The following is a 125,971-nucleotide window of genomic DNA, read 5'->3' on the forward strand; positions in this document are numbered from 1 at the left end:
AGAGACCGTGAGACTCCTATCTCCAATAAACCACCAGAAAACCAGAAGTGGCGCTGTAGCTCAAGTGGTAGAATGCTCGCCTTGAGCTGAAGAGCTGAGAGACAGCACCCAGGCCCAGAGTTCAAGCCCCACGACCGACAAAAAAAAAAAAAACATATTTAGAGGGTACAGATATTCTCCCAAACTCCAATGATTACCAATGGCCAATCATGCTTATATTAGTAATCTTCCCTAGAACCCCCCCCCCAAAAAAAACAGGAACAGGGAGTTGCTAGGCAGTTTTACATGTGGGCATCTTGGAGAGATGTTTGCCAAGAGTGAGGACATGGGGTCTCCATGCTGCTTTCCACATGTATTTCTTCCATGTGGTACCTATTTGCATTCTCTGTAACAATTTTTTTTATGATAAACCAGTACATATTAGTGTTTCCCTGAGTTCAGTGAGGTGCTGGAGCAATTTTTGAATCTAAAAAGGAAGTTGAGGCAATCTGAATTTGTAGCTTGTTGGTCAATTGGCATTTGAAGTGGAGGACAATCTTGTGGGATTGAACACCCAGGCTGTAGGAGGCGGAGTAGAGACTGTCATAACTGAGTTAAATTCATGTTTCTCTCAGCTGGTTTCTAGTATAGAAGTGATTACTTGCTAGATAGAGGGAGAAAATGGTCACATAAGTGTTTTGTGTTATGAGTAAGGAGAAACTTAAGTTGTGTGTGTGTGTAGTGTGTGTGCATGTGCATGTACATGTGTGCACGCCAATATTGGGACTTGAACTAAAGGACTCTTGCTCTTGCCCAGCTTTTCTTCTCATGGGTGCTATTCTACTGCTTGAGTTTTGCCTCCAGCTAAGCATCTTGCTGGTTAATTGGAGATGGAGTCCCTCAGACTTTTCTACTTGAGCTGGCTTCAAAACCAATGTTCAAATGTCAGCCTCCTGAGTAGCTAGGATTACAGGTGTGAACCACAGATATGTCTGCTGACTTTCTGAGTTTGCTTTCCAGTATAGTCACTAGGACTTTTTCAGATGGCCTTCAAGACAGCTGAGTCAAAATGCAAATAACTTTTTTATTATCATAAATGTTTTCCACAGACATTCCTGATCTTTATGTTCTCCACCCCTTACTGTTACCAGTAGCCTGGATGTTTCATATTATATTTTATTCCTGTATTTACTTATTTGGAATGTTAAAGAATAAATGATTTTTATAATCAGAAGCAATAAAGATGTTATTACTTCTGTTAAAACTGTCTTAATTTCTAAGAGAATATCTGCTCCATCCCACAAATCCATCATCATAAATACGCTTTTCAGTACTGAAAATGTCAATATTACTAAGTAAAACAAAAGACTGTTAGGAACATAATTGAAGATTTTTCTGAACCAGTCTAGAGCTAAGAATAAGTAATTAAGTCTTATTACTTCATCCACCAATGTTAGAATAATAGCATTATCATGAGCTTTGCAGAATACAAAAGTCAGACAAGTACTATTATTATACAGACAAATACATTTATAAATATTAACACCATGTTTACAAAGTAGAAATAAAGCAAAAAAGATGTAGATCATGAATACGCACATGAATTCTCAGAGAAAAAATATAGACACTTCCTTGGGAATGATTGATAAACCTCTCAGAAGTGAACCGAGGAGTCAAAATCTGCTTTGTAGTTAACTGTGGATTATCTTTCAGATAATGTTTAATCTCACTTCTTTATGCCTAAGTTTCAACATCTCTTTTATATTTAGGGAAGAAGAACAGTGATGGAAGACACTCAGGGATGGGGTGAGGGTATCAATTTCATATACTAATTGTAACCCTACTGTATCAAAGTCATCTATCTCAAAGTATCATGTATGCAAGATGTGTAGATGAGCGATATGGTTACCAATTTTGGATGAAGTAATTTTTATTTTTCACCCTACTATCTTACTTTATGTACTTAGTCATTTATTGGCTGACAGCAGTATGTACATGTGTGTGTATTAAATATTCAGATTTCAGTACTGAGAGCTGACTAGGTGAGCTTACTTTATACAAATTCCCTATTTACGCAGCTTACTCAAAATGATACCGTTAATGATATTAGTGAGTTATTTGATCTGATTTTTTTAAACCAGGTTGTTTGAAAGGTATGTGGTTCTAATTAAATTTTTATTGATTCTTGTAGTATAACACCAGCATAAACAAGGATTAGATTTAAAAGCTCTGCAAGCTCACAAACTTAAATATAAACACATAATAAATCATCTTAAGGAACATTTTAATTTTAGCTTTCTGCATATCACTCCCCCTATAACAATTCAAAGATTGCTTTTAAAATCACTTATAGTCAGCTGCCAGTGGCTCACATTTGTCATCATAGCAATCCAAGAAGCTGAGATCTAAAGGATCATAGTTTGAAGCCAACCCAGGAAGAAAAGTCCACTATACTCCATCTCCTATTAACTAACAAAATTCTGGGGTGGAGGTGTGGCTCAGGTGGTAGACCACCAGCCATGCAACCCAACAAGAGTACAAGGCTTTGAGTTCAAGCCCTGGTACTGACAATGGCACATACAATAAAAAAATAAAGTCACCAATAAGCTCATGTTTCTCAATTATATTTTAAATCTCTCCAACTGGAACATTTATTAGATGGTAAAATTTAAAGTTCACTTAGCAGTATAATGTAGTACAAAGAATGTAAAAACTAAAGTGAATCTCCTTCAGGTCAAATGCTAGAACTATCATTTAATAGTTATTTAACTTTGGGAAATTTTCAACCCCTCCTTATCTCTACCTAAGTTTTACACCTATAAATCCTTATAAAGTATTTCTGAAAGTGAGACAATTAAGCCAAAGCAAGATACTCCAGCACCATCAAACTCCAAGGCATGAGAGTGCTTTCAGAAAAGGGTTTTGATACATAATGCATCACTTTTTCCCCCAGAAAAAGATGTGATACCTTTTTTTCTTATTGGTAGCACTGGGATTTCAACCCAGGACTTGGTACTTGCTAGGCAGATACTCTTCTGCTTGAGCCATGTCTTATTAGCTCTGATTATTTTTGAGACAGGCTCTTGATTTTTGCCTGATCTAGCCTGAACCATGATCTTTCTTTTTATGATTCCTGCTGTAGTTAGAATGCCTGATGAATGCCACTATGCTCAACTTTTGCTGTTGACTTGAAGGGTGTGTGTGTGTGTGTGTGTGTGTGTTCTTAAACATTTTGGACTGCGCTGGCTTGAAACCCTGATCCTGTGGATCTCAGGCTCTCACTTAGCTAGAATGACTGACATATTGAAGTAAGGAGGTCAGGTCTGGCCTGCTCCATATTGACCACATGGTGGATGGTGGGGTCTGGCATTTTGTCTTCATGCTGGGATAAGGAACCCCCCCCCCCATCACCTGCCTCCCAGGTAATCCATGTGCTTGGAACCCTGGAGCCAGGGGCAGACACTTGGCTGATAGATTACTGAAATTGTCAGTCCAGTGCCTGGGACTGGGAATTTCCTGAGGATCTGCCCCCTGTGTTGACCTATTTAGGCCCAGACCAGCCTAGCCACTGGACTCCATGCCACGTGTGCCTCTGTGATCGTGTCCTGTGTCCTGTCTTCTGGCTCATTTCTAGCCATCATGGGTTCCCAATTCAACTCTCCATTGGACTAAATTGGCTTGTTGGTATTGTTTTTGTTCTTTCTTGCCTCTTTAGCATGTTTCCTAGCTGTGTTATGTGTATTTGCTTGTTGCAGGCCTTTGTAAAAACTGGTGGTTTGCAGCCTGTTAACTGTATAATAAAGACTCCAATATTCTATATTTTAAAATGTGGCTTCTGAGATGATTTACCTTATAACAATATATGACATTAAGCCCGGCTACTGGTTAAGCTGCAGTCTTCCAAACTTTTTGTCTAGTCTGATCTGAAATTACAGTCATACCAACCTCACTTCCCATCACAGTTGGGAGGATAGGCATGAGGCACCAAGGCCCAGTTATAAAGCTTGTTGAACAATACCTAGAACATAGTAAGTGACAAGTAAATCATTAACCTTTTGTTTTTAGCAAATAAAAAAACCCAGCTAGTCAGCTAAAGGGCTTCTCTACAGTAGTGGTAGCATGTATTCCTGGAATACATATGCACATTAGGTATCATAGCCCTATTATGAAAGCACCTTCAGTCAGTGTCTTGGAGTTTGCAAGGCAAAATCTGGTGGGTAAATAGATATTTTTGGTTAGAATTCCAAATAAGTACTAAATATATTTACATTTTGTCAGGTAAGGCAGTCTTAGGACTTCTAGCTGTTGTTAATAACTCATATTTAAGATGAATACAATCTATGTATTTTCTAGGGCAGAAATAATGTCAGGGTAAATTCCTTTGTAAGAATGTAAATACAGTGAATATACATGAGAAAATGGAAAGCATTTGTGGACAAGTTAGATTTCCTTGAACATTCCCATCCTACTTGGTCCTTCTTCCTAGACAGAATGTCAATCATTTGGACAAATCTCTGTCAGTGTAGGACTGTGGCAGGATAAACAGGTTTACAAAATTAGAGTCTCTAAGAGACCCAATAGCAATGTCCTTCATCTATGATTATCACTGCATTCTGCAAAGAATGTAAATTTATCTGAGAAAATTAGCATGCCCATAGGCTAATACCCCTTATTTGGGTTTGAGATTCAGAAATGATAGCATTTAGGGTGTGCAAACAGTTTTGCTAAGCTTGTGATCCATGGGAAAAACCACTTTCATGTGTCATTGTGCCTTTTTTCTCTAGTACGTTTTAGCATTGACATGTCTGTTGTCTTCAACTTTCCCTGAGCTCCTACTCTGAAATTCTGCATTTCGTCTCTTTCTAGATGTCTTTACCTACAGGAAGGACTTAAGAGCTATCTCTGAGCCCAGGCCCAGCCTCTCCGGGCATGCAAAGCTGCCAGGTGAATCCGCCCCTCAGAGGCGTGTCAGAGCTATTTCCTGGAGCAATCTCTCAGGGTGGCTCCACTTTTCATTTGAGCTCAAATACTTTGCTGCCTGTTGTGCAGCTGCCAGACCTGCTTCTGCTGCTGCTCAGGTAATTCATCTTTCCCTGGCACCACAATGAGTAGAGGTGGTTGATAAATGGCTTCTACGCAAGTGTCTGCTTGTTCATACTTTTTTTTTTTAAATTGTCTTTCTCTGTTTATTCCTTAGGAAAAGCATCCGGGGAATCCCTTTCTGACCACTGAGAAGATGATGAGCTCAAGCTATTGGAATGAGACCACCAGCAGCAGCTGTGGGACTCAGCAGCCCCCAGAGGTGCTGCAGTGTCAGCCCCACCATTACCACTGTTACCATCAGACAAACCAAACCCAGCAACCTCCAGAAAAAAATGTAGTGTATGAACGAGTGAGGACCTACAGCGGGCCCATGAACAAAGTGGTGCAGGCCTTGGACCCCGTCGGCTCTAGGGAAGTGCTCTCCCCACTCAAAACTGCCTCCTCCTGTCAAAATTTGGTTTTCAGCGACCATTCCCAGGTAACAGAAAACTATTCCGGGCTAGTGGAGAAGGGAACTCTTGAACCCTATTTCTTCCCTTTTTCCTTTGTCCCAGTTCTCTCTCTGTTGGCATGCAGTTATATGTTTTCAGCACTCAGCTCCTCCCTCTGGAATGTGTATTTTTCATTCACCTGTGTTTTTTTTTTCTAATTTACCAGTTCCAATGATTTTCATAACCTAATCATAATAGTGTTTGGGAGGGCTCATTTTCTGTCGAAGTTCATTGGATCTGAGTGAAATATCCTTTTGTCTCTCCTACAAAGCAATCCTCAAGCTGAATACAGTTTTTTTTTCTTGTATCAAACAGAGTGGTACAAGGCCAATGACATACCTGGAGTGACAAGCAATTATTTGTGTTCAGCTTGTAGGATACTGCTGTAGGAAAAGTGACAGGTGCAGATGTCTGTTAGAATTGTCATATAAGTGTTTCATCTTCTGAAAATGACACATTGATTCTTGTACAGACAAGGGAGGATATGTGGAATGTTAGTAGAAGAAATGCTAGAAGGGGATATAAGACTGTGGAAGGCAAGGCCTAAGCAATTGTCACTATGAAAGGTACAAGAGAGAGAACTCTGACACATTGAGATTGAAATAAACTTGTTTCTAAGGTTTTTATCTTACACTAATAACTGTACTAATAATATTACTAATACATAAAAAGTAAAAGTGTAAGCCTATATAAAATGAACAGCTTTATGTCTATTTTGATACTTTGACTTCTTAACATTAAATTTGTATAGCTTTAAGCTTTCGAAACTTCTGTCTCAACTGAAATTATGTTTTCAAAATCTAATTTATTATATTGTGAAGATCTCAAAAGACAATCAGAGAAATGTTATCCCCTATCTTATATTATTGGTAATAGTATGGGTTGTTTTTTTTTCCACAAAAGTCACACTATAAAATATAGAGCACCATTTCTGAAATGTGTAATAAAACTATTCTAAAGAATTTTTCAAAGCTACAGATAATCCTCAAACTCTAAATGCTACAATTTTGCTTTTTTACTTAACACTTTAATTTCAGGGAAAGAAATTGAAAAAATAGGATTCACTACCAGTAATTTCTTGGTTGAGAAAAAACCCCCACCTGTTTTGAGGTCAAGAGGAAGAAAAGTATGTAGATAAAAAAAACTGTTTTGTGTAAGTGATAATACTGATGTAAATGTACATTCCAATATTCAGTACTAATATGCTAATGAACAATAAAGTGGCTGTCCTTTTTGTTCCTTAGTGTCCCCAAAACAATGAGGATTAAAAACAACAATTGCTATTATCATAGGAATGCTAGAGTCATCCTGTTTATTATAGTTATTTAAACCCATTTACTTTTCAAGTGAACTTGCCAATAAAAGAAAAGTAAATAGACACATTTACCTTTAAAATCTGAAATTTGTCGTTACAAATATTAACTAGAGAATAATTCTTAGAATCATGTATTATTGTTTGTTCCTGGGCTCTCTTTTTGTTCAAAGTTTTCGTTCTTTTTTGGGGGGGTGTTTAAGAATTTCTGCTCTTTTTATTCGTTTTCAATTGCTATTGTAAAGGTGATGCACAGAGGGGTTACAGTTACATAAGTCAGGTAAAGAGTATATTTCTTTATGAGCAGTATCTCCCCTTCCCTTGCTCTCTCCCAGTTTTTCCTTCCCATTGTCTTTCCTTTTAATAACACCAGGATGAAGCTGGGGAAGCTTTTTTTTTTTTTTTAATGAGACTTTCCTTATTTGAACAGATCCTTTGATATATGATCTTTGACAAGTAATCCTTATAACACTGTCTCTATTCTAAAACATTGTTCCTTCTAGAAAAGGGTATATTGTACCTTAGGGATAAAAACATATGACCTCAAAAAGCTAAGAGGTTGCAATAAGGCTATTGTGAAGTCTGAAATTGTTTATGACTGGGAAGAAAGAAAAGTAATGGATGAATGTGATTGAGGGAGGTGAAACTCAGGCTATGGGATAAAGGCAAAGAAATATTCAGGAAATAGAAAATTTGTGCACAAAATTTCAATGTGAGTTAGATATGAAATCTTGTATAAGGAAATATTATCAAGAAAGGTTTGGGAGAGGTGCCACGAAGATGGAATTAGGAACTTCTGCTTTTAGTTTCCCTTCACCCTATGTATTGCTGGAATGGCACTGTGGCATTATGTAAAGTAATGCCTAAACCTGATCTGAAAATACCTGCACGCTGACAAAATGATTAAGACATGAAGGCAGCCTTATTACCCACTGTGCCAGGCATAAGTAAGCAGTGCATATCACACAAAAGCTTTTTGTTATATGTGTTAATAAAGTCTGTCCTTAGTATGTCATGTTTCAGATGAGTTGTTATGTAGCAGCTGTTCTGATGCCACAGTTTGTGACTGTGACAGCTTTTTAAAAATTGAGGATTGCATCCAACTGCTGGTCATCATGAATTCACTTAAACTTCTACTTTGTTTGTAGCATTTTGGTGTTTGGATGATATTCAGAGAACTCATAGGAGTGTAAAGTAAATATTGCCAGCAGTAAAGTATGAAAATGTGAACTTGATGCCATTTTACTCAGCTTCCCAGATCTTAATGCTAGTTTGTATCGTATACATTTTACAATTAAACAAATGCTTTTTGAAACAATGTAGACTTTTCTATTTCTTCATTTTTTGGAGCATGTTTTCTCTTATCATCTTCTTGTGCACTGTGGTGGTTTTATGGATATAATGATAGTTAATATTTCTCCAGGTATATAAAGTTGCTTTGTTTCTTGTCTGTAAATTTTCTCAGTTATTGTTGTGTCTGATTGACGGGCTACATATTAGAGTATATTAAATGTAGACCTTAGCTGTGACTACGTTGTCTTGATAGTAAAAGTAAAATTACAAGGTTTATTCGTTGGAGCAAGTATAGTTAAACACAGATAAAATAAAAGTTATAGATACATTTTAGAACCCAATGTGGTCTTTTAAATAATTGAATAGTGTTCTCAAAGCTACTTAAATGAAAACAAAAACAATCTTACAATTCAACCTCTAATACTTAAATAATAACCTACTGTCATTAACTCACAGTGCAACACTGATTTTGATGAGCTGCACTGACAGAAATACTCGAGTTACATTTTGTCCTTCCATTCATTTAGATTTGTGAAGGTCAAGATAGTTTTCATAAATATAGAGGAACTGTTTTGAAAAAGACAAAAAAAGGTCAAAATAAAATATTTTTAATTCCAGTCATTCACTGAAACATGCTTAATAGCAGTCTATTTTGTAGGAAACACTATGGATTTTCTAGACAAATGTCATTTGCTTGTTAAGAGAGAGTTCAGTCTGAGGATAAACAACTTACTGGGACAGGCTTATAGATGACCCAAGCCTATGGAGATTGAATTTGAAAAGGTTATTTTGCATTGTTGCTATCAATACTTATTGAATAAATTATTTAATATTATTTATTCAATAATATCCTGATCTTTTAATATACATTCTATAAACTTTGCCATGTTTTGAATTTGAAACAAGCAACCAAATCTAACTCTCCAGAACAGCCCAGGGGAAAATGTACATTTATAAATGGCCTTTGCTCTGAATAATTGCTCGGCTAGGGTTACGTTTGTTTACATGATTATTTTCCTTTGTCTTTGGTGGTTTCAAAGAAGGTGGATTGCTCTTGCACTGTGTTATGATTTTCTGGGCTAGTGAGGGGGCCTGGAGGGTGGAGGGGTGTGTTGCTTTGATAACTTGTTGTGCTAGGGTGTGGTCACTAAAGTGAATGATTGTTCAGGGAAGTAGGTGGCTAGAAAAAAGAATGAGGTCATAGGATAAAGGGGTTGGTGTGTTCAGTTTTGGCCATCCCTTTTGTGCTTGCAATTAAATGAAGCTGTAGAAATTGTGAGTGCAACTAATTGTTGGGTGAAAATGCCCATGGAAATTGTGTCTTGTTTGCCTGGCCTGTTTTCTGTTACTACTACTCTCAAGCTTTCTTTGTGGGTGGCAGTGGGCGGGAGTATAGCCAGAGGAAGAGAACTTCTCTTTAACTCTCCTGATGGAAATTTCTTTGCTTGACCATTTATGGTGAAGCAACTAGGGGTTTTGTATTGAGAAGTTAAAACTGAGTACATTTGAGTCAACATTATTTCTTCACATCAGAGCTATCCAAATAGTGGTTCTTTTTTTTCCCTTTCGTTTTGGTGGGAGGCAGTACTAGAGTACAGGTAGACAGGTGCTCTACTATGTGAAATATATCTCCAGCCCTTTTTGCTTTATTTTTAGAATAGGATCTTCGGTTTCATTCAGCTTGCCTGGGCCACAATCCTCTTTTTACACTTCTGCCATAGATAGAATGACTAGTACACACTACGCTCAATTTTTAGTATTTGTCATGGGATATGGAGAACGCCTAGACTGGCCTCAAACTCTGCCTCTGCCTCTTGAGTAGCTGGGATCATAGGCATGAAACACTGCATGTGGCCTCTCATAGAGATTTCTTTTTTACTTGCAACACAACACATACCCTTACAGTACTGAAAGACACAAAGTATAAACTGCAAAGGGACTGTATATTTTATTTCCTGTCCAGCTATAGGTTTCCTTCCAAATGAAGAAGAGAAAGAATCGAGCAATAAGTTTCTTCTAAAAAATTTAAATTGTTTTCCTAAAGGTAATATTCCACAGGGTTACGGTTACATAATCTTTTTTAACAATGTCACCCCTTCCCTCACTCTCTCCAAGGTTTTCTTTCCCATCCCCACGCATAGCTCTCATAGTTTTCCTTCATGAAGCATTCCATTTAAAAGTAAAGTTTGAAAATTCACATTAAACAACATGAAAGATTTCCATGCACATTCCAACATACTTTCAAATATTCAAAGAACACAGTCTTATACTATGCATGTCATGTTCTCTGCTACCCAATTCTCATTCTCCTCCATCTATATTTTGCATGAAGGTCTGGACCTCTTAAGCCAGAGCTATCAACAGAAGTTAAGAGCTTATCAGTATTGTTGGGAAAGGTCCAGATTTTGTCATCTAAAGCGTAGTCACAAACCTGGTACCAGTGGCTCCTACCTGTAATCCTAGCTACTTAGGAGGCAGAAATCAAGAAGATCACAACTGGGTAAAAAGTTTACTAGACCAATAGCTGAGAGAAGTAGCACAGGTATGGCATCCCAGTTATCTGAGAGGTGGAGATTTTGTCTAGGCAAAAATATTTGTCAGACCACTATCTCAAAAAAAAAACCCACTAAAAAGCAAAGCAAAACAGTTGGGCATGGTAACATCCACCAGTCTTTTCACCTACAGTGAAATCATAAGCAGAAGGATAGGATCATGGTCCAGGCTGGTCCAGATAAAATGCAAGACTCTATGTCAAAAATAATCATGGCAGAAAGGACTAGAAGTGTGACACAACCAGCAAAATGCCTGGGTTAGCAAGTGCAAAGCCCTGTGTTCAAACCTCAGTACCAACAACAGGAACAACAACACAACCACATAGAAAATGCCCATAACAACAACAACAAAAACTATATATGGAATGTCTCAGGGAGTGCTACAGATAACAAATGTTCAGTAATATTTCAGCAGAATAATTAAACTCTTATCTTTACAAGAAGAATTAAATGAAATCTTTAGGTGTTATACATGCATTTTTTCTTCTATCTATATTTTTTGCGAAAGTTAACTTTCACAGAAAAAAGTGGATAGAAATAAGATACAAATGAGGATTACTTTTCCCTCCTTAATCTGAATATATCCTCCTTTTTTGTCTTGTTTTGAGAGAAGGTCTCTCCATGTTGCTCAGCTTGACCTCAAAATCCTTGGACTCAAGTGATCATACTACTCCAGCATCTGTAGTAGCCAGGACTATAAGCATGCACCACTGTTCTCAGACTTTCTTTCTTTTGGGAGCATGATCTGGGTTTCATATCCTTTTCTGTAAGTGCTTCATACTTCTGTACAGTACTGAATTAATTCTGAGCTTTACTACGTAGTGTTCAGTATAATTTCTAGTTTTACAGACAAGGTAGGTGAGGTACAGAGATGTACCCTTTTTCAGGCAGTGAGTATATAGTAGAACTAGGAGTCAAACCCTGCAGTCTAGCTCTACTACTGTGCTATAACACATATTTTACTCCTATTTATATCATGAAGTATTTGCCAATATGATTCATTATTATAGTTCATGATCCTTTTCTTGTATGTGCTCCCATTGTAAACACTTAAAATCCTTTGGGACTTAGTCAGTATGTAGATAAATAAGATACATGTAAACAAACATTTAAAGTATATGTTATTTCTCAGAAAGGCAGTGCTAGAATTTAAAAAAAAAATTTTGTCAGTCATTTGGCTTGAGCTCTCAGCCTAGTCGCTGTCCCTCTGCTCTTCAGCTCAAGCTAAGTGCTCTACCACTTGAGCCATAACACCACTTCCAGTTTTCTGGTGGTTTATTGGAGATAAGTGTCTCATGGTCTTTCCTGCCTGGGCTGGCTTTGAACTGCGATCCTCAGATCTCAGCCATTAGAGCTCAGGTTTAAAAAATATTTTTAAATGAATGTTACTGCTTATGTTGTCTTTTACCTTCATGTAAAATTTATTATCTCAATAATAACCTGACATTCGATTTGTAATGTGGAACCAGATCCCAAAAGTGGGTTCAAACTTCTAACACTAATAATGTTAATGGACCTCTTTAAGACCTTCCATTCCTACTTTTTGGTCTACATCTAGTTATCCATCTCTTTCTTCCTTGTGTTCCATACAGATTACTGTTGTTATGGAACAAATTTAGAACTCTGCCTCCCTCTCCAAATGTTCCTTTTGTTCATTCCATTCCAGACTCTGTATATACCCACCCCTACCTCACAGCTTTGTTGGACTCTCAGCTATCCCTCAAATATCTATCTTAAGTTTTGTCTTTACGTATTTATCAACCTTTAATCATTTCATCTTCTTCTTATCCAACTCCATCTTAGATGTGCTCTCATTTGAAAGCCAATAATTTCGCTTCATGGTCTTTAACCATAGGATGATATGGCTATCTAATATCTCTATGGGCCTTCTTCCTCACCATCCTGGACTGTACACTTCTTACAGTTTGAGACTCATTTGAAATTATGACTCAAAGACAAATCCAAATAAATATTTTTTAAGAAAGAGAATAGAAGTAGCAATTATAAGTACTTTTTTCCTCTCTTTCCCTTTCTTTTTCCATTCACCTCTAGTTTTCCCTCAGTTACATTTCTGTGATTATTTATGGTTTCCTAAACTGGCTGCCATTAGTGGCTTTGGTAAAGAGCTATGTCTTAGTTTTACACTCCCATGCACTCTCTTTGAACTGAAAATGGAAAGACATTGATTACCTCTTTCAAAAAGTGAACAACACATGGAATAAACATGAGGAAGTTATTATTGAGTCAATTAGTTTTCTATTCTAGTTCTTGGGCCTTGTTAAACATCTGGATTTGACTTGCTCATATTTGGTTTGTATTTTATTTTTCCCTACAGACAAATATTTATCATTACTTAATGTAACAATTTTTTTTAAAAGAACTAGTTCTTCTGATTGGTCATGATTTTCCCCTGGGTTCTTGTGATACTTTCTTTAATCAAATTATCTTGAAGCAATTGGTTGGTTAGCTTATAAGTATCATCCCACCATTCTCCTGTCACTGAAATTCTGCCTAAGTGAAGTTCTTTTATTCATTTAATTTCATCAGTTACTTTGTTATGGTTTGACACACCATGTACAAGCCTAGAGGTTCTCTCATAAACATTATTACTAGTATTCACTATTCATCTATATACCAAAACACATGTGGAACTTTCTAAGGAAAAAAGATTGTTTCGTTCATTTACCCACTTGACTTCTAATACAAATGTCGGTGTTGCATATATAGATTTCAGCTAAAAATTATTTTTAAAATCACCACAAACTTAATGCCACCTAAGAATATCTTCTGAAGAAGAGTTAGGTAAATTCACTACAAATGACTTCTGCCTATAAAACCTTCAGTGTCCATAAATTTCTTAGTTTGATTTTCAGCACCTCTGTGCTCTCTGTCCTATGGATCTTACTTTACTGAAACTTTCTTCTGTCCTATGGATCTTACTTTAATGAAACTTTCTTCTAAATGTCCTGTGTTTCAGTCAAAATGTAAGCTATTTTGGCTTACATATAGCCCTTAAATTTTGACAATTCTAAAGTTGCTCTTATGCCTAAAGTGCCCCATCCCCCTTCTCTCATTAATTTAGATGTGGTGGAGTTATACCATATTCTCAGTACTTGGCCCGGTGAGCAAATTTCTGATGGTCCCATGTTAAGATGGTCTCATTGTCCTCAAAACTCCTTATAGCAATTCTGTATCTGCTTGAAACTTATTTTTCATGCTTTTATTTTGCTATTAGATTCTGACTTTGAGGACAAGACAGATTATATTCTATTCATTCTTTTTATATATTTAAAGCATTATGTAGCAACTACAAAGAAAAGTATGAGTTAAGTATAATACATGAAGCCCAGGGTTTGATTCCTCAGTACCATATCAACAGAAACAGCAGGAAGTAGAGCTGTGGCTCAAGTGGTAGAGTGCTACCCTTGAACAAAAGAAGCTCAGGGGGCTGTGAAGGTGTTTCAGTGGTAGAGTGTTTGCCTCGCATGCATGAGGCCCTGGGCTTGATTCTTCACCACAACATAAGCATACAACGCCAGAAATGGCATTGTGGCTCAAGTGGTAGAGTGCTAGCTTTGAGCGGAAGAGCTGAGAGACAGTGCCCAGACCCAGAGTTGAGGCCCCATAACCGACAAAAAAAATGAAGAAGCAGCTCAGGGACACTGCCCAGGCCCAGAGTTCAAGTCCCAGGATTTGCAAAACCAATGCTCAAAATAGCTCAAACCAACATGCTAAGTTAAATGAATGTACTAAATTCAGGAGTCAGCTCCTACTAGTTCCATTAGATTGTCTCTATTAATTAACTTTAGTTCCTAAAATGTTTTTACTTTAAACAGGTTTGTATTTTAATTTCAGTGAAGTATTTGATGACTCTCCTCAGTATAGTTTTCTCATCCTGCAAAGCCTGGAAAGCGTATTAGAGACAAAAATAGTGTTCATTTTGATTTTCAAGATCATCCACTAAGTAATCTCAGAATTCAGTTAAGGTTTTCCTTGTGCCTAGAGGAGACTACTTCTCTAGAGTCTGATTTTCTTTTTTTCTCCACTGCACTGAGCCATTCCAAATCCCTCTGAAGATGGTAAGTAACTGAGAAATTTGGACCATTTGCACTTCAACTGATTTTGTTCTGAAAAACAGCTATTTAACAGTTGGAAATGATACATTTTTGTGAATAGTGAATTCCCTAGGGGAAACCAGAGTATCCTATCTCTGATTTAGCATGTGCTAAGTTATGGACAGTTATCTTGAGTGATGTCGTAAAATTATCTCAAAAAAGCAGACTGATTTTAATCTATTCTGATCTTAAAATTGGTAATGCCATAAGTATTTCATAAAAAGTAAATGGGATAGAGGAGGGAGAGTGCTGTTACAACTTTGCCAAAGTTGAAAATCTGAGGCAGCATAGGAGAAAGAGACTTGGATTTTATACCAGGCAGGAGCCCACAGAACTATAAACAAAATTCCTCAACAGAGTTCTATGTAAAACAAGTTATCCATAAGGTAATGTTTATGTAATTAGCAGTAGTGAGCCACAATAAATGGCTAAACTTTATGATATATTTTCTCAGAAAAAGTTGTGTCTTCCTGAAGGACTTAGCTGACACATGCATTAAATAAAATTTCAATGCTTTATTGAGCATAGAGGTGTGTGATTTTATAAATATAAAAGGCACTCTATAAACAAATTTTGTTGAATTTGTAGAAGCTTAAATAATTTAGTCAGGGATTTTCTCTACACAGATAATTCCCTTATTTTCAAATATCCAAAATTGCTTTTGCCAGACAAAGACAAAATGTTAGTTTCCTATTATAAAAACTCATCAAACCTAACCATATAATTAGGTTCCACAAAACTCAGAAAATATAATAATGCAAGCTATATACGTGACACAGTATTGTGATTAAGATCATGAATTCTGGAGTTGGAATTCTAGCACCTACTATTAGCTGTGTGACCTTCATTTAGTTAATTATCCTGACTTTGACATTACTCATGTGTATAATGGAGTTACAATGTTACTTTCCTCATGAAGTTGTTCTAGGTGTTCAATAAGTTAATTTATGTAACATATTTGGCATAGAAAATTTCGTGTATGTGTATGTGTCTTGAACTCAGGGCCTGGGCACTCTCCCTATGCTTTTTGTGCTTAGAGCTAGTGCTCTACCACTTGAACCACAACTATACTTCTGACTTTCTGATGGTTTATTGGGGATAAAAGGTTCATAGACTTTCCTACCTGGGCTAACTTTGAACCATGATCCTTAGAGCTCAGCCTCCTGAGAAGCTCAGATTATAGGTTTCAGCCATTAGCTTAGAAATTCTTAGTGTTAGGTTATCATTGTCATCATCAAAGGAAAAAAAGATGAAAAAGTTTAAAGAATTTCAAGCCAGGCACTGGTGGCTCCTAGCTACTCAGGAGGCTGAGATCTGAGGATCGCAGTTCAAAGCCAGCCTGGACAGGAAAATCCATGAGACTCTTATCTCCAATAAACCACTCAGAAAACGGGAATTGGTGCAGTGGCTCAAACGGTAGAGCACTAGCCTTGAGCTGAACAGCAGAGGGACAGCATTCAGGCCCAGAGTTCAAGCTCCATGACCGATAAAAAAAAATAATTTCAAATTGTCTGTCTAAATGGAAATGTAAGAAATAATTTCCTTTATTCACAGTATGTCAGAAATAGAATGACGTTAAAGATTTCCTAATTCACATATCTCTCTGTGAGGAAAACAAAGCTCATAGAGATGACATGAGACTAATATCACACATCTAAACAGAAGTATAACTAAGAATAAAGTCCAGGATTCTTGATTTCCTAGGAATCTTTTTGCTATATTTTGATAGCAAGACCACCCTAGTCATGGCTTAAATTATTTAATTACCAGCAATGTGAGGCTGAGCTACAGAGCTCAGTGAGCCAAAAAAGCCATTGTTCATTGAATTTAATGATTTCAACATCAGGAATTTATGTAACTCATATATAGATGAGAGACATTGAAAAATTTGGATTCTAACATATTTAAACACTCATACACATTCATTGATTCAGAACTACATTTTATACTTCCCATAGTAGAGCAAATGACTATTTGCAGGATGAATTTTCTTCAGTCCTCTCTAGAGCTAGATGTTACTGAAAGTACCTTCATTCATCCATCATCTTACCTAATTCTGTAGACTTCAAGGGGGCTGGAGCTTCATTTTAACAATTGTTTCGAAATTACAGTTAGATAAGTTTCACCACTTATAATCCCCATAAATTCATACTGCTGTACTTTAAACTCATGCTAGTCAATAATATGTGCCTTCATCTGTTTGGCTAATTAAGCTATTTTCTTAATGTTTTACTTTTTGAGGGTATTCTGTGTGTCTTACAATATTTCCATGAGAGTTGTTTGGAAAAACCCTTGTTTGTTTAGATGATTAATGCTAATAATGAAGGCTCAAGTACAGTTTAAAATAAGCAAGTATGCAATTAATGTACCAGATTTCCAAATATTAAAACATTAATCTATTATTTTAGTACCATCCTAGTCTTTGTTCAAGTACACTAATTTTCCCTTTAAATATGTATGAACGCAATGGCTAAATAAACTTTGCCTATAGTGGCACTAGTAAGTGTGTTCATGTGTAATCTGTGTATGAACACACTATGGAGCTTATTTGGGTTAATAGATGTAAGTTTAGAGAATTTTATAAATTTTTTAAATTCTTATCATAAAAGTTAGTGCTCTTCTTGGCTAGTAAAGTTCACCATGTTTCATTTGCAGATGCAATTAGATTTCAATTGGTTATATGGAGGAAAGAGGTATAATGTGTAGGACACTTTTAGGTGCCACCTGTGTGTACAACTGTCCTCTCTCACTGATACTAGTACCTCCCCAGACAAAAACATAAATTAATTGTAACTTTGAGCCATAATCACTTTTATGCATTGCTGATACATGGATAATTGGAATAGCCCTTTGGGAAATCAATTGGGCAGCAGCTGTTAAAATAAATAATGTGCATAATCTATGCCTCAGCAGTCCTCCTTTTTTGTGAAATTTCAGAGAATCACTTACATTGCACAAGAAAGCTCATGGAATCATAGTAGAAACTTAGAAGATATTGAAACCTTGATCAGTAAGGAAATGAATAAGCTAGCTACCAAACAACATTATGGAATACTATTAATTTTAAATAATGAACCAAGACACATATCTAGAATGTAATACAAAAGATACTGTTGGCATTGAGTTGTGGAATAATGAACAAATATTGCTCTTTATAATACATACTTACATAGAAATACAATGTAAAATACAATGTAAAGAAGGTTAATTCTGGGTTAAGAATGTATATAGATAAAGTAGCCCTTTCTTTTCTTTTTGTCTCTTTGTTGTTGTTTTTTTTCAAAAATACTGTACAAAGGGGTTACAATTACATGGGCAAGATAATGAGTACATTTCTTATCAAGCATTTGTAGCCTCCTCCTTTGTTTCCCCTTCCCATCCCTTCCCATCCTCCCCCCACCCCACCTCCTACTGAATCCTCCTCCCCCCCTCACCACAGCACGACTATATTTATTGCAGCATTATTTACCATAGCTAAGGTATGGAACCAACCCAGATGCCCCTCACTAAATGAATGGATCAATAAAATGTAGTCTATATACACAATGGAATTCTATGCCTCCATCAGAAAGACTGACATTGCCCCATTTGTTAGGAAATGGAAAGACTTGGAAAAAATTATATTAAGTGAAGTAAGCCAGGCCCAAAGAAACATAGGTCCCATGGTTTCCCTTTCTTTTCTTATAAGTACTGTGTGCTAACTGATTGCACCACTGGAGTTTCACACCTTTATTTTCTGTCTCCCTGAATCTGCTACTCTTAGATAACTGGGCCACACCCACTGGTACATGGTTTTATTGGTAATTATTTTCCTAAATAGAAGAATATGTATTGTTTGGTCTATACTCTGTAATTTTCTGTGTTTAAGTGATTATCCTTGTGTATCATTCCCAAATCTGGGAACATATTCAGAGACCCCAAACCTACATTACAGCTGTAATGTAATGTAGCCAGGGGTGGGGGAAGGGGGCAAAATATAACAAATTGAGTAGCAGCAAAAAATGAATGAAGATGACTTACATTTTGAATAAGTTCATATTAAGAACACATGGTGGCACACATCTGTAATCCAAACACACTCTGGAGGACAAGGCAGAAATGATCACAACTTCAAGCCAGCCTGGGATGCATAGTAAGATACTGTCTTAAAATAAATAAAATTGAAAAGGCAGAGCCTGATAGCTCATATTTGTAACCTTAACTAATCAGAAAGCAAAATTTGGAAGGATGATGCTTTGAGGCCAAAAAGTTAATGAGACCCCATCTCAACAAATAAGTAGTGGGCCTCACTGTAATACTAGCTATGTGGGACTCACACATAGGAAGACTGATATAAGGCTAGCCTGGAAAAAAAAGCAAGATCCTTATTTGAAAACTATCTTTGGGGCATGGCTCAAGAAGTACAGCACCTGTATAACTAGAGTGATACCTTGAACTCTAGCCCCAGAGCCACAAAAAATGGAAAATGGAAGGAAGGAAGGAAGGAAGGAAGGAAGGAAGGAAGGAAGGAAGGAAGGAAGGAAGGAAGGAAGGAAGGAGAGAAGAAAGGAAGGAAGAAAGGAAGGAAGGAGAGAAGGAAGGAAAGAAGGGAGAGAGAATCATGTTACACTTACATTGTAGTTAGGCTTGTGTGTATGAGATGATGTTTTCCTTATAAATTTGTGATTCTGATTTTTACTGTTTGTCTTGTTAGAATTTTTTCTTCCTCTGGGAAAATATCCTAAACTCATGTCAATAGGTTCTAAATTACAATAAAATATGAAAACACTGAATAATTTTATCAACCCTGCACACTAGAGCTGAAGATACCGCTTAATGTTAGAAGCCCTGGGTTTCATCCCTAGCACCACCTCAAAAAAAAGGAAAACAAAACTGTTTAAATTAATAATGTAGCATTTTGGCTATGAGGGGAAATATGAGTAATATAGCATGATTAGTAGAGAGAATATTTTAGCTGATTATTAAAATCATATTCTTTCACTTTTTTTTTTTTTTTTGCTGGACGTGGGGCCTGAACTGTGGGCCTAGGCGCTGTCCCTCAGCTCTTCAGCTCAAGGCTAGTGCTCTACCACTTGAGCCACAGTGCCACTTGCTTTTTCTGCTTATGTGGTGCTGAGGAATTGAACCCAGGGCCTCATGCATGCAAGGCAAGCACTCTGCCACTGAGCCACCTTCCCAGCCCATATTCTTTCAGGTTTTTTGTTTTGTTTTATTTATTTTTTAGCTTGAACTAAGGGCCTGGACACTGTCCCTGAGCTCTTTTGCTCAAGGTTAGCATTCTACCATTTTAAGCCACAATGCCACTTCTGGCTTTTGAGTAGTTTATTGGAGATAAGAGTCACCCAGGTACTTTTCTGCTGGGCTGGCTTTGAACTATGATCCTCAGATCTCAGCCTACTGAGGTTAGTATTACAGGCATGAGCCACTGGCACCTGGCTTATGGATCAGTTTTTAAATTCTAGAGTTTACTCCTTGAAATTAAACTAGAGTCAGATCAGACAAACCTCATGGTTGAGTCAACTTGAAGTAATTTAAGTGCAACAGTCTTAGTCAATTTTCAAAGGTGGTTTCCTGTATTAGCTTGATAATTTTTAATATTTTTGCTTGATAAAAATTGTACTAATTGGAATGTATATAGTAAAGTTGGGATGTGTATTAGCAGATTTCTCAGAGACCAGTGAAAATATTGCAACCTAACAGTACAAGGATGAAGTACTGCTGCCAAAGTGCAAAATTGCTTCAAAGCTTGCAAAATAAGCCAGCCATGAGCTTTTCAGAGAGATGGGTGTCATTACAAAATGCATTATGTTGCCAGACACTTATTGGTTTATGCTATAATCCTAGCTACTCAAGAGGCTGAAATCTGAGGATCAATGTTCAAAACCAGCCCAGGCAGACAAATCGGAGAAATTCAGCAAAAAGCTGGATTGAAGCTGTGGCTCAAAGTGGTGGAGTGCCAGCCTTGAATAAAATACCCAGGCGAGAGCACAAGGCCTTTGAGTTTAAAGCCCACTCACTACTGACACACACACACACACACACACACACACACACACACACACACACACGACTATGTAATGCTTTTATTACTTACTAATATAAAGAAAATACTTCAGGATTGTAACATGTACAAAGGATGCTGGCTGAATAACAATGTCTGAATTTTTTCTTTCTCTACAGGAACTCCATTCTCCAACTTTGAAAATATCTACTTGTGCCCCAAGCACTCTACATATAACCCAAAGTGCCGAACAGGTAAAGGAAGTTATGGATTAAATTAGATTTGTTTTCCCTTCTTTTTATGGAAATATTATTTATATGTGTAACAATCTAGGCCTTCCTAAGTCTTTAAATATTCACAAAGTATCAGAACCTCTAAACAAAAGAGCTGATTCTCACATATCAGCTCAACTCACTAGAAGAATACAAAACAGGTATATGTATCAGATTTTTCAGATTCATTGCTTTACTCAATCCAATTGTTTTTAGTTCAAGTACAGTTTAATTTTAGCCATGAACCTCCAATTAAGTATGAATACTTTAAGGATTCTTGATTTGAACACAAGTAAAGTATGTAGATCTTGGACTGTTTGAGAAACAGAGTTTTTGAGTACTTTCAAGTCTACATTCAAAGAGAACATTTTATAGGGTCAAAACTTTTCATAGGCATATGATTTAAAAGACACATGGTGTCTATCTCCCTTAGCCTTTGATGGCTGAATAATCCTACTTTTAGCTTTTTTTTTTCCTGTGTCAGTCCTAGGGCTTAAATTCAGGGTCTGGGTGCTGTTCCTGAGCTTTTTTTTGCTCAAGGTTAGCATTCCACCACTTGAGACAAAGCTCTACTTTTGGCTTTATAGTGTTTAATTGAAGATAAGAGTCTAATGGACATTGCTGCCTAGGCTGGCTTTGAACCACAATCCTAAGATTGCAACCTCCTCTTTAGCCACTTGTGCCTTGCCTTATTTTTTAACCTAGGCATGATGTCCAAATATATATACATACACACATAATATACTATTAATGTTACTAATATGTTATTAATAAATATTTGTTTAATTAGTTTCTATATTTCAAACACTAAATTCTAACAAAATAAAGCATAAAATGCATGGTTTGTAGTTATGTGAGAGGAGAGTACAGGAGTGTGGAATTTAGAGGATCAGAGGGAGGAAAGTGCTATTTTTAGAAAATAGTTGCACCCAGATGAGGTTCCAGGGTGTGAACATGGATAGGGTGGAAACACGTGGGAAAAACTGGTTTCTAGAACTTGAGCATAGTAGGGAAATATGATATTATTCAGAATGAATTAGAAGGTTATCAAAGAGAAGTTTTCCTACCATTTCACAATTTGACCTACACTACAACTAGATCAAATAAAATCGAGCATTCACTGAAGCAACTGTTTGTTGAGTGCCAAATCTGTGCCAATGTTAGACATAGAAAAATAAACTCAGTCAGTATTCTCAAAAAGCACTCAGACCAGAACAGCATTTATAACTTAGGTAACAAAACCATAGGGTGGTGAAATAAATGCTGCACTCAACTTAGAAATGGAGCCCTGCAGGGCCATCAAGGTAGAATTACCTCAGAAAAATAAGTTTATATACCTCAGGGTTCATTCTGTTCAAATCCAGCTAGACAATTGCATCAACTGCTATTTTTCCTAATGAAAGGCTTTCAATTGAGTTCACTATGAGTTTTATTTCTGGTAATAAACATATGTATTTATTGTAGAAAATTTAAAACTATAAAACAATATGTTAACCAAAATCACTCACAAATCTCTACCTTACCCAAAGCTACTACACTTAACGCTTTGTGTTTCTCTTTATTCACACACACATTTAAGATCACACCAGATTTACAGTTTTTTAAACTTTCTCTCTTAGCTTTATGTGTGATGAACTCTATTCATATAAAATTGTATTATTCAGGATTCAAGATTATTTTTACTATATGACCTTGCTATACCACTCCTGGGCATCTACCCAAAAGGATGTAAGTCTTTACAAAATAGAGATTCCTGAACAACTGTATTTATAGTAACACTATTCAAAAAAGCCAAAATATTGTATCAGCTTAAATGCTCCTTAACTGATGAATAGAAAAAGGATAGGTAGTATACATATATAATGGAATATTATTCAGTCATAAAAGAACAAAAAACAAAAGATATAAATGCATAAGGTAATCAATGATTTGAGCCTCTACTATAGTCTGTTACCCTGGGATAGTAGCAGGAGCAAAGCCTTCCCTTTGAAGGACACCAGTTGGCCAAAGGAGAAGCTGGAGATATATAAGCTCATGGTCTAGCATGGAATCCACTCCATATGGCATACTCCTTGGAGAACACCAAGTTATTGCCCATCACTGTTGCTATAGCGACAACTTGTCGCTAACCACCACCTTTGCCATGTAGAGTGGGTGTGATTGATTATGTAGTGGAGATCCATTGTTTCTAAGAAAAGCAGAGGAGGAAAGAGACTCAAGATGTAAATGATATTAGCAGTTTTGATATGGAACTTGTAAAATAAAAATATGACCTAGGCTCAATCATTTTCTGTAAGATTTAAGAGATTTCATAAAGAAATGGACTTAGGAAAATGGAAGAGAGAGGGAATTTTGCAATGCCTATCTTAAGTCAAATGTTATATAGTGATAGAGCACCTTGCTAGAATCTCAAATTCCAAAATTCTGAGTAGGAGCAGGGATGTAAATGGGATTTTTAGAGGCGAATTTAGGGACTGGACTTAAATAAGCTTCAAAATGCAAGGTGCATTAGCATAATGGTATGGTTCTAGTAAAGTGCCCTCAAACAGTGGAAATTCTGCTCACATCTTAGTAGGGTAAGAAGAGTGCAACAAATATACATTAGACATAAAAACAAAGAAAAAGGAAAAGTAAATGGTTAAAATTCAGTCCTCTGTTCTATTATCTATCTATCTATCTATCTATCTATCTATCTATCTATCTATCTATCTATCTATCTATCTATCTATCGATTTTTATGTGTCCTGATCCTGGGGCTTGAACTCAGGCTGGACATGTTCCTGAGCTTTTGAGTTCAGGCTAGTGTTTTAACAAGAGTCACAGCTCCACTTCTTGTTTCTTGTGGTTAATTGGAGATCTCAGCTCCTGGAGGAGCTAGGATTGCAGGCATGAGCCACTGGTGCCTAGTTTGTTTTATTTTAATATTGTTTTAGAATTTTTTGTCAAAAATATATTTCCAATAAATACAAAGAAGGGTGAAGTATTGGAAATCCTAATGTTTTTATGGTCTAAGGAAGACTAAAACTACCTTATTTTTCTAATGTCTTATTGAGTAACTGGGTCTTTTGTGCCAAGCAATTTCTGGATAGTTCTATCACAGAACTTACAATAAACTGTTGGTTCATGTGCATTATTTTATTTGCAAAGTACAAAGAAAAGAGAATGTATAATAAAATCATAATCAAATGTGAAAAAAGAAAGCATGGTGACAGTATACCACAAAATGACTATAACACAGGTACTTACCGCAGTGTTGACCATACAACACCTGTTCATAGTTTTTTTTTTTCAAGAAAAATGTGTTAAATTGTAAGACCATGTAACATCATGAAATGACTTTCTTTCACACTGAAAATGGCTCAGTCACTAAATAACTATAATTACAGGTATCTTTTAAATATTTTCTTCACAGGAACTCCATTCTCCAACAGTGAAAGTTACCACATACCCACAGACCACTATTAGAAGATACATAGTACAAAATCCTGAACAGGTAAGATCTCACACAAACTTTCAAACAGCATACATTTCCTTACAAATTGACAGCTCAAATTACAGGGGTGAATCAGTTATTAAATCTTCAAAATTATATTGTTGGACTTCCTTTTAGTTATAAGGTAAATTTCTAATCATTAGTAACTAATATGTCATCCGTAGTTTCAAATAACCCTTCTCTTGTACATTCTGATTCAGAGATGGAACAGTTCAAACAGCTTGGAAAATTCTAGGGTCATAAACACTTTCTATTTCTTTAACTCCACCCTTCTACAAGGATATTTATGTACTTTGAACCAAAGAGAAAAGGGACAAAGTTCTTTCAAAGAGCACTCATAAAAACTTTATCAACTGTTATATCAAGAGGTGGAGATTTTAGCCCATTTAGATTTGCCTTTGAGATATGGGCTAGAAAGAAGTAAATTAAAGGGCAAAAATTCAAAATGGTTGTCATGCTTTTATTTTCTATGGTTTTTGTGAACAGACATACTAGAAATGAATTATTTAGAGAATGACATTATTATTTTACTTCCTAAGATATATAACCCCCCATTCACAAAGTAGGATATTATTTTCGGTCTCATTTTGAGGAGAAAATTAGGAAAACATTTTTTCCCACAGTAGTAATATGTACAAGTGCACACATGTACACACACACACACACACACACACACACACAACTTTAGATGCAACAGGAATTCTATGAGGTTCTAAGGGTATCAGTTTCACAAAAAGAATGTGCTCTAGATAGGGATATGGCATTCTTGGCTTTGCTCTATATTTCTCTACTATTATATATGTCCAGGATTGGAACAGGTAGATGATTGCTTTGGACATTTGCTTGAGTTATCAATTTGTGCAAGCAATGAAATTTGATGTGCTTATAGCAAAAGCAGTTGCCTGCTTTTTCTTTAGCAGAAGCAAATACTTAAGCCACTAAGGAGGTTAAAGAATCTGTGTTTGTTTGTTTGTTTGTGTGTGTGTGTGTGTGTGTGTGTGTGCATACATGTGTGTGTCCCTTCCCTTCATATTTTTAAAAAGGGAGACTTGCTATGCTACTAAGACTTACTATGCTACTGGGCTCAAGTGAACCACCTGCCTTAGCCTCTGTAGTAGCTAGTATCATAGTCACACTTCATGTCCAACTAAAGTATAGTTTTTTTGTCGTTTGATCAAATGGACTTTACATTTCCTTCATCTTTCTTTTCTTTTGCTTTCTCTCATGCATTAATTGGGGAATATACTTATGGTAACATATGGTTCCTCTGACGTTCAAGGAATAAATTGCAGGGAACACACTTTTTTACTGTGTTAAGAATTGTTCCATTTGCCTTGTATCTACCCAAAGATTTTAAATATCATTTGGGCTCTAATCAATCAGTGCTGTAATGTGATTTTTGTGTGAATTTGTATTTATTAATTAATGAGACAATGAAAATTTAATATATATTGTATATATACTCCAAGCTTGACAGCCTATATGGTGTATTCTACTTAATCGTAAAAAAGGTGAGGCTACAGAAGCTGATAAAGTAGTTATTTATGCAGGGAGTATTTATTAACCACTTACTATTTACCAGAAATTGTCCTAAGAACTTGGAATAGAACAGTGAAGAAACCTAAGATCTCAAACTTCTTGAAACTTAAGTTCTTTTTTTTTTTTCAGTCATGTAGCTTGAACTTGGTGCTGTCCCTGAGCTATTTTGCTCAAGGCTAGCACTCTATTACTTGAGCCATATAGTGCCACTTCCAGTTTTCTGGTGGTTAATTGAAGACTCTCACAGACTTTCCTATCCAGGCCAGCTTTAAACTGTAATCCTCAGATCTCAGCCTCCGAATTAGCTAGGAATACAGGCTTGAGGCACCAGTTCCTGGTTTAAGTTTTTAACTCTTGCAAAAATATTTCCAAATGATAAAACTTTCAACTAAAATTGACAAGAGCTAGGAAACTGGGGAGCAAATTAAAAACAGTGGATCATGTAGATGAATTAGTCCCCACAGACTTACCATGTACCCTCTTCCCCACTATGTACTCATGAAGGTAGGAAAATTAGAAGTATGAATGCAGTATAGCACATAGTAGAGCTTGTCTCTGTAAATACTCCTTCTTACACAGACTGTATTAACTACAGTTTCTCAGAAGCCCAGCAAAGAATTGAAAAAAGGATTCATTTTAAAGCTTTAACTTTTTACTGAGGAATAAAATACATTTAAAGTCCAATGGTTTGTGAACAACTGATTTGCAAAGCAGCTTGAAAATTCTGTCTAGATATATTCCCCTATTTTATTTCTAAATATACTCCTTTTGTGTTTGGTATTCTAAATTCTCTCCCTGCTTAACCGCAGAGAAGTTTCTAGTTTATTTACAATATTTATAATAAGCTGAGCCTCCTAAATGGGAACTTTATCCTCTGTCACCTGGTCTAATCTTTATTTTTCTTCCCTGTAAGTAAACCTATTTCAATCATATACTTCTCTCTTTATGATTTCCTTCTATCTCTGTTCACCCTTTTCAGCCCCTTTTTTCTTGGTTCTTCCTGATCTTCATTATTCTCTATATGTCATCATTTTAGTCAAAGGAATTACGTATACTGGTTGATTACTTGATCCACAAATGAAGAAGATATTTTTGCTCTATTGATGGATAGAATCAATTGATATTTGTCAGTTTCATCCATTTTACAGTTGTGAAGCTCCTACTATGGAGAGGACATTCTACAACTTTCAGATTGAAACAAGAAAATAAGATACGTTTCCCAAATCAATAATGATTAGGGAAATGAAAAGGAGATAAGATATGTCCACAAATAGTTATATAAGTACATGGTGGGATGAATGACAGATGCCATGAAAAATATACATATAAAAGTCTTACTGGAATTCAAGTATTGAGCATAACGCATTTATTTGGGGAAAGGAGATATCAAGGAAAGATTGCCACGACATTTAAAGTAATGTTGTGTTTAACATTTTTGAGCATCCTTCCCTAATAAGGAAACTATTTAAAAAATGTGACTTTCTCAAGCCTTTTCAAATTCTTGTCTCTTTTCTGAGAGTTGTTCCAGAGATAGCTGTAACAAGATTTGTTTTTATTGGACATGGAGATTGAAAGAAAGAAAGTCAAATATGACCCTAATATTTCCCTGAGACACTGGTAGAATTGTGGCTCAATTAAAAAGATTAGGAAGAGATGGGGAGGAGAAGCTTGTTTAGGAAAAGGGAAGATGGTGAAATCTGTTTAAAATAGTGTGATATAAGATGCATAAAAAACATGATGCCAAATATATAGTTAAAATGTTTTAGAGAAATGTCTTATTTGAGACAGAGACAAGGGTGTTAGTCCCCTTAAAATTATCAGCAAAGATACAAGATTGAATGAGATCACTGTGGGATAATGGAAAGCCTTAAGACCATAATTTTGAGAAATATTTATTTTAATGGAACAGAAAGAAGGAGTTATCAGAGAAACATATGTAACAGAGTAATTGAAACAAACAGAAAGGAAATGTTAACTTGCTCGACAGACCAACAGGTTAGGGAAAATGATGTTTGAGAATAGGGTTGGCAATTAAGAAAGTGATAGTGATAATTGAAACAGAACAGTTTCAGTATGGAGGTGGCAAACTCCAGATACAAGAAGTTAATGGGTGAGTGTATTTTGAAAAGCATGTTAGTCAAAGCAAGGAGAGATATGCCAGTAGCTGAAGAGGAAAATAGAATGTTGGAGACCCTAGAAAATTAGAAATAGAAGGAAAAGACTACTAATAAAGAATAAGATGCAACAAAGAAAAGAGACACGAGAGCATAGGATTCCAGATATATATATATATATATATATATATATATAGAGAGAGAGAGAGAGAGAGAGAGAGAGAGAGAAGTAAATTTGGGACAAAAACAAGAGCATGTCATTCTTCTTAATGAGATGGTAGGTTTAAAACCTGAAGAGAAATTTGAGCTTTTTAGAACTACAGAAGTATCACATTCAGTACATTATCTTTCTACATAAGTAAAAGGACAGAGAGGAATATGAATACAGAAGGTTGGAGAAAATGAACAGATTTGTAACCACAGCTATAGAGAATTTTATTGAGAATGTGATGAATGCAAGGATGATCACAAAGGATGGAAGGTATACCTGAAATCTGATAGTTTGAACTTGAAAGAAACATAACTTTTTTCTTTTTAAAAAAATTTCTCTACAGCATAGCTGTGTGGCCTGGGAATAGAAAAGGACATCTTAGGGATTACATATTTCATTACATATGAGAAATACTGCCAGAGGTTCTAAAAGTAACAATTAAAATGATAAGGTCAGTCATTTTGAAAACACCTGTTCATTTTTAGGGTGGATTTGGCACTGAATCAAATGCACAGATTGAGCAAAAGAAGCTACCAGAAGAGTGAAACTCCCTAGCTGCTCATTTGTTGACAAATCTAAAACTTTTAATTAACATTGTTTTGCTGATCCTTTGCTATGATTTATTCATGTTAGTATTTGTTTTTACCTTTTTACAGATCTGAGTGAAATAATATTTTAAATTTGGAGGGTTTCTAAAAATGTCATTTCAAATAAAACCAAAATATATTCTAAGAAGAACTAATACTGTTAATGTTTAAACACCATCTTCTTTCGTTAAAAACAGTGTCATGCCAGGTGCCTGGAGCTTTCATATGTAATTCTAGCTACTCAGGAGGCTGAGATGTGAGAATTGTGGTTCAGTGTCATCCTGGGCAGGAAAGCCCATGAATCTCTTGTCTCCAATTAACTACAGAAAGCCAGATGGAGGGCTGTGGTTCAAATGGTAAAGCACTAGCCTTTTGCCAAAAGCTTAGGGATTGTGCCCAGGTCCTGAGTTCAATACTCAGGACCAGCATAAAACAAACAAAAACCAGTTACAGTACTGCAATATTTATAATGAACTTTATTTCATGGAGAAGACATTTTCCTTTTTGTGCTATTTGTTTTACTACAGATTAGAAGATACTCAAAGCCTTAAAGGCTCAGCTCAGTTCATTCCTTCTCACCCAATCATCGGCACATTTCCTATAGTGTATTCAAAATTGATAAAGCTCCTCCCTCAGATAAGCCTATTTTTATATATTTTAAACCTAGGTATCTTAGAAACATTAGAATAACATTCTCAAAAGTTATTTTCAATATAGCATATACTACTAGTATTACAATACTAGATTATTTTCAAAACAAAGTTATTTTCAGGTACTTGTACAAAGAGGTTGCAGTTCCACAAGTCATGTTATGACTATAGTGAACTTTGATCAATGCCACCCCTTCCATCCTTTTCCCTTATTCATCCCTCTCCCATCTCTTACCCCCAAGTTATATAGTTCAAGTTTCACAAAATATACATTAAATATAAGGACTGCATTTGCTCACCCTTTCTCTCTCCATTGGCATGTGCCTCTCCTCTCACTGTTTCAGCTTCTTGGTATTCATTTGTTAAATAGTTCATTAGTTTTTTTTCAGAGTCAATACTATATTATTAAGATGACACTTGTACATTAAATTTAAAGATTAAGAATAGTGGAAATACACTATTTTACTTGATACCCTGTACTACTATCCCTTGTATAAACCAAGTGAACATAGGAGGAGGTTAATGACTTATCTAAATAAGTCATCTATATGTGATAGATAATAGAGGAAGAATGTCTTTAGGTCATTTTTATGACTTCATAACTTTTTTCTGCTAGAAATGCTTCCATTGGTTTTAATAGTTAAATGGATTTATAGTAGTCAAAATCCAATCCACTTTGTAATTACTACTTGTTGGCCTCTGGACTAATTTTACATTTGTCTTCTTACTGCTTCCTGAAAATTTCTCCTTTTGACTTCTTTTTTTTTTAAATTCCTTATTGTTCTTTTATTATTTATTTATTTGTTGGTTGGTTTTGTCAGTCGTGGGGCCTGAACTCTGGGCCTGGGCACTGTCCCTCAGCTCTTCAGCTCAAGGGTAGCGCTCTACCACTTGAGCCACAGGGCCACTTCTGGCTTTTTCTGCTTATGTGGTGCTGAGGAATTGAACCCAGGGCCTCTTGCGTGCAAGACAAGCATTCTACCACTGAGCCACCTTCCCAGCCCCTCTCCTTTTGACTTTTACGTTACTTTTTTTTCTTTGATTTTCAGTGAATGTCATGTATGTTAAAGGGATTGCTATGCGTTATAGATAATATGAATCAGACTTAAGACTCATATCGAAGCACATAAACTCAATGCCTCAGTTTCTGATTTTGGTAGCATTATCTATCTAGCATGCCTCTCAGTTTCAAGATCTTAGAGTGATTTCTGAAATGCATTGTTCTTGACTATTAAGATCATATCGTACCTAGTCTGATCGCTCATACTTTTCCCCCCTTTAATCTTCCTGATGTATTGGGCCTTTTTTGTGCCTGTCCAAGGGCTTGAACTCAAGGTCTGGGCACTGTCTCTGAGTTTTATTGCTCAAGGCTACCACTTTGGCCACAACTCCACTTCCAGCTTTTTGGTGATTGATTAAAGATAAGAGCAGCACAAACTTCTAACCACAGTCCTCAGATGACTCTAATGAGTATCTAAGATTACAGGTGTGAGCCACTGGCACTGGTGATATGCCCTTTTTTGAAATACCTAAAAAATCTTTCTGTGTACAGAACTATTTTTTATCTGCCAGGTATGATTTCTTACACTTCCAAACTTGGTGACTTGGATTTTTTTTTGTTTGTTTTTTTGTTTTTCTGGAGGCACAAGGGCTTGGACTCAGCTTGCCAGGCAAGAACTCTACTACTTGAACAACACCTCTACCCTTTATTTAGTTATTTTTCAAATAGGGCGTTGAACTTCCATTTACGATTGCCCTTCAACCATGATCTTCCTATCTCTCCTTCCCATGTACTGGGAATGCAAGTGTGAGCCTTGAATTTCTTTGTTTCTTTTATCTGGAATATCATTTTTTCATGTCTTTATATTAAAAGAACAGATTAGTATTCTATTTTTTTTTGTGGGTCGTGGGGCTTGAGCTCGGCCTGAGCACTGTACCTGCGCTCTTCAACTCAAGGCGAGCACTCTACCACTTGAGCCACAGTGCCACTTCAGGTTTTTTTGAGTGGTTTATTGGAGATAAGAGTGTCACGGACTTTCCTGCCCAGCTGGTTTTGAACCTCGATCCTCAGATCTCAGCCCCTTGAGTAGCTAGGATTATAGGCGTGAGCCACCAGCACTCGGCCTAGCATTCTTTCAAATACCATCTGAGTCATGTATCCTATCTGAGCACTTCCTGATAGAATTAGGCTTGCCTCCTCTGAAGGCCATCTTATACGTCTTTCCTTTATCCTGTTATTAGAACTTGCCACTTTCTACCTTGTATTACAGATGTTTGTTTGCATATATTATCCACACTAGGGACTGGTGAAATTTCTGTTGTAAAGGACCACATGATAGAAAATGTTAGGCTTTACTAGCCACATAGGGCCTCCGAATCTCTTTTGTTTATATTTCAAATCTTAAAAAAATCTAAATATCATTCTTATCTTGAAAACACTACAAAAAATCTGTCTTCCATAGTTTAATGAGTACTGATCAACATTAAATGTGCCTGATAGTAAGTCTGATTTATGTTTCTATGCCTCATAGCACTTAGCAAAATACAGTATGTGTACTAAGCACTCAAACATATGTTACATGATCTTACATAAACAACAAGGAGGATTTTTTTAAAATAAAAACAAACTCAAATAAACTGTAGGGGAATTTTTCTAAATAAATCTCATTCTCAGATTCAGCTGTTCATAATCAGTCAAATGTATTCATTTTTGTTTGTTTTAACACAGTATCCAGAAACCATTCACCAAGACTTATAATGAATAAACTTGAGTTCAAGTTTGATTACCAGAAGCATATAGTTTTTCCTTCAGAATGTCTTCTCAATAACCAGCATTTTAGTTCACTTGGAGTAACGGTATTTACAATAACAGACAATAAAAAATCCTAGTATATTTTGTTGGTCAATTGTAAAAATGTTCCTAAAACATTATTTGGTAATAATCTTGGCCATTTTGGCTCCTATATAATTCTCATGTATTAAAAAATAGAAATTGAATCAGGTTTTGTTCTGTGACACATTAATAGGCAAACAACCCCAGACCTCACTACATAATAGACAAATGAAAACCAAAAGAGATGAAAATAAATTCTCATTACATTTATTTTAGTCTCTTGGTTTGATTCTCATTAGACATTCTCTGATTTCATTCAGATTTTGAATATGTCTTTAGCCTTCATTTCATTGGCTGAAATCTTCTAAGTACTTGGTGAATCCTACAGTAATTTAGTTGATTATATGGAGATACAGTGGTACTTACAGCTTCTAGTCTGTTCTCAGCATTCAAAACATATGTTGTACTGAGAGCCATATTCTTGATTATGATCATAGGTACGAATTGTATACTTCAAGGACAATAAAGTTCTAAAAAAAGTAAAACCTTTAATATACTTTAATCTACTTTATGGCTTAATAGTGCTTAGTTATATTTGTTTTGCATTTCTCTGATGATACTTTTGTATAGAAAGAAACCTGTCAGTGAACCCAATTTAAATGATGGTGACTTCATGCTTGTCAATCTTAGATGAAACTTATTAAGAACAGAACAAAAATGTTATCTTGCCTACCCCCAAAAGCCCCAATAAGAAGTAATAGGAGATTTTTATATAAAATGGACTACTTTAATTATTATTTTTTAAAACTACCAAGCTTAGTGTAGGATTATTCCACTTTCCTCCTAAAATCTGCTACTACTTCAGAGTGTATTATAGATGGGATATTAACTGGAGTTAATGCTCCTGAAAGTAAAATGTGCTCTTTACTGTCTTATAGGAACCACTGTCTCCATTTCTAAGAGGAAGCAATTTCTTCCCAGGCAACAATGTTATTTATGAGAAAACAATAAGAAAGGTGGAGAAGTTGAATATGGATCAAGTAAGTAATATCTGTTTATAAATGTGTTTCATATGTGTGAAATTTTGGATTATGAATATTTTAGTAGAATTCAAAGGTTCTTCAGTTGTCAAGTACTAGGCAAGACCCCTATGAATGATAATGACATGATTTCTTTAGCTTTTCTTGCCTTTAACACTTTCATATGTATGTTATCATATAAAATATTATAATTCCTGTTTCACTGTATGGGAAACTGAAGTTTCTATGTGAAGCCATATAGAAACTGAATGGCAGAATCTGGATTTAAAATAGATAGCTCCATGTCTTATATCTTTCCTTTGAAACTATTCCTGCAGTAGTAATAATTTGTTCAGTTTCTTTTTCAAAAATTAAGATAAATTTTAAAGGAGTGATATGCATATATATACAGATAATTATATATGTCTGTATGTACATATACAGATAAATATATATATACACATATATATATGTATACTCACAGATAAGTAAAATGTTGTACTGTGAAAGATAAAGAAAACTAAATTTTTGTTGTTTGTTTTAGCCAGTCCTGGGGCTTGAACTCAGGGCCTAGGCATTGTCCTTGAGCTTCTTTTGCTCAAGGTTAGCACTCTGCCACTTGAGCCACAGCGCCACTTCCAGCTTTTTCTGAGTATGTGATACTGAGGAATTAAACCCAGGGCTTAGTGCATGCTAAGCAAGCACTCTACTACTAAGCCATGTTCCCATCCCAAGAAGACGAAATTTTTGAATCACGTTTTAAAAATGTCATTAATCTTAATTGAGAGATGAAGCATATAGTACAAAAACTGCATCAGGACCATGGTCATTGAATGTTCTTTATGTACTTTTTACTGTACATTGCTCTTCTCCCTGGATACAAATATGTCCATCTAGCTGAAGCTTAGATTGTCTCTTGAACATTTTTTATGCCAGTCCTGGGCTTGAACTCAGGGCCTGAGTACTGTCCTTGAGCTTTTTTGTTCTCAAGGCTACTGTTCTACAACTTCCTACTTTTTGGTAGTTGATTGGAAGTAAGAGTCTTACACACTTTCCTGACCAGGCTAGCACTGAACCTAAAATCTTAATCTCCTGAGAAACTAAGATTACGAGTGTGACCCTTTGGATCCTGGCTCTTGAACATTTTTGAGCTAAAGCAATGCATCATATTTTCTCATAAACTGGATGTTGCTTTCTTTGTGTGTGTGTGTGTGTGTGTGTGTGTGTGTGTGTGTGTATGTGTGTAGTGCTGGAGATGGAACTCAGCAGGTACATCCCCAGTTCTAAAGTGGGTGGTTTAAAACAACACAAATTCATCATCTCAGTTTTGGAAGCTGGAAATCTGAAATCACAGTGTATTAGGATCACAATCCTTCTGAATCCCCCAGCGGGGAAATATATTCTATACTTGTCTCCTAGCTTCTGCTAGCCTCAGCTTCCTTGGCTAATCCCTTGTTTTCACAAAACATCCCTCATATGGGTCTTCACATTGGCATCCTTCTGTGTATATCCAACTGCCTCCCTCATTTTGATGGCCCTGGAGCTTAAACTCGGGGCCTGGGTGCTATCCTATCCCTGAGCTGCTATTTTGCTCAGGGCCAATGTTCTACCACTTGAGCCACAGCTCCATTTCTGGCCACTATGCTGCCTTCTCTTCCTCCTCCCCTTCCTCCTTCTCCTCCTCTCCCTCCTTTCTTCCTCCCCCTCCCCCTCCTTTTTGTAATTCACTGGAGATCATTGTCTGCAAACGTTCTTGTCCAGGCTGGTTCAGAACTGCAATCCTCAGATCTCAGCCTCCTGAGTTGCTAGGATTACAAGCATGAGCCACTGACATCAGTCATATAGAATTAGTGCTCATCCTAGTGACTTCATTTTTTAAATTTATTACATCTTTCCGAATTACTGGAGGTTCTAATCTCTGTTATTTTTGAGAAGATAATTTAATACATGAGTAAAATTACATAATGCCAATCAGTTTGGATAGTAAAGTCATTTTCTTATATACAAATTAAATAAACAACTGATTTAAGGTTACTTCTTGGCATAAGAACTAATTTATTTATGTATTTATTTATTCATTCATTACTTATTGTAGCAGTTCTGGGGCTTGAACTCAGGGCCTGAGCTCTATCCCTATGCATTTTTTGCTCAAGGCTAGCATGCTACCACTTGAGCCTCACCTCTGCTTCCAGCTTTCTGTAAGTTAATTGGAGATAAGAGTCTCATGTACTTTCCTGCCCTGGTTGGCCTCAAACCAACATCCTCAGAACTCAGCTTCCTGAACAGCTAAGATTTCAGGTATGAGTCACTAGCACCCAACTTGAATTTTGTTTTATTTTTATTTTATTTTATTTTTGTCAGTAATGGGGCTAGACCTCTGGGCTTGGGTACTGTCCCTCAGCTCTTCAGCTCAAGGCTAGCGCTCTACCACCTGAGCCACAGCACCACTTCCAGTTTTCTGGTGGTTTATTGGAGATAAGAGTCTTACGGACTTTCCTGCCTGGGCTGGCTTTGAACCTTGATCCTCAGATGTGAGCCTCCTGAGTAGCTAAGATTACAGGTGTGAGCCACCAGTGCCAGGCTGAATTTTATTTTTATACATACATATGGCCAATTGTTACCAGATTCTTACGAATAAACACATTATTGCTTCTTTCTGCCTAGCAGAAATAAAATTTGGTAAACTCTAAGAATCACAAACATTAAAGTGTTCAAATTTTGGGTTGTCTGGAAAATTAAATACAGTCTGAAGGGTTTGATTTGGTATGTATTAAAACATTCATGTTGCACAAGAATAGCAGCCTATTTCTGGACATTATAATACAATTCAAAAATTTTCACCAAATACAACTTATTTTCCAAAGTTCATTTCACTAAAGATACCAAATTATAACAGCTGTAATTTTTTCCAACTTGGCTGTCCTAATAGTAAGCTTTGCACATATTAAATAGATAGGATATATGATGATTCTCCCAGCTTCTTGTTTTTAACAGAATAGACAGCTGCTCTAATTGATGGGTTCTAAAATGAAACATTGATTCTCCTGTGCATTATATGATCACCTATGCAGCTGCAACAATTAGAGTTCTGCTTACTCTTAACTTCAATATTGGTTTGATTTGGTCTGCCTTTTCTTATTTCTGAATAAAAAAGACTTAGGAGGTGTAGAACTGCTTTGAAAACTCTTTCAGAGTAAAAGGAACCATGAAGATGGAACTAGCTATAAACTCTGCTCTACATAATTTCCTCAGGAATGGAAGTGTCAGAAATGGCTTGGGATGCCATGGTGTCGAATGAGAATAAGGACACCAACTTAAAGGAACTCAGCAAACCAAAGTTTACTTCTGTTGAAGGATACTCCCTCAGCCAAAAATCTGGCAAGCAAGCACACATGGCAGGCATGGGGCTCCCTTTTTATCCCTAACCCAGCAGGCTCTACCATTCTAATGGCTTTGGCTGAGCACAGGTTCATAATCTGCAGAAGGATGTGGCTTAATTAACAGGATGTAACTAAAATCCAAGGAGCATCTAACAGGATGCCTTACAGTGTACCAGGAAAAGGATGTAACTAAAGTGTAATTAACAAAGGCCAAGCTACCTGGCCAAAGCAAGAGCTTTTCAGAAAAACAATTCTCACAAGATTAACAGAAAGAAAGTCAACTACTTTGGTTGAAAAAACACTTTTCTCAAGAAATATACCCTAGAATAAGTTGGCTAAAGCTAGAGGATTTACTGTCACTTGTGACAAAAATCAGATCAGACTAGCTCTTAGGAGATAAAACCTGTCCAAGAAAAAAAGAGGCCATTGTAATGGAAGGGTGATGAGGTAGAGACAGTTGCAAAATAATTAATCCATATAATTTATACTCTAATTCTTTTTTTATTTTAGTCAGTTGTAGTCGGGTGCTGTCCTTGAGCAGTTTGTTCAAGGCTAGTGCTCTACCAATTTAAGCCACAGCGCCACTTTTGGTTTTCTGGTGGCTAATTGGAGATAAGAGTCACACAGACTTTCCTGTTCTGGCTGGTTTTGAACCACTATCATCAGACCTCAGCCTTCTGAGTAGCAAATTTTACAGGCATGAGCCATCAGCCCCTAGCTGTGGCATTCTTTTTTCTCCATCAAAGAGCAAAATTCCATGATAAGTAATCACCATTTGATATTTTTTACATTGAATACTTATTTATGATGCCTCAAATATATGATTAACTTGTGAATATTTTTCTTTACAGTAGGTACTATGGTAGTTGGGCATGAGAATTGAAAACTGGGTGTGTGGGTGTAGTTCAGTGGCAGAGCACTTGCCTACTATGTGTAAGGTCCAGGGCTCCCAAGCACACCACACACATACATATAAAAAAAATACAAGCAACGAAAAAATTGAAGATCTGCTAAGATTTCAGCTGAAAGGAGCACATGTATAACGCTGATACTTGGATATGGAAACAGGAGGTTTGAGGTTCAAGGTCAGCTTAGGCAAAGTTTAGTGAGGTCCTATCTCAAAAACATCCATGTATTTTGGCATGTGCATGCAATCCAGGTATATGAGAAATGGAAGTAAGAGGATGTCAGGAAGGGCAATATTAGCATGGTAGCCTACTTGAAAAAAAATGCAAAAAGGCTGGGGGTACAGATCATGCCCTGAAGTCAATCCCCAGAATTAAATATACAACAACCAAGCCAACTGACTTCTTAGAAAAACAGATAAAGAAGGAGTTTTGTTTTCTTAAATATTGCCTTTTGTTGATATGTCCTAAGTGTCAGAGGTACATTTTTTTTCCTTCAGGAGAGATTCTGTTTCATTAGAGTTGCCAGTAGTCACTGAGTGACAGCCTGATCTCTTAGACTGTCAATGGGATTTTATTCTAAATTATCACTTGAAAATTTTTTCTTTTTTAAAATGTTTTTATTGTAAAAATACTGTATGGAGGGGTTACTATTACATGAGTAAGGTAATAAGTACATTTCCAATCAGCATTGTTACCTTTTCCTTTGTTTTCACCTACTATCCCTTCTCTCTCCACTTCCCCAACACCTCCCCCTGCAATTTGTAAAGTTCATTTTTAACATAGTGTCTTGTACATCTCATTGTTACAATGGGTCAACCTGTATCCTTATTTAAACATTTTGTTCTTTCCCTTCCCCTCCCCAAATTAGAAAGATGTATATACATGATGCAGGGCACCAGAATCAAATACAATGGAAACATGGGTTTTACCATGGGGGAAGAACATACAAAAGAAACAAAAAAAAATCACATAGTGCATTATAAATACCTTAAAAACAATAGCAAGCAAAAAAAAAGCACTTGTGTTCCTATCTTGCGGTTCATTTCCCTTAACATATCTCATACAGTCATCTGTACATGGGAGTGTGAACTTGTTCAACCACTTTGGAAAGCAGTATAGAGGCGCCTCAAAAGACTTCACATAGAACTCCCCTATGACCCAGCAATTACACTTTTGGGCATTTATCCAAACCATCACAAACAAGGCTTTACTAAAGCTACCAGCACAACTATGTTTATCGCAGCATTATTTACCATAAGTAAGATATGGAACCAACCCAGATGTCCCTCAGTAGATGAATGGATCAAGAAAATGTGGTGTGTGTGTACACACACACACACACACACACACACACACACACACACACACACACACACTGGAATTCTATACTTAGATCAGAAAAAAATGACATTACGCCATTTGTTAGGAAATGAAGACTTGGAAAAAATTATATTAAGTAAAGTAAGCCAGGCCCAAAGAAACATAGGTCCCATGGTTTCCCTTATTTGCAATAACTAGTATATGTTTGGGACAAGCAGAAGAGGTCAAGCTATATACATATGATCAGTTTTTTTCTTTTGTTTTATGTCCAAGACTGAGACTCGACCTCAGTACCTTATGTATTCACTCATTGCCTAGCGCTCTACCAACTGAGCCATATCTCCAACCCTTAAATAAAGATTTTTTTTGAACATAAAAGGACAATGCATAGCCGGGCACCAGTGGTTCACACCTGTAATCCTAGCTACTCAGAAGGCTGAGATCTGAGGATCATAGTTCAAAACCAGCCCAGGGAGGAAAATCCATGAGACTCTTATCTCCAATTAACCACCAGAAATCAGAAGTGGTGCTGTGGCTCAAGTGGCAGAGCTCTAGCCTTAAACTGAAGATCTCAGGGACACCACTCAGGCCCAGAGTTCAAGCCCCCAACAGACCAAAACAAAAATCAAAAACAAAAACAGTGCCTTTTTTCCCAAAATTTATAAAAAATGTTGATATCATATATTTACTAACACTGGAGACATATTAGAAAGTGTGTCATATTTGAAAAAAAATCTTGAAGAAATAATTATAAGTAGTGATTACCTTACTTTTATGTGTCTACCAAGCCAACTTCTATTTGTACATTGTGGCTATTTAGATCTTTCTCTCTTTTTAAAAACATTTTGTATAAATTAAAAGTAATTTTAAAATATAGTAAAAAATTGTCAGGGTATGAAAAGAGCATAAGAAAGCAAAAAGGGGCTGGGAAGTTGGCTCAGTGGTACAGTACTTGCCTTGCATGCATGCAGCCCTGGGTTAGATTCCTCAGCACCACATAAGCAGAAAAAGCCAGAAGTGGAGCTGTGGCTCAAATGGTAGGGTACTAGCCTTGCGATGAAGAGCTGAGGGAGAGCACCCAGGCCCAGAGTTCAGGTCCCACAACCAAAAAGAAAAAAAAAAAAAGAAAGCAAAAAGAACATAAAAAAGGTATACAAGCTTCTTTATCTGAGGTTTCTTGTCTCTAGTTTCTCTTCACAAAAGTTGCCACTCTTTGAAGTTTATTAATTCATCCATATGAAAACAGTTATCCAATAATTGTAAATGAATGAATAAATTATAAATGCATGTTATTTTACAAGTTATACTAGGGAGAGTATATGGTATTCATTCTTTTGCACTTTGTTTCTGACATGGCTTAAAAATTTAAAATAGAAATATTTTACTATTTAATATAGGTCAACATTCCCTAATCAAAAAGAAATAAAGCATTGTATCTATACTTTCAAAGTTAACTTTATGTGCATGAATACAGTTTGATAACTCAAAATAGAGTATTTATTCTGTGAAAGCAGGTTTCTAGATGACTCTTATCAAAGCAGAATAATGCAACATACTATAGAAATTCAAGTGCATTTGTAGCACTGAGAATTGAAGTAACCAGGTGTGTTTCTTTAGTTTGTACTCTATGCTTGTCAGAATAAAACTATTACATATAATAAAGAAGATATCATTTAGTTCAAATGACAACAAATTCCAGACTTTTACAAGGGGAGTATGAAATCTCAAATTTCAAAAGAACTTTGAGGTAGAAATAATGAGCTCAGGTCCCAATTTCATAATTAATTGCCTCTGTCATAGGGAAATCATTTTGCTTTGCTAGACCTGAAGAGTTTTTTTTTCCTGTTTTCAAAAATTAATGAGATACATGAAGATTAAGTTGATAATGCTGATAATAGTAGTAGTAATAATAATAGAATTATTTCTCACCTATTTTATATTGTATAATTTACAGACATTTGTTCATTTATTTTTTTCTGCAACCCAAGATATCCACACAGTATCTAATTGCAAATGAGGAAACTGGCATGTGTGTGTGTGTGTGTGTGTGTGTGTGTGTGTGTGTGTATGTGTGTGCGTGTATGTATGTGTTTTCACAGGGGTGTAGTGTAAGAATAAGTGGTAGAAATAGTTAGATCCATGTTTTCAGAATCAGAAGCACCAGTCAGTCATTTTAGACTTTTTCTTAAAATCTGTGCTTAATTTTCATAAGCGTAAAATCCTCCCACTGCCATGTTAATATGCTTCCTGACATTGAAAATCACTGCAGTATATTATTTTCTCATTTTATGTCTACAGCTTCACTATTATAGTATTGTTACATGATTAGCCATTGAAGTGCCTGTTGAATCATTATAGAAACATTAATTAATGTTAATATTTGGGATACTTTTAGTGTAAGTATTAAGTATAACTGGAATAGTAATTTAATCAGAGCATTTAATTCTCTGTCCTAGCAAGATTAGTAGTGATTGGTCACAACTACCTGATAAAAAATTATCCCAATGGGATAATTAAAAAATAATGAAAATATATTGATTAAAACTTGACACTCTAAAGTATGAATTATTGTGGGAAAGAACACCTTAACATTTTGAAATGTTTTTTGTGTGTTTTTCCTTGTTTAGTAGTTTTTATTCTCAGTGGCTATTTTTGACACATGTATGTGTTTTAGGAATGCTATCCTCAAGTTCAATGCCATCATCACATTGTCCAGCAGCCTCAGATCATCCACTCTCCCCACTGTCAACAATCTCACTGTGGTCAGCAACTCCAAAGCATTACAAGAAGTGATTCAATTTCAACAGCCATTGGAAGTGAACTGTGTCATAGTGGAGCAAACCAGATCCATGAGCAGGTAAGACTGATCACATGATTCAGAACACCTTATTGAACACTTCCCACACCACCATTCAGGTATTCCACTTACATTAACTTTGCACAAAAACATTGAGAATTTGTACCAATGGTATCTGAATTTTGTTATAAAATTCAAAATTATTCCACTTTTTCAAATGACAAAACAATTCCAATTCATTAATATTATAAATCTAAGAAGTGATGACTTGATTAATGAATGCCTAATTTCTAACTGATTCTCAGTTTTAAAATAAGCCTGACAGTTGTATAATGTTAATTTCATGAAGTATTATATTGAAATGAACAATGAGTTAGAAATGATGCTGAGGTAATTTTAATGGTCATATTTCACATGGTAATAATTATTTACTATATGTCTTCTTTAAGAATAGACTAACTCAAGTCAGAATGTGTTTATATTTTATTGTACACTACAACAAAATATAAACTAAAACTTAGTTGCCAAGGAGAAATCAGATACAATCTTCAGTTACTCAGTCTTATGAAGACTTTGGAACTTTATAAACATTTGTTGTACAAGTGTTAACAGAAAAAAAGACTTTTTTGGTAAAACTAGCAATTATTTTTCTACAAGAATAATGGATAATTAGACATCATTTGTGCTTTTCATGATCTAAAATTAACCTCTTACATAAGCAACTCTAGAAGGCAAAATAAAATAATAAGAAAAAGTTAGTAAAGAGATTTGCCAATATAAGAATTTGGATTATTGTGTATTAGGTATATATGAGATTATACGGACTAAAACTTTGAAATATACATTTTGGTTATATGGGCCAAAAGGTAGTATAAATGTCTTAAAAACCCATTGTTTTTCAAACATAATTCTTCAAATTGTGCTTTGTCAATATAACAAAAAGTCTGAAGTTGATTTTCCTCTGACACTCTACAATGGAAATACTTGGCTCTGAAATAGCTCTAAAATACAGCCCAGAGGGTGTTGAATTTCTTACATAAATGGATTAGTGATGATTATGAAGAACCATTTCATTACATTAAATCATTTGAAATTGTTGTAAATGTTATGAACAATTTCATGCATCTCAATCAAATCCTTAGTTTTGCTTTGCCTTAATTTCTCCTGTACTGAAGAAAGTGTGACAACTATATAAAATAAAATAACAACACAAAATATTATCTTGTTGTCTGTCACAAAAGAGGAATGAACAACATGCATTGGAAACCAAAGAGAAACATAATTTCATCTGGGAGACAAAAGATTTGTTCGGGAGGTGGGAAATGACCTGTACTCTGAAAAATGGGCAGAGTTGCCATTCATTTCCATTTCATGAAGATAATATCCAAGGGAGAAGAAATTATATGAACAAAATAATAGATTTTGAAAAGTACACATTGAGTGGTTTGATTTGTATGGAAAGGAAGATGATAGGGAAATATTAAGATACAGTTTTAGCATGATTCATTAAGATTAGGTCATAATGCTTGAAATGTTTAAGTGATTAATTAAAATGTTTTAGGCCGTCATTAGTAGGCTACTGAGTGGGAAAATGCACATAGGTACACTTTAGAAGGTTAACTGGAACAGCTTTGTGCCAGGTAGAATAACAATGATTAATCATAAGTTACCTGCAATCATAAGTTACATGGATAGTACAGTACCTGGTAGAGCCACATTTATACATAAATTAAGAAGAATATCACAGAAGAGAGGCATTGGTGACAGAAAGATTAACTTCAGAATAAGCTCTGAGTTTCTTTTTTGCTTTATTCCTTTTAAGCTATTGATTTTAATAATACTAAGTGTGTCTGCAATGTTTTCATTTATAAAATTTGGGTAGTAATACCTACCTAACAGGGTTGTTGTAAAGACTAAAAAAATACATGGTAAGTCTTATATAAACTATAAGGACTACACCTGAAGAAGTCTAGACGAGAATATAAACTTTAGTAATAGTATGATGGACAATGATCAGAGATGTGAACAATATAACAGGATTAAGAATTTTGTCCAGCATCAACAATAATGCTATGATATCCTTTGACAAGCTCAGTACATATAGACAAAATTATTTACTTAGAAAATGGGCACCTTCTGTTTTGTTGTTCACACTAAGTTTAAAATTCCCATGTAGCTTTGATAAGCTTTAGTAAGCATTTAGGCTGGAGAATTTCTGTTTAGAAACAATTTTCTGCTTTTAGTATTTGATGAGGGTAATGTTGATGGACAAAGGACACACGGACAAAGGAGTGGAAAGGAAACGTTCTCTAACCTAGGCTTCTTGTTGATTTCAAATGTTCCCTGTTCTTGTAACAGCTGGATGGAAGAATCTCTTTAAAGGGCAGTGCAGAAAGACCTATTCTGCCTGCATGCATACATATATATGTAATGGTACTAGTACTAATTAATTGTACAAGGAGTTTTACTTTAACATGCCCATATATGCATAATGTATCTTGATCAGACTCCCTTTCTCCATCACTGTCCTTGACCCCCTCCCCCCACCCCACTTCCCAAACCAATGTCAAAAAATTTCATTGTTAAATTTTTACATATGTTTCTAAAGTATTTTGACTGTACTCATTCTCCTTTCTTGTGTAAGTTAGGCTCTTTTTAATTTTAATTTTAATTTTTTGTGAACATATTGTACAGAGGGGTTACAATTACATGGGCAAGATAATGAGTACATTTCTTATCAAGCATTGCAGCCTCCTCCTTTGTTTACCCTTCACATCCCTTCCCAGCCTCCCCCCGCCCCCCCAATCCCCCCACCACCAAAGTTGTAAAGTTCGTTTTTGACATGACAACTTGTACTTCTCATAGTTACATCGGGTCCACCTGTATCCTTAACCGACTTGTTTTTCCCCATCTCCTCCATCAAATATAGTGAAAGCAGGGGTTATACTGTGGGGGAGGGACATACAAAGCAACAAAGAATAATCTTATAAATGAGTTAGAAACAAATGCATGAAAGAAAAAAACATTTAAATACATATCTAAGGGTTCATTTTCCTAACATCACATTATCTGACCTTTCCTGCTTGACTCATACATATACTAGATATTGCAAATAAGGGAAACCATGGGACCTTTGTTTCTTTGGGCTTGTCTTACTTCACTTAATATAATTTTTTCCAAGCCTTTCCATTTTCTAACAAATGGGGAAATGTCATTCTTTCTGATGGAGGCATAGAATTCCATTGTGTATATATACCACATTTTCTTGATCCATTCATCTACTGAGGGGCATCTGGGTTGGTTCCATATCTTAGCTATGGTAAATAATGCTGCAATAAACATAGTTGTGCTGGTAGCTTTAGTGTGGTCTTGTTTGTAAACATTTGGGTAAATGCCCAAAAGTGGGATTGCTGGGTCATAGGGGAGCTCTATGTGAAGTCTTTTCAGGAACCTCCATACTGCTTTCCAAAGTGGTTGAACAAGTTTACACTCCCACCAACAATGAAGTAAGGTTCCCGTTAGGCTCTTTTAAAACTAAGGTCTGGTCCAGTTTTAAAATTTTGTGTTTAAAGTTGTAATCTAATGGTAGTAAGGTAAAGTGAAAATGATACAAGTTTTCACTTCAGTTACCTGAAGTGATAAAGCCTAATTCCAAGTCAGGCACCAGTGGCTCACATCTGTAATCATAGCTACTCAGGAGGCTAAGATTCGAGGATCACAGTTCAGCAGCTAGCCTCGGCAGGAAAGCCTGTGAGACTCTTATCTGCAACAAACTACTCAGAAAAAAGTTAGGAGTTAGGCACTGTGGCTCACGTGGTAGAGCACTAGCCTTGAATAAAAAGAAGCTCAGAGACAGTGCCCAAACCCTGAGTTCAAATTTCCAGACAAGCACGAAACAAACTACAGCAACAAAAACCCTAATTCTGTTGAACTCCATTACCTTCAATAGTTAACTATATTGAACTTCAATTTCTTCAACTATAACAAGGAAAGAATCATATGTACAGCATACCCTACAAGAAGAGTATTAAATGATGTAAAATAAAAAGAGCATCTAGCTTAGTGTCAACCACAACGTTCAAATGAATGTTTGATTCTTGACCTTTCTTCTCCAGCTTAAGGCTCTCAGATGTTTCAAAGTACTGATAAAAGAAATTAGTTATATTGTTCCACTGATTTTCATGATGCTTGAGATGGAACTCAGGGTCTTGTACATGCTAGACACTGTGTTCTGCTACTGAGCAACATCTTCTGCTATTTTTAGATGAAACTAAATCACCTTTAAAATGTTTTCTTCTGAGGAAAATATGCTGAAATACTTTTCAAAACCAGGTTTTAAAAACATGGCTTCATAAATTTTTAAAAAATAAAACTTAGGTATTTTTGTTTTCCATGCTTCTCCCTAGCAGAATCATTTTGGTTTCAATTAAAAAATATCTCCAGCCATGTATTCTTCTCCAGGGAAATTAAGAACAACATGATGTGATCATTCTTCCATTAGCAAGGAAGAGATAATTTCACAAGTGAGCGACAGGGCAAAGCTCAGCTGAACATATTTTAGATGTTGCCATCCAGTTGATGTTTATAAAAAAAGACTGAAATAATTGTCATGTATTGGGTGTAAAATTCTCTTCTATTTGCCTTGAGGCACCTAGGAAACATTTTAGGTCATAGGAAGTTGGCAAGGGAAGAGATTTGCTTATTTGGATAGTGCTATTACTAATGGAAAAACACTCCGTTTCAGATGTATGGCTTATTTATTTACGACATTTGAAAATTCAGTTTTTGTTATTAGAGAGTACAGATCTCAGTGTTAAGTGCTTTTGCTGGGGAGTCTTCAGGAAGCTAGTGCAGTGTTTATTTTACAGAAGTCATTCACTTCTGAAATTTTGTGGCTGCTTAGTTAAATAAAATCAGCACCCTTCAGTGGTTTACATTAGGCTCAGTTTTTTGCCTCTACCTATTGACTTCTTCATCATTACTATTGAAACTAGGTATCTTTTGTGCAACAGTCTCTTTTCCATTATTCTTTTTACAATTTTATTTTCTATATTTCTAGTACATATTTTTCCAATAATACCTTGTCTGTCTTTTACTAATTCCTTGCAACTTCTGCTATGGTGTCCCTTTTGAAGTTTTGATTTGTGTCAAATTCATATTTATTTGTTTTACATTAAAAAATGTTGCCTATCCTTTTTAGTGCTCATTTTTCCTAGCAAAATAATAAAGCTACCTATTATGAAAAGGTCAAATAGTACTTCATCCCAACCCTATTCAACCCCCAGAGCTTATCCCCATCTTCTAGTCCTAGTTTGTCTTGAAATATTTACCTCTCTATACTTAAATAATATGCCTGTAATCATGCTATTTCTTTTTTATTTATTTTTTATTGTGAATATACTGTACAGAGGGGTTACAATTAGATGGGCAAGATAATGAGTACATTTCTTATCAAGCATTGTAGCCTCCTTTGTTTTCATGCTATTTCTTGATTCATAATATATCTCTATTATTGGTGATAGTTCTGTTCCATGGACAATCACTTATTTATTTATATATTTTTGTCTTGGAGCTTGAATTCAGTGCATAGGCACTTTCCTTGAGCTATTTTGCTTAAGGCTAATGCTCTACCACTTTGAGCCACGACTCTACTTCTGGTTTTCTGGTGGTAATGTCTTATCTCTTGGAGGTCAGAGTCTCTTGGTCTTTCCTGCCTGGGCTGGCTTTGACTCATACTCCTCAGATCTCAGCTCCTGAGTTGCTAGTGGCCTGAGCCACCAACACCCACTTTCACTTTTTAAAAATCATTGTTTTCTTCTCTTCTACCATGCCAATAAACTTTCATATTTTTACTGCCTAAATAAATGTCCAGTGTTTGCATTATTTTTGCTATGAAATACTATTACTGAACCTATTTGTTTTTATAATTTTAAAAGGTTTCATTATTCTATTCTTATAGATACATAGAATGTACTTTACCAACATTTGCTGTTTGCTTGATAACAGCCATTCTCATTAGGGTGAGACGGAAGGTTCAATATCTTTATTTATAAAAAGAGTTCAAATAATTTTTTGGCTTTCTGGTTTCCATTGTTCACTATTTTCTCAAGAAAATTTTATATAATGTTAAATTGTCAAATGTTCTTATGTGTACTGATCAACCATCTCTCAAATATCTCTCCTTAAAACCCTGCAATGTACACACACACATACACACACATACATCATACATATCACACTTTGATTCAAATTGCTTCTGTCTACTGACCTTCTGGTCATTCTTCACATCCTTGAGCAGTTCCATCAAGGAGCTTCCAATCTTCTCTCCTCTTCCCTTTGAACCCTGCTCTGGATTCACCCATGAGAATGCCACCACCATTATCTGTAGTCTTTCTCACACTCTGTCTTCATGGTTGTCATCATGCTTACTTTCTTCATTTCTTCATCTTCAGTGAACAGAGGTTTTGGCTACTCTCCAACTTATCATTTGAAACTATTTAATGTCTCTTTATCTTATTGTTTTATCATTATTAATTCCTCTTCTACTCTCTGAATTCTACTTAGGTTTGCACTCATCATGCTACCCAGCCCTTACTTCCAAACTGTGCTGATTTCCATTGTCAGCCAATTCAACAATCCTCTTGCTAGAAACTCATGATTTTTTTGTTGATTTCTCTTATACCATCTCCACCTTGCTGATTTCATTTTTTATAGACAGACATCAACTTTCTTTTTTTTTGTATATGCTAGTCTTGGGGCTTGAACTCAAGGTGTGGGAGCTGCCTCTGAGTTTATTTTGTTTTTTGCTCTAACACTTGAGCCACAGCTCCACTTCAAGTGTTTTGGTAATTAATTGGAGATAAGAATCTCATAAACTTTCTTGTTTGGCTTGGCTTTGAGCCACTTTAGTCAGATCTCAATCTCCTGAGTAGCTTGGATTACAGATATGAGGCACTTGTGTCTGGTAACCATCTACTTTCTCTGCCCCATTACTTTGTGATGATGAAAGACCTCAACCTGGCATCAGTGGCTCATGCCTGTAATCCTAGCTACTCAGGAGGCTGAAAGCTGAAGATCTCATTTCCAAGCCAGCCCTGGTAGGAAAGTCCATAAGACACTTATTTCCAGTTAACAACCAGAAAAATTGGAAGTGGTGCTGTGGTTGAAAGTGGTAAGAGCTTTGGGCTTGAGCAAAAAAGCCCAGAGACAGCATCCAGTCTCTAAATTCAAGCCCCATGACTGACAAAAAAAAAAGGACAGAACCCAAACTAGACTCTTTTAGTCTCTATTGCTAGACAGTCCTTTTTTTAATTAATTCTAATTGACATGCTTCTGTAACACTTAATTTGTAATCCTTATCGTTCCAATCTGAAATGCCACTGCTATTATGTCCCTCTTTGAAGGTGGTCTTGCTTTCTGCTACAAATAGGCAGTAGATTTCAGACTTAAAGGTACACCAGAAGTATTTGAAAGATCTGTGTAAGTGGAGATTGCTGGGCCCAATTAATTTGCATTTCCAGATTTCCTGATTATATTAATGCTACTGGTTCAGGAACCACAATCTGAGTACACTTTATGGACTCTTTCAGGCCCATTTCCCAGAAGAATATCTGTACATTTTCAGAAACTTTCTGATTCTTTTGAGTCAGAAATTAAGACTCAAATTTTTGTCTTCACAAGCATATTCTATGAACATGAAATCATCATCTTTGTTTCCTTTACTGGAAAAATTTCCAGAGCAAAAAGACATGCTCACTGGTTCCATCTCCTCACCACTTCAATGCTTTGCCAACTATATTCACTTGTGTTCCTGAAGCTTCCTTTATTGACTTTCTAGCTGTCAAATTCAATTTCCCATACTGTGCCTCTTATTGCTCCTACACTGTTTATCCATTCTATTCTTGATCTTCCCTCATCCCACTGCAATGTACTTCTGCTTTTAAATTCTCTTTTTAGGCTTTCCTTCCATTTTTCAAGACACCATCATTGCCTCCTTTTTACCCTCTCTTTTGACAATAAAAATAAATTCTACAATCTACAATTTTATTTGCTTGTATGACATGTCTACTTAGCTGCCCTTCAAACTGACCATTCCAGCTTTATATTGTATCCTCTATGTCCAGGGCCCTCCTGATCAGACTTTAAATTTAACAACATTATTTTTTTTCTTTTCTTGGCCACTACACATCTATTAAGTTACCATAGCTTAGTGATTTTACATACAACCTCTCTCATACAATGGAAGCCAAGTTTTTTTTCTCAGAACTCTCTTAATATGTGATATGTACTTCTATTTAGATCTCTTATAAATTATCACATTCTTTAAAGTCATTTAGATTTATGTCTCAGCTCTTCTAAAAGCTTATAAAAATCATTAAGGCCTAAAGGGAGGAGAGAATTTTTTTACATTTTTTTTCCTAGTGGTGCTTGGGACCACACTTTAGGACATTGCTTTGTAACTTCTCAATAAAATGTGTGCTGTATGAATGCATGAATCAAGTCATTTTTGGGACCAGATTGTAGACCTGGATTTAAGGGAAGAAAGGTAGAACATGTAGATACAATGTGCATGCCTATAAACCCAGCACTCAGAAGGCTTAGGAAGGAAGATCAAAAGTTCACAGCCAGTCTGTGCTATCTTTGATATTCAAGGTTAGCCAGAGTTACATAGTGAGGCACTGTCTTAAGAAAAGTAAGAAAAGGACTTAAGATAAATTACAAAGTGCTAGTGCTTATGAGCAGTAAGTTTTCCCACAGGTCTTTTCAATGTAACATAAGTATTTTCTCTTTTGAATAAATGATATACTAAAGGTTGGCAGAATAGAGAAATGATAGAGAAGTGAAGAAGAGAAAAAGTTAACAAAGGTATTACCAAAAGTTATGTATTTTAAAAATGTATCAACTTTAAATTATTTTCTACACACAGTGATGTATTTATAACTCTCATTTTATTCTAGAAAATTTGAAATGACTTATGAATAAGACAACAAGGAATACCAAAAATGTGTCAATGAGAGTATAAATACAATGGAGTGATAATATCAGAAGAAGAAGTACACAGAAATGCAAGCTACAGGCTTTTGTCTTTACAGGGTTTTGAATTAAAAACTTGGCTGCTAACTCCTAGAAACCATAGGGAAACCAACAAGAAAACATGACTCAGTATAAAATTTCCACTCTTCCTGGGGGGAAAGCTTTATAAATTCTTGACATTGAATTTGCATTATACTAAAATATGTCAGAATAATTTAAGTTGCTACAGTTGTTATTTTTCATAATCCATATGGATTATGATACTCCAAAACACCTACCTGAAATTTCATTGGTTGTGAGTAAAATAATCATATTTTACAACATGCTGCCAAAATCTACACATGCATAACATACATTCCCATACCCTAAAAGGAAGTCAGGACAGCTTTGATTTGGTTTCACTACAAGGCATTTCAGTATGTTTTGTTAAAGGAACTCTTCCAGTGTTTCTCTTTCTATTCTCCTTAATACATAGTTCCCAGTTGATCCTTGATTATGACTTCCTCAGTGCTCATGTTGTAAGATGAGACTTTTAAAAGAATGTCCATAATGTATCTTTTCATTAACAAGACAAGTTGGAACAAATCAGCATTATTACTATTTAATGATGAGGAAGGTTTCCAGCAAGTGTTTATATAATACTTACTATACTGAGACATTATACTAGGTAAGATACATAACCATCTATCTGACACAATTAAGAGACTTTCCTAAAACTAAGCAATTTATTTCTATTCCTTCTATTATTATTGCAACAAGAAACTGTGTACCCTTTATTAAATAATTGTTTGAAAGATGATTTAACAATACAAAGCACTTTACCTCACAGCCTCATTTAATTTTATTTGATCCTTCCAGCATTTTATAAAATAGGCAACAGATTATCTGTATTTCACAGTTTGAGGAAACTACGGTTCACGAATGTTTAGCAATTAACCCACAACTAGGAAGCATGGCTTCAAATTCCATTTTTCTTTATTACAATATCTTGCCATCTAAGTTGATTCACATAAAATATTACATGAGGTCATTATTTGGTGTACAAATCTGTTGGAGATAACAAAATCTGCATTTTAGAATTGAGATTGCTTTACAATAAAGTCAATTCAGTGGCATTTATTGAAAATCTGGTATTTGCTGGAGAGGTAATTCCTTTTTTAAAATTTCTATTCATTTATTTTTTATTGTATAATTGATGAACAGGGAAATTACAGTTACATAAAATAATGAGTACATTTTTTCCTTTTTTATCGAGCATTTTATTTTCAAAAACAGCTTCATTTAGAACAGAGGAATTACGTTTCAGACAAAAAATTGTGTCACACAAGTCACCAGACATCTCTTGTATTTGAGTGAAAAAGTACTGCATGAATCAAAGAGTAGTCTCCCAAAATTATCCAAAAACTCAGAGTTTGTTAGAGGAGGAAAACAGGAACATGGGCTTTGGATACAATAAATGAGATGTGGTTTTTTTCTCCCTCCTGGAAGCAGAAAATAATTGAAAATGTTCATGGTCACATGGCTGAGGTTATACTTACTCTCAGTTTGTCCATCAAGCACTACTTGAAGATAGAATGTGTTTGTCCTCTCCAACAAGAGGTCAATGAGTAAAAAAAAAAAAAAAAGGAAGTAATCCATTTTTAAAAACACTGTTACCCCCTCCCTCATTTTCTCCTGCTTAACCCTCCCCACTCTTCTCCCCCTGAGTCTGTAAAGATTTCCAAAATAGTGTCTAGTGAGTATCATTGTTGCATTAGTTTATCCTTTGTACTGCTGTTTCTGATTCCCTTTTCATCCTACATATCAGATAAGCTTATATACAAGAAAAAAGGTACAGAAAATTAAACCAGAAAGAAAAAAATAGAATAACTGCATACAGGACATAATAAGAACCTCTTGTGGGGCGCCGGTGTCTCACACCTGTAATCCTAGCTACTCAGGAGGCTGAGATCTGAGGATCGAGGTTTAAAGCCAGCCCCGTCAGGAAAGTCCGTGAGACTCGTTTATCTCCAATAAACCACTAGAAAACTGGAAGCAGCACTGTGGCTCAAACGGTAGAGCGCTCGCCTTGAGCTGAAGAGCTGAGGAATAGCGTTCACTTACTTCCAATTCTTGGAGTTCATTTTGATACACTTCATTATATGTGATCCTATGCACTTAGCGATTGGGCTATTGTGATCCTCTGCTAAGAATATCATAAACATATTCTAGTAGTTAGAAATGAGGGAAACCATGCAACCTTCTTTGGTCCTGCCTTGCTTTGCTTCATACAATTTTTTTCAGGTCTTTCCATTTCTTTACAAATGGGGCAATGTCATTCTTTCTGATGAAAGCATAGCTGTGGTATATATACCACATCTTTATCCGTTGATCTAATAAGGGGTATCTGGGTTTGTTTCATGCTTTAGTAAAGTGCTTATGAAGAATACAGTGGCAGTAAGTATTTTCAGAATATAAAATTTCTATGCTTCTTCTCTTACTAGGGCCCCTGCGTTTTCTAATACAAAATAGGAAGATACCAATTACTGTTTAACCAGTTGTTCAAATGATGTGATATCTAAAATGCATTGAACTTCTCTGAGAGTAATGCCATTGGTGCATATCAAGAAAATGTGGTATATATTATTAAAGCTTTGTAAAAATTTTTTTGGCCAGTCATGAAGCTTGAACACGGGACCTGGGCACTGTCCTTGAGTTTCTTTTGCTCAAGGCTAGCACTCTACCACTTGAGCCACAGTATCACTTCTGGCTTTTTCTGTTTATGTGGTAATGAGGAATGGAACCCAGGGCTTCATGCATGCTAGGCAAACACTCTATCACTGAGCCACATTCCCAGCCCAAAGTTTTGTAAATTTTTGAAGAAATACCATATTTTGAGTACTCAAGAACCACTATTCTCCATACTCTATTTTACTTCTCTGTTCATATATGAGCAGCTAAATTTATTATCCATGATTGATATTTGAGACTGCTTTCTTTGTAAGTACATATGGGAGATGAGGAAAGCAAGAGTAAGCAAGGAGGTCAGTCTGATGAAAGTAATTTATATGCACATGTGAAATATCATGGAGAAATATTTCTTTGAACAATTAACATGCACCAAAAAATGAGAGGAATTTAAAACAAATATGAATAATAGTGGGGGAAATGTACAAGATGAAGTTAAGTGGATATGGTTTTAAAAAACTTTATATACAAGTGTGAAAATGGAAGGTTGCTTAGGTTGGTTTGGAAGGGATGTCTGGGAAAAGGAAGGAGATTGATGGAAGGGATGAATCTGATCAATAGATGTGTTTGCATACATGTGAAGATGAAGCCACCTTGTACAACTTATTGATGCTAATAAAATGTGGAGAAAAATTTAAAAAATTAGATATAAATATATACATATGTATGTACATATGTAGATTCGATGCAAATATATGCATATGTATGTATGCATATGTATATATGTAGAGAGCTCTCTATACACACACACACACACACACACACACATATGGGGGAGAAAAGAGAAAGGGAAAGACAGAGGAAGGGAGGAGAGGGAGAGAGAAGCTCTATTAATATACATTTCTTTTGGCCCAAGGTATTCACCTTTCCTTGGGACATGCCTTGTCTTGGTTTCCTCAAGGCAGGAAGAATATGACTTTAAGCCAATTGTAAAAGTTATGCTGAAACACACCCATAAACAATTTCAATAAAATCAAGAAGCTCTAAGTAGTTGTGACCTAGTAATGGAAAATACTACTAACTGGCACATCCCACTTTGTGATGAAGAAATTTTACCATATTCTTGAGTTATAATCCTGTTTCATATTTTGCAATATATGAGAGTCTTTCTTCAGTCTTGACTCCTTCAAATTTTGAACCCAACTAAGTTTGAGGTTTTAATCAATTGTTCCTACAAATTGTAGACTTCTAAAAACTCAGAAGGAATAAACTTACACAAGAGTGCTATTTTGCTTCTAGTTTTTCTGCATTTCTTTTAGCAAAAGACCTCATTCTTTTAGTTTTAATCCTCTTACTGTTTCCTAGAAAAGTACAGATTGTTGCCTGAACTTTTAGTTGCATTTGGTATAGCACCCAGGCCCTGAGTTCAAGCATAACACTTGAATCTCCTCAGTAAATATGTCCTTGGAAAGTTATCATGAAACACACATGGAGAGAGAAGGACAAGTGAGGGACTGGGAAGAAAATGAGGGAACAGAAGACACTGTGCAAAAAGAAATGCATTCATTACCTGACTCATGTAATTATAATCACTCCATACATCAATTCTATAATAACAACAAAATAAATTAATAGAACCTAAACATCAATGGAAAAACATTGGCATTGCACCTAGATTTAGGTTAGGTATCGTTTATCCCCCAATGTCCATGTTGGGAGTTTTATCCCCAGTGTACTAAGGTTTTTGAGACCTGTAAGAGGTAGGAATCGATTAGGTCATCAGGGGCATCACCCTTTTAGGAAATTAAGGTAGTTCTTGTTGGACTGTACTCTGAGTTAGTTCTCATAAGAGTTGTTATATAAAAAAGAAAAAGCCTCAGCCTTTGTCCTGTGCTACCTGCTCTTCTAATCATGTGACTGCTTTTTGATACAAACTACCAGTATTGTGATATTATTGGCCACAAAGCCTTACATTTTAATAAATTTTCCTCATAAAATACCCGACTTCAGGTATATAGTTGTATAGCAGAAAAGAGCTTGTCAAGCTAATGCACATTTAAAAATAATTTTATATTGTTTTTAATAGTAATTCAAGTTTAATAACAACATAGGTGGTCCATAAAGGGAAGGTACATTAAAGTATTTGGAGTAAAGATTGTGCAATTTGGACCTGCATTTCTTGAGAGGGGCTTGGCACTGAGGAGCAAATGTCAGCTTTCCAATCTGCAACGATTTCACTATAGTTGCTGTAATTCACCTGTTCTTCCTCTTAACTTGGAAAAAAGGTACGCTGATCAGCATGATATTTTTTAGAAAATGCTGCCTATACCAATTTTTCACTTTTTTAACCATTCTTGTGGGCTCCATTAAGAGAAAAACACTTCCAGAATCAATTGGCATTTTGGGTCATTTCTAATCAGGGTGGTGGTTTCTTGGCATTCACAAGTACTTAACTGACTAGCTAGATTGTTCAGTCAGTATTGTGCTAGTTACTTTGTGACATATAAAAAAGTCTAAGTTATTTTTATTGTTAATTGTATCTCTTTTCTGGTAGGGAGTGATGAAACAACATGATCTTTATTGGTAAGAAAGTATGACAACAACTGAAGATAATTGAACACAAAGTGTTCATTTAAATTAGCTCTGTTGCCTAGCATACTTTGTTTTTATTAAAATAGAAAGTCTTTAAATTTCAAAGGATAAGTAAAATTTATATATATATAAATATAAATAAATATATATAAATATATCTATTTTTATATATAAATATATATATATATATATATATATATATATGGAAGGAGAAACGTATTTCAAGTAGTGAAGCAAGTGAATAAAGATACAAGAGGCATGTGTGTGCCCAGAATAGTCAATTCTGTCATGGCTGGAGTAAAAAAACATTAGGAAACAAAGTGCTACTACATTTATATAAGCACTTAAAGGTTTTATACTGAATAGCTGGATGGACAGATTTGCATGAATTTTTCATAATTATCTCTGTCTAGGTATCTCTACACACCATTTCTGAATTTTTGTTGTTGGTGGTGGTGGTCATGGGGCTTGTTCCTGAGCTCTTTTGCTCAAGGCTAGTGCTCTACCACTTTGAGCCACAGCACCACTTCTGCTTTTCTGGTGGTTAATTGGAAACAAGAGTATCACAGACGTCTCTGCCTGGACTGGCTTTGAATCACTATCCTCAGATCTCAGCCTCCTGAATAGTTAGGGTTACAGATGTGAGCCACTGGTGCCCGGCTCTGTGAATTTTAATATTTGAACATACTGTGTTATGATCTTGACATTTAGCATTGCTCATCTACTTCAGGACACTGTCTAGAAGAGAATTGTTAATTCCCCAGAAAAACAACTCCAAAGAATATATGAACAAGATAATTAACATTGTGGAATATTCATCTAAGTTTTTAAGTATGTGCATGTGTATATCTTAATCAAAACATAATACTATACTTGTATCCTATATTTTCACTGAATGATTCTCATACCATAGATGTAATTATGAGAGTTCATATTTACTTTGTAATTCTTTATTTTGCCTCAGAATGCACGAATTTTTAGGGCCTGCCTTCAGAGGATAGATTTAAAAGGAAGTATCAGTGGTTAAGTATGAACTGTTATCTGCATTCTTAGAATTCATTTGTACATGCAATATCTAAGATGATGTGTAATATTACCTCAGTTATTATTGTCTGAACACTATGCCTTGAGATGGGAGGCAAAGTGACCAACATTGCTACAAACACTGCTATCAAAGGATGTGAAACCAATAACATATGTCATATTTAGGACACCATTCATAATCATTTCTGTCTAGGATTTCAAGTTACTCTTAGATCTATGAATTTTCTGCCTTTGGCCCCAAGTTCATCTTTTCCATGTCATATTCCAAAGATCTTTGGTTCAAATAATACATGGAGGATTTCCAGCAAGAAATATATAAAACACATTGTATTAAAGAGATTTACATAGTCTAACTTTAAGATACACTAATAAATCAACTTAGCTTTCACTGAGAATATAAAAATCCAATAAAGTAATTCTCCTATAGTCAGTATATTTCAAATAATATACAATTTATTTCCCACAGGAGGTAGAGAGGAAAGCCATGTGGTGATAATGGAAAATTCAGAGATTTTTACTTAATGTTTTATTGAAGCACCCGTATTCGAATATTTTATGTCAGTAAGCTTTATATTCACAACATCACTTAGAATCAAGTGAAACGAAGTAGAAAACACCAGTACAATATTGATTTTCCTTTAAATTCCTCCTATATGGAAAATGTATACTTTAGATGCAAAAATTTAATGACTTTATTCGTGTGATGGTGTGTAGGCTGCTTTATCTTTTCATTTCATATCACTATATCTGTGAACTTATAAAACAAAGCATGGCTAAATAATTGTTTGTTGTTTGCTTTAGGTGATAATTCAGGATGATGGCCCTGAAAAACTGGACCCCAAATATTTTGGAGAATTGCTTGCTGATCTAAGCCGTAAGAATACAGATCTATATCACTGCTTACTAGAGCATTTGCAGAGAATTGGAGGAAGGTACTGTAAAAATTTCTATCTTTATGCAATAGATACCCAATATTTCACTATATTCTTATACTTTTAAAAATTGACTTTTTAAAAACAGAAGTTTTATATTCACAGCAGAACTATTAGTGAGTTCTATTAGAGAATAATGGGGCAACCGTACGACGAAAACTGAACAAATATCTCATTTTAAGAGTTAATAGTACCAAAGGCCTATTACACATTCTTTTTCATTGCTATCTTTTCTATTTCTTTCTTATCTTGCACTTATAAAGTGAATCAGGAAGTTATATTAAGAACCGGAGTGTTGGAATATTTTTTTCAACATGGGTTTCTAAAATAAGGTTTACTATACTTGTAATTAAAACACTTTTTCCCCAGAAGTAACATGTCACTTCTATTCATATTTTATTTTTTAAATAAAGGCATTGTATATTACCTAATAAAAGAGTTAATAGTAATTTATATACTTTATCAAAGACCAAAATAATCCTGTAAGGATCAACAAAGCATTCTATGTGCAAAAGCAAACTTTTGGACAAATAAATAAGAAAAGAAGTGCATGCATGTCAGAAAGCTAATGAGAACTGGAGGAAAAAGAACTTTTGCACACTATGGTGATATTAGTTGGTATAGTCATTATGGGAAACAGTATGGAAGCTCTTCAGAAAATGAAGTCTAGAAATAACATGGTCCATCATTCCTACTACTTGATATATAACCAAAGCCAGCACAGAAGTCTGTATGACTTTATCTCTAATTATCAGAAAAAAAGCTGGACTGGAAGCATAATTACAAGTAGTAGAGCACCATCCATGAGGAAGTAAGCAAACTGAGAGCCCAAGGTCCTGAGTTCAAGCCCTAGTACCACCTATACACACACATGCTTCCACATTCAAACAGACATAAGAAAATCATGCGTTGTTCTGAACAACAAGGCCTCTTGAGATTTCTTATTCATGGTCAAGTTTGAGAATCACTAGGCTAAGTTAGCAAAAATACAAAACCTAGGACTAGAACCCACACTGCATTTGTTTCTGTAATTCGGCAAATCACTTTACTTTTCAATAATATATGTGTAATGTTGAGTGGATTGTTTAAAATACTAAAGGAAAACTGAAGGAATTTTCTACTATTTGAATCATTACATTTGTAATTAACATAGGATTTGTAGGGATTTTTAATTGCTTAAAATGGGCTTTTAAGCACTTACCATTTATATAAAGTGTAGGACCAGGATAGCATTCTGTTCTGCACCACTCAACATTTCAGAGCATATGAGCTTTGTAAAGTAGCTATTCTATAAAATTTAGAGAATGCCAGTTAAACATATCCAAAATTCTTAGGGGAATCATTTGTCCATTCACATGGTGAAATTATTTCCATTGTGGAATTATTTCAGATTAGTAGATAGGTGCTCGTGGCTCACATCTGTAAGCCTACTCAGGAAGCTGAGATCTGAGGATCATGGTTCCAAGCCAGCCCGGGCAGGAAAGTCCCTGTAAGACTCTTATCTCCAATTAACCACCAGAAAACTGGAAGTGGAGCTGTGGCTCAAAGTGGTAGAGCACTATCCTTGAGCCAAAGAACTCAGGGACAGCGCCCAGGCCCTGAGTTCAAGTCCCACAACCAACCAACCAACAAATAAATAAATAAATACTCCAAGAGAAATGAGGTCTCATAAAAATGTGGTAGTTAGGAGTTCCTTTGGCCAGGAGGTTAGGAGTTTCTTCTTATTCCTCATCCCTCCACTCAATGTGTCTGTCTCTTCATTTCTTTTTTACTATATTCATTCTTTTCCTGGAACTGTGATGGTCCTGTCATATCACAGTTTCTTTCTTTGCCTAAGACATCTGCTGTCATCCCCCAGTGCTAAATGGAGGAATAAACAACACTGATTGCTCCATCCTTCTATGTGCTCCTTTCCTGTCCACTTCCTCCCTGTTGCCCATCCTTTGGTTTCCATTTGTCTTCTCTTTCCAAAACACAGTTTAGCAATGAGTGAACTGCGTGGTCAGAATTAACGTTTTCTCACGGAATCATTCTGATTATGTTTTGTAATTCCAACATTTTACATTATTTATTGCTCTGTGTTTATTGGTTTCATTTACTTATATATAAAAAAGGAAGTAAGTAGGAGCATGTGAACTTAATTGCCATTGAGATTGAGAGAAGAATTAGTGTTTTTTAAAACACAAAATTATGAAAGTATAGTATCATAATTCTAGTTAACATGAATGCATGGCTACTGAAACTGTTGTGATTCATGTTTTCAACTTGCTTCAGGTTCACAAATCTGCATGCATTTACTTTAATAAAGCTCTTAAAAACAAGAAGATATTTCATTTTGTCAAAGGCCTCCTTACATTTCTATTTTGAGCTGCACAGGAAATACCACATAACATACATGCAGACAATTGCACATATATTAGTCATGCTTTGAGAAATGGCAACTTCAATTCTCTCTCTCCACACGAGCTTGTATATTTTTATAGGTAAGTGTAAAGTGGTTTTGCACAATGAGTGACCCAGTTCTCTCTGGAAGCACAGATTACTCCTAAGTAACTACTTCAAAGGTAAAGCCAGGTGCTAATGCACTGAAATTGTTTTAATTAGCATATTCTATCTTGTTGTTGGAACATGTGTAACTGGTTTTGTTTGAGAGGTATGTTCACCATATGTTTTAAGCCCAATTGTTTCACCAAGTACAGACAGCAAGTAGACAAAAAGAAAAGGCTGTCTGTTGCCCCTGACAACAACAGAAATGTATTCTTTTCCAGTTGTTACCCTCTCCAGAGGAGCAAGTACCAATCTGGTCCAACAACTCACAATTTTACAGCACTTGCTTGCCTAGCAGGGCTCCACAAAGAACCTTTCAGCATGTGTGGTTAAAAATTTTGTTGCTGGAAGATTCTATGATCCCAGTAGAATTTTGGTTCTTTGGTTTAAAGCTTTGTAAAGATTCAAATACTCTTCCTGAAGCCTTATCATTGGTAGACATAGTATAGATTAAATGAGTTGATTTCATTGTGCAATTTTTTATATTGGTAAAGAAGTTATTAAGAACCTGAAAAGATTGTAGAAATAACCTAGAATCAACATTGAAAGGGAGCAATGTGAGGAGAAAAAGAGGCAGAGTAAAACTGTTAAAGTTATTTTATTCATCCAGGTAGCAATTATCTCTAAGCGCCAAGGGCTTCTATATCTAGACTCAAACAGGACTGTCATTAATTAAAGTTGTACTAGCCAGTTGTACAAAGTTCATTGTTTTGTCATTCAGATGTGGTTCAGTTTTAGTAGATCAGCTAATTCCAGGAAAATTATTTTAGTCCAACTAACTAAAAGTACTATTTGAGAGAGTTTACAATTTTCATTTGTAATTGTGAATTGGACCAGCACTTTTATGATCTAACAAAGTAGACAAAAATAGAAAAGTAGCATTTATATAGAGGAAGTGAATACCTTTTGCTAAAATTGTCTATGTTTTGTTTTTGTTGTTCCTTCAGCAAACAGGACTTTGAGTCTACAGATAAAGTAAGTGCAAATACAGTTAAAAGTCACATATAGTGGATCACAGAGTAGACACACACTTAAATTAATAATATTCTTTTAATTTAGCCTCTTTATTAGACTGGAAGAAAAAAGGTCAGTGAAAAACAATTGTCATTTTACTTTAGATACAACCATATACAACTTTGTAATGTTTATAAAAATAATAACTACAAAATGTTTTATCAGCTGTCACTTTAGGATTAAATTGTCTTTGTTCTCAGCACAGTTAGGATTTAATTGACCACATATGCTCTGCTTTAGAAAAATGAATTATGCATAATTAACTAAATAAGTAGCAACTTGTAATAGTTTTAAGTCTGATATATGCCAATATTTAAAGTAAATTTGTATCAAGTATTAATTCTATTACATATGCACTTTTGTTAATAATTTATTTTAAAAGAATAAGTAATCGAGTACAAAAAGGACTGATTTCAATGAATAAGAAGTACAATCATGGGGCTGGGAAGGTGGCTCAGTGGTAGAGCGCTTGCCTTGCATGCCTGAGGCCCTAGGTTCGATTCCTCAGCACCACATAAGCACAAAGAAAAAAGCCGGAAGTGGCACTGTGGCTCAAGTGGTAGAGCACTAGCCTTGACCTGAAGAGCTGAGGGACAGCGCCCAGCCCAGAGTTCAGGCCCCACGACCGGACCCCCCCAAAAAAGTACAATCATTTCTTTTGTATTCTTTTTTATCTTTATTCCCAATGTATAAGTATACTGCATTCATTACAAAAAAAACAATAAGTCTTAAATACTGTCATAAAACACTTGCTTCAATTTAGTTGAGCTTAATGTTGTTGTGATATCATAAATTTTAATATTACCAAAACACTTTTATTTTCCCAACTTTCATTATTTCCCTATTTTACTCTGATCTATACTTATCTGTATATTTCTGGAAATTCGAGTATCAGTTTCTGTAGGGCCCACTGTACCTGATTCTAACCATTTTCTTGGCCAATCTGCTTCTGTATACAAACATGAGTTTATCTCGGTCATATTGCTTTCTCCATGTATACTTTTCTCTCTTCCTGGTTCAATAAAACAGGGACTATTTAAAAAAATTTAAGATGGACATCTGCAGCTCACATCTGTAATCTCAATTATGGGAGGTTAAGATCAGTGAATCTGTTTGAAGACAGCTAGAATAGAAAAATCTGAAAGATTTAATTTCTAGTTTATTAGTGAAAGCCAGGCTAGAGACATTACTCAAATGGTAGAGTACAGCTGTGAGCAAGAGGTTGAAGACTTGAATTCATGCCTCAGTACCAACCCCTACCCCCTGCAATTAGCTTTTTGCCACAGCACTAAATACTGGAATTGCAGGCACTTGGTTAATGACCATTTTGTTCTAAAATTGCCTTATTTTTTTCTCAGTGCTGATGACCTAACCCAGGGCCTTGCACACACTAGGCAACATACCACTGTGCTACATACCTAGCCTTAAATTGCATTTTGTTGTTAAAGCTGGCCTCAAATTCACAGTCCTATGGCCTTAGCCCATGAAGTGCTGGGCTTACAGGCATGCTTTATCAGACACAGCTCTAAATTACTTTTTTTGTCAGTCTTGGTGCTTGAAGTCAGGTCCTGGGTACTGACTCTGAGCTTTTTGTGTTCAAAGCTAGCATTTGAGCCACAGCACCACTTCCGGCTTTTTTGCTTATAGGTACTGAGGAATTGAACCCAGGGCTTCATGCATGCAAGGCAAGCACTCTACCACTAAGCCACATTCACAACCCTCTAAAGTATTTTTTAAATGTAGAAATAGAAGGTTAGATTGGTCCACCAAATCTTTCCCTAAAAATGCCTAAGAATTCTTTTCCATGTCTGTGTGATACAAATAAATTTTTTGGTGTCTGTTCTGGGGCCTTGATCTCAGGATCTGGGGTGCTGTCCCTGAGTTTTTGCTCAAGGCTACCACTGTATCAATTGAGCCACACCTCAACTTTTGGCTTTTTGGTAGTTTATTAGAGATCATAGTCCCACAGACTTTCTTGTCTGGGCTGGCTTTAAATCAGGATCCTCAGAATTCAACCTCCTGGGTAGCTGGGTTTACAGGTGTGAGCCACCAATGCCTGGAAATGCAAATGATTTTTTTAAAAAAAAATCAGAAGTGACAATTCAAAGTGTGTAGAAAGTTTTCTTTTAGAAGCAAATTAATACCTTAACATCTCTAAAATAATGTATCTTATTACAAAAGCTGCAGTATGAAAATACTAATGTGTTCAATGGATAAATTTCACTTTTGTTGCAGTCAGAAGACATTGAATCATTAATTCCTGCAGGATTGTCAGAATTTACAAAGCAGCAAATTCGCTATATTTTGCAGGTGAGGTGGGATGGTCAGTGGTGGATGTCTGAGATTAACATTAACAAACCATTGCCTAGAATGCTTCTCTTAAGAACAGAGAATGACAAATAAAAATCTTGTTTCACAAGCATTGATTATACTTGAATTTGGCAAGGGTTGCATTATATTTTAGTGAAACCATCCAAAACTACTGCTGAGTGATAAACATTCAAGAAATCATTTTAGAAATGTTATTCTCATCTTTGGAATATCCTTATTTACTCCTCATTGCTTTAGCAAAGCCTGATTCAAACTCTGCCTGTCTTTTCTCCATTCCATCCATTCCATCACCTCCCCTATCTCCAACCACTGTATCCACTAGTAGTGAGAGATGGAAAACCACTGTCTTGCTTGTACTGAGTTACAGAAGGGTGGAGACTAGCAAACAGATATGAAAGAAATATGACTAATATATAATAATAAATAGGTAATATATGTAACAAATATATAACTAACAAGTAATTAATATATCTTCAAGGAAAGAATCTGAGGATGATCCAATTTTTTTTTCTGGTGAGGCCAACAACTACTTTTGATATTTGGTCTCAGTCCTTTGTTGGTCATCCCAATATTGATATGATAAGATGAAAGTCCATGCTTCAGTGCACGGAATTTCATTTTTGCCTAGCTAGGATGGAAGCCTCCTTTCTTCCTTCTTCCTTTCCTGACACCAACCTGGTGAATAGTGTTGGTGTCTCCTTAGAACTAGATGATGGCCAAAAGTCTAGGCTCCTTTGATTGCCTGGCATGATTAGAGTTGCATTTTGTTTCCTGTGGTGTTTGACTAGTATATAGTGGTTATTGCCTAAAAGTTTTTTCTGCCTTGCTAAGCTGCCCCTTTCATGAAACTTTCACTAGATAAGACTTTCCTTGGGAATTTGTTGTCTGTATTTATTGGCATGTTTGGGTACCTGCCTCCCCAACAGCAGCGGTCTGTGATATACAGTACATAAAGACAAACCAGGAACCAAGTCTTATATCATTCTTCTTTCTCAATATTCCTTATTCCTAACTAATCTTTCTTTTACCATTCAGAACTTTAAAATATTTATATCTAATACCCAGGGGTTTTATTTGCACATGGCAAAAAAAAGTAGGGAAAAGTAGTTCTTTTCCATTCTTCCAGAAGCCATTACTGCCATTTAAAAACTATTTTTCTTCAAGCCTGGTGCTGGTGGCTCATGCCTGTAATCCTAGCTACTCAAGAGGCTGAGATCTGAGGATTATGGTCTGAAGCCAACCACAGGAGAAGAGTCCCCCTGAGACTCTTATAACACAAGTGGAGCTGTAGCTTAATTGGCAGAGCACTGGTTTTAAGCACAAAGAGAGCTCAGAGATAGAGCCCAGTCCTTGAGTTCAAGCCCCGCAACTGACAAAAAAAAACCAACTTATTTTCTTCAAACATATGAAAACAATCTAGTAGCAATAATTGTTTCCTCCCTCCCTCTTCTTCAAAACTTGAGATGGTTCTATACTTCAAAACTAAACTTACTTAATATTATATTCCTCTTACCTCAGGCAAAATCCATGTATTTGGCAGCACACTAAGGGAAATGCATTTTATTACTTGAAGGTTGAATGTCTCATTTCTTTTTCAATTTAATCTTTTAAATGAAGTGTTCAAGTAAAATTGAGAATTATCTGATAGAATTCTGTTTATGAGAAAGATAATCTTTTGCTATGTAAAACCCTGTAAACCTTTGTTTCAATACACAGCTGTGATCTCTTCAGGAATATTGTTTGGATTGCAAGCATATTACAGACAAAAATACCTTATTTCATGAGTCTAATATTGTCATATCAAAAATCAAATTGCAAATAAGGTGCTAGTAGAAACAGAAAAATAAGATTACTTTCATGAATTTTGCCCTTTTTTTGAAATGTTAAAAAAAACAACAACATTTGTTTTTACGATTAGATGAGAGGAATGTCTGATAAGTCACTCCGGCTAGTGTTGTCTACATTCAGCAATATACGAGAGGAGCTTGGACATCTTCAGAATGACTTGACAGTAAGACATATTTTGATTTTTCTTTCGAAAGCTTCTCTAATTTCCATCTTCCTAATCCCGAAATGAATATATTCAATATACTTTTTTAAAAATTTAATAAAAGGGGCTGGGAAGGTGGCTCAGTGGTAGAGCGCATGCCTTGCATGCCAGAGGCCCTGGGTTCGATTCCTCAGCACCACATAAGCAAAAAGAAAAAAGCCGGAAGTGGTGCTCTGGCTCAAGCGGTAGAACGCTACCCTTGAGCTGAAGAGCTGAGGGACAGCGCCCAGGCCTAGAGTTCAGGCCCCATGACTGGACCCAAAAAATAAAAAATAAATAAAAAACTTAATAAAACCGAATTGGAGGTGTGACTCAAATGACAGAGCTCTTGCCTTGCACATGCTAAGCCCTGAGTTTAAAACCTAGAACCTTAAAAACAGAAAACTTAATACAAAAATATTTTACTTATCTGAACATAGCTAAATTATTTTCTTGGAACAGACGAAAGAAGAGAAAAGAACTGTCCAATGTGAGTTTATTGTTTAGTTTACCAGATGGTAATATAATGGTTAAAGTCAGGGAGCAGCCTGTAAAATTAGAACAATCGGACTCACTGAATAGGAATTTTCTTTCTTTCTGTACTAATAAAGCATACTTTGAGTTTCTCTTCAACTGTAACAACTTGAAATTTTCTTTCTCTAAGAATGTAACTTTTTCTATTTTAATTGGTGTTCTTGGTGCCATCAGCTAGATATATTCAGAATGCTTTTCATACAATGAATTACTCCTGGAGGATTTTGGAGTGTTTTTGTTTGTATGTTTGTTTCTGCCTTCTGATGAATGCAGTTTGACTCTAATTTGCAATTTCACCACTTCCTGGGATTAACAAGGAGCCTTTGAAGGTTTTGGGGGGGAAAGCACATTAAAACAATTCAGAAGATTCTGTTTCATTGCCCTTAGAGTTAGTTAATCCATCAAACCTTCCCTTCTACTATAGTTTTAAAAGGTTTCATTCCTTTTCCATTTCATAGTTCACTTAACTTTTAAGAATTCTGCTTTATTAACCAACTACAAATGAAGCAAGTGTTTATATAAATCTTCCAGTGTAAACAAGTCTTTGTAATATGTGGCTGTTGACACATTTCTGCAAGTCTGAGTTATAATAAATAATTGATGTTTCTAGTCACTGGAAAATGACAAGATAAGACTTGAGAAGGATTTGGCATTCAAAGAAACTCAAATAAAAGAATATGAAGAGCTCTTGGCATCAGTGAGAGCAAATAATCGCCAGCAGCAAGTAAGTTGATGCTTTTGTTGGTGAAAAACTAGATTGATCACTTTTCATATGCACAATAACTGACAGTAGAGTTATGAGATATAATCTTGACAGAATTAAAATATGACAGAACAATTTGTTCATGCAAGAATGGAATAGCTTTGGATGTTTCCAATGACTGAAAGCCCTCTCAGAAAAATAGACAAACTTATATGTTATACATACAAAATATATGTGGTATGCAATTATCTGTACTATCAGATGACAAGAATAGTATAAATTCTGAAAATGTAGGTTCCCTCATTCATTTAATCTACAAATGTGTTCATGAACAAAATCTTTTGTAGATTGTAACTTGTGCTTAGTCAGTGAATAATAAATGAACGAACACTAGAGATCTACGACATCTGAGCAGAGATGATTCCTCGGGAATTGTGATGTACATGTCAGGGTTGTTAATTCTTAATCAACAACTCTCATGGTTATCCCAAATTCTTACTATGTCACTAATTCCAAAGGCAGGCACATGATCATTCTGATAATGAATATGAGGCAAGGCACAATATTATCAGAGCAGTACGAATATGAAAACAAAATTGGGACTGTGAAAATTTATCAAATCTTAATTCCTTCTCATTTGAACTAGATAAGATCAAAGGGAAAATGTTTAACTCCATAGCTGAATATGAGAATGTTGGATTTGAAAAGTAGTTGCCTGGTTTGTCTGATTTTAAACAACACTCCCATATCAAAAAGTTACTGTATTTCTCTTCTTTACAGGAAGGACTTCAAAACTCAAACTCAAAATGCCAAGCATTGGAGGAAAATAATCTTTCTCTTCGACATACAGTATCAGATATGGAATACAGACTAAAAGAACTGGAATTTTGTAAACATAATTTGGAGCAAGAGAATAAAAACCTTAGAATGCAGGTATCACACTTTTAAGTCTATAATAGTGTCCATAATTGTAATGCTAGCATTAGTAATAGCAAATACACACCCATACATCTTATCAAACTGACATTTGAAGTTTTATAACAGTTCCTCCAGAACCCTCTCAGTATTTCAGTATCTTCTTTATTTACATGACAATCATATATTAATAAGTCTTGTAACTTAACCTAACCTAACATGCAGATAGCAATCTAATTATGGAACATTATTTTTGTGTGTATAGGTTTCTGAGACTTGTAGCAGCCCTATGCTGCAGGCTAAAATGGATGAGATTGGCAACCACTACATGGAAATGGTAAAAAACTTGAGACTCGAGAAAGATCATGAGATCAGCAAGCTGAGGGTATGTTGATCCTATATTTCATAAATACACAAAGCAGCACAGTTTTTCTAACCCAACAATGATAGTTTCAAGCTTAAAGCTACAAAGAAAAATCTACTGAAGGTCAAGTTTTAGAATGATGCCATAGAACCTTTTGTTTTAAATGTGTAACACTGTGTCAAAATTGGTAAGTTGTTGTCTAGTGTAACATAGTTTCTCCTCTCTTATAGTAAAAACAATCTTAATGGGAAGTGGCATTGTGGCTCAAGCAGTAGAGCGCTAGCCTGGAGACAGCGCCCAAGCCCAGAGTTCAAGCCCCATGACCAACCAAAAAAAAACCCAAAACAATCTTAATGTTATTAGTTTTGTTTTTATTCATTTCATTTTGAGGATAAGTGAAGGAGTTTTTATGCTATTGCTTATTTATACAGGCAAGAGCAGTCGTCAAGATTATCAAGCAAAGCCATCATTGAATTCATTGAAGTTTTTTCTCACTGAACTTTATGGGATGATAAATATCAAGGAAGTTGTTAAGGGGAAGGATAAGAACAGTGCTGAATTTCATGTATCTTTAATTGGCATCAAAATCAGTGTATTTGTAAGAATAAGTGATTTACCTTATAATTCTAGTTTGGATTGACTTAGTCTAATCTTACTGATTCCTAAATGCAGTTAAATATACTTAAATATTCCTGCAGAAAAATACTAAAATGTTTTTCTTACCAAATATCAGTGTATGAAATATAAAAAATCAGTGGTTTTACCAAAAACTACAATGAATCAAGTGGTGTGTGTGTGTGTGTGTGTGTGTGTGTGTGTGGGTGTGTGTGTACAGAGCAGGTCCTGGTGATTGAACTCAGGGCCTGTGCTCTGTCCCTGAGCTTTTTTTAAAATTTCATCTTTTAAAAATATTTTTATTTTCTTTAAGTAGTTGTATAAAGGAGTTGCAATTTCATATAGCAATATATGGATACAATGTGTCTTGATCAATGTTATCCCTTTTACCATTCTTACCCACTCTTCCTAACCTACCCCTTCCCTCACTTTTCTTAATTTTGTTCCCTAAACTTTTTTGCTCAAGGCTAGTACCCTACCACTTGAACCACTTCTGGCTTCTTTCTTTTTGGTGGTTACTTGGAGATACAAGTCTCACAAACTTTCCTGCCAGGGCTGACTTGTAGCTACAATGCTCAGGTCTCATCCTCTTGAGTAGCTATGACTATAGGTATGAGGGACCTGCTCTGGCTAAAGCGTGTGTGTGTGTGTGTGTGTGTGTGTGTGTGTGTGTGTGTGTGTGTGTGTGTGTGTGTGTGTGTGTGTCTGTGTGTGCCAGTCATGGGGTTTAAACTGAGGTCCTGGGCACTATCCCTGAGCTCCTTTTGTTCAAGGCTAGCACTTGAGCCACAGCGCCACTTCCGGCTTTTTCTGTTTTTGTGGTACTCAGGAATCAAACCCAGGGGTTCATGCATGCTAGGCAAGCACTAGCCTAAAGCATAACCTTTTTAAAAGCCTACTAATTTTTCTATAAGATTTTCTCCATTGCTTTCCTATTTTCCATCTCAGTTTTACTAATGCCACTTTAACCTAAACATGTACAAAGAGGAAAATGGACAAGATTTGTAGTCATGAGATTTGTCCTGGAGTTACTGCTATTACTATGTAATTCCATATTATTTATCTTCCGGAATTTATTTACATCTTTTGTAAAGAAGACTTATAGTAACACTTATCCCCCAGGTATTATGTGAAGACAGCGATAAGACATGATAAATATTTTGTGAGCTGCAGGTCACAATAATTAGTATCACTAATTCTAAATTAGTATTTGACATTTTCTGAAGTGACTGTTTTCTTAGCATTATTTCAATTTTTGTGGCCCAAGTGTGTTCTTTTGACAATACTTAATCTTAAATAGCAAAGACACCTTTAAAAATTATAAATTCCTAACTGGCAATTCCATTTCTATTTTACACTGATTAAATTCTATTTAAATGTGTAACTGTCGGTACTTATTTTGTATTTCATAAGTAAATGGTACTCAGTTGTATATGATGTCAATGAACATGAGAGTAATATTTATTTCTTTATAAATTCTTAGTCCCAGCTAAACCAGTACCAAAAAGATGTTTCAAGGAGAGAAGGAAGTTGCAGTGACTTTCAATTCAAGCTTCATGAACTAACAAGCTTGCTGGAAGAGAAGGATTCCCTTATAAAGCGCCAGTCAGAGGTAAAGAAAGAAGGGAATACAGCTCAGTTCTGTAAGGTTAGAATGGGCTGTATCTCGAAGAAGCACTTTATTACAAATCATGAGCTGTGTTTTATTCCTCTCATATCTGCAGTATGTGACCAAGGAGCTGGCATATAATAAGTACTAAAACAAAAAAAAACCTACCAAGAATGGTGGCTAATATCATAATGCTCTTATTGAAAAAATAGTACTTGTAATACTGACTGATTAATTTTCTTTTAAGGGCCTGCATCTGCTTCTAGATGGAAATTTCAATATTTTTATGCTCTGAGTGTACTTTTTAAGCTTTTTATGACAAAAATTTACATTCTCATCCTGAGACCAATGTTTATTAAGTATCAAGTTGTCTGCAAAATAGAGATACCTATCTCAGATATGAATTAATGAAAAGACAATTTACTGGATACTGTGAAGCAATATTATGTGATAGTCAGCAAGTGGAATGAACAGTTTTACATTAAAACAAACGTGAGGGGTGACAGTCTTACTTTGTTAAATGATCAAATGTATTTACTCCCTTCATGTTTGTACTTCTCTTTGAATGACTCTTGCTTTTTTATTTCTAAGGAACTCTCAAAGTTGAGACAGGAAATATATTCATCTCATAACCAACTCTCCAGCAATGGAAGGACTACCATTACCACTAAAAAGTAATGTATTATTAAATGAAATTGAAATGTCTTTTTTAATATTTTGCATCTGCATTTTGCTCACGTGGACATCATACTCAGACAGTCTTCCCTTGTTGTACTGATGACAGCTTACTTTCCAGCAACTGAGCAAAACCAAACAAAATAACTATAAATAGTTCCACATCAGGGGAATCATTGCAGTCGGTTTCTTCCATTTTGCCTCTTTTCAAGATGCTGTCACATTCCGGCTTTATCAGTGCTGCTTTTCTTTTTTATCAGTGCTGCTTTTCTTTTTTTTTTCTAAATAATATCCCATAATACCCATCTACATTTATTTATTTAGTTATTTACAATGTGATAGGTACTTGGGCTGTTTTTCAATTTTTGACTGAATAATGTTTCTTTGAACATCCATGAACAAGATTTATGGACTATGTATTCATTTCTATTAATTATATTTCTTTTTTAAAATTTTTATTGTGAAAATACCATACAGAGGAGTTACAATTACATGAGCAAGATAACGAGTACATTTCTTATCAAGCATTGTATATTTCTAAAGTGGTGTCTCCAGGTACATGGTGACTCTGTGTTTAAGGGTTTTGTGAGGAATTCCCCTACTACTTCCAAATGCATTGTAAGATTCCAACAGCAGTAGATGAGTGTCAGTCCATTTTTTTCCAATAGTCCCTTTGATTTTAACCATCCTAGGTGGTGAGAAATAGTATCCCAGTGTCCCTTTAATTTGTAGTTCCCCAAAAGTAATATTTTTAGCATTTTTAATGTGCTCATTTTGCATTTATATAGCTTCTTCAGAGAAATGACAATTCAAATTATTTTCCAATTTTTATTTAGTTGCCTTTTAATTGTTGGATGAAAAAAATCGTTCTATATTCTGCATACAATTTCTTTATCAGAGATACAATTTGCAAATATTTATCCTATATCATGAGTTATTTTCTCATTATTTGTGCACTTTTGGCAAGATATTTTAATTATAAAGAAGTTAATTTATTATAGTTTGTTTTTCCTTACTTATACTTTTGGTATACATATAAGAAACCACTACCTAGGACAATATTACAAAGATTTGTATCTATGCTTACTTCTAAGAGTTTTTAAAAATCATTTTATCTATTAAGTTTTGATCTGTAATCCATTTAGAATTATTTTCATAATGATGTGAAGCAGGTGCCCAAGTTCATTCTTATTCATGAGATATTCAATTGTCTCAGCAACATCTGTAGAGCACATTATTTTCCCCACTGAATTTACTTGGCATCATTGCCTTGAATCAAATAAGCGAAAATATAAGGCTGAATTTGTAAGAGTCTCAATTTTATTCCTTTGATCTATTTGTCTATATTTTTTGCCAATGCCACACTGCTTTTAGTAAGTTTTGTAATCAAGATTGTGAGTCTTTAAATTGTTTTTCTTTCTTAGATTAGTTTGCCTATTATTAGTCTTATTCTTTTCATATGAATCTTACAATAAGTTTCTCAGTTTATACCAACTGGTGTTTTATGGGAATTTCACTGAATATAGAAACTCATTGGGTCATATTATCTTTATGACATTAAATCAGAAGATCCATGAATGTGGACTCCTTTCCATTTAGATCCTCTTTGATTTCTTTTATTATATTTCCTTTTTGTTGTACTGGAGATGAAACTCAGAGCCTTATACATACCTAGCTAGACAAGAGTATTACATGCTACATCATTAGGCAGCCCTAGAGCCTCTTTAAATCCATATGACGTTTTTTCTTTTCATTGTACAAGTCTTACAGGATTTTTGCTAAATTTATTCCTAAGTACTTTATATGCATACATATATACATATGTATACATACTTTATATACATATACACATATATATGTATATACATACACACACATATATATATATATATATATATATATATATAGGGGGTCAGTTATGGGGCCTGGACTCTGGGCCTGGGCACTGTCCCTCAGCTCTTCAGCTCAAGGCTAGTGCTCTACCACTTGAGCCACTGTACCACTTCCGGCTTTTTCTGCTTATGTGGTGCTGAGGAATCGAACCCAGGGCCTCATGCATGCATGGCAAGCACTCTACCACTGAGCCATCTTCCCAGCCCGCTTAAGTATTGTATTTTTGATGTCATTGCAAGTGGAATTGTTTTTCTATTTTCATTTCAGATTGTTCATTGCAAGTGCATAGTATTGCAATTGATTTTTATATTCATTTTGAAACATTTAACAGTGTTGAACTCATTTGTTAGTTTTCATGTTTTTCATTGAATATCTTGAAATTTCTATGACAAGATAATGTTATTTGTTAGTAGAATGCTTGACTTCTTCATTTTTATTCTGTATACACTTTCCTTCCTTCTTTTCCCTTCCATTATTTCCATCCCTTCCACCACTCCTTTCATTCCTTCCGTTTCTTCTTCCTTCCTTCACTTCCTCCCTCCCTCCCTTCTTCCTTCCTTCCATCTTCCCACCCTCCTTCCCTCCCTGCTTCCTTCATTTCTTTCTTTCTCTCTGCTTCATTTTCTTTTTCCCTTTCTCCCTCTCCCTTTCTTTCTTTCTCTCTTTTTCTTTTTTCTTTCTTTCCTTTTCCTTTCCTTACTTCCTCCCTCCTTTCCTCCCTTCTTTCTTTCTTTCCTCATTCCTTTCTCTTTCTCTTTCTTTCTTCCTTCCTTCTCTCTTTCTTCCTTCTTTCCTTCCCTCCCCCTCCCTCTCTTCCTTCCTTCCTCCTTCCTTCCTTTCTCTCTTTCTTTCTCTTTCTTTCCTTCCTTCTTTCCTTCCTTCCTTCTTTCTTTCTTTCTTTCTTTCTTTCCTTCTTTCCTTCTTTCTTTCTTTCTTTCTTTCTTTCTTTCTTTCTTTCTTTCTTTCTTTCTTTCTTTCTTTCTTTCTTTCTTTCTTTCTTTCTTTCTTTCTTTCTTTCCTTCCCTCCCCCTCCCTCTCTTCCTTCCTTCCTCCTTCCTTCCTTTCTCTTCTTTCTTTCTTTCTTTCTTTCTTTCTTTCTTTCTTTCTTTCTTTCTTTCTTTCTTTCTTTCTTTCTTTCTTTCTTTCTTTCTTTTCTTCTTTCATCCTAGGGCCTGAACTCTGAGTCTAGGTGATGTCCTTAGTGGTACTATTCTTTGTGCTCAAGGCTAGCAGTCTAACCTTGAGCCATAGCTCTACTTCCAGCTTTTTGGTGTTTAATTAGATATGGGTGAAACAGACTTTTCTACCTTGTCTAACTTTGAACCTTGATTCTCAGATCTCAGTTTCCTGAATACCTAGGATAACAGTCCTGAGCTATCTGCACCAGGCATATTTTGTTTCATTTTGTTGACTATTGTCCATATAATCTTCCATAAAATGTCAAAGTGTCAAGAGTAGGTTCTTTTATTCCTGTTCTTAGGAGGAAGCATATTAGCTATGGGCCTCTGATCAAGTTGAAGATGTTCCCTTCCATTCAGAGTTTATGGAGTTGCTTTTTAGAAATTGTGAATGTGTATTGGAAATTTTTAAGCATTTTTCTGTACCTATTTAGATGATCAAAAAGATTTTTGTCCTTTATCCTATAAATACAGTGTACTATATTAAATGATTTTCAGATGTTATGCAATCTTGCATCCTTTGAATTAAGCCTACTTGTTCATGCTATATAATGATTTTTATATATTACTATATTTTATTTTCTAGCATTTTGTTGAAATTCTTTTCTTCTCTATTCACATTTGATATTGATCTTGAGTTGTCTTATCTTTTGAAGTACTTTTTTTATCTGGTTCTGGTATCAGGGTAAAAGGAATTTCGTAGAATGAAATGGGAGATATTCCTTCCTTTTCTATCATTTTTAAGTCTTCCTATTGATTTGCATTAACTCTTTATATTTTTGGTAATACTAGTGGCAAGTTTTTCTACTTGTTCTTGAGGTGCTTTGGTACTTTGAACGTCTTAAGTTCTTGTCCACTTTCTCTATATTAAGTAATCTGTTCATATAGATTTCCATACTACTTTTACATACTAATTTTATTTCTGTACAGTCACTGTTAGTTATAATCACAGTTAAAAATATTCATTTTAAGAAAATTTCGGCTTGTGCCAAGAAGACCTAGGGTTTCTCTTATTCTGTCCTGTAATGTTTTCAGAGTGTCTGCTTTGACTCTGAGGTCTTTGATCCATTTGGAGTTGATTCTGGTGTAGGGTGATATATAAGGATATAGCTTTAGTTTTCTACAAGTGATTAACCGGTTTTGCCAGCACCATTTACTGAAGAGGCTGTCTTTCTTCCATTCTATTTTTTTAGCTCCCTTATTGAAGATTAGATGGCTATAGGTCTGCGGGTTCATTTCTGGGTTTTCAATTGTATTCCATTGGTGTTGAGGTCTGTTCTTGGGGCCTGAACTCTGGGCCTGGGTGCTGTCCCTCAGCTCTTCAGCTCAAGGCTAGCGCTCTACCACTTGAGTCATAGTGCCACTTCTGGCTTTTTTCTTTTTGCTTATGTGGTGCTGAGGAATCAAACCCAGGGCCTCAGGCATGCAAGGCAAGCTTTCTACCACTGAGCCACCTTCTCAACCCTGAAATTTTCTTAATAGAGACCCAGAAACAAAACAAATCAAAGAAAGGTTGGACAAATGGGATTCCATGAAATTGCAGAGCTTCTGCATGGCTAACGACATAGCTAGCAAGATCAATAGAAAGCCCACAGATTGGGAGAAGATCTTTACTAGCCATACAACAGACAAAGGTCTCATCTCTAAAATATATCTGGAACTCAAAAAATTAAATCCCCCAACAACAAATCCTCAAAGAAACAACTGCACAATAAATAAGTAGGCTAAAGTACTTACAGAGAAACTTCTCTGAAGAGGAAAGGATGGCCAATAGACACATGAAGAAATGCTCAATCTCCCTAGCCATAAAAGAAATGCAAATCAAAACAACACTGAGATACCACCTCACCCCAGTTTGAATGGGTAGAATCAAGAAATCAATAGATGCTGGAGGGGATGTGGACAAAAGGGAACCCTACTGCATTGTTGGTGGGAGTGTAAACTTGTTCAACCACTTTGGAATGTAGTATGGAGGTTCCTTAAAAGACTCCATATACAGCTCTCCTATGACCGAGCAATCCCACTTTTGGGCATTTACCCAAATGATCACAAAGAAGACCTACTAAAGCTACCAGCATGACTATGTTTATTGCAGCATTATTTACCAAAGCTAAGATATGGAACCAACCCAGATGCCCCTCAGTAGATGAATGGATCAAGAAAATGTGGTATATATACACAATGGAATTCTATGCCTCCATCAGAAAGAATGACATTGCCCCATTTGTTAGGAAATGGAAAGACTTGGAAAAAATTATATTAAGTGAAGTAAGCCAGGTCTAAAGAAACATAGGTCCCATGGTTTCCCTTATTTGCAATAACTAATATATGTCTGAGACAAGCAGAAATGGTCAGATAATTTGAGGTTAGGTGAAGTGAACCCCAAGATTGGGACTCAAATGCTTTTTTTCTTTCTTGCTATTGTTTCTAACATATTTATAAGATATTCCTTTGTTGCTTTGTATGTCCCTCTCCCATGGTATAACCCCTGTTTTCACTGTATTTGATGTTGGTATAATTTGTGGAGGAGCAGGGAAAAAACAAATTGTTTATATAGGGATACAGGTGGACCCATTGCAACAATGAGATGTACAAGACATTATGTCGAAAAACAAACTTTACAACTTTGGCGGGGGGGAGGGTGGGCAGGGGTAGGGTGGGCAGACGGAAAGGGATGGGAAGGGGAAACAAAGGAGGAGGTAACAATGCTTGATAAGAAATATACTCATTACCTTGCTCATGTAATTGTAACCCCTCTGTATGGTATTTTCACACACACAAAAATACTCATTTTATCTTTTGCCTGGTGCCAGTTGCTTACTCTGGTAATTCTAGCAACCCAGGAGGCTGAGAACTGAGGACTGTGGTTCAAAGCCACCTCAGGCAGATAAGTCCATGATACTCTTATCTCTAATTAAACAGCAAAAAGGCAGAAGTGGAAGTAATTTTGGCTTCAATAATTTTCTCTACTGTTTCCTATTAATTAATTTTCTGTCTAGTTTTTCTAATTTTCCTTTCTGCTTGTTATTCTATTTCTTTTTTGTCTGATACTTCTAATTTTCTTTTTTAAAATAAGTTTTGTATTGTGAAAATACTGTACAGAGAGGTTATGAGTTAACATGAGCAAGGTAATTTTCTATTCTGCTTTCTATTTGGATTTAGCTCATGTTTGTTCCAGTTGCTAAGATAGAAGGCTAGGCTATTCAATTTGAGTTTTTTCCCTAATAAATAAAGTTTTTATAACTGTTCACTTCCCTTTGATCTCTGTTTTCACTGTATTGCATACATTTCGGTATGTTGTGTTTTCCTTTGTAGTTGTCTCAATGGATTTTCTTTTCTTACTGTTTTTGGAACTGTTGGAGATACAATCTACTGAGGATCCAGTCAAGGAGTTTGTGTGTGCTAAGCAAGCACTCTATCACTGACCTATACTCATTCTCAGCCCTGTAAACCATTTATGAGTCCTCTTGTTATTTCTTCTTTGACTTATTTGTTGGTTATAAATGTTACATTGTTTACATACATTTGTCACCAAAATCTCCTATTGTTATTTATTTCTCATTCCATTTCATTGTAGGCAGAGAATATATTTGGTATGGTTTTTCAATCTTTTTCAAGTTTCTGTTTCTTTTTTATTTCAGGTGTACCATTTTTCGATCCTAGAGAATATTTCATGCATATCTAAGAAAAATTACGCGCTCGGGTCTTGATATGTTTACAATTCTATACATAACTTTTAGGTCTAGATACTTTAGTTCTTGAACAGTAGTTCAAGTCTTCTCTTTCCTTGTTAGTATAGTATATTGTCTATTAAATAAGAAAACTGAGTGTTGAAATCTCCAAATACTATTCCTTCCTTAAATTCCATCAGTTTTTGTTTCATGAATTTGGGGGTTCTGTTACTATATTTACATACATTTATCATTGTTATAGCTCATATTATGATTTTCTTGGTGGACCAGTGACTTAATTATTATAAAATATCTTTTTTCCCTATAGTTTTTTTAAACATCTATTTTGTCTAATTATTATATAGCCACATATGCTCTTGGACATTTATATGGAATAACTTTTTCTGTGACTTCATTTTCAAACAATTTCTGTCATTAAATCTAAAGTATGATTCCTGTAGACAGCATAGGATTATAGTTTTTATTTATTTTGTCATTCTCTTCTTTTGTTTAATCTGCTTACATTTAATATACTTTATACGCTATGATTTACACTCACCGTATTTCTATTTGTTTTCTACAATATCTTGTATATTTTTATTGCTATAATTATCCACAGTTGGCTTTTTTGAGTTAAATATATTCCCATGTAATGTTTAACTAGACTATTAGTTTTATTTACATTTTAATATTTCACATTGTTTGCCTTAGAAATTTAATTAGCATCCTGTAACCATGTAGTTCAGACTAAATTATTGATACTAATTTAATAATATACAAAAACTTGACTTTCAGCCACATGACGGTAGCTCATGCCTATAATCCTAGCTACTCAAGAGGCTGACATCTCATGATCAAGGTTCAAAGCGAGTCCAGGCAGGAAAGTCTGTGAAACTCTTACCACCAATTAACCACCAGAATACCAGATGTGGTTCTGTGGCTCAAAGATGTAGAGTGAATAAGCTCAGGGATATCACCAAGCCCCATGATCAAACTCCCATCCCCCAAAAAAACCAACTTTACTTCTTTGGGGGTGGCAGTACCAGGATCTGAACTCAGAGCCTTGCATTTACTTAGCTTTGCTTACTTGGTGCTCTGACACTTGAACAACACCTCCAGACTACAGAACCTTTACTCTATATGAACCCATTCTTTTTGTTCTGTTTATGTTATTGTTATACAAATAATAGCTATATACATTTTTACCATTAACACAGATTTACAATTATTGCATTGTGGATTTTTTTAGATGGAAGAGATGATAAAGAGTTATAGGCCATTGATGAAAATGAACTAAGCAATTCAAGGGCAGTGATGGGAGGGAGGGAATGAGAAGGAAAGAAGGGATAGCTTACACTAAGCAAAAGGAAAGAAATGTACATATCACCCCATGTGGAAGAAATAGTTGTATTATCAAAGCTTACAGAATTCACAAACTTTATATACCATGGTAAATGACAATTTGCTTTGTGAAGGTTAAAATGTGTTTGTGACTTTAAGTATTACTATTCCACAATACTGTGAAGTTTATGGGATCACTTAATCTCAAAAAATATGAAAAAAGAGTTATAGGTAGAAATATATGTGTGATAATCTTTACATTTAATTTTATATACTTATCTGTATACTCAGTGATATATAATCATGTCTTGGTGATTTTATTCCTCCATATGAATTTGAGACAATATCTGGAGTTGTTAGAACGAGGTGCTAGTGTCTCATGCCAGTTGTCTAGGCTGAATCAATACCTTGGTTATAGTAAATAATGCTGCAATGAACATGGTTTGGCCGGTGGCATATATATTCTCTGCCATTCTCCCTTTTCCTTATGGCATTCTCAAAATATAAGTATTCTGTGCTTATGGTATCACAGTTATTTGAAACTTTAATTCAGTTGTTTTTCCTTTTGTACTAGGTAAACTCAATCTTAGTCTGCTGTATGTGAAAATCTAGGAGTGACTATAAATGAAGGTTATATTTTCCTAATGCCTATTGACTTTTGTGTGTGTGTGTATATAGGTACAGGACACAGTATCCAATCCTAGGCCTCCTGTATGATGATTATGAATACATACCACCAGGCAGTGACACACAGACTATTGTGATTGAGAAAACAGAAGACAAATGGACTTCTGTAAGTTGACTTGGACATTTCTATCCCTATTTTGACTGTATCTTAACCTTTGAACATTGTGGGTAAACTACAATAGACAGTTATTAAAGAGACTGCTAATGTGGAAGAGACATGCTTAAATTGATTTTTTTCTTGCAATTTAAATATGGAGGCTATCAATGTAGATTATAATTTCTTTAGAATTTTGAAAGAAGAGAAGAAGGATGTCTATTTTCTCACTAGATTATAAGATCTCCAGTTTTAAACCCTATAGTATACAATGAGGCTTAACATTGTTTTAAATGTCATTTGATCTAATATCTACAGCAATGTGACTTGAACAACACAGACCACAACATGAGTCTAAGTTGTTCGATCCATTGCTAAAGGACTGGTTATTAAAAACCTTATAATTTAGAGTTCATTGTTTTTCACCTGTAATCTTAACTACTCTGGAAGCTGTAATCTGAGGATTGAAGTTTAAAGCCAGTCCAAGCAGGAAAGCCCATGAGATGCATATCTAATGACACACCAAAAAGCTGGAAATGAATCTGTGATTTAAGTGGTAGAGTACTATCCTTGAGCAAAAAAGATCACAGACAGCACCTAGGCCCTGAGTCTAAGTTTGACTTTTGAAGTGTGAAAATAATTTTCATCAGAATACACACACACACACACACACACACACACACACACACACAGAGCAAAGTTCTCTTCAACAGCCCCATTGGGTACTTTTAGTAATGTTTAGAGGCTTTTCTTTTTGACAACTAGTGGATGAATATATTGGTATCTGTTGGACAGAGGCCAAGCATGCTGGTAAACATTTTGCATTGTACAGGGCAGTCCTTCACAGAAAAGTATTATACAAAAATGATTCCTATGATGCTAGTATTGGTGAAGTTGAGAAACATCCATTCCTCCAATCTTGTAAGTAATTTTAATAGTAATCCACTGACAGGGAGTAGAAGAGTGTGTGACATTTCTCATATGTAGCAGACAAAAAAGAGTTTGGCAGTCCCAGCTTTCAAATCATGTATAATCTGACATACAACATTCTGAAAATTATCTTTGCTTTTTTTGGTAAAATTGCCCACCTGTCAGACTGGGTAGGTATGAAAGACAAGCAAAACCTATCTATGCTTGGAATAGGTCACTGATCGCAAGGTTGGGTAAGATGGGCATTTGGATTTCTAACAATGTTCTACTTCTTGATTTGGGTGATGATTGCACATGTGTCTTTCGGGAAATTTCATTTTAGTGAGTACTTGTGAAATATGTACTTATTTTACATGTGTATTATACTACCTTAAGTAGACTATGAAAAGCAATAGATAAATACACAAAAGTCAGTTGAGTACTTTGGAGAGCCTTTGAAGAAATCTTAAAAATTACACTTAAGATGTGTTATTAAAATTAATTCTCAAATAATCCACTTTTAAAATTACTATTTGGTCAAAAAGCTCTAATATTCAAATATACAAAAATGTTAGTAAGTTTCTAGCTCTGGAACTTATCTTGAATCTTGAAAACATGCCATTTTCCTTATGTTGTTAATTAGCTGAGATAAACAATTACTAATTATCTGTTAAAGAGTACTTAATGACTTAAGAACCAGATGAGTAGCAAAAGAAGTTCAACACAAAATTTAAAACTTTCCACTGAAGGGTAATATAGTGCTGAAAGTGAAGATGGAGAAACAATTGCTGCTGCTGACCACATTTGCTGCTGGTGGCACAGTATGACAAACCAACAAATTAAGAGTCTAGAAATCTTTCTCTATTAAAATATATAACAATACAAAATAAAGTTGAAATTTGAAAGGGCTAGAGAGACTCATAGTAAATTAAATAAGAGAAAATCTACTCAATCCTGTCTCATTTCTGCTTATGATTATTTGAAACATATATAATAACTGACTAAACTCATGGAAATAGATCATTGTTTCATAGAATATCATGTAAAAGAAGACCAAGAATGTTATGAATCTCTTATGCCCTTATTCCTAACAATTTAATTTTCCAGAACTATGTGCATACAATAATATCTTAAAGTATGAGCCAATTGTAATTTTTTTCTCATTTTTCTTTTTCTAGCCATGAATGAATCCATGTGACAGCATTACAACTCAATGGAGATTTAATGTCTGCATCACTATTTGTTAGTTTTCTATCATTGATGATCATCCAAAAATTTGACCCATGTTACTTGCTACCCAAGGATTCTAGTGAAATGACTTAATTCTGCAGATGGGTTTTCCAAATGTTTAGGAGATGTGAATCCATTCTATAACATTTATTCATTTAGTATGACAATTTTCAGACTGAAGAAATCTTGTTTAAACTTATATTGAAGATGCTGTTAGAACATAACTCGCTGATTTTCAAATGGTGTTTTTCCTAGATATTGAGCTAGTTTGTAGAGAGTTTATAAGTTATTCTATTAGAAATATTTTCTCTGATATTAGATGAGCATTTCAGCTATACAATTCAATGCTGTTCTTTTAAAGAGGACAAGACAAATTTAAGAAATAACTAGTAGGTGATATATCCAGCCTAAATTTTCTTCTCTAATATTAAGCCTGTGAGTGTAGGAGATACTTTATTATGTGTTAATGGCACTTGTTGGACACAACTAAATCAAAGGTGATAGTTAATTTCATTTAGCAAAGATGTGGGCAATACCTTCCTAAATGAATACATCCATTAAATGGTATATTAAGGTACTTGGGTGTAAGCACATGTCCATAGCTCCACAAATCTATTCTTTCAAAGAATAGCCTCTCCAGATGACTCATTCACTTTCTTAAAAACAGAACTCTATATTGTGGTGGTAGGGCCAAAAGAAGGCAAACATTTTCATAGTGAGGGGCAAACATAGCATTGAATTATTATATAAAGGCCTAAAGAATAAAAGTAGAAGCACCAAATACTTGATAGTTGAATCCTACTTGGGAGAAATATTTCATAGTATTTAATGTACTTAGAATTTCTCTGGCTAGTTGGGTTCTAATAACCTTACAAAGTAAACAGAACTGTTAAATACATTACAAGATAGGAGCTGAATTTCTTAACTTCAAAGTTTTCCTAAGACTGAACAAATACTGTTGCATTCATTAAAGTTTAGATGAAGGTGTCAAATATATTTGGATTTCATGTTAACTAAGTTTGGCAGTATATCTACAAATATCTATCTAAAATTCTCATGGTTTATAAATATAGTTTAATAATTATTCAGTATACTAAAAATTGTTTAGCAAAGGTCAGACATGCCAACTGAAGCTACAAATAAGGGTAAATTCTTTGAATATTCATTTATAGAAACATTCAAATAGGTCTTGCTATGAAGCTAAAAGACTTATTTATATTACCCTAGTACTTTGGTTGAAATGTTGTTAGAAAATAGGAATTTCTGAAATTCCTATTTTAACAGTATTTTATGGTATAAAATATTAATAACACTTCATAATTTTGGTTTTTCATTTGGTGTTGGAATAATTGAGTAGTTCTTCCTCTGCTAACTACTCATCTATGTAACTATAACAGAAGTGTATTTTATTCACTTATTACAAATTATATGTCAGCCAAATGCTTGCAGTTCATCCCTATAATCTTAGCTATTCAGGAGGCTGAGATTTGAAGATCATTGTTCCAAGCGAGCCCAAGCAAGAAAGTCCATAATTAACCAGCAAAAATCCCAAAGTGGAGCTATGGGTAAAATGGTATAGTGCTGGCCTTGAGAAAGAAACTAAGCAATAGCACCAAGCCCTAAGTTCAAGCCCCAGTACCAGTTATTATCTTCTTTGAAAAATTACCATTATTATTGTTTGAACTTGAAAATGGGTGTTTTTTTTCCAAATAATCCAAAGTTAGGGAGCTGTTAAGATGTCAGCCAGTACTTCCTTGCTCCACTTGATCCATGAATAATGAGGTCATAAAAAGTCCTTATTAGATTTAATAGCTTTTAAAATTCTAATACAGAGAAAGGTGGGTAGAAAAAAGCAGTCATAATATTAATTGCATATCCTATAAAATTAAGAAAATTGAGGGATGGGAAAGAATAATGGAAGTGTGACATTGATTAAGATAGTGTATCCACAAACTGATTTGTTGAATGGTAACTCCTATGTACAAGTAAAGATAATAAAATATAATTTAATAAAAACACTAATACAAAATTGAATGGTATAGAGAACTGATAGATAGATAAAAATATATATTCAAGTATACTTTGCTTCTAATTTGGAAGATGAATCGAAATAGGAATTATATCTTCTCACCAATTTCATAAAGTATTTATGAAAACTGCAGATGTCAGGGGAGGAATGCTTGCTCATCTAATTTCTATTTCCTTATGTTTTACACTTTAGGTCTGTCAAATAAAATGGAAACCACAGTGCTATACAAAGTCGTTTGTTTATGTGTCTAATAAAATATGTTAACTGTATGGTCTTTCTGGAAGTTCAAATAGGAACATAGAGGATGGATTTTCCTCTTTGGCTCATATATGTCAAGAAGTTATGTGAATGTTTATGTTGAAACTAATTTGCCCCTCTAATGAAAACACATTAACAAAACCTTAAAACCTGTCCTGATGTAGACTACAAAGATGTCACTTTAAATGACCCCAGTTGATCCAGGTCTCTACTTCATATAAGAATTTGTCTACAAGCTGGGCGCTTGTGGCTCACGCCTGTAATCTTAGCTACTCAGGAGGATGAGATCTGAGGATCATGATTCAAAGCCAGCCCGGGCAGGAAAGTCTGTGAGACTCTTATCTCCAATAAACCAATAGAAAACCAGAAGTGGCGCTGTGGCTCAAGCGGTAGAGCGCTTGCCTTGAGCTGAAGAGCGCAGGGACAGTGCCCAAGCCCAGAATTCAAGCCCCACGACTGACCAAAATAAAAAAAAAATTGTCTACAAACCTAGTTTCCTAAGCTCTATACTTTACTTGTTTCAAATACTCTTTCCAGCTATTTTATGGTTCTTTAATGGTATTACTTTTCCTTTACACGGGCAGTAACACAAAAATCTTTTAAATGTTCATTACCCACTTCGGATCACCTTAACAAAAAGCCATCTTCACACATCTTTCCCATTATTGCAAGTTACAGAGATGACATATTTCTTTTGACAGTAAAAATCTTTTAATAGTAAATGATATGTTTTGGAAAGATTTCTTAAATATTGTATCTTCTCCAACACATGTTATTACTAAATTTAATTTCCATGGTACTTTTGGTCTAATAAAAATATGTGGTATTTTCTGTATTTTTACATCCCCTTGGCTAGTAATAACTACTTTGATCTACAAAGAGGTTATTTATGACAATTGGATAAATTTACCTGTACATAATTGCCCTGAACCAGTTCAGAAAACAGATTTTTCATTAATTCCCATTTTTTTCCTTTCTTGTGAACCTAAAGATCTACAGTTTTGGATGGAATCTATTTTGCTATATAGGAAAACTTTGGATAGTAAAATACTATTATTATTATCCTTAAGCAGGTTTCAATTCAATATGTTAGTTTGCACACACTGAATCTTCATGTCGAACCTCTCTGATCTTTCTCCTCCATCTCTTCCAACCCCACCTAGTCCCTCAATTTATCTGGTTCCATTTTCACACACGTTCATTAAATATTATGACTGCATTTGCCTACACTTCCTCTCTCGCTTGGCCCCACCTTCCTTCCCCTTGACCTTACCCCCTGCCAGCTTCCTGGTATTTTGTTAAACTGCAAAATAGTTGTTCATAGGCATTACATCATTGGAGTATTCTCATATATACCAGATTTAGTTGATATATTTGTTTATATATGCATATGACCTTGTATATTTACATATATATATTTATAATTTATATCTTACTTAAACATATGGGAGAGAACATACATCCTTTGTCTCTGATTGACTTCACTTAACATTTTTTCCAAGCCCATTCATTTCTCTGCAAATAGCAATACCATTTTTCCTGATAGGTAAAAACCTATTTTACACACACACACACACACACACACACACACACACACAAACATGGGCCAATTCACATCTATTCTACCTGAAGTTCCCTCTAACCAATTTGCAAGTAAAAAGAAACCCATCCATTTTTCTTCAGTTGTACTGTGACCATGAATTGTCAGAATAATCTCTTACCATAATATGAAGCATTGCTTCCTTAACCAACTCTTCAGTCCTCACACAGCTTCAAGAATGATCTTCAAAATGTACAGCATAACATACTCTTGTTTAAAACCTCATAACTCCCCACTTCGAACTACTCATAGGTCATCTCTAATCAGTCTTTATCTTCCTCACCTAAAATTGTCTAGCAAAAGCAGGTTTCTGTGTTTTACTTTCTCCCAATATCGTATGTGACTACAGCATGGCCCCAAGGATTCCCTCTATTCACTTAATTCAGCAGAGATAGCAAAATGTACCAGAATTACAGGGGATGTTTTTTTCTAAATCATTTTTATTCACATGGTGGTAACATCTTGCTAGAAATGCAGAGTGCTAGGTGCCACAATTCCTTTTTTTTTGTCGGTTGTGGGGCTTGAACTCTGAGCCTGGGTGCTGTCCCTTAGCTCTTCAGTTCAAGTTGAGTGCTCTACAACTTGAGCCAAAGCACCACTTCTGGTTTTCTGGTGGTTAACTGGAGATGAGTCTCATGGACTTTCCTGCATGGGCTGGCTTTGAACTGCAATCCTCAGATCTCAGCCTCCCAAGTAGCTAGGATTACAGGTATGAGCCACTGGTGCCTAGCCAGAATGTGTATTTTAACAAGCTACCTAGCCCTCTATAAACATTTGAGGACCACTGATGTAATACAATGCTAATAGATTTTGTTTTCTGTTGTTCATTAATGAATAGTAATTCAGCAGGTAATCCTAGCTACTTAGGAAGCTGAAGTCTGAGGACTGAAGTTTAAAGCCAGCCTGGGCAGGAAAGTTTGAGGCTCTTATCTCCAATTAAACTACCAAAAAGCTAGATGCAAAAATTTCAATGACAGCCACCAGGCCCTGAGTTCAAACCCTGGGACTGGTACAAAAATATAAATCAGTTGACATAGCTTTCACTAATTGTGCTATACATCTAAGTATATATATTCTATTAATGCTGACTAGTTGGAAAATAGAGAGACTAATTTTAGAACTCTAGAATATTTGAATCAACTCTCACTCGACTAGAGGTTGGGAATATAACTACATATATTCATTTCTCTTGTTTGTCATGTCAACCAGGTTAAAAATCTTTTTATTTCTTCATAATAGTAAATTTCAGGTCTTAGGATGAGCATCTTCATTTATAGCATTTCATGCTTTTAGCAAATAATGTACATTCTTGAAGAATAAAGGTGTTATGTCATCACTTCTCAAACTCTTAGATGTTAAAAGGGACCTTTTAATAAGGAATAAAATTTACAACACTTTAAAGAAACTCATAAAACCCAAGTGCAATAAATGCTTTTTTATTGTATGCTCATTTCACTGAGTAACATTTAGAAATAATAATTCCACGTAACAGTGACGTTCTTATTTTACAGCGTGTACATCATTTACAGCCACATAACACACATTTTGGTAGATTTTTTCCAATTTATTATTTTGAAGTTAAGAAAGATTAAAAAAAATTTCGTTACTGATTCTTATCTGGTGCAAAAACAGAAAAGTGAGTATCATTTAAAACACAAATTCACAATATAACATGAACTAAAAGTACATTTTAATTATGTTGAACAGCTGAATGTAAATGAAAGCAACTAAAACTTAAAAGCACACACCATATGCATTACATTTATGAACAGGATTTTCATTAAATTTCCTTAAACCAGCATTTAATATTAAGTGTCATTTTGATTTGCAGCATGCTAACACAAAGCGTTGTTAAAGGGATGCATATTTTAAGTTTATACACTGTAAACTGAATATCCACCTCCAAACTCTATTGGCAGCATGTTCTGTTAAATACTGTGTAAATACTGCCTCATATTGAAGATTTATGTTAATAATATGGTATACTGATGTTAAAATCAAAAATTTCAATAATGGCATAAAATTGCACCTTTAAACATTAGAGCAAGTAAGACTAGAACAACCATACTTGCTAAGACTGTCCTAAAAAAACTATATAATATTTAAGAAACCTCTGTGTTCTCTCAACTTAACTTTTAGATCATTAAGAAATATAGTACTGATCTTTGTTGCAACACCACAGTTGCATCCATTTTAGAAAGCCGCATTTGACTCAAGACTCAAATATACTTTTGTTATATATGACATACTGAACACTACTTGAACATGTGAAAAAGGGAACTTCAGTCCTTAGATTTCACCTTAGTTTTCAGTACAGAATGCTAAACATCCTATCCCATGATAAAATATTAGCAGCACTGAGATTATGTTTTTATTTAATAGCACTGGATTCATCTAACTTTTTCCAGTGAGATTTCTTTTAATGAATACACAAAGCTTTCACAATTCTGGAATTCAATGTCTAGGTACAATAAAAAGGCTCAATGACTAAGTGACCGATGGATGACTGCATTGTCTTTCCCCAACCTATTTCTAAAATTGCATAAAAGTGAGGCTTGCTGGCTAGAGCAAAGCACTGCAATTTTAAATCCCTCAATCTTGTACTCTCTTTTCAGAAACATTTGTCTCTAATGAGATCAACCAAATAAGGTACTTGGTCTTTACATTTCCCCTCTGCAGTTTAGTTATGCATATAATACTAGTAAGTAGACACTTAAGTCTTTCTGCAACCTTTCTATGGTGCTTCTGAAAATCATTAAGTAACTTCCAAAGGGCTATGAGATTCCCCTGTTAATCCAAATGTTTTAAGATCTTTAATACAAAGAATGTAAAGTTATGGTTTGATATCAAGGTTACAAACCAGATGAAAAAATGATACTTTCCTCCCAAGTAGTATATCTCATTTTCTAAATAGCTTCTTTATGTTGATCTTATTACATAAGAGCCTCCTTGTGGTGTCTCATAATATGCTGATTTTTTTCTGATGGTCTTCGGAATCCTTTCTTGCAGAATTCACACCTATGTGGATAGTCTTTTGTATGGATTGATATCACATGCCTTTTAAAGCCAGATGCATCTGTAGTGCTGTACTCACAATACTCACATTGGTAAATCTTCCTTCCTGTATGGGTCTTCATATGCTTTTTGAGTTCATTCTGCTGTCTGAACCCTCTCTTACACCTTTTACACTTCAATGACTGATCCTTGGTATGAACCGAAAGGATATGACCACTAAGAATAAATGGATCTGATGTTTTAAAGTCACAGTGCCTACATTGATGAATCTTCCTCCCCTTGTGAATATCACTGTGTTTTTTAAGCTCTGAAGGACGGTGGAAACCTTTATCACAGACATCACATTTGTGAGGAAAGTCCTTGGTATGGACAGATATGATGTGCCGCTTAAGGTCACTTGAGTTGGTGCTCTTATGTTCACAGTGAGGACACTGATGTGTTTTATGTCCTTGAAACAAATCCAGATGACGTTGAAGCTCCCTCTCTTCACCAAAGGCTTGGGGACAGTGCTCACATTTATATGGCAAATTGTTACCATGCTTAGACTTAATGTGAGTTTTCAGATTTGATTGGTCTGCACATCTGAAGACACAATACTGACACTGATATGGCTTCTCACCAGTATGGGTTCTCATATGTTTCTTGAGTTCAGAAGGATGGCGAAAACCTTTTCCACACTCAACACAAACATGAGGAAAATTCTTGCTGTGAACAGCTAGCAAATGTCTGTTCAGCAGTCCTTGTTCGGCAGTTTCATAGTCACAGTATTTGCACTTATGCATCTTCGGCTCCTTGTCTCTTAAGATAAGTTTGTTTGAGCTCAGTGGACTAGCCTCTCTGTATCTTCGTGTATACTCTGTAAATTCATGGGTTTTGTCAACTTTGTTTATAAGCTTATGGCTTTCTAAGTGGTTATGGAAACTCACTTTCTTGTTAGTTGTAAAGTCACAGTCAGTACACTGGTATTTTTTTCTCATCAAATGATCAGGATGATTCTTCATGTGTCTTTTTAAGAATCCTCTGGATTTAAACTTTTTTGTGCAAATATGACAAGGGTATACTGTCAGGGGCTGTCCATCAGGACCTATTATAACAGCTAGATAAAAAAAGAGAATATTGTGATATCTGGTCAGAACTTTCTAAAGGATTTTACAACAATGGCACCCAAACTAAATGACTACTTGCCTTGGGAAAATACTAATTGAATGAATTCTTATCAGATAAAACTGAAAATTAGAAATAATTTATGTGCTGGTTGCCAGTGGCTCACACTTGTAATTCTACTAGTTAGGAGACTGAGTTGGGAGGAACATGGTTCACAACCAGCCAGGGCAGGAAAATCTGTGAGATTCTTATCTCCAATTAAACAGCAAAAAGCCAGAAGGGAAGCTGTGGGCTCCACCAACCCTGAGCAAAAAAGCTAAAGGACAGAGCCCAAGCCCTGAACTCAAGACCCAGTACCTACATAATAACAAAAAATAATTTAGGTTAATTCATGGTACTTTTTTTATTTGTTTGTGTCAGTCCTGGGGTTTGAACTCAGGGCCTGGGCACTATTCCTGAGCTTTTTGCTCTTGTAGCAATTTACCACTTGAGCTACAGCTCCACTTCCAGTTTTTTTGGTAGTAAATTGGAGATAAATGTCTCACGAACTTTCCTATTTGAACTGGCTTTGAACCTCAGTCCCCAGATCTCATCCTCTTGAGTAGCTAGGATTACAGGTGTCAGCCACCCAGTGCCTAGCTCAGCACTCAACTATAGACTACTAATCTGCCAAAACACTTCCATCAATTATACTTTGAAAGCCAGATTCAGAAAACTTTTATTGTTAAACCAATTATGGAATTACTTTTTAAAGTATCTTTTGAATGAGGGGAAAATATAGTTGTTTTATTAGTTGCCAGTGTATACATTTAAGTGTAGATAGTCAAAACTTCCCAACTGTAAGAAAATAGTTATCTATATAATACACAAAGATCTCCAAGGGAAGTACAATTACCTTGTAAACAACTGATTTTTTTTTTGGTCGTGGGCCTTGAAATTTGGGCTTGGGCACTGTCCCTACACTCTTCAGCTCAAGGCAAGCACTCTACCACTTGAGCCACAGCACCACTTCCAGTTTTCTGGTGGTTAATTGGAGATAAGAGTCTCACAGACTTTCCTGCCTGGGCTGGCTTTGAACTGAAATCCTCAGATCTTAGCCTTGTGAGTAGCTAGGATTACAGGTGTGATCAACTGATTTTTTTTCCTTTGGTTATAAAAATAAGAGTATATCATGAGTTGTAAAGAATATTTTACCTGTTTGCCACTGCCTTGTTTCTCCTCTTCTCCTCTTCTTGACTTTTTGCTTAAGTACTTTATTGGTATTAATGCTGTCACAAATTTGAAGGTACTGTGCTGTTGTACTGTTTCTGTTTTCTAATGCTGAGTCCAAAGCATTTGCTGAAAAAATTGGTACACTGTTAAACTACACATATTTTGCTTTTTATTTTTGTTAGGTGTATTACTGTAAATGGTATGATACCAAGTTACGTTATGGTCATCTTCTCTGTCTCTAGCGCGTGCGTGTGTTCTCTCTCTCTCTCTCTCTCTCTCTCTCCATCTAAAGTTACATGCAAATACTTTGAATAGGAAAATTATAAAATTAACTTCAAATATTGAAGTTTGAGGGTCTGTGTGCATAGCTCAATGGAATAGCATTGGCCTGCCATATAAGAAACCTTGACATCAATTCCCAGCACCGAAAAAAAGAGAAAAAGAATGAAACTTCTGGGCTGATTGGTATGGCTCAATCGGTTAAGTGTCTGCTTAGGAACTATAAAACCTAATTTCAAATCCCAGTACTGACAAAAATTCTGTCTGATCATACTAAAGGAATAAACTCATAAGATAAATGTATAATACGAAAAATTTAGGGCTGTATTTAAAATCTTGGCACTAGACTAAATTTTCTAGAAGTGAAGCTGATGAAATGAAAGGGATCTAGCAAGAAACATCCCTTGTATCAGTCAGTGAGCCAACACTCATGCTTAATATGTGTAAAACATAAAAAGAAAAATATCATACACACATGTGCTTTGGAATAACACATATGATGTGAAGAGTATTAAGTATTACATTAATTTTATGGGTTAAAATAGATGTGGGCAAACATTTTACTGTAATTTCACTGGGATCAGTGCATAAAAAATAACATCTTGATGGGTGTTGGTGGCTCACAGCTGCAATCCTACCCATTCTAGAGACTGAGATCTGAGGATCATAGTTTGAAGCCAAGCCCTAGCAGGAAACTCCATGAGATTCTTATCTCCAACTAAACACCAAAAAGCCAGAAGTGGAGCTGTGGCTAAATTGGTAGAGCACTAGCTTTGAGCAAAAAAGCTAATGGGCAGTTTCAAGGCCCTGAGTTCAAGGCTCAGGACTGGCAAAAAATTGAAAAGTCACTTTTTCATATATGCTGTGATTCTCATCCATTTTTGTGAAATCCACATTTAACTGTAGTCAAATCCTCCCAAAAGTAGAAATAGGTCACTTTTTTTTTCTCATGAAAAAACATCCATTTGATTAAGAGAAAAATATCAATCATGGAATAATGCTATACAGAGTATGTTTAACAAAAAATTCAAGTGGACACATAGACTTTATATAGCGTTTTTATACATTCAGTTGTGATATTACTTTCATATAACAGCTTATTGCCATCTAAACTAAGAAAATAACTCAACCCCAAGACAGATGTTGACAATCATCAGCAATTTTTACTTTTCTGTCCAAGAAATTTTTATTTTATATATATTTTTTCTATAATAGTATTTTACGGCTCATGTGGTAAACTGCCTGAACTTCAGGGATTTTAAAGTGAATTATATTCACATATTTATGGATATGATGTCCATATATACATTAATTGTTTAGAGACAAACTCCTATGTAACTCTTATGCTCAGGCAAATATTGCAACAAATGTGTCTACAGTCACAAATTACTCTTCACTTACAAAGTGGTACATGAAACCAGATATTTAATATCTTATGTATAATGCTCTCTTACCTGATGCTTGACAATCTTCATACCTTCGGGAAACTCTTCTTTCATCTCCTAAAAAAAAGACTGATTAAAAACTGACATGCTGACATTGACTACTAGCAGATCACGTTTTAATTCATCAAATCTTATTTTCCCACCATTTGTTGGACTAAGGAAAATTTTTGTTGTGCTTTTCTATTCCCACATAATAATACAGACTAAAAATAAGGGCTACTATCAGAATCCTTGGACTTGTTAAAATCTAGAGCAGTTTTACTTTGAAAACTGAGTGGCTATTTGTGCAGAGTACCACAAGTACTGAAGATGTTCAATACATGTCTCTTGAGTGAATAAGCCTTTAGGAAAACCAAGGTTACATAAACTGATGCATTTCAACAACAAAAGCTTTCAAAGACCATTTTGTACAGGACATAAAATGAGATAAAACAGACAAAATGAGACAAAAATAGCCTGATAAATTAACCTTCCATTATATACTTTCTCAAAGATAATATATGAATTTGTTTCTTTTCAGAACCCCCACATTTATTATCTGGGGTTTTAAATTTTTTATTAAGTGTTTTCTAAAAAGAGATTGATTTTTCAAGGGCTACTCCTATTTAAGAAAAAGAAAATGTTTTATGGCATTCATTTATATAGGTAGGATTTAAAATAGATCCTAATGAAAAATGCATTAAGCATGGTTCAACTTAAATAGCACAAGATATGAAATAGAAAAATCATGTAAAGTAACTAGAGACGAATCAGTCTACAGCCAAAGCTTTGATTTTATTAGAATGGCGGCATTAGCACAGTATATTTAATGGCCTAAAGGCCAAGTAAATACATTTGTTATGTACTGATCAGGTGAAAAAAATGCCAGTGTCCTACCATATGATGCAGCCCAGACAACCGGGACAACTGTTTTATTAACATCAGAGTCCTCAAGCTGAGTTTCAGGGAGAGAAGTTCCTTCCTCTGCCCCTACAGTGACATCCATGTACACTTCATCTGCTATTTCAGCGCAACCTAAATTTTAGAAATAATTGCTTGTTTAAAACCCCAAATACGTAATTAATGGGTAAAATTTCCAAACACTTTAAATCTTTTCACTTTCAGGATTCCAGTTTGGCTAATCTAAAGATTTATAAATTTGGGCTGGAGGCATGGTTCAAGTAGTAGAGTGTCAGCTGAGCAAGCAAGCAGAGCAAGCATAAAGCCCTAAGTTCAAATCCTGAAACTAGTAAATATATATACATATAAATGAAAAATTATAAATTTAATTTAAATTTATTCTAAGTACTTTCAGAAGCTAATGCTACCGGGATGCAATCATTTCCTCAAATTCTCATGCTCCTCTTAGAACCACATCTTACAAAAACAGCTTTTTCCTTCTGAGATAGTATCTGTGTAGCTCAGACTGGCCTCAAATTTGTGATCCACCTCTCTCAATCAAGTGCTGGGATTACAGTAGTATGTCATTATGCCCAGTTCCAAAAATGGCTTTTAAATTATATAAAACGTATGTGCTTGAAATATATTGGCTGATTTTACGGCCCATAAAGTGTTACATGTTTATAAAAATGGTTACATTAATTTGCCTGACAGTTCTTAGGAACTCAGCAAACTTTTCCCATAAAATCAATGCTAGAAAAATTTTATGCTATCCTACATACTATTTGTAGTACTATACATGTAATGAAGAAAATCTAAAATCTAAATTCTAGTTGACTAAAGTTAAAAACAATTAAAATTAATTATGTATGTGTAGATAAATACACATACATATAAACATATGTAAATACAAAATGCTGGTGCCCCAAAATATTTGGCTACCCTTTGAGAACCTGGAAATTAAGACTATTAATTAAGGAGAAAACAAAAATTTAGTGGGGCACATTAAAAAAAATGTACATTCAGGCAAAAGTACTTAAACCTAAGAATAACTTTACTTGAAAAATATGTTTGCATTTAACCTGGTAAAAAGATGGCTTTAATTTACATATTTTCTTTGGTTCAAATATTGGAATCTTCTTATTTTCTCAGAAGAGATATGAAAATAAATGTGGGAGAAAATATCCCTCTTCTCCAAGGTCTCTCTTCTCTCTAACCAGAAAGAGACACAGGTCTAAGTTTTCAGCACACAAAATTCTGGCCATCAGCCAATCTAAGCCTCAGTATTCTGACTCCTATTTTGTTCCTTTCCTGACCAGTGCATAATAGTAATTAAAGAATTTAGGACTAAATCAAAATTATTTCATTAAACTCTTCCTCTTTAACCTGTAGTCATTTATTTTGATATTTTCACTATGTATTGACTGATATTGTTTGGGGGTAGAATCTGTTTCCCCATGGCATCTAGGGAAGGAAATATGAAGGAGAGATAACAAATGCAGCATAAGGTTAAGCACAACGTTGTTAAGGTAGTACTGTGAAATGAAGCTCTTGCCCTTCAAGGGCCAAGCAAAATTGTGCTTTCTCAGTATGGCAAAGAAACAAAAATAGCCTTGGAGAAAGGCTGAATACTGAGAGGAAAAGAAAGTGGGCAAAGAGCAAAATTTCTTCATAAAAAAACAGGAAGCATGGCAGGGGAGCAAACTTAAGATTTTATTTTACCTTGTGAGCCTCAACTCTTGAGATAATCTTTCAGAACTACTTGGGGAATATCAAAAGCATAATAAATCAAGATCCTGGGAGATGGGCTCTGATGAATACTTACGTACCTAATCTCTCAGTGACAAAGAACAGTGCTCACTGCCACATGGAAAAAAATGCTGGCAGCAGTTAGATATGAGTTCAAATTCTGGTTTCCCCATTTAATACTAGAATAATCTTCAGTAAATTATTTTCCTTAAGCTTTTCTTTCTTCCAAAAAACAGGCATAATACTATCTATTTCAGAGATGAGGTACTGGAATTAAATGAGATAATATATACAACAAATCTAGTAACATACATGCCAATACTAAAATTTTCTATATATCTGTGAGCTTCATTAAACAGGAACTATATTCTGCTCCTCTCTGTCCTGCTAACACATTATCCAAGATATAGAATTCATGTTTGCTGATCTGAACATGTATAAAAGGATGGTCAATAGTATCCTTCCTTTTATATATTTGTAGCAAAGTATCAGGCTGGCTTGGTTTCTTGAATATTGTTCTTATATAGAGCGTCTAACTTGAGATTGCTTGATTCTTAAAATTGTACAATTGATACTTCTAAGTCAATACAGGGCCCTTTCTCCTTACTGATTTCATCCTCTTCTTGAGAAGAATCTTTAACTGCCATGTAAACCATCTTCTCTCGCTGCATTCGGCTCTGGTCAAGCACTCCAGCTACAGAATGTCCACTGGTATACTCACTCTCTGTGACAATTTCTGTTCCACCTTAAAAAAAATTAAGACAGGTATCAAATAAAGAAGCACCATGGGATATCTTCCCATATTTATAAAGATATGTAAGAAATATTTTCCCTTAGAAATTGTTTTTTAAATTCAGAAATACAAAGTGCCAATAAAATGTTCCTATATACACTTTAAATCTTCAGTTCACAGCAGAAAAAAAATGCTAACACATAATGCTTGTATTCCAAGCATCATAGAAGAATTTTACGTATACTTATCCATTTATATCTCACAAAAGTCCTATTGTATAGATCTTGACATTATGGTCATTTATTTATGAGGAAACAGAGGCAGTTAGAGATTATGTACATCCCTGAAGGTCACTCAGATTAAGTGGCACAACTATGATTAAAATGCAAATGAGAAGCTGGGTGTCAGTGGCTCACTCCTGTAATCCTAGCACCTCAGGAGGCTGAGACCTGACTTTTCATCTCTAATTAACCAGCAAAACAGCCAGAAATGAAGGTGTGTTCTCATGTAGTAGAGTTACAGCCATAAGTGGAAGAAGCTGAGAGCTACTAGAATCTATGTTCTTCAACATTGGACTTTCTCAGTATGGCAAAGCAACAAAAGTAGCCTTGGAGAAAGGCTGAATACGAAGGGGAAAAGAATCCATGCTATTAGAATCCATGCTCTTCAACATTCATTAGAATTTATTTTTCTTAACCAAATCTTCTTCATTAATTTATTTTGATATTTTCAGCTATAGTATTTTACTCATGTCTAAAAAACCTAAGAATGACATATTCCACTTTCTTGATTTTCATTTAAATATTCATATATAATTTTAAAATATGCCATCCAAAGAACCTCAAAATTTATGCTTTAAGGTCAATTGTAGAAGAGTGCCAAGAAAAGAATTTTTATTTAAATTACAGCAAGAAGTTACAAAAAGTCTCTATACCTATTTCAACATCATCTTCAGCCTCCGCTTTGAATATATACACTTTGATCACTTCAGAACCAAAGCCATCTTCTTTAACATCTTCCTGTGAACCATCACTGCCAATTTTTAATGGTGTGTTTCCCATGTGCTCTAATTTCTCTCCAACATCATCCACTGCAAAATACAAGGAAGAAACCATTGCAGTCAAAAAAACCACTGATGTTTAATGAACACAAATTATAGCTGCCAAGTGAAAGGATGTGTTCAACTCCTGCCCACCATATTAAAAATACTGCTTGGCATGGTAAAATAGTACAAAAGATAGATATACAGCATGGTCAAATCACACAGAAAAGTTTTAAGTTTAAGCATATCACTCAAATCATGATTTTATAGAAACACCATTGATACATACATAAAGTGGTAGGGCATGGAATACATAGAGGGAAGACACTGCTTGAACATGATATGATCATAGCAAAATTTAATATCGTTTATTCACTGCTTAGGTCATGTACAGTATTCATGTGAGATTATAATTATAGTTAAAGCTTGAAGCACAGAAAATAAAATTGCTAAGTATACTTCAAATGTAATTAATAGTCCCAGATACTTTTACACTACATTTGCAACAGGTGGCACCAGGACAGTGAGGTTTTGAATAAGAAAAAGAAGTAAAAATATCCATTTAAACATTACTTTCACATGTAATTCTGAAAGAAAGCATGTGTTGCACCAAAATCAATAAGCAGAAAAATTAGAACCATAAAAACATATTACTCATAAAATGCAGTCACATATCTCCCAAATTAAGTAGCAGCTGCTTCTAAAACTAACATGAGAGATCTAGGTTTTAAAATACGGAAATACAGAGAACATCTAAATGATTTTATTAAAAAGGTTTTTCACAAATCACTATAAAAATAAAATCTTAAGAGCCAGGCCTCTGTAGCATAATCCTAGCTACTTGCGAAACTGAGAATAGTACTATAGTTTGAGGCTACTTTGGGCAGGAAAGTTCCAGAGGCCCCTTTCTCAACCCATAGCTGGGCATAGCAGCATGTGCCTATCATCCTAAGCTATATGGGATGCTGAGATCTGGAGGATCATGATGTCAGGCCAGCTAGGACAGGAAAATCTGAGACTCAGTCTCCATGGAAGGGAAGAGGGGTATAGTGGCACATATCTGTGTTCCCTGTAACAGGAAAAATCTGAAAGTATGCAGATTGCAGCTTAGGTGTATGCCTAGGTGGGAAGCTAGACCCTACCACAAAAATGATTAGTGAAAAAAATAGGGTTGCGGCTAGGCTCAGTGGTGTCACCTCAATTTAGTAAGCACAAGAACCTGAGTACAAAACCCCAGCACTACCAAAACAAAAATAAATTAATAAAATCTTAGTACTATAATTTTTGTTAAGGCAGTGGGATACAATCTAAATCACAACATCTGTATAAGTCTATATTTAGCAATGTAGGCTTTATTTCACATTCATGTATAATAGAAAATACCTAAATGGGCACTTTTAGTCCTTATATACAACTGTGTAGACTCAGTATATATTAGAATTACAAAGAAAAGTAAAGTAACCATTTTTGAGAATGAGACAACTACTTATATTTTAAGTAGAAATACAAACTTTTGTCTTTTCCTCTTAGAGTCTTTGAAAATAGCAGATATCTTACAGACATAACTTATATAATCTATGCAATGAATAATTATATTACCATGGTCGTATCCAAGCAATGTATTTACTCTAAATATTATATGCCTACCATTCCTAATTTCAATTTTGTTCATACAAAACTAAATATAATCAAAATTAGAAGTCTACTCTTCCCTATTGTACATATCAAATTGGAACATGTATAAATCATAAAATTCTGAAACTCCTAAGAATATCTAACAATCCTAGAACTATGAAAGGCAGATTAAAATGCATTAAAATGCCATAAACTGATACTCTTAAGCTCCAATCTATTTACAAGAGGTTGAATAGTTTACTCTGTATGAAAGAGAACACCCAGGTAATAAAATTGTCTCTTTTTTTTGTTGGTCGTGGGGCTTGAACTCTGGGCCTGGGTGTGGTCTCTGAGCTCTACCACTTAAGCCACAGCCACTTCCAGTTTTCTGGTGGTTAACTGGAAAGATTCTCACAGACTTTCCTGCCCAGGCTGGCTTTGAAATGCGATCCTCAGATCTCAGCCTCCTGAGTACCTAGGATTACAGGCGTGAGCCACTGGCACCCAGAGACTAAATATTTTTATTCCAAGTTAGTACTCTAATTATGTTATTGTATATTTTGCAATTTGGGGGAAATAAGGGACAAATTAAAGCAAAAGAAAAAAGAGGATTAAATATATAATATCATTGGTTTAATGGTTTCTCTTAAAAAGTACACCGAATTAAAAAAATGAGATTCTTTAAAAACTTACAAGAGGCAGATGAAGTTTTCAGGGAAAAAAAACCCCACATTTCATTCTCATTCCCTTTGCCCCACCTTTGAGACTCAGTCTCTATGTAGCCTAGCCTGTGATCCTCCTAAACTCAGCTTGCCCTATCATGGGATCACAGCAATGTGCCACCAAGCCTGGCTTTCAAACACTTCCAAGTTAGATAATGCTTAACATACCTACAATTCAAGATTAACCTATTATTGTAAGTTATGCAGTATTCAATACCACAGTGTAGAGCGCTAGCCACAAACGAATCAAAAAAAGTCAAGTAAGAGCATGAGGCCCTAAATTCAGACCCCAGTACTAGGACAAATAAATTAAATAAATAAATAAATCCCTAAAGGAAATATAAATTTTTTATGAATTCATTTTTCTAAATTCATTTTATAACATTGGAGTGGCTCATTATAAAGGCATTTTCCCATTCCAATAAATATTTGAAGAATGTTAGGCATTTTTAAAGAAAAAGTGTATCTGAGACAACATTAAGCAGATATATTTATACTATATTAAATTAGATGATACTTAGCAAAGTGGGAGAACCTAACTGTGCTAAGATAAAGCGTTTGTGAGGTTTGCACTAGACATGGATTGCAATTCAGATGTACCTCACACTGACAGAAGACAAATGCTCTAACTCTAAAGCTTACCTCTATAATGTTTTGGAATTCCAGAATAAGACAAGGGTTTGTTTTAATTCTTTAAATTCCAGAATAAGATAAGGGTCTGTCTTACTTCCTTAACCTTAACTCTTAATTATTTTGAAAATCTCTATTTTTGGGAATAAAACAGAGAAAAGGACCTCTAAGCTTAACACTGGGGTCTTTAAAGACACTGTAATCTTCAAATTCAAGAGACAACAGAAATTAAGAAGTATAAAAATGAAGAAGTGAAGATTAAGGAAGAGATGAAGGGAAATTACAATAAAAGAAAAAGGAAATGGTAAGTGTAAATGGTTGCAATGAGTACAATTTCAAAAATAGTCAAGGATATGAATATTTGAATAATGAGTATATAAGAAAATATATAATTTGTATATTTGTGAGCATCATTTAACACAAAGTAATTGAGTTTAAATATTTTTTTAATGTTACTGTTTTTTCTTATTCATAATTTAGGAGATTAACTTTTCCCCAGCTCTAAATTCCCCTTCAAATTACTCCTACTGCTGCTCCAATGATATTCAAACAACAAAATGTTCTCTTTAATGGTCAAATTCTATTAGAACAGAAGGTTCCAAATACTTGTACTCAACATATGTAGTAAAGATAAACACTCTACCTTAAAATATTTCATGCTAGTTTGAGGAATACTGTTTAAAGGTGAATTAACTGTATTTTAATGCAGAAATAACATCAAATTGTGCCATATTATTTTATGACAACCACAACCTTTTAATAACAAGATGTAAATATGCAGTTGCTTTAGTAATTCACATGCTCAAGAATCAGTAATAATGTTTACACAATCTTTTAGTAACTTAATTCATTCTCTTCAAAACAATATAAAATATCCACATTCAGATGTGCTTATGGAAGAAAATTTAACATGTTAGATCTTATATGCAAGTTAAATAAATCTAGCTTTTTTTAGCTTAAATGCACTCATACACATACAGCACACAATAACTTTGTACACACACACACACACACACACACACACACACACACACACACACACACACACCCTTTCTGGCAATTCCCTTTCCAGTCAATAATTTCTGTATTTTAAAAGGAAAAGCACAATAATTTTGCCTGGAAAAAAAATCACGTCTTCATACAAAGAGTAGATTTGCTTTTTAAAAATGTTTCACCAATAACATATCATGAGATACTTATTATCATTGATGCTCTGAAAAACCTATGAATTAAAATGAGAACAAAATATTTTTGTCTTCCTTCCTTTAGGTAAAATGCTTTAAAAGACTCACAAAGCAGTTTGAAATAAATTGTTAAATAGTTGTACATACTACATACACACACACACACACACACACACACACACACACGCACACACACACACACACACACAAACACATTATGCTTAAATCCTTATGCAAAGTGAGGTGACTATTCCAGGGCTTGCCATGTTAAAAAAGGAAAAAGAAAAAAGAAGGGAAAACTAAGAAAAAAAAAAAAGAAAAGAAAGCAGAAACCAGGAGCTGGTGTCTCACATCTGTAATCCTAGCTACTCAGAAGGCTGAAGTCTGAAGAACATAGTTCAAAGTCACCCCAGGCAGAAAATACTATTAAGACTCCTATCTCCAAATAACCAGCAAAAAGTTTAAAGTAGAGATGTGGCTCAAAGTGGTAGAGCCCCAGCTTTGAATGAAAAAGCTAAGAGAAGAGCACATGTGTGTGTGTGTGTGTGTGTGTGTGTGTGTGTGTGTGTATTTAAAAAGCTGCAGCAGTTAATATTCATGTTGAACTTTTCCAAATCTATTTCTATTCTGAGATTAATAAATTGCCTATTATGCTGTTTTGGGAAAATTAACATGAGTAAACTCAAAAAAGCATCTCAATACAAATTATCTTTGAAACAATTCTTTTTCAAGACTAGCTCTATAGTTTTTATTGACTATATCCTCCATCTTAGATAACCTTTCCATATTAGATAAATTAATATCCCAAGTAATTAAGCACTTTATACTTCACTTACGAGATATCATTAAGTAGTCTTCAGAAGTGCTCTTGACATCAACATCGATGTCATTGTCATCATCATCATCATCTTCGGTTTTTATGGTAACTGTAGAACCAGGAACACCACCAGCTGCCTGAATCACAGTTTCCGTATCTGAATTGGTGACAAGAACCTCCTCTGATACCATTGTGGGAGAGTCAACTCCTGAAACACAATCTTGAACCACATGTTCCAGGTGTCCATCAGGACCAGTAACAAGATCAGCCACAAAAACCTGCTCAGGTACCCTAACAGTTTCTGCAATTAATTCAGAAGTCAAGATGTGGTCCCCATCATCTTCCTCTAAATCTTCTTCCATGGCAACATCTGCTTCAAGCACAGCTTCAGGAACAATGACACCTTCAGTTACTACATCAGTCTCTGTAATGATATCGGGCCCATGGACAACTTCAGCTGCAAGGCCATGGTCAAGAGTTATTCCATCATCTGTGACGACATCAGAAACTAATACAGCTTCAGGAACTGACACAACAATATGGTCTCCATCGATATGTGCAGTGCCAGCCATTCCAGCCACTATAATACAAACAATTATCCAAAAAAAAGGTAAAGTTATTTTATTAATTAAAAGTTTTACATTTAATGTGACAAGTGCTTTTAAATATTTCTTAAATATAAATTAGCCCATGTCAAATATATAATTTTAAGAGCACTGCTGAATAGTGAGCTGAAATAAAAAATATATCACTAACTAGGAAGTGGAGTAGAGGTGAGCAAAAGAAAAATCTAAATTGACATTAAAAATAATTTGTCTTACTTTAAGTAAAACAAAAGGCATAATAAGACATCACTACATTCCAACTGAAATAACTAAAATTTTAAAAAATCAAGGTGATGAGGATGTGGAGAGAACCTGGAAAGATGTCTTCTGTGTTCTCAATTGTAATGTAAAATGGCAACAGCCAGTCTGCAAAACAGCTTGTCAGTTTCTTACAAAACTTAAAATCACTTACTATACAAAACTGATCCATTGCAATCCACAGTACTTTTCCTCAGGAAACTTAAAAACGTGTTTAGACAAAGCTATACACAAATATCTCTAAGATCTTATAGTAGCTTTTACTTATCATAGAAAACCTGGAAACAAATGTCTCAACAGATGAATGGAAGGTTAAGCCAACCCTAGCATGTCCTTACCATGGAATAATATTCAGCAATAAAAGAACAAAGTATTGATATGTTCAATCTCATGCTGGGTGCAGAGTCAATAATCAATGAATGTGATGCTGTTTAATGTATAAATGAAATCATTTATATAACATTCTCAAGGTGATAAAACTAGAGATGAAGAACAGAATAGTGATTATCACAGGTGGAGGTATGTATGAGTATTCAACAATAGGATAAATGTGTCAATGCAACAATTCTGTATCTTCATTGTGGTGGTGTTTTCTTGAGTGCACACCCACTTCCCCTACCTCTCTTACAATTACACATACACATACATACACACACGCATAAATATATATCAAAACTGGTGAAAACTGTGCCTGTTGTTTTGCTTAACAGTACCAATGTTAATTATCTGGTTTAAATATTGTGCTACAGTTACATAAGATGCCACCATTGAGGGAATATGAGTAAGTAAATACACACAAAACTCTATGTGCTACTTTCTGAGAGTCTATGAGTACTTCAAATTACAAAAAAAAATCAAAGGACACAAAAATCAACAAATTAATTAAATTATATTATAGAATAAATTATAAACATGAAAGTCCCTTATTTAAGTGATAAGAGTTAACTACTGGGAAAGTGGCTCAGTGGTAGAGCATTTGCCTCGCATGCATGAAGCCATGGGTTCAATTCCTCAGCTCTACATAAACAGAAAAAGCCTGAAGTGGCACTGTGGCTTGAGTGGTAGAGTGCTAGCCTTGAGCTGAAGAGCTGAGGGACAGGGCCCAGGCCCAGAATTCAAGCCCCACGACCGACAAAAAAAAAAGAGTAACTATATCCCAAAACATATTTCAACTTATTTTAGACTAAGATTTAGTCTGACAATAGGAAAACTGCAACAGAAACAAATTTTTAATGTTTTCCTTGAGCAAGATTTAAATACACCTGCTCTATAAATACCATATGAGCTAGACTTTCTTCATGAGGAATTTCAAATTCTGCCTTCCAATGTGTACATATAGACATATACATTTAATTTTCAATACAACTATATAGGTTAAGTGTTATCATCCTCATTTTAAATAGAAGAAACTATAGTTTAGAGGTTAAATAAACAACCAAGGTTCAAAGTGGGAATTTAAAAAACTATTTGATTCTAGACTGACTTTTTTCCACTTGTCTAGGAGGAGGCTGGATTAATAGAGATTTATAAGATTAACCAACTGGGACATTACTAGAAAATAGCTTGAGGGAACAAGACTGCCATGCACAAGGCACAAGGTTCAGCTGACTGCTCCACAGGAAAAGTCTATGGCCTAGAAACTCATTTATATTTTAGTCAGTTAACAGCACCAAAATATCATTTGGTTTTCACTAATCTAGGGAATTATAAATAAGAAAGAAATATTTTAAAAATAAAATCAGTGAAAAAACAGGTAATAATAGCAGTCTTGATTACAAGTATTTTCCATTTCAGTATGTAGAACCTCACCAAAATCATAGCATAACATTTGTTTTTCTCAACAGTGGTCTGTCCTGGACTGCTATAGGGCTATATTGCTATTTAGGTTCCAAAATAACATGACTTTCACAACATAAAAATCTTAAACACCTATTAAAATCTTGTCACAAACCCCAAGGCCAATTATTTTACTAAGACACCAACAAAACTGTTATATAAAACACAACTTAAACATTTAATATCAATTATCCTCAAAATAAATTGATTTAAGAAATCCTAAATTAATGTTTTAGATTCTAAAATACAGTAGCCAGCCATACCATACTCTACCTTTGTCTGTATTTCACAAATAATTTATGAAATTACAATATCTTAGTTTTCAGACTAACAGAAACTCAAAAAGAATGCATCAATCTTCTAATGAAATTCTAAAAATTGGATAAATTGTCTGGTTGCTACTCAGAAGGCCGAGATTTGAAGATCATGGTTCTAAGCCAGCCCAGGTAAGAAAATCCATGAGACTCCCACAAACTACGACAAAATCTGTGGCTCAAGTGGAAGACTATTAGCATTGGGCAAAAGAAGCTCAAGGACAGCACTCGGGACCTAAGGTCAAGCCATAGGACCAGCACAAAAGAAAAATGTATATATAGTAAATTTAAATTAAGCACAAAAGACTGCCTTACAAGAAATCTAAGTTACCAGAACCAAAATTTCCAAAAGTCCCCTTGGCAAATTTAGACTTGACACCTGCACTTCATGAAATATGTATCATTTCGATACAAACCAAAAGGGAATAAAATATTAAGATATAATAAAAATTTAATTAAACCTGAGATTTGAGAATTGCAGTTCAAAGGCAGGCCAGGCAGAAAAGTCCATGAGACTCACCTCTAGTGATCCAGCTTTTTTCTGGCTTTTTGCCAGAAGTGGAAGTGTGGCTCAAGTGGTATACCACTCACCTTGAGCCAACAAACCAAAGTAACAGCAAGTCCCTGAGTTCAAGACCCAGTATTAGGACACAGACACACACACACACACACACACACACACACACACACACACACGTATGTAATTGACAATTTTCTGGTAAGATCAAATTATAATTACCAAATGTATGATTTTGCCTCTATCAGTTTATAAGCATTTTACTTCTTTGAATTGATGAAACCATTTCCTTTTGCAGATTTATTAATAAAAGCAACTTAAAATGTATTTTAGAAGGCAAAAATTAACATTTCCTACATGTGGGGTCTGATATACACTATCAGAATGTGTGATCCAAATATGCACTTACTTAGAAATGAATTGAATTTTTATTTTCCTGAAACATATTACCTCTGTATTCTAGGTTTCTTTAGTTTAGCCTTCACATAGATTGCAAGAATTATTTTAAGACTACTGGCATGTAGATTTGTTTGAATAAAGTAAGCTCTACAATTGTTTACTGTAAAAGTAGTATTTCTTAAAATTTACCTCCCTTAATTTATTTTTGATTTTTGATGATTTTTACTTTTTGAAAAAAAGAAATACAACAAAGAAAATGCTTTACCAAAATCTTGCATAATCATGGTATGGGCCATTCTAGAGTCTGCTGTGTGCAATCCAAGACTTCCAACACCTGAATCCATACTTAGCAATGTTCATTCACAAATATCTGTAAAAAGAATGGTTTAAAAATAGTTCAAATACACTTAGCTCCAATCCTTTGTTTTGATAAAAATGCAATAGAAAATATGCCTCTCAACCAGGTATGCAAAGCTTATTACAAAAGAAATAAACAAACCAACAACCTCCCCCCACCAAACCTTGATTAGATGCTGTACGTGACAACCATAAATAAAATAGGGAAGGTGGAAGTAAATAAAGCAAAGATAACGGAAAATGGTTAGGATGATGAGCTATTGAGAAGTGATAGAAACAAGCAAGAGAACAAAACTGCAGCATTGAGGTTGCAGTTAGAAAAGAAGGAAAAGAACAGATGACAACAGAAAATAGTTGGGATATTTATACATTACTAGAGGACTCAGATGTCTAGTATTAGTGACTTTCATCCAGTGGCTCTCATCCATTTCTTCCAGACCCAGATCAGCCCTGCAGCGGAGCTCTGCAGATAAACTTGTATTCACCTTTGGCTCTTGGGATTCTACTTATAATGTAAAATGTTTTATCCCAGTTTCCCCGGAGTTCTTTGAACCAGTAAGGACTTCTGGCCTCACTCTACTACATTCTCTTGTTTCACAGTTTTGAGGACTCATGAAACATGACTGCTTCCTAAATATGGTAAAGATAAGATCAATCACATACAAACATTTAGCAACTTGTTTCTCTCAGCATATCAGTCACTTATAATCATATAACTGATTATTTTCAGTAGTGATTAGTGAAATCATGCTAGCCTCATGACAAGTTCAAAAGCAAAAGGCTTAATAGTTTCATTTCTTATACTCAAGATCATATATTTAAGATTCTATGGAACATAAAGCCAGATGCCTTCTCTCAGTATATTACTTATATATCTGCATTTCCCATCAATTGTAAGAATTATAAGTAAATCAACCACAAAATACGTCAATTCTATAAGGCTATTCTTAGACATATTTAATAAGGGGCTCTACTGAACAAGAGATGAGATTACATCCTTATTAAACCTTTGAGAAAGTTGCCATATAGGCATGCACTGGTGGCTCACACCTGTAATCCCAGCTATTCAGAAAGTTGGGGCTGAAGCCAACCAGAGCAGGAAAAGTCTATGAGACTCATAACTCCAATTGACTGTTAAAAAGCTGGAAGTAGAATTGTGGCTCAAGTAGTAGAACACCAGCCTTGAATGAAAATCTAAGAGGCAGTATCCAGGACCTGAGTTCAAGCCCCAGTAGTGGCATCAAAAAAGAAAGAAAGCTGCCCTATAAGAAAGTTCTCTTGGTATACAAGAAAAATTTGTCAGCACTGTTTATAAACATTTGAATTGTGCAGATATGTATAAATTCTGCCTAGATGGGTGCCATTGTATGTTTGAAAGCACCCCAAGCATTTATAGGAACAAGGTTAGTTTTTTAAAATTCTTAGCTGTATTTTATCTTTTTATTTTCCCAAATACCAGATTGTACGCTGTCCTACTATTACAAAAAATGAAGTCAAGAAAGAAGCCAAGAGAGTTCACAGTAAATCACGTGTATGTTCAAATAGATACATTAAAAAGCCAGAACGACTTATTTTTAACTTAAAACAATGTATGTTTTGAACTTCAACTTGGTCAATAGCTTCCTTTAACCACATTAGCAATGGAACAATTATAAATATTTTAAAAGCTTATTTTTTACAATATTAAATAAGATATTAATTTGTTAATCACCTTTATGAACAGCTTGAAGAAATTGTAGATTTTCTTAAATATTGTAAAGTAAAAAGCTGCAGAAATTTATTTTTCCTCCCAAATTATGCCATTTTCTTTGGGAAAATGTTCTGTTTACCTATTGTAAAAATACAGTCAAAATTAGAGATATTTAAGACATTTTGCTAGCAAATCTCTTATACAACTTAAGAGTGTTAACACTTCAACTTGTAGGATGAGGCTGGAAAGGCTTCATATGTTCAGATCTGTGTTTATCTTTAAAGTAAGCAAGGAGATACCGGAGTGGGGGTGGTGGTGGTGGTCAATCTATGATATAAGCAATGTTACTGCATTTGACCACTTCATTAAACCAAATCCAAATCTTACTGTAAAAAATCACTAACACTTTAAGAAAGTCAAAAGGAATCAACGGCAAATCCATACAGAAAAAAAATCCTTCCTAGCACGTTAAGAAGTGTAAAAATTTTAAAGCAAAGTACATGTATTGGGGAAAGTATTGCAACGTATGCATGTAAAATAGAGAGAAGCACTTTTTTCATATAGGAAGCTACATTATAAAATTAATAATATACGAGGTAAGAGCATATGAATTTGTTAAGTATTTAATAACCAATAGGTAGCTAAGCTTCTAAGACTTCTCAAGAGTATATTACATCGTTATTGAATAGGTAACCTATCAAGTCCATTTCAAGTAAACATGTTTCCATCAATGCGCGGGGGCGGGGGGGCAGGGAGTGAAGGGAAGAGAGAAATCACACAAAAAACATCTATTTTTCACCCGCATCTGTCTCCTCTAAAAAGCTCATCGAAACAACAAGATTTTCAGTGATGTCAACAAGGTGAAAGGTAGGAAGGAAATGGAAAGGAGGCCGAGGAAGAGAATGCGAAAGTAGTATTTGCAGAGATAGGGAGACAAAGGAGCCCTGGCAAGTAGCAGTATTGCAGCTTTGGACGCAGCCCTCTTCCCGCAGAAGTCTCCCTTTCCCACGACCATGCCAAGTTGCAATCATCGCCAAAAGCACGCACACACGTGCCCTCTCAGGATGACCCATCTGACTAGCTCCTAAAGGATCCAGCGACCCTTGGCAGTGGAAAAGACACGCAACAGACAAGAATACCCTTCCTCGTCGTCGTCGTCCTCCTCCCTCCTCTCACTTGGTGCAGCGGTCGCCACCGCTGCTACCCACGCGCTGTGCAGCCCAGCCCCTCAGCTCCTCCCGCTCGCTCTGCCCCGCTACGTGGGAGACGGCTGGGAACCAAAATGGTGGTGTTTTAGTGGAGGCGACAGCTGCCGCACACAGCACCCCCTCCTCCTCCTCTTCTCCCCCTCCCACCCAGCCTCTGACGGCTCCCAACTCCCCGATTCCCTAAAATGCCCGATTCCGTGCTGCCACTTCCTCTCTCCAACGCCACCACCCCTCGTGCATGGCAAACGTTACCAGTCGCCTGGCAGGGGGGCGGGGAGGAAAAAGAGGCGACCTGCTGAGGGGGTGAGGGCTCGAGGGAAAGGAATATGGGGAGTCACTGAGAGAAAATGCCAAGGGGGACGCTGCATTCTTCGCTTCATCGTTTTGTTTTCCGCCATTTTCCTGTCACCCTCAAACCACCGACGGCCTCCACGACGGCTCTGCTTCCTTGAGTCGAGCTTTAGGGGAAGCAGAGGTTGGCGAAGGGGGAAAGCCCTCACTTTCCTCCATTGCTCTCCTTTTGCTGGTAACTGAGGCGGAAACCTGTCCGCCCGCCGGAGGGTGAGGGAAAGCTTAGGGACTAGACGCCACTTCCATTGTTCCCTTACGCCCTCCCCTAAATGCTGCCTGTGAGTCTCTCCTCTCCTCACAGGAGAATCTGAGGGCGACGGACGCAGGTCTCTCGAGTTTCTCTCTCGGAGTCTCCTTACCTGTCACTCCCCGCTGCCTCCAGGGCCGCCTCTGTCGCCGCCGCCAGTCAGACTACGACCGCGCTCTGCCTGGCTGCGGGGGGCGGCAGCTGTAAGGTCCTCGCATTCGGGTTTCCGAGGTTCCGCAGCCTGAGCCAATCACAAGCTACTCTGCGTCTAGGAGGCGCGCCGCCTCGTCCTCCTTTATATCCCGACTGTCTGCTGAGGCTGCATTACGTCACGCTACCCTTGCGGCAGGGTAGGGGGCCTAAAGGGGAGCGCGCGCACGCGCGTCAGCCTCCGACCGTGCAGCCCGCGCTGGGTTTGTGCTTGCTAGACCCCGCGGGACTTACAGCCGGGGCCGCTGCGCCGTTGGAGTTCAAGTGCGCAAGCCCAGATCCTGGGACGCCCCGGAGGAGTTTCCGTGGGAGATTTTCTGTTTTCCAGGTTTCCCATGGGAGATGAAAAGGGGGAGGAGGGGAAATTAATGACAGAGAATGACCACTAGCTGAACCTCTAATAAATGTTAGATATACATACACACACACACACACACACACACACACACACACACACACACACACACATGACAAACTGCTCTGATCACCGGGATAGGAAGTACGCTTCTTCACCAATAATATCGTTATATGTTTTGCAATTTGCCTCTCACCCTCTTTTCATTCCTTTTGGATTTTGTAATTTTACACAATTTGATGAAGAAAGTGAAGTGAACGAAATATGAAGGACTAAGGTAGACGATGGATCTAAATGTAGCCAGCACTAAATCTTGAATGTGTCACATTCCACTGTATGAGATAGAAGAACACTGAGAGACTCAGTGCGTGTGAAGGAGCAAGTGACCAAATGTAACAGAAAGTGAGGTGGGGGCTAGATTTCATTTAGAAAGTGCCTTATGTGCAAGGAACTCTCATTCAAAGTATGATCTTTCGAGACTATAGTATGACTTAAAACTAGAAATGTGTTATTCCTTTGAAATACAATAAACTCATTACTTTTGTGCAAATAATTAGAATGTTTACAACTAAGAACACACATATAAATATATAGATATATATATATATAAATACTCCAGTTCTCTGTAATTTTGCCACTAGATGATTTGACAAAAATTGTAGAAGGAACAATGTGAAAGATTATGAGGCTCCTAACAGACACCAGCAGGTTAAGCATTGTCTGTGAAAGACCAAGTATAATATATTTCAATTTTGTAAATCACACCCAGGGCTACATCACTACCCTTCTAAAATATTTTTGAGATTTAAAAAGTCTCTCTTGTAATAGATTATTATTGTAGTCCAAAGCAACCATACACATTATCTACACAAAAGACCATCCAGCAGAACACAAATATTTCAATGTTGTTTTAGTATGTCATGAAAAATAATCCTTGAACTTTTTTAACTATTTAAAAATTTTAATTTCAGTTAAAAAACAAAACAAGGCTAAGTGTCCATGGCTCATCCCTGTAATGCTAGCTACTCAGGACGCTAAGATCTGAACATCACAGTTTGAATCCAGCCCAGACAGCAACATCCATGAGACTCTTATCTACAATTAAATGCCCTCCCCTCACAAAAGACAAACTTTAAACTCCTTTCTACAACTACTTAAATATGCTTTTTAAAAATTAACTAACCTTTTTAAACCTGGAAGCGTAACTACAGCTCTATAACTTGTAGAGTGCCTGCATTAAACAAAAAAAATAGCTAAGTAACGTACAGTGCCCAAGACCTGAGTTCAAGCCCCAGTCCCAGCACCAAAAACAAACAAAAAAGATAAAACAGGCAGTAGCAATCCTGGTTTAGACTGTGATAACATATCTACTCCACTAAACTGTGATTTAATTTACATTTATCTTCCTTTCTAGATGAAGAGATGTAATTTTATGAGCATAGGCATGACATGTTTCTGGATAGCAAAACCTTCCAAGTAATACTTAACTCTTTTACCTCTGTCAATTTCTTTTTTTTTTTTTACCTCTGTCAATTTCAATGAAACACTACTAAAAGTAAGAAGAAAGACATGTGGGTATTGTTTTATGTGAATCAATTTTGTTAAAGGTACACTGTGGTAGGTAATTGTGTGTGTGTGTGTGTGTGTGTGTGTGTATGTGTTTGTGTGTGTGTGTGTGTGTGTGTGTCCGTCCTGGGGCTTGAACTCAGGGCCTACATGCTGTCCTTGAGCTGTTTTGCTTAAGGCCAGCACTCTACCATTTGAGCCACAGGTCTACTTTTAGCTTTTTTATTTTTGCTGTTTAATTGGACATAATAGTTTCACAGAGTTTGCTGCCCAGGCTGGCTTCAAACTGCAATCCTCAGATCTCATCCTCCTGAGTAGCTAGGATTACAGGTGTGAGCCCCTGGCACCCAGCAGATAGATTTAATTTGAGATGTTTTCCTGATTTGATGACTTGTGTTTTTTCTTTCAGGGTTTAGTGATTAAATGGACAGAGAAAAACTAGTTAGCAGACTGTGAAAACAATGCAAGTAAAAAAAGGTGTGAATATGAATTAGGAATGGGGGAATTCTACAATGCCCCAGTACTGGCAGACATACAGAAAAGATTATCTCATTCCTATGCTTAAACACTGCTATCACTTCCAGTTCCCATATAACTCTTGAATGACACCCAGGTATAGGGGCAGCTGGAAAAACCCTAGAGGGGCAGCAATGGAGAATATCATCTCATACACACACACATACACACAGGTCCTCTAGTTAATATTTTATTCATTTATTCATTTACTTACTTTTGATACCTGTCTTGGGCTTGAACTCAAGGTCTGGGTGCTGTCTTTGAGCTTTTTCACTCAAGGATGATATTCTTCCCCTTGAGCTACAACTCCACTTCTGGCTTTTTAGTCATTAATTGGAGGTAATAGTTAATGGACTTTTCTGCTCAGGCTGGCTTTGAACTGTGATCTTCATATCCCAGCCTTCTGAAAAGCTAGGATTACAGGTGTGAGCCACTAGCATCCAGTTGTGGTTAATAGTTATTTAAAGGAAGAAAGTGACTGCTATATGAAAGAACTATTAAGCATGATTGTTTATGCTATTTTTAACATAATAAGTGTTTCTGATTCATGTTTTCCTGTTTGTGCAGTTCATATTAGCTCTAAGTCCAATAATATTAATTAGGTGCTGTAAACTATAGTTTATAGCTTACATTGTTTTGTAGCTTATCCACTCCCTTCCTATTCTTTCTCCCCCCATTAATCTTTGCCAACTAATCGTAGATTTCTATGGCATTTAGAAACCTAAATGTTGCTGTCTCTTTTTCCTCATATGACTCTGGAGTCACAGTTTGTCATACTCACTTTAATCTGAGTCTTGTCTGTGAAAACCCAATTCTTCTTCTTGCTGTCACTGTAACCTAGGCAACTCCTAGGAAGATAATGTAAAATAAATGAACAGAAACATATTCTAGGCCACCTAGAAGACCACCTTATAATTGAATACTGTTATACAAAATCAACATTCACATTTGAATTTGGGTATACAAGCACATTGACACCAAATCAGACTATTTTAATTTTCTGGAAGGATCTGAAATAAAAGAATCAGACTTTATCAGTAAATTATAAAGTTCTATCATGTATACTGTACATAATACAGTTTCTTGGTAGCTAGAGTGGTGGGGGGAATGAGTCATCCCATTGAATATAATATGGCAAGCCACATTCAGTATAGTATTGCAATCTTATTCATGTGGTAAGCTGCAATTTAATTTCAGCAAAACAAAACAATATACCATTTGATAAATGTTGTTAATTTATTAGTTTTGCTATTGTTTGGCTTCTGTATGTATCATAAGCCAGATATTTCTCTACTGTTGTTCCTATTTAACATTATAATAAAATTTACATTAAGATTGAAGAACACAATTTTTCTTATAAAATAGTGTAGGGCCAGTGGGTCACGTCTGTAATCCTAGCTACTCAGGAAGCTAAGATCGAGTATAATGTTTTGAAGTCATCCTGGGCAGGAAAATCTGTGAGTCATTTCTCCAGTTAACCAGCAAAAAGCTGGAAGTGTAGCTGTGTCTCAGATGGTAAATCACCAGCTTTGAGCGAAAAGGCTAAAGGATAGCACCTAGGCCAGAACCAGCACAAAAATTAATTAATTAATTAAAATAAAATAAAATAAGAGTCTATGAATGACAGAACACATTCTTCTTTTTTTCCCACCTTCTTCTTTTCCTTCTTCCCTCTTTCTATTCTTCAGTTTCTCTCCCCTAACGGTATTATTTCCATAAAGCACACTTCATTTTTACCTTCTCTTCATCTCTCCCTGTTTCCTTCCCTCTTTCTTCTTCTTCCAGCGCAATTATTTCTATAAAGAACAACTCATTTTCATTTTTTAATCTGAAAACAAAAATCAGTATGCTCCCAACTACGATGCATGTATACATTCAACTTATAGATTCAGAGTCATAAAAAGTACACACTGAAGCCAGGCACTGGTGGTTCATGCTTGTAATCCTAGCTATTTGGGTGGCTTAGATTTGAAGCCAGTATGGACAAGAAAGTCCATGAAACTTATTTCTGATTAACCAGCAAAAATGTGGAAGTGGAGCTATGGCTCAAGTGGTAGGGTGCCAACCTTGAGCAGGAAAGGCTAAGGGACAGCCCTGAGGCTGAGGCCCTGAGTCCAAACTTCAGTACCGGCACAAAAAGAAAAGAAAAGAAGAGGAAATAAAGTGCACACTGGCCTCTTCATTTCTATACTGAAGAATATATTTTTCCTCTAGGTTTGAACACATGGTTTTTCAAATGTTAATGGATTAAAAATAAAAGTAAACATAGTGACAAATCTGATTGTATTTGTTATGCTAAGACTCAGAACATTGAAATCCTAGCCTATTATAGCTATCAAGGGAGTTTCTCAGTATCAGTAAAGAATGTGCCAGTGAATAGCAGTGTTATGACAAGAAGCCCTGGGCATGAAAGTAATTTAACATATAGTATAATACTTCATTATAATTATGAAATGTTTAAATGTTCAATATACATAGATTATTGCTGAATTTAAATATACTTAAGATAGTAAAATTTTAAAATGTAGAATACCCATTTGAAATGTTCATGTAGTCAACATGTTTGAAAAGTTAGTTGTTATGGACAACTGTCAGTTTTCCTAAATGCTAAACAGAACTGCAGGCTTCCAATTAACACAGAGGTTTAGTCTTTCATTTGGGCACCCCAATTCTATTAATTTTCTGGCTCTACGTGCAATGTAAGGCCTGATAAGGTTACCAGGACTTTTAAATCAAAAAATTTAAACAACAAAACAAACTTAGATTGCTTTACAAATGTGGAAAGTCCCACACTTTTCCAATTCACTTAGAAAATCTTTCTATAAAACTGCATGCAGTTTTGTCATAGCATAAAAATATGAACTATCTTGTTATATATCTCAATAGAAAATTCTTGCTGAAAGAATGTTTTCTTTCTAGAAATAAGATCAGGTATAGGTCTTATAGTCTTAATAACTATGGACATATTTTCCCCTAAATCTAACCAAGTTACTGGATATTTGAGCAAAAGTTTTATTCACACTATCTTTATCTTTTTAACAGGTTTCATTGTTTTATTATTGTCTACTTAGTAACTTGCCATTCCATGGGCACCATTTTTAAGTAAGTTACATACCTTATCTAATTTAAGCACCATCACAATCCCATGAAATATGTAAACTCCATATTTTGGTTCATTCTTCAAAATTTGGGTTATACAACATACTGGATGGGAAGTGAAAAACTATATCTATTATGTAGAAGGAAACTGTGAACTTGATCTCTTCTTTCTCTGTAGTCCTGTAACGTGTGCCTGATTCTCTAGGCCTTAGCTGATCTCTCGTAAGTTATCTTTTCTTCCTTACTTAAAGTATCCTTCTTGCTTAGTAAAATTCCCAGCAAGGCACTTACCTATCTACTCTCTAAATTACAATTGTCAGCAACAAAAACTTTATGGGCAAAGAAATGGGATAATTTCTAAGATATAGTGGTTTTTACTACGATAATATCTTAAACAGATGATGTGAAAGCACTGATGTTAAACATACACTACTGGATCTATTCATAACACAATATATAATGTATTGAAAACATCTACTAAGACAAAATGCCTAAGGATAGTGAAAATTTTCTTCTGAACTGAATAGCCAACAAGGGAAGAATATTTTTTTCAGAAATCATCATGAATAACTTTGTGTACAAGTTGATAAAGTTTTAGCTATTTCAAGGACATTGCTCTGATAACTATTATGTACAAACTTAAAATAATCTTAGCTAACGGCTTCTGCTTAGAAAACTAATGTGAATTAGAATGTGCAAGCATTCTGTAAGATTTTCTCCCATTCTGTTAAGTTGTCACTTGACTCTAAGAATTATTTCACTTAATGTGCAGAAACTATTAATTTGATAGAACCCCATTTGTGGATTCTTGCTATTATTTCTTGAGCAATTGAAGCTGGATAAAAGATTAATATTTAGAATACATAAAAAGCTCCAAAAATTAAGCACTAAAAGAACAATGCAATTAATAAATGGGTAAATAAACAGTTATTTTTTAAAAATTATGAATGACTAATAACTATATGCAAAAATGGCCAACATCAGCCCAGGTCTGGTGGCTCACAGCTGTAATCCTAGCTATTCAGGAAGTTGAGATCTGAGAATCTCAATCTCAACTCAGTCAGGAAAGTCTGTGAGACTCATCTCCAATTAAAAGTTAAAAAAATCCAGAAGTAGAGGCATGGCTAAAGTAGTAGTGTTATCCTTGAGCAAAAAAAGCTAAAGGACTGTACCCAGGCCGGGAGTTCAAGTGCCAGGACCAGCACACACACACACACACACACACACACACACACACACACACACACACGGGTCAACATCTTAGGCATAAAATAAATACAAATCAAAGCATTGAATTGAAAATCCATCTCAGCCTTGTAAGAAAAACCATCATCAAACAATCAAACAACAAATGTTGTTGGAGAAAGGGAACCCTCATACACTGTTGATAGAATATAAGCTAGGGCAGCTACTATGAGAATTTGTATGGAGCTTCCCTAAAATAACAGAAACATAACTACCACATGGTCCTACATTAATACTCGGGCATATATCCAAAAGTATGTAATGCATGCTGTAAGTGAGCATACAATATAGATACTTGCATGTTTATTGTAGCACTATTCAAAAAAGCCAAACTCAAGAATTTGCCTAGTTGTCTATCAGCTGATAAATGTTTAAAGAAAATGTTATCTATACACAGTGGAGTTGTACTCAATGTTAAGAGCAATTAAATTATGTTTTTTACTGGAAAAAATATAAAGAACTGGAAATCATCGTGTCAATGAGTGAAATAAGCCAGTATCACAAAGAAAGAGTCATTTACACTCTCTTATTGTTGAAGCTAAGGAAAACAAAGCAAAATAATAAAACAAAGTCATGAAAGTAAAGGGAGAACTACTTGGCAGGGAGAAGTAGGCGGAAGGGGAGATTAGACAAAGAGACGTACAAGACACTATGTTGAAAAACAACTTTACAACTTTGGGAAGGGGAGAGAGTAGTTGGGGAGGTGGGGAAAGAAGGGGAAAAACAAAGGAAGGGGTAACAATGCTCGAAATGAAATGTATTCATTACCTTACTCATGTGACTGTACAGCATCTTTTTTGTACGTTTTATTGTAAAAATGCTGTACATGAGCAACGTAATGAGTACATTTCTTATTGAGCATTGTTGCCTCCTCCTTTGTTTCCCCTTCCCATCTTCCCCCTCTCCGTCCCTCCCCATGCATCGACATAACATCTTGTACACCTCATTGTTGCAATGGGTCCACCTGTATATTTTCTTGATCCATTCATCTACTGAGAGGTTATGGTAAATAATACTGTAATAAATCTAGTTGGGCTGATAGCCTTAGTATGGCCTTATTTGTGATCATTTGGGATTGCTGGGTCATAGGGGAGCTCTATGTGGAGTCTTTTGAGGAACCTCCATAATGCTTTCCAAAGTGGTTGAAGAAGTTTACACTCCCATCAAGAATGCAGTATGGTTCCCTTCTGGCCACATCCCCTCCAGCATCTGTTGTTATTAGAGTTCTTGATTATAGCCATTCTAACTGGGGTGAGGTGGATGTATAGTATCCTTAGAATAAAAGATATGTTATAAACAGTTAAAAAAGAAAGCAGTAATATAATCAAATTATATTAGATGCTTGTATGGAAATGTCATGAAAAAACCCATTACTATATTCATACTAATAAAAATTGCTTTGTTAGCAGAAGATGAATATAGAAGTCAACAAATGGGCTTGCGCTAATAAATCAGGCAGTCCTGGTGGTATATACAAGAAGAGTACTCAAGGTTAGAAAGGAAGTAGAGAAGGGGAGCATGGTGGTACATTCTTGTGATCCAAGGCACACAGTGGGCCATAGATAAGAGAAATTCTGTCTTAGTCCCATAAGAAGGAAGGAGGGTGTTTGTGTGTGTGTGTGTGTGTGTGTGTGTGTGTGAGAGAGAGAGAGAGAGAGAGAGAGAGACAGACAGACAGACAGAGACAGAGACAGAGAGACAGAGACAGAGAGAGACAGAGGAAGAAGAAGATGAAGACAGATCAAAAAAGGAGAGGACAATAATAATGAAGAATGATGACAAAGACAGAAAAGGAGACCAAACAAGGAGGAGGAGGAGGGGGAGGGAGGAGGAGGAAGAAGAGGAGAAGAAGAAGAAGAGGACAAGAAAGAAGGAGGAGGAGATGACAGGAAGAGGAAGTGAGGTGGGGAAAAGTCAACTATGATGGGTTATAGGCAAGCATATATTGTCAGTTTAAAACATGGAATTTGTTCCTTGAAGTGCAAAAAGTACTTACAAATTAAACTATTACTCACTTTAGCATTATTACTATATTAGGTTGAAGTAGGTATTAGCTATGATTTACTAGCTATATGCTTCACATGCTTTATCATATTCAATCTTCACAACAACCCCATGAAGTGTATTCTATAATCATCACTGTAGGGAAGACAGATCTAAGGCATAATGGATTTTCCCAATGTCCCACAAATAATAAGTGGAGAAGCAGGAATTTCAATGCAGCCAGCCAGTTACAGAGTTGTTTTGGCTGTTAATCACTGTGCTAGATTATATGTAGACTGACTTTGCTCATCTTAGATATATTTCTGTCCTGATGTCAGCACTTAGAATGGAAACCTCTGATAACCTGAGAATTCTTCAGTACATACAGATATCCCTAACCACCCAAACTCTGTTCTTAAACCAGACTCAGCATCAAAAAACCAATACTCTGACCACCCAAACAGCATTTCCGATTTCACCTATATCAGACAACTAAAGACTCCTCTTGTGTTGTATTAAAAACCTACAAATTCTTCTCACCTATGAAGGCCTAGCCTTACGTAAATTCAGTATGAGCTAATAAACCTTCCAACAACCTGAAATCTGTTCCTATTCTGAACAATAGCTCTAATTAAAAACAAAACAAAACAAACAGCTACATAGGTACTCTTTTAAAGCTAGCCCGATTTGGAACTTTCCTTTTTTAATCTTTCTAGGATGACCACATCTTCTACAGAAGTGGTATCTGAATGTAAGGGACATACTTCTGATGAGATTAATAGGTAGAGGGGACTTATTTCTGATAGTAGGGACAGGGAGAACTATTAGGTAGAGTACCTAAAAGAAAAAGTGTGAAGTCCAATATGACCAGTGCACAGCCAGATGGACACTAGAGTACTAAATGGTAATGAGTATTTTCTCACAGACAACAGTCAATCCCCATCCACCCATCTTCATTTGCCTTTATATAAGAGAGAGAAAAAAATATACAACTACTGCATGGATCAGAATTTGATTAGAGGCATATGGCAGATATATCTGGATGCCTTTTCTGCATTCATTTTCTCATTTCCTCCTAGAAAACTCTGATTATGATTTTTAAAAACCTCATATACATTGGAACATCTTGCCAATAAAGATTAGGTATATGATCAGTTCTGTCCAGTTAGAAAGTCACTCAGAGGTACATCCAGGAAAGCGTTCTAGAAGAGGCAAATATGTCTCTCACCTATTTATACCTCTGCCATTACCCTTGAACATAGATGTGAGGTTATAGTGTATGAGCAACCATCTGTAGCCAAGGGTAGTTGTCCCATACTGAGAAGGGAGTAGAAAGATAAGATATTCTTGAGAATTTAAGTAATAAGGTAGCATTGTCCTCTGAGAATGGGAGTAAATAGGAATGGGTCAAAGCACTATGAAGAGTGTAAAGTATTCACTGTGGGGAATTGAGGAGTGACCTAATTCATGGTCAGATTTCTGGGCGGTTTTAGTGGCCCAGTGAATATATATTGGCATTAATCTGCTCCTATCCTTCCAGATCTTTATTCTTTTACTAGTTCTGTAGCTTCTCTGTGATCTGTTAACCTGTCAGAAATCAACATTTATGAATATGGCCAATATCCTTCCAACTAAAATTCTTTCTCCAATCTGTGCTACCTTAAAGGCCCCTCCCCTTCCAATTTACTTTCCAAAAACTATTTCAATCTGTCTTTCCTCTGTTTTTCTCTTCACTTGTTCAGTTATGAGACTCATCACACTTGCCTTCTGAGTGCCCTGCTTCTAATATTATCCCCTTTAAATCTGTCTGCCACAACTACCTTAGAGTGAACTGTCTAAAATATAAATTTTATGAGTATGTAAAATTTTTCAATAGAGCCTGCTATTGTTTTGACATTGTCTAAATGTGTTCTACAGGGGTCATGTGCTTGGACCCCAATGTGATCATATTGAGGTGGAAGTATCTTTTAAGAGCCAAGGCCTTGTGAAAGTTAAGTCAGTGGGGATCATCCTTAGAAGAGATCAATGCTGGTCTCAGATCGAATTAGTTTTTCAAAAAACAATTTTTATAGAAAAAAAAAAAAGAAAAGCCTTTATTAGGTCTCTTGCTTCTTGTATTATCTTGTGATCTCTCCCTGTATATGTTCACACCATAATGCTATGCTATCTGTCTGTCCTGATCTCCAAAGCTCACCAGAGCCCAGAAGAAGTTGCCATGTTTTAGAGTGTCTAGAGCTATGAGATTAATAATTCATTTTTTCATTATAAAGTACTCATTATTTGTTCATAGCAAAACAAAACCGATGATTGCAGAGACCCATTGCCAATGAGATTGAGTTGAATTTCCTTAACATGGAATGTAAGACTCTTCATGGTCTTGTATTTGGTTGTCTTCTTTTCTTCTTTTTTGTACTCGAGTTCCTTCATACTCCATATTTTTTCATCTCTGTTTTTGTTCATTCTGATTCTTAAAAACTCTCTCCCAGCCCTCACTCATAAAACTGACTCGTATTTTTTTAAACAACCTAGACATCATTTTTAAATTGGCCTTTTTTCTACCATTATACTTCTTTCTGAACTAAGTTATTCTTTTGCTTTTTTCTTGTATGCATTTTTGTAATTACATTTATGACAATATAAATTAATAATTGAAATTTATCTGTTTCTATGGCCAGCCTAACCTCCATGGACTCTCTCAGATTCATTTCTGTACCTTAGCAACTATTTGGCACATAATCAATAAACTGTCTTTTAAAGAAAGGGGAAAAGAACAACAGGAAAGATATGAGGAAATTATCCTTATGGTTATTCCATTTTACTGCTCACTTTAAAGAAATCAGCTGGAAAAATGTTTACTTTCATGAATGAATTTATAAATAAATTGCATTTATCAAGTACAATTAACTAAATTCATTTGGTATAATTCTTTAGACTTACCCCATAACTGTAAAGTACATATTGTCTTTTACAAGAAATTTGCAACTAATCTTTCATGAATTTTAGTAAATGCTTTATAAATATATATATATATATATTAATAAACAAGAATTATGCTGACATTTGGAGATAAGTATCTGACATCTTTACTGAACTAGTAAGGTCAGAGTTTGCAAATGGAAGTTTTTTGCTCTTGAAGGGGAATGGAAAAAGTTTAAGGTATAAATGAAATATGGATATTGGGTCTAAGTGCCACCATCTGGGCACCTTGGTGGATAATGGGAACTTTCTAAAAACTCTAGAGTTAATGTTGTACCTCCCTATCCCCACGCCCAGGTGATAGACACCTGAATTCCTAGAAGCAAGGGTGGGAACTTGGACAATAGCTTCCGAGACCTGCCAGACCTGTACCTGTACCGTGAACTCATGAGACTCTGAAATCTTGAGCTCCCTGTGACCCTATCCTACCCCCTAACCATGATACTATTTTGGCCCTTTGACCCCTGTGGACATTGCCATGCCTCCTGTCTCCTGACTCTTCTCAGTTCTCCATTAGAATTGACCTGGTCTGTTTTTTTTTTGGGGGGGGGCGACAGGATCTGCTCACAGTCACCAGCTTTCTAATAGAGTCACGACTCAGCCTCTCAAAATTTGGCTTCTCTGTAACTCATGAACAAATTCCCATATAACATAAAGAAAAAAACGACATGACATAAATGCAGAAAGTATTTAGAATAAAGATAAATCACAAACATAGTCATTTTCCCCTTTTATTTCTAAGATGTTTAAAATGATCACAAGATCACATAAAGGAAATATACATTTTTTTCTACACAGAACTTAATAGTTTTGATTCATCTGTGCATAGTTCATTCGATAAGGGACTTCTGGCTCCCCCAAACCTAGATATCCAAAGTATTCTCTCTCTCTCCGATAGCCAGTTGATTTTGTTGCTCTGGTTGCAGGACCATTCTGCAAGAAAAGTTAAAATATCAAATATGATTAAATAATATTTAATAAAAGCTATATTACTTAAATATACTTACATTCTGGAAAATTAGACATATTATGAGTTATTCTATAAATGTTTATCTAACATTACACATTTGTAACTATAATACCATATGAAGATTTTTTTTAGAAAATAAGTACTTGGCCAGTTTTAAATAAATATTAAATGGAATATGTGTAATGCAGTTATTCCAAACTGACTTAAGTAGGGCACAATCTGCTGCCTCTGCATTAAAGAAATAAATATGTAGAAATTTATGTAGAAACCCCAAATATTTCTATTTTTGATAATATAGTAGCAAAGTTCACATTAATATTCAATAATATTTTACTTTAACTAAATATCAATCTATATATTATAGTCTGTGTAGTATAGTATTTACTCTATATATACCCTATGTACTATATACTATGTAGTATTATATACTACATAAACTTAGTATTAATTATGCTGCCTGTCCTCTGGTTATAGTGAGGATAGCTATACATAGATATTGAAATATATAATACATACAAAAAGAGGACTGGTGTTCACAGTTAAAGAATACTTGGTTCCATAATTTCTTTCAGGTTTAGCTGTTCTTGGAGAGCCATCCCAGTTATTATATGAGTTGGTGTAAATACTCATGTCTTTGTGATCAGGAGACATAATGCTATTTTAAATATAAATAAAGAATAAACAGAAAATATTTTAGAATACTTAAAAGTCAATAACCACTCAAGCTGAGCATTGGTGGCTCACACCTCTAATCATAACTGCTCAGGAGGCTGAGATCTGAGGATTTCAATTCAAAGCCAGCCTGTGCAGGACAGTCTGAATGACTTTTACTTCCAATTAAGCACAAAAAAACAGAAGTGGGGCAGTGGCTCAAGTAGTAGAGCCATAGCCTTGAGCAAAAATGCTAAGAGTTACCAGGCCCTGAGTCAGGCTTTGAGGCTGTTAGGCTTAACCTGCAAGGTTAAACATTATGATAAAATAGGTTGCTATAAATATGTTAAAAAAACAATAGCAAGAAATAAATAACCATTTGTGTCCCTATCTTGGGGTTCATTTCACTTAACATCATCTTATATGGTCATACGTAAATAGCTTTTGGGCTTTTCTGCTTGTCCTAGACATATACTAGTTATTGCAGATAAGGGAAACCATGGGACCTATGTTTCTTTGGGTCTGGCTTACTTCACTTAATATTAATTTTCTCCAAGTCTTTCCATTTCTTAACAAATGGGGCAATGTCATTCTTTCTGATGGAGGCATAGAATCTCTCTCTCTCTCTCTCTCTCTCTCTCTCTCTCTCTCTCTCTCTCGATCCATTCATCTACTGAGGGGCATCTGGGTTGCTTCCCTATCTTAGCTATGGTAAATAATGCTGCGATAAATATAGTTGTGCTGGTAGCTTTAGTATAGCCTTGTTTGTGATTGTTTAGGTAAATGCCCCAAAGTGGGATTGCTGGGTCATAGGGGAGCTCTATGTGGAGTCTTTTGAGGAACCTCCATACTGCTTTCCAAAGTGGTGAACAAGTTTACATTCCCATCAACAATGCAGTACTTTTTTTGGTTTCTTTGGTATGTTCCTCTCTGACGGTATAAACCCTGTTTTCACCGTATTTGATTCCAGTGCCCTGCATCTTATATATATTTTTCTAATTTAGGGAAGGGAAGGAAAAAAACAAAATGCTTAAATAGGGATACAGGCTGACCCATTTTAACAATGAGATGTATAAAACACTATGTTGAAAATGAACTTTAGAACTTCGGCAGGGGTGGGGGTGGGGGTGGGGGGAGTAGTTGGAGAGGTGGGGAAAGAAGGGATGGTAGGGGAAAAACAAAGGAGGAGGCAACAATGTTCTATAGGAAATGTAATCATTACCTTACTCATTTAACTATAACCCCTCTGTACAGTATTTTTACAATAAAAATGTATAAAAATAGGTTGCTATGATTTTTTTGTACCAAGAAAATAGTTGTCTTTTGGACTTACATTAGATTTATATAAGACAAAAATAGTAGCATCCTCATAAAGAACTAAATCATTATTCATTTACATTTACAACAATCTTATTCTATTTATCACTACAACTAAGACTTTGTTAAAGAATATTTCACATATTCTCAGAATATTTGAGAATTATGATACACAGATAAATGAAGAAAGTACAATTTAAAAATTTTACAAGTTAATTTTTCTCAAACTGAATTTTTCTTCTTAGGAAATGTGTTAAACAGTTGTTTTTTTAATTCTGGAAGAAACACAATTATGTAGATATTTGTAATTTAAAGCATCATTTCCTACTATGTGCCTTTCTTTTTTTTAAATTTCCATTCTTTTTTTTTATTGTGAAAATACTGTACAGAGGGGTTACAATTACATGGGCAAGATAGTGAGTACATTTCTTATCAAGCATTGTAGCCCCCTCCTTTGTTTACCCTTCCCATCC

The 125,971-nt window shown here is 35.4% G+C and overlaps 2 protein-coding genes across 8 annotated transcripts; one reads left to right on the top strand and one right to left on the bottom strand.

The window, feature by feature from the left end:
- Window positions 1-4,961: 4,961 nt before the first annotated feature.
- Pof1b (premature ovarian failure, 1B) lies at window positions 4,962-80,398 on the top strand. Its single transcript, XM_013024988.1, has 16 exons — window positions 4,962-5,057; window positions 5,177-5,500; window positions 20,966-21,040; window positions 24,471-24,551; window positions 33,424-33,525; window positions 41,787-41,969; window positions 58,047-58,177; window positions 61,672-61,699; window positions 63,974-64,048; window positions 65,988-66,080; window positions 67,243-67,356; window positions 68,116-68,268; window positions 68,516-68,635; window positions 70,713-70,841; window positions 71,430-71,512; window positions 80,275-80,398. Exons 2-16 carry the CDS (start codon window positions 5,216-5,218, stop codon window positions 80,396-80,398), a joined length of 1,776 nt encoding a protein of 591 aa, XP_012880442.1. The 5' UTR covers window positions 4,962-5,057; window positions 5,177-5,215.
- A 7,422-nt stretch (window positions 80,399-87,820) lies between these two features.
- Znf711 (zinc finger protein 711) lies at window positions 87,821-110,876 on the bottom strand. Of its 7 annotated transcripts, none has more exons than XM_013025000.1 (11): window positions 110,723-110,876; window positions 108,826-108,943; window positions 107,489-107,577; window positions 107,023-107,127; window positions 102,848-103,408; window positions 97,754-97,909; window positions 96,694-96,831; window positions 94,335-94,472; window positions 93,468-93,515; window positions 91,717-91,860; window positions 87,841-90,514 (listed from the first exon to the last, which is right to left on the bottom strand). In XM_013025000.1, exons 4-11 carry the CDS (start codon window positions 107,099-107,101, stop codon window positions 89,337-89,339), a joined length of 2,442 nt encoding a protein of 813 aa, XP_012880454.1. In that variant the 5' UTR covers window positions 107,102-107,127; window positions 107,489-107,577; window positions 108,826-108,943; window positions 110,723-110,876; the 3' UTR covers window positions 87,841-89,336. The 7 variants fall into 7 exon arrangements, with proteins under 7 accessions (XP_012880460.1, XP_012880454.1, XP_012880455.1 ...); XM_013025001.1 differs by having other exon boundaries at window positions 107,484-107,577; XM_013025002.1 differs by lacking the exon at window positions 107,489-107,577 and adding an exon at window positions 107,600-107,744.
- Between the last annotated feature and the right edge of the window lie 15,095 nt (window positions 110,877-125,971).

The sequence above is a fragment of the Dipodomys ordii genome, unplaced genomic scaffold (genome assembly GCF_000151885.1).
Source record: "Dipodomys ordii isolate 6190 unplaced genomic scaffold, Dord_2.0 Scaffold80, whole genome shotgun sequence".
In the NCBI taxonomy this organism is placed as follows: domain Eukaryota; kingdom Metazoa; phylum Chordata; class Mammalia; order Rodentia; family Heteromyidae; genus Dipodomys; species Dipodomys ordii.

Coding starts and splice junctions, on each gene's coding strand:
- Pof1b (XM_013024988.1), top strand. CDS start 5,216: ATGATGAGCTCAAGCTATTGGAATGAGACCACCAGCAGCAGCTGTGGG. Junction 68,636..70,712: donor ATGAGATCAGCAAGCTGAGG/GTATGTTGATCC, acceptor ATAAATTCTTAG/TCCCAGCTAAACCAGTACCA. Junction 70,842..71,429: donor TTATAAAGCGCCAGTCAGAG/GTAAAGAAAGAA, acceptor TTTATTTCTAAG/GAACTCTCAAAGTTGAGACA.
- Znf711 (XM_013025004.1), bottom strand. CDS start 107,101: ATGGATTCAGGTGTTGGAAGTCTTGGATTGCACACAGCAGACTCTAGA. Junction 97,910..102,847: donor AGACTACTTAATGATATCTC/GTAAGTGAAGTA, acceptor TGTATTTTGCAG/TGGATGATGTTGGAGAGAAA. Junction 96,832..97,753: donor TGAAGATGATGTTGAAATAG/GTATAGAGACTT, acceptor ATTTTTTTTAAG/GTGGAACAGAAATTGTCACA.